Raw genomic sequence first — 128,197 nt, forward strand, 5'->3', positions numbered from 1 at the left:
TCATGAATAAACAGCTGCTACACAAACAGATACAGCTTAATAATTACGAGCTTAAAATGTCATATTAAACGTTATCGCGTTAAAACATGAAGGCTTCTGATTCCCTGGATTAGATTATTAAAAATTCTCTGTACACTCATTTTAATGGCTTTCCAGCCTTTACAAAATTGTGATTCTGCAGAATAATTGCACTAAATGAGGCCAGAGGAACCCTCTTCAGTGTCTCATTTAATGTGGACTTTTCTCACCCACTTTATTATAAGGGCTGTTTTGCTTCCAAAAATTAGGACGTTTTAGTTCCTGTCGTAAAAGAGGATGTTGTCCTCCCAAATCACTCACTCATGAACAGGTTGTCCATGTTTAGAAAAAGTAAAAGCTTTAAAAATAGCCTCAAAATGAATTAACCCCGGATGGTTCTGTCCTATTAAAAAGAACAACTTTATTTGAAATTCGCATTTGTACAAATATAATATTTACCGTCACTGTGGAAATCGATTTTAAATTGGAAGTGGGTCTTTAAAGCAGCAAATATTACTGCATTTTTTAATTTATTTAGAAAAAATAAGGGCTATATTGGTGAGGAAACCAACAACACGCAGTACATGTATTTGCTTTGAGATAATTGAGCTTTTTGAAAAACTCAGTGGGTTAATTTTTAACAATGGTTTGATCCAGATTTTGTTGTTTTTTGCTGTAGTTCTTATTGAGAATAATAAGGTGAAACAGCTGTAGAAGATGTTTATACCTGTCCTCCTGCTCTTTATCCTCCTACAGTATATCTGCAAGTATCATGAATCCAAGCGGCATCTTTATTGAGGTCGAATCAAATCGGTTTTGGTGCAAAAAAGCCTCACAAAAGCTGCTTTAATGTTAACATCAGGTTGACTTATGAGGCAACATGTTTGTTTGTTTGCCCTTTTTCTTCTCGGCAGCACAAGTGCACTAGACAGAGATAACACGGCTGTTATCACGGTCATTTCACATCCATAACTCCGCTGCATGACTCACTAAAAAAGTCGCTAATGAATCCCTTTGACCTGATTCATAATTGATTTTAACCACAAGTGACTCGAATGTGAGGAAAGATGAGGGCGGGATAATAGAAAGAAAAAAATTACTAAAGGGAATTGAGAAGTGTGTGTTTGTGTGTGTGTGTGTCTGTGTGTGTGTGTGTGTGTGTGTGTGTGTGTCTGTGTGTGAGTCCGCTGGGAACAGCATGTTTCTGCTCATTAAAGACAGAATGATATGCCGACCGGCACACACACATATGCACACACACACTCGCTTTAATTTGCCTTGGCAGATATGAGACACTGATCTGACACTGAGAGCGGTCTGATGATAACGCGTGGGCGCACACACACACGCACACGCGCAGTGGCAGGACATTGGTTTGTGTGATCACAGGGACATTTCCTGCTCTCTAAAGCAGAGTGTCATTAACTTATCCATCAATTTGACAAGTGACTGTGTGTGTGTGTGTGTGTGTGTGTGTGTGTGTATGTGTGTGTGTGTGTGTGTGTGTGTGTGTGTGTGTGTGTGTGTGTGTGTGTGTGTGTGTGTGTGTGTGTGTGTGTGCGCTCTCAACGCCAATCAAACAGGTTCTTCCAGTTCTATTTATAGCCTCAAGGAAATAGGCTTGTTCCCACTTGAACACACAGACAGACACCACTCCTCTCAGGTGTGTGTCACTCAGGGGAGGGGGGAGGAGCTCATTTGCATGCTCCTCCTTATCTCCAGGATATGTGTGTGTGAGAGATAGAGAGACACACACACACAAACACACAAACACAAGAGAGGTGTGTCCTGCAGCCTACCTGAGGGGGCGTGGCTACCTGACAAGGGAAGTTTGAAAGCAGGAAGTAGGGTTGTATTGTTTGAAGAGCTTGAATGGAGACTTGAAGCGGGGGTAGAGATGTTAGAGATCCGTAGAGAAAAGGTAGGAAAACAGTTTTTAAAGGAGGAGCAAATGGAATCTGTTAGTGTTTAAAAATAAAAAGTTGAGAGAGCAGCTTCCTCTGTGATCACTCCACTGGAGGTAAAGGTGGTTGTTGTAGCTTTATCATTACTGCTGAGCTTTAGATAGTCAGATTGTCAGCCAATGCCGGGGCTGTGTTATCCCAGCGGGTGCTGCATGGCGCCCCTGTTTTTCCGCTGCGATGCTGAAGGGCAGGGGGACGACGACCAGCTCAGCCACGAAGACCAACTGGAGTCCATTCACACAGAGAAATCACAGGAGAGCCGCCTGGTGGAAGAGGTCAGTGTGAGTGTGAGAGGTCGAACCCCAAGATTGTTATGGCCATGTGGATGCTCGGTAGACTGTGGTTTCATTCTGGGAAGCAACGGGAAGCTCCACAAGTGGGTGTGTAGTGATTTGTGTTGGTTCAAAGTCAGTTTTTAAGTGGTGAGGGCTTTATTTACACTATGTGGTCCCCCCCCCCTACCCCCATGTGCCTTTTTATTTGCTGCTGTAGAAAGATGAAACGATGATGGTGGAGTACACATCTTTTACTGTTTTGAAAGAGCAGGCTAGCAAAGGTGTTATTGACAACAAAAAGAGACAACATGTTTCTATTTGTCTTGTGACTTCTCTGCCCATTTGATCTACAGAAGATATGAATTTCTTCCAATTGCGGTGACAAATATATACTTTATTTTCATAAAGCAGAGTCAGTAATGTCCCAAAAAACAGGCTCTATAGATATCTTTAGCTAGAAGTAAACAATATTTAGTAAACTGTGCATTTTGGGACAATTTGATGTGGTTTGAGGCTCATTTTTTAATGGTTTTTGGGCCCTATGGAGCTCATCACATTAAGGATCAAGCTGAATCAGGCTTTGGCTACACACAGGCTTTCCACATTGCATGTATGCTAAGGGGGCTGAAGCTAACAGAGCTATCACACTGGCAGAATCCTGGCACAATTCAAAGTGGGCTAACCCCAACGTTAGTCCAGAGCCAGCACTCAATCCGTGGCTAAGCCGGGAGCCGGTGTGAAACAGGACTGAGGTAAACAGTGGGCGTTTGAATCACTAGAATGTAAACAAAAGTCACCACTAATATTTAGCGCAGCGCTACAAGGAGTCCAGCTCTTAGCCGATGGTCTTTCTTGAGATTTGAAAAGAAGAAAACTGTAAAATAGCTGCAGTTGTATTTCATCAGCTGCAGTTTGAATCAGTTTGTGGAATAACATGATTGATAAATGCATCTGTAGTGGATATAGCTGATCTTCTAAGTCTCAATCTAGAAGTACTTGAAGGCGTAATCAACCTTTCACTTTGGTTTTATCAGACACATCTACAGGAACTGTACAACCAAGCTCCACGGTGTCTTCTGTTAGAAATGTGACTTGCTTTTCATAACATAAAAAGCAGAAGTCCAGCATATTAATATTTCTTGTAGTCTTCTTTTATAAAGTAGAAGAGAAGATGGTCCATGAAAGGTTTGCTTCTTCCTTTTCCTTTCACCCTTATCAGTGGCAACTATTGTTCATTCTGCTAAGTCAGGAGGAACTTCACCTGCTTCACACACTCTGTCTTTGTACCATGTGTAGTTGCATTCACACTTTACTGCATGCATATTCTTTTCCAGTTTTGCACAGTAATAAATCAGTTGTCATTCTGGATTTGGAAGTGTAGGCTGTACTTACTGGTCATGCATTCATCAAATTGATTGTTTGAACTACAGGATCCTAGATAGACATTTGATTTGATTTATTATAATGAGGAATTCTAGAAACACACACATGATGCTCTGCTGCAATGCATTCCCTCTGGTGTAAAACAACGAATTTATAATCATTTTTAAACAGATTGCACTCATTTTTTATGGAGTTTTATTGATATACCCGTTTGAAAGCCATGTTAAAATAATCCATGATGTATTCCCGCCATTAATTCTGACAAGCTGGGCATTTTATAAGCCAACAAATGTGGTAAAATGCCCACATAATGGTTTCTAGGTCACTCAGCCGTGAAGTAAATAAATAGAAATTAGAGTGTTTTTGATCAACCATGCGGAACTGTGTCTGATTTAGCTGGATAGGGGCAGGCAGACGAGTGTGTGTGTGTGTGTGTGTGTGTGTGTGTGTGTGTGTGTTTGTTTGTTAAATATAGCTGACTCAAAAAGAAAGGTGTGTGTGTGTGTGTGTGTGTGTGTGTTGGGTGCACTTCAAATACCTGTTTGACTGTGTGTGCACTTTGCAGATCAGTACATTAATGTGCTCTTGTGTGCATATCCACTTCACTGTGTGTGTGTGTGTGTGTGGGTGTGGGTGTGTGTGTGTGTGTGTGTCTACACGGGCTGATTGTTGTGATGTAATTAGTGCCGCTGTAATGAATAGACTGATCTGTCTGACAACATGGCTCAGCTGGAGAGCAGGGCAGAGGAAAGCGGCATCCAGGGTGTGGCTACTGTAACGTCTTGACTGCTAGCTGCTGCAGAACCTGACCTTTGCATACCCTATACGTTGTGTTTGTGCAGCATGTTTCCTGTGCCTTTTTCTTTTTTTGCTCGGTAACATGTCTCTGTTGCAGTAGCCAATCACAAGGACGTCTCGGGAACTTGATTAAAATGACATTATTGGGTACAGAAGTGGCCCCGAGGAGATGTTGTGAGAAGGTCACACATGTAGCAGCAGTGTGCATACCAGTGTGGTTATTCTGCATCACCTGTCTCCATAGTAACCCTATGTATTTGTGTGTAAGATGTAGGTTTTAATGCATGCAACATGTGGGAATTTCAAATCCAAAATGACAGTGCTTTGCAAGTTGTTTGCTCTTATAAATCTACCCTACTTAGGTGTATGAAACCCGGCACAAAGTGTAAGGGTTAAAGTGGCTACACCCATTTTTAAGCACACTTGCAACACCCTTAATGTGAACTTACTCAAGTTGATATCTTGGTGTTGCCAAGACCAAATAACACCTTAGCTGCATTTTCTCACATCTAAATTATGTGTTGCATCAATTTAGCTTTCACTGGCTTTCAATTAAGTCATAAACAGCATTTTAAACTGAAATTCCAGGTTCAAACCTTAATGTTAAACTCACACTCTTTGGCTAAATGGAAAGCTAGCTGTCTTAGCCTTATGTTAGCAGGCGAGGATTTCATGCACCACTTTAAATGCAGCCTGCTTCCCACACACATAGTTGGGTCAAACCTACAGTACTGTACGTCCTTGAGCTATAGCGGCGGTTGCTAAGTCATTAGCAGACAAACAAAACCTCTCAGATTAGCTTCTTGACTGACGGCTCCTGTGAGAGTTGCTGTGGGAACCGGGAAGAAGCCTGATTGGTGAAAAAAGGTGTGTTTCACCTCGCCGTTATCTGCAGTATCAGGTTGTTCAGTCAGCGAGACCTTTATACCTTGTTGTTGGTGTGTTCTCTTCCTCTTCCTCCTCCTCCTCCTCCTCAAGGCATTTCCTTGTTTTATTCTGCTTCATGTCACCCCTCCAGACTCCCTGTTTGTTGTAATTTCAGCATCATGCTTTTTAGTGTTGCCCCTTTTTCTTCGCCGCTGTCACAGCTCTGTTTTCCATTTCCTATCTCCTCTCACTAATGATCCATATCATTGGCGATCTATCATGGCTCCCACCATCAATCCTTCACTTTCTCTCCCCTCTTTTTTTCCGGCAATCTGAGATTTGCACTCCCTAAGGGTACAAAAGCACATTTATTCTAAGATAGAAACATGCGGTGTGGTAGCTCATTACAAGCTATGTCAGGGACACACGTGTACACAAACACACGCAGAGAGGCAATGCAGAAATGATGTACTGATGGAGTGATGAATTAGATTTGATCCGTGGTTTTTGAGGCGCTTCTGGCTTGTATTATTGCCTTTGTCATCACATGCCAAAGCCATTAGCCTACTGCAAATACAGACGTGCAGAGAAAGTGACACAGAAAATTAGGAGGAAGGAGACACAAACAAAATGACACATGAGTCACATGGAGATAGAAAGAGATGATGGGGAAATGACTGTAAACACAGTTTGAAGAGAAAGAGATGGAGGGAAAGAAGAAGGTCACAAAGGAGCTGAAGTACCGTTAGCTGCTCCAATAGCAAGGTCACAAATGTAGGATAAAAGGCTTATTTAGTCAACTAACAAGCAAACAGACAATATACATTGAAATTAAAAAGGTGTAGTGAAGCACAGAGCTGCATATTAGGAAGCTAACAAGCTAGCACCTAGTTAGCATAAGGCTAAATTTCACTTTTGATTGTCTAAGTCTATTTTAGTCCCAGATCTGAAGCTAACAATGTGTACTGATACCTATAAACTTAGCCTCGAGCATTATCCCATTTGTTGTGATGGCATGCAGTCTGACGGCATTTTCTGACTTTCATTTAAACGTTGGCATGATTCTCTCCTGTCTTGTGTAAGCATGGGGCCGCTTGGTATTTGTTATAGAAGTGACAAACGTTTCGTCTGAGTCTTAAATATTTCTTCGGTCATGCTTGAGAGACCCTGACAAGTTTAAGTCAGTCCTATTCAGGGAAACCACATGTAGGTGATGTGGAAAGCAATCCTTTTCTATCTTTTTTATTATAGCGCGATTTATCAGCTGGCTCCTTATGATGATGAAGCAATATCTGTTTTAACTCCCTCCCACTTTCCTTTTAGCACTTCTTCTTTTATTTTGTTGAGTTACACGCTCTTTTATTGCTGACAGCTCTCAATGTTTATGATTACTTCTGGCCTTTTTTACTGCCTGATTCCACTGTAAAACAAACCACAAAACAACCATTCAGCCAAATTACTCAAATTCAATTACGATTCCTCCCGAGTTTTATTGCCTTGTGGTGGAAAGGGAATTGTTTACACACATTAAAGTTTTATACACTGTGGCTATCATTTCATTAACACTAAATTGTAATTCTTATTCATGCAACCTCTCGGGGATTATCATCTCTGATCCGTGTTTACATACTAACAGATCAGGTGACCGTTGCCCACAGTTTGCAGTGGCAGTGCAGGTGGTGCAAGCTGTTTCGTCGCAGATGACGTAAAGAACTTCAGGGAATCGGGTGATAAATAGATGACCTTATTCACCGTGTCTGCTGATTAGCGCGTGCAGGCATTTGTCCTTGAGGCTTTTTCAAAGAGCAGCATGATGATTCATGTCATTTCTGAATCGTCTGGGACATTTTATAATAGGGTTTACAGAGTGCCCTCTTCTAACACAGGTTATTGTTTGTGTTTCATTGTGAAAAGCTCAGTTCTCAATTGTAAACTCCTCATCTCATCTCTGACATGTGAAATAAAATGAGCATTTCTTTAAAGTGATTTATTTATGTTCTAACAGAGAAAGTATCGCCTTTTTCCGGATCTAAATGTATTTTTCTGATGGCAAAAAAATCTGAAAATAAGTGCCAAGGTGCTAGCATTTGTTCATAAAAGATTGTATAAAACTAAGACATGTCTTCTGACTAATCCAAAGGGTTTGTACGTCGAGTTAATGTTGTTTTTGGAAGCAAAATTTCATTCTTTTACAGTCATTCTGATGTTTCCTCAGACATATTTCTTGTAAATCCACTCCAGCTCTATCCTACTGTCTGAATAACCCGAGGGAGAAATGACATTCCTGATTTGAAACTATGCAGACACACACACACACACACACACACACACACACACACACATACTGATGCAGGGAAACGATTGAGTCTGTCGTTGGAGGCTGATGTAATAAAAGCTGCCATGCAGGAATGTTTGGTGATAACCGTGCAGGTGGAGGCAGCCAATGCTGGTAACGTGATCAGAGTTCGAGACTGCTTCAGTGTGTGTGTGTGTGTGTGCGTGCGAGCGTGCGTGCGTGCGTGCATCATCTCGTTCGCGAAATAAGGATCTCCATGGCGACCCTGATGTCCAATCTACAATTGATTGCCCATGGTGCATGCTGTCCTCTCAGGGAAAGTGTGCTGGTAAATAGAGATGGAGAGAAAAAACGAAGTCAAATATGAAATCCGTGGATCAAATAAAATCACGCGTTCCTGCAGTGTTAATAACTTTCACAGACACACACACACACACACACACACACACACACACATACACACACACACACACACACACACACACACACACACACAGATGTCTGCACGTCCACCTGCTGCAGCATTTCAACCCTGTACCTTTTCTGTATTACCTTTTTCTATTGACACACAAATACTGGTACTCAAGCCAAATGTAGCTTCCTCATTTTCTTATTTTACAGATGCTATTTTTGGAAACAGAGGCGTTCTGACGTTATAAATGGATGATTTCAATTGCAGTACACTCACATATTTGTTTACGAGGGAGAGTTCACCTTAATGGTAACAAGCCAGGGTTATATAATGAGCTGATGTTCATCTGCAGTGCCTGGGAAGGTTATTACTAACGTTAAAAATGACTGGAAGGTTTTTGATTCTGCACAAATACGCTATAAATTAACATTTCGGTGAGAGTCTCCCCTCGACGGACTCAGTGAACACCTCTCTGCTCTTCTGAAAACACACTCAAAGTGTCAAACAATTCACTACTTCTTTTTGTGTGAGAGTCCCGGTAGAATAGCTGTCACCTTTCAGGGGATGTGGTTGCGCTAACATCTGTTTGTTTTTTTGTTCCCTCTCCTCCAATCCTCCCCCCTCTCTGCGTGTGTCACTACAGAAAAGTGTGAAGGAGGGGATACTCTTAAAGCAGACCAGTTCTTTTCAGAGATGGAAGAGGAGGTACTTCAAACTCAGAGGGAGGACACTCTACTATGCCAAAGACTGCAAGGTACAAGAGTGTTTGAAACAGCAGCTTTAAATGTCAGATTTGTAACCAATGCACATACAAATAAATCTCGAAGGGACGCAAGTGATGTCAGGGAAAAGACAATATGTGCTTATATAACAGTACAAGGAAAATACATAAGCTAAAGTTTGAATTGTTGTCTTTTTTTTCCCATCAGTCTCTGATCTTCGATGAAGTGGACCTATCAGACGCCAGTGTGGCCGAGACCAGCACCAAGAACATCAACAACAGCTTCACAGTAAGCAACAAAAAACGCTTTCAAATGTTGATTAAAGCTTTTTAAAATGGTGTATTAGGATCAGTTTTCAATGGAATACTATGAGAAAATACCAAACTAGAGTCAGTTTTTAGCATTTGTTGACCTGTGACAGTTTATCCAGCTTTAGCATCTTAATGAGGGTCCTCCAAAACGTAAACTCTACCTGCAAAACCTAGTGACATACACCTCGGTCTTATCTGAACACTGTGTTTCAGAAGCTAAAGTGATAGCATACTAGCAGCATGTTAGCACTGTCTTATGTTTGCATGCTAACGTTATCATTTACCTTCCCTGGGCTGCTAGCATGGCTGCAATAATGTCATGTGATATCTTTCCAACTGTATTTGTTCTTGCTCAGGTGATCACTCCATTCCGCAAACTAATGCTGTGTGCCGAGAGCAGGAAGGAAATGGAGGACTGGATCGGCGCTCTCAAGTCCGTCCAGAAATGGGAAACCTACGAGGTTAGCATCTTTCTGATATTGTTAACTATTATAAAAAAGCTAGTGAGTTGCCCATTGGTTCTTTTCACAATGCATCCACCTGTTCTGCTTTCTGTGATCAACATACTCCCTTCCTCTCTGTGGTCTCTTATGTAGCCTACTTTAGCTTTCTTTCCAGATTAATGTTGCTCATTTATTCTTTAATCTGCTATACAGAGAGCTGGAAACTGTAGGATGCAATTCTAGCTGAGTTGAAATTCTCTCATTCTGTTTCAGTGCTTCTCAGTTTTAGGAGTTTGCCATTATCTTGTAAGTCTTAAGCACTACTTCAGGAGCACTGAGGATGGCCTTTTCTCCGAAATCCTTTTCGCAGATCTGACATTTTGATATCTCCAGCCATGAACACTTTCTGAAAAGAAGGAGAGTGGATCATTTTGTTTAAGAAGGTTAATTTGTCCTCTTCTGCCTGTCAGCTGTTACGTTGTACGTTATCATCGTCCCAATCCCGGGGCACACAGAGTCTAATATGTTCTGCTCATCATCTTATGCAGTCTTCCTCTGGCTGCGTAATCCAGCGTGAAATACGACAAGTCATCGCCCCGTCCTGCAGTATCTCTCCTCCCCCAGGCTGCATATTCTGACGTAGCGCTCTGACGACTTCTGTTTCTGTGTTTCCAAAACTTCCAAATCTAGACATGTTGTTTCTATATTTGTCTCCCCCCCCCCCCTGCCCCCCTCTCCTCCTTCAGGCCAGCCAGTTCAACATGGAGCATTTCTCCGGGATGCACAACTGGTACGCCTGCTCTCACGCCAGACCGACCTTCTGCAACGTCTGCAGGGAGGCTCTGCCAGGCGTCACCTCCCACGGCCTGTCCTGCGAGGGTACATACACGCACACACACACACACACACACACACACACACACACACACACACACACACACACACACACACACACACACACACACACACACACACACACACACACACACACACACACACACACACACATACATTTACAGACACAGTGAGACCTAATATACTAAGCAATCATCTCTGAATGAACCAAGCTGTTGCATAAATGTCCTCTTTCCTTGCAGTGTGCTAGAAAAAGTATTAAGAACACGTGACGAGACAGTTAATAGCTTTTTATTGCGGCGTGAGGAAGGTTTCGTGACGTGTTTTGCACACTTTGACACCTTGGAAACATTCCTCAGCTCATGCATATCAGCAGTAAAAAAATAAGAACAGTACTAGTGCCGACCGGGGAGTGATTTATGACTTTGAAACATAAAGATCAGTAGATGAAAGGAGCGTAATTGGTCCAACACTTGTTCAAAAATGACTTTAATGAAGTGAAATTGTCAAACCAGTTCTAAAAGAGATCACACAGTAGATATATGATGGTTATATTTATCCTAGCGTACCATAAATTGGAACTTTTTTTGCATTTCAGCAGAACAATTATCCATCTTAAAGCAGTAAAAAATAGCAAAACTGCACTGTGAGAAATGTTCAATAAGCTGCCAGCAAATCATGCATTTTAATCGTCAAGGATATTTTATTTAACTTTATCTAACGATGACATTTATTGTGCTGCAGTTTGCAAGTTCAAGGCTCATAAGCGCTGTGCCGTCCGCTCCACCAACAACTGCAAATGGACCACACTGGCCTCCATAGGAAATGACATCATTGAGGACGAGGAAGGGGTGAGTGTCAACAAAAACAAAGCTTCAATTTAATTAGCTTTGTGCTAATGCTATATATAGTAACTCAGGATACAAAAGCAGTGTCTGTAGATGTTTGTGTACAATGATCTTTCAGTCAAATGACCCTGAGCTCAGTGGATGTCTCATGTTCTTTTTTTTTTGCATATCTTCCCCAGGTGTTCATGCCCCACCAGTGGCTGGAAGGCAACCTTCCGGTCAGTGCCAAATGTGTGGTGTGTGACAAGAACTGTGGCAGCGTGCGGCGGCTGCAGGACTGGCGCTGCCTCTGGTGCAAAGCCATCGTGAGTGCGATTGATTGTCAGAAAACTGTCGTGTCACATCAGTGTTAGCATTTATTTTGCCAACGTCACGGCTAGCTCAGTTTAGAGGTCGCCCCAAGGAAGTTTTCACATGGATTTATCATCAAAGACATGAATGCATTGATCTCCATATCTTCTAAATGTCCCAAATGTGGACTTTCAGTAGCTTTCGAAATGCTAAACCAATTATCCAGGCTCAAACTGGAAGTGTGAGAATACCTTCAAAATAAAAGCTCAATCTCGCCTTAAGCAAGATACGGAGAATACATTTCCTGTGCCTAAAACAAACCAAAGCCTGCTGCTTCCCTCAGCTTTCCCTCATGTGTATAATAAAGTAAGGACTAAGTTGGTTTAAGCTTTAAACTAGCATGCTTCACTTTAGTATCACAAGTAACACAAGACAGCATTTGTTTCTAAATCCAGCCGAACAGTTCAAGAGAAATGTCTCTTAAGACACAATGATGTAACATTACTCTGCCTCTCAGTTCCACTTAGCAAAGGCTGAATTGCTTTTGAGTGTTTAGGGCAAATGACCACACATTAATAATGTAATCCACATCACACACACACACACACACACACGCAGGCGAGCACATGGACAAATGAAACAGAGTGGTATTTGTAAAGGTTACAGAACTGACATTTCGTCGGTTTCAGAGGGATGTAATGACCTTTTCTGCTTCTGCTGAAATATAGAATTACTATGGAGACCGCTGACTGTGTGTGTGTGTGTGTGTGTGTGTGTGTGTGTGTGTGTGTGTGTGTGTGTGTGTACGCAGGTCCACAACAGCTGTAAAGAACAAATGGGGAAGGTGTGTCCCCTGGGTCAATATCGAGTGTCAATCATCCCTCCCACTGCACTTAACAGCATCGACTCAGATGGTGAGACACCTCTCACACATGCACACACACATGCATGATCACACACACACACACACACACACACACACACACACACACACACACACACACAGATATATATTCACATTGATTCAGGCTCTTTTGTTCATGATATTGCACACACAGCAGGTTCAAAGTGCACACTTGTCACTCTCTAGTGGGGTCAATTTTATGTGCAAAGGTCGAAAAAGGGGCAAAGTCACACCCTCTGCATCAATAATCCTTACTTTTCTGATGGAGAAAACACAAAACTATTTATATAAACCTTTTATATTTAAGCATTTACAACATTTTTAAAGTACTGAGGGCAGCATTTGTCTTATTTCTACATTTTATGCATATCAAAATGAGTCACAAAAATTAAGAAAGGTAGACTTTCTTTCCTCTAATTTCTTTACTATTTAAACCTTCGTTATTCTTTTACGATCCGTTCTCCTTCAGGCTTCTGGAACGCCACCTCAGCGTCGTGCTCCAGCCCTCTGCTGGTCCTCGTTAACTCTAAAAGCGGAGACAACCAGGGGGTGAAGTTCCTCCGCAAATTCAAGCAGCTCCTCAACCCGGCTCAAGTCTTTGACCTGATGAACGGGGGACCAGAGCTCGGGTACAAAACCAGTGAAATCCCTTTTATAAATAATGCAAAAAGAAGCTTTTTTTTATTCCGCTTGATGCCTCGGTGGTGGGAGTGTGTAGTCCTGGTTTAATGCATGCTGTAATTTTGCTGCCTTTTCATGACATGTACTTCTTCACACTGTGTGCTCCTCGTCCTCGTCCTCCCTCCCGTCCCACGCTCTCCTCCCCTCAGCCTGCGCCTTTTCCAGAAGTTTGTGACGTTTCGTATCCTGGTGTGCGGAGGAGACGGCAGCGTGGGCTGGGTGCTCTCAGAGCTGGATAAACTCAACCTCCATAAACAGGTGAGTGCATCGAGGTGGAGTTGGAGGAGGAGGAGGAGGAGGAGGGGATGGTGATATAATAGTCGGGTAACGATGGAAAACACGGCAAGAGAAAGCAGCATTATGTTGATGACAAAAAAAAACACCAGAACTAAAGCACGACAGAACTTGCTGTCCTTAAACCTGAAATTGGAGCAGTGGCGAGTAAGTATTATCTTCAAGCCAATAAGGAGGTATTTAGATACAAATAGATAGAGAGGACAGTGAGGGCAGGTGAGGCCTCACTACCAATGATACACTGATAACCTCATCTAATTAATTAATGTCATGGATTTAATCTGACTGAATAAATGCCATGACGGATAACATCGTTTTAATTTGGGAAGTGCCGTGTCAAAAGGTTTGAGTAATTTAAGGTCATAGTTGGTTAAAGAAAGTCATTTGTTAAATTCGAGGGTTACCAAGCGTGATGTCTGTTACTTTTACTTAAGATCCGACCTGACTCTCTCACCACAGCACTTAATCCAGCTCGGATGTTGGGTTGGAAAGGATCCGTTGGTTTGCAGATGACACGTTGTTTTACGTTGCAGTGCCAGCTGGGCGTGCTGCCTCTGGGCACGGGGAACGACCTGGCTCGCGTGCTGGGCTGGGGGGGGCTCTGTGACGACGACGCTCAGCTGCTGCAGATCCTGGAGAAGCTGGAGAGAGCCACCACCAAGATGCTGGACCGGTAGGACCAGAGGCGGAGAGGGAGGAGGGTCACAACCGCTTGGCACTGTTTTAAGCAGTTTTTTATCACCCTTTTTGACACTATTTAGCACCGTTCTTTGCTAAGTTTAAGCAATGTTTTTAGAAGCAGCCAGCACTTTTTTTAATGCCATTTAGCAACATTTCTAGTTCAATTTAGCCCTAATTTAGTACAGTTTTGCACCAGTTGCATTTCTGGATTCCCTGTGTCTCCCCCCCCCCCCCCCCGATCTGGATCTGATAATCTGATGATGAAGTTTATACTCTGACATTGACAGAGGTGTATGTTTGTTTTCAGATGGAGTGTGATGACGTACGAGGTGCCCACCAGCACCAAGCGCACCCCGACGGTGAAGGAAGACGACAGCCTCGACTCTCCCCTGCAGGTAAATTACTTTCAGGAAGCTGTCTGCTTTTTGACAGATGGTGTCCATAAATTAACTTATCTCCCTGGCTCCAAGAAAAGAATTTGGAAAACATCCACTGAGGATCAATTGAAACCGGCAGCTGGCAGCCGAAGCAATCAGACCTGAAGCAGGGGAGGGGTGTAGATACTAAGAGCTGCTCTGAGTTTAGATTTAAGCTTCTTCAAAACTCTCTTTCTGGTATTGAAGGGCTTTTATTACAGCAGGATAATGCACTTTCATAGCCACTTTCTCTCCACTTCATTGCTTTAGTGGATCATTTAGTTAAAACATCCTGAATTAATGATCTTCCAGTGTTAAGGATCTCATCAGTCATGTGTCAATTAGTTAAAAGGTTTTTTTTTTGGCTGACAAAGTAGGCTATATTGACTTAGACTAATCTGTCTTTATTTGACGTTTTCAAATGACCAATGAATCTCATAAATTAAAGGTTAAAATTGTTATATATATATATAAATGTTTCTGCACATAAACAGGATAGCACTCTACAACCTTAGACCAAAAACAATACCTACCATTTAATCAAATAATTTAACTGTATTGCTCTTGTTTAACAAAATGCATTTAATTATCGATGAACTAAGCTTACATAATTAGCTGTAGTCCGTCCTGTTCCTTAACGACACAATAACATACGGGGGGTTTAGGACTTTTTCCTACAACATTAAACCTAGTTTTCAGCCCTAAACTGTAAGACAATATGTTTTGGGTTGATCTAAATCCCATAATTAAACCGTATACTGGTTTTAAAGGTCTTTAAAGTTCAGCAGACGGCTTTTAAGCAGCTTGAAAATGTAGAAAGTACTACATGTGAGCACAGTAACTTGCTGGACTGCTACTCTAAGTGTGAAAAAGCTGTGAGTAAAAGGACAGCGTGTTTAACTAGATTTATTTATATCCAGCCTTCAAATGTCACATGACCAAAAATAATGCTGATGAAAAGGCCAAGGCTTGCTCAGAAGAAATCCTCCCTACTTGAGGTTTTACTGTCTCACATCCTCTCAGGAACAAACCTCCACGCCTCTCTTTCTGAGTCTGCCGTCTCTGTCTCTCTCAGGTCCACATCACTCAGTATGCAGACTCCGTGGCCTCCCACCTCGCCAAGATCCTGGACTCGGACAAACACAGCGACGTCATTTCCTCGGCCAAGTACGTGCCACGAATCAGAAAGCAGGGAACTAGTAGCAGGAAGACGTTGGGATTAAAGTTGGGGGGGGGGGGGGGGGATAGAGAAGGGACAAGTGTGTGTCTGGAAAATGAGTATTGATTTTGTTGCTCCCTGAGGACAAACACACACACACATGGAGGGGACAGTAAATGCTGTCCAGCTGTAAGTGAGAGAGAGGCATGACTCAGTATTTGAGGGTCATCCTCAGTGCATTAGTATTGCTCTTCCTCTGGGACGAGTCCAGCGGTCGTTACAGAGCACTTCCCTCCATCGCACCGTGTGTGTTTTTAAACTGATCGTAGCGGAGACCTGCTGCCCGGCTTTAAGACTCTTCAGGGACTGGATGATGCACTCGAAGCACATTTTATCCTAATGTAAAAAAAGGGTATTTCAACTCACTTTGAATGGAAGTTTAAAAGAGTTGATTTGCTCGCGTTGGTGAAGGTCTGTTTACAGTGTGTGTGTGATATATATACTGACTGTTCTCCTCCAGTTCCCTGTAATAAATGTGTTGTCTTCCTGCCAGCAAACACACTAAAGGCACATTAAGTAAAGCAAGGCCTGCTGTCAGGGTCTAATGGTTCGCTTTTACCGCTAACAATGATCTGTTACTGACACAACAGGGTCACGCTGGACAGCTAGAAGGGAAGTTGAGTGAAAAATAAAGCATCCTATGATTCGCTATCGCCTCAAAATGCATCACCTTCCTGCAAAGCTTTATTAAAACAGGCCAGTTTTTTTTGTTATCCAGCTGATAAATGTAAGACAAACCAAGTATATAAAACACTAGTGTTAGAAAAGTTTAGCACCATTTTAAAAAAAATTAGCATCGTTTTCAGCACCATACTTAGCAGCATACTTAGCACTAGTTTTAGCACCATTTTTAGCACCATACTTAGCAGCATACTTAGCACTAGTTTTAGCACTAGTTTTAGCACTAGTTTTAGCACTGTTTTGCTTCATTTTTTCACACTGTTAATCACCATTTTTAGGACCATTTCAAGTAGTTTTTTGCACCATTTTGAAAGCTTTCCTGACATGTTCCTCTAACTTGAAAGCAAAGTCTATATCAAGCCGAGGACATACTTAAAATGTCCTATCGTCTTTCTCCTCAGCTCGAACTAGAGATGGATTTTTGTTGAGGTAATAAAATCGAGTAAGTGAGATGAATAAGGAGGACAAATATCTGTTGTTAAAGGACATTTTAAACACATTTTAAGGTAGAATAATTACTCAACATAGTTAACAACCAAAATAAATTGGCATAATGCCCTTTATCTTTTCTAACATCATCCCGCCACGCTCTGAAACAAAGACGTGATTCATTTGAGCTCCTGCAGCGTGGAGTTGAAGAGACCTTTGCACACTAATCAGCAAACAAAGTCCAAGGACATGCCTTCAGAAGCGGCCTTGAGCCCAATCCAGTGTGCAATCATCTGTACATCTGTAATTCCCCAATACGTCTCAAATTGAACGTAAGAAGAATGAGGATAAGCTGAATGATTTGGATCGGTGGTTTTTGTGCAGCGTTTAACAGGATCTGGCAAAAAGCATGAGTTTAAACAAGCCTCCCTCACATCGCTGCATGTAACAGCTGTGAGTAAATACAGAGTGTGTGTGGAGGCGACGCATGACAGGCAGGTAGGCGATAATGAAACAAGATTGTGTGTGTGTGTGTGTGTGTGTGTGTGTGTGTGTGTGTGTTTGTGTTGTGTGCAATCTTCAAACACAGTGTGCTGCACCATGAGTCACCGAGTCTGAAACATGCTACCCTGCTGATGCTGTTGCATTTTATAAACATTTCGTCATGTTGACCCTCACCCCTCCCTCAGGTTCCTGTGTGGGACGGTGAATGATTTTGTGGCGGAGGTGGGGAAGGCGTACGAGAGAGCCACGGAGAATAAGGAGGAGGCAGACGCCATGGCAAAGAAGGTGTGTGTGTGATTATGTAAGAGCTTGTGTAACTGTAGCTGTAAGGAGTGGGCCGTGTAGGTGTGTGTTTGTGTGTACTAACTACAGAGTCAGATAGAAATAGTCACTTTTTCTTTTTCACATTGTTAACATTTTCAGTCGTTCCCCACATTTTCAGATTTTAGTGTACACTGGAATTAAGACTAGATGGCTAAAAACTATACAAGATAAATCAAAACTAGAGTTGCAAAGCATCAGAGATATTCCTATAGGAGTTAAACTGGGGTTTTGGGGGATGTAACCCCATTTTTTGGTCAACAATGAGTCCATCCGCTCAGTAAATATGCTAATTGATAAAAGGATTTGTCTCTCAATTAACAGTCTTTGTGTGTCTCTCTCTGTCCCAGTGCTCATTGCTGAATGAGAAGCTCGATTCCCTCGTCAAGGCCTTAAGCGAGGAGGCGGAGGCTCAGGTAACAACACCACCCTGTGTGTGTGTGTGTGTGTGTGTGTGTGTGTGTGTGTGTGTGTGTGTGTGTGTGTGTGTGTGTGTGGCTGTGTGTGTGTGTGTGTGTGTGTGTGTGTGTGTGTGTTGTGCACTCAAACAAGCCTGTGAAAGTGAGACAAAAAAAGGGTCACACAAAACCTGCTTTTTTAAAAATAAGATAATGCAAGTTTCAACTTAATGGATGATCTTTTTAAAACGTTGTCCATGTTTAAGGGTTCTCGAGATTACTTGAAAGTGGAGAAAGAAGATATATTTTGCAACGTAAAACAGGAGGAATGTTGTCCTTATTTCAGCTTTTACTGGTGTTTTAGTGCATTTGATTGAACATGTTTTCGTGTGTTATTAAACTCTGTTCATCCTCAAATGACTTTGGCATCATTGGTCCTACGTAAGGCTGATCAATAAGCCCCAAATTTAGCTTCCAGATATCTTCATCTCCACAGGATGAGGAAGAAGTTCAAGACTTGACTTACACATTACATTTCGGAGATACTCAGGATTGAAAATGTTCCTCCGGCGAGCTTTTAACTCCCCCCCATTCAACACGAGGAGTACTAGAAAATAGCTTTCTTTTTTTAGACATCTTAAGAGTCCTCATAGGAGCTATAAGAAAAAAACGGCTCGATGCTTTTTGTGTCTCTGCTCTCATTGGAGTCTTTCATTCACAAATTGATGTCTTGGAGAAGTAAAGCATCTCTCAGCCTCCTTTTCAATAAACAAGTAACAGCAGGGAAATAAGAGCTTTGCACCGAGCATCACTCGATAGTTGACGAGTAAGGAAAGAGCAGTGAGGGAGCATTTTCTGCTGCTGTAGTGATGATATGCAAGTGCTGCAGGGCTCCCACTGCTCTTAGAATCTTTAAAAAACACCAGGAATTAAACAGAACCGTCACCAAACAGAACCGTACTGGGACGTATTTGAAAGATGTTGTTTGACTACAGCTTGAAGGTGTTTCCTGTGAAATCCAGGTGGTGCCAGCAGGTTCTGTGCCGAGCCAGGAGAGCGGCGACTCGAGCCCGATCGAGAGCGGCGGTGAGTCGGGATCAGAGGGGAAAACGTACCGGTCCAAGGAGCAGCTGATGCTCCGGGCCAACAGCCTGAAGAAAGCCCTGAGGCAGATCATCGAGCAGGCGGAGAAAGGTACCAGTAAGGCCTCTTTTTCTTTCCATCTCACCCTGACACACACAGTCACGTCTGGAGAGATTTATTTAAAGTTCACGGACTCGTCGTTTTTAGTGGTGGACGAGCAGAACCGACACACGCAGGTCCAGAGGATGTCGTCCTCTTCCTCCATCAAACGGGAGAACAGCGAGGAGCTGAAGGACGCCGAGCCACGTAAGTGTCTCTTTGGTTTCAACTCAGCGGAGATGAACAAGAAAATGCACAATTGTACATTTTGGAGAAGCATTTTGTCGGAAAAGGATCATACTTTCTTGGATAACTACTTTTTGTACAACTTGGCTGCTATTTGTCCAAAAAAACACTCATTCTCCCAATTTTAGAGGGAAATTCTTCACTATTTTTGGACTTTTATTTTGAAAATGACCATTTGTTCCTCTCTCCAGGTCCAGGAAGCTTGAGTCCCACCTCCCCCATTGTCCTTGAGAAACCAGAGAGCGTCCACACGGTCACCTTCAGCGAGGACACTGTGTAAGTCTGTGTGTGTGCTCATCTGGTTTGCTTCACATATTGAATAATGTGCTCTTGGATGGCTTTGTTATTTCCACACTTTATTAGACCACATATGTTCCCTTCCTGCAGACAATGCTCAGAGAAGTGTGTGATGAACAACTATTTCGGCATCGGCCTGGACGCCAAGATCTCCCTCGAGTTCAACAACAAGAGGGACGAGCACCCGAAGAAATGCAGGTATGAAGACACGGAGACACAAAAAGCTGCTTTGTTGAGTCACATTCTTAGGTGGTTAAACATGGAACAGGGTTAGACACATATAGCATCGAGTCGTCTGCATAAACAGAAATTCTAATTTTATTAAACCTGTTTGTTCTTTGCCAAATGTAAAAGTTTGTCTTCTAGTGTTAATTGGTACTTCCTCCCGTCTCGCTCTGCAGCAGTCGCACCAAGAACATGATGTGGTATGGCGTCCTGGGGACCAAAGAGCTGGTCCAGAAGACGTACAAGAACCTGGAGCAGCGGGTTCAGCTGGAGGTCAGACAGGCTGAGAATGAGGAGTATTTTCTGGTGATTTTCCTATGTTTTTCCTCCTTTTTTTTAACCTCTTCTCTCTGTCTCTTCAGTGTGACGGTGTCCCCATGTCTCTGCCGAGTCTGCAGGGCTTGGCTGTGCTCAACATCCCCAGCTATGCAGGCGGCATTAACTTCTGGGGCGGCACCAAGGAGGACAATGTGAGCAGGAAGACGCATCCCGCAAAGAAACTGTGTTGTATGCAAAGCTACATGAATTTAAAATGTTGTACTCGTTCCTTATGTCCAGAACTTCGGCGCTCCGTCATTCGATGATAAGAAGCTGGAGGTGGTGGCGGTGTTCGGCAGCATGCAGATGGCCATGTCCAGAGTCATCAACCTGCAGCACCACCGCATCGCACAGGTAATGGTTGTTCCCCTTCTGTCACAACTAAATATTGTCTGACAGGCTTTAGTCCATCTAAATGTTCAACAAACACCTTAGACATGCTCCAAATACATATTGCAATACAGCACAAGTGAAGAGAGATCCAGGGGTCTGACAGCTGCGGTGTTCTGCCCTGTTGCTCCTCAGTGCCGCCAGGTGAAGATCACCATCCTGGGGGAGGAGGGCGTCCCGGTGCAGGTGGACGGGGAGGCGTGGATCCAGCCGCCGGGCATCGTGGAGATCACCCACAAGAACCGGGCACAGATGCTCACCAGAGACAGAGTAAAGTCCAACCCAATTATGAATTATCTTTTAAAGTTGTATGCACTTTTGTACTGAAAAATCACAGACAATAGTAAAGAAATGACAGCCAAGTGTCTCAAAGTCCAAGGTTATGTCTTAAAATCTTAATGTTTTTCACTAAATCCGTAATATATTCAGTTTAATGTGATATAAAACAGAGAAAAGGAGGACATCTGCATATTTGAGAGGCTAAAAAACATAATTTTCTGCCGTTTGAGAAATGACTAAATGATAGTTACATTCCTGTCAATCACTGCAGCTCTGATGTGCATGTCTACTATATGCATCCAGGAAACAGCATTAACTTGTAATCATCGTCCTTTCATAAATATCTCAGCGGAAACATCCACTCTCAGCTCCTGCTCTCTGCCCTGTGTTGTTGACTCTTTTTCTATTTTGGGATTTCTTAAATCAAACTCCTAGCCGCTGTGTTTGCTCTCTCTCTTCCCGCTGCTCGATCCGTTTGAGAGCTCTCTTGAGCCAAAGCACTTTTGGGCAGTTAGTTTCCATGGTTTCTCTCCTTAAGGACTGCAGGGAAAGAGAGAGGAGTGATTTTTCTCACTGGTTTTTTATCTTCCTGAACGTGGCTTTTATTCAGTGGTGACAGTTGTGTTTCAGTGTCCCTGCTGGAATTTACCGAGGTGGCTAAATTACGGACGTAACAAACACTATTTTCTTCAGATTTACAGCTAAAAACATAGTGTTTCCCTTGTGAGTCACTCAAGAAACCCTGGGTAAAATGCACCTGTGTTTACTGGTACACTTTTACCTGTTCTTGAGTCTCCTTCAGTTTCCAATTTCTGTCTTCCCCAACACAACACCAAGGAGCAGCTGTCAGCCGGCTCTTGAATTCAATTTCTATTCTTCAAGTTCGGTCTTTCAGAGATTGGTTGCAGGCTGCCACACATGTGCTTGTCTCAGTGTTGAAAGGAGTAATCAAAGGTAGTAAATTACTTATTTTGTACCTCCAGGCGTTCGAGAGCACCCTGAAGTCGTGGGAGGACAAGAGGAAGATTGACAGCTACCGAGACAGCAGACCCCGCCTTAACTCGCAGCAGTCCATGGAGTACCTGACGGAGGAGGAGTGCGCTCAGGTGCAGCAGCTGGGCATCGTGGCCGACACGCTCATTAACAAGTGAGGAGATTTCCATCGACTTTCACTGGTGTTTTGGATTTGAAAATGTCTGTTTGTGATCTAAAAGTCATGACAATAAGACTTCTGCTTTGTGTTCACAAACAGAAATATCAATAAATAAATAGAGTATTGAAATAAATAGATAAATAATGAATAGATTTAGAAGAATAGAAGTGCTTCGATTGACGGTAGCTTAGCACAGAACAAAAGAACAGAATTAGTATTTAAATGTCATTTCTGAATGCAAATAGCAGTTGTTTTAAATAGGAGAGAGTATAATGTGACTGATTTGTTGTATATTTGATGCTGGGAATATGTTCTGGATTAAAGCGGAGAAGCAATAAATGTTGCTCCACATTTAGGGATTTCTTTACCCCCGCTGCAATCATCTCACTTATTGGCTACGTGTTTCTCCTCTGCACCGATGAGACATTTTTACTCCTCTTCTTCGTACTTTTGTGTCCCTCTGAGGTCTTTACGTTTAAGGTCTATAATCATAAAGTGGGTTGATAAAAGGATTTGAAAAGGAGAATTTGAGAGCACAATAAAATGTGAGCTATTCCCACACTGCCAACTTGAGAAGAATGATATGGGTATTAAGTTTCAATTGAGAAAACGGAGCAATTTGAAACCTAGGTGGAGATATTTGGAGCGCAGGTGATGACTCATACTTGAAAAAGTGAGTAATTCAACTCAACTTAGTTTTGTGTATCACATGTATGTTGGCTAAGTTTTAGATCTACAAACACACATTAGCCTCTAGGAGCTTTATATCCAAGACAGCACACACAACCCTCTGCCTTTAAATCCACAACAACACTCCCTACAAACGTCCCTTACTAGGAATAAAACTGGAGAAAGGAAGCAGGCTTTTTGCCTCGTCGAGTGATCACTATAATTCAGATGGTTGAAATAATAATCACAGCCCTCTGAACGCTATGATTTCCTCCCTCCTCGTAGAATCCGTGAAGCTGCCAAGACCCACAAGCTGGTGGAGCAGGAGCTGGCTCATGCCGTCAACGCCACGGCGGCGGTGCTCACCGAGGCCAAACTGTCCAGCCCTGAGGTAACGGGGGGGGGGGAGCAGATATGATAATGAAACATGTGGTTGATGGTCAGTGTACAGGCTGGTCATTTTGCAACCATCAGTGATGTTGATTTCGAGACAAGGCTGGCTTTTCCGTTCCAAATGAAAAGAGACTTAAAGTGTTAAATATTAGGAAATCAAATGTCCCTTTTTGCTTGATGATGATATATAGATTTTAAAAATATTTGTACATGTCTTTATTCTTTCCACATAATCCAGTCTTTAATTGAAGGTTGCAGTTTTTATTTTATTTTAAATACTACATTTAAAACGTTTCCTGTTGAAGTAAAATCTTTAAAACCTGTGAACAACAAAACAGAAATGTAGAAAATGTGACTTTATTTAGATGACCTGTCTGATATTTTAGTTTATAGAATATATAAAAAATCAAGCAATTGATTTGTTTTCTCAGGGTTTGAGTCGCAGCACGGCGGTGGAAATCGTGAACAGCAGTAAAGTCCTGCAGGCGGAGACCAGGATGCTGCTGGATGGAAAACTACTGGTACACCTCTTCAATTTCATCCTCGTCTCCACTCTGTTGTTGTCTTTGTTTCTGCGTCTATTCTCTACCTCTGCACTCATACAAGCCTCCACCTCTCACATTACAGTTCCTGCTGACTATTTATTGTCTTCACTAGGTTCTTGTTTGCTCTATTTAGGACATTTTCTACTCACAATAGCCCTATGTGCAGTAAAGCAAATATGCACCACTGCAGAAATCCTGACAAACAAATCATCTGCTTTGCATTTTCATATTTCACTTGTTTTATCTTCTGTAAATCTAAGACATTGAATAATTAAATGCTTATTATGCTAATTGTTTACCTTTCCTGGGACATGTCTCCATGCTTTAATGTTCAAAAAGCTCTTTATTTTTCTCATACTGCCTGTGCTGCAGCACCTCTTTCACCCTCTGTCTGAAACCAGAGCCCAGTCTGCTCTGATTGGTTAGCTGGGCGGCTCTGTTGTGTGATTGCTCAACCGCTTAGAGATGTCCCGCCCCCTTAGCTTATTAGTACAATGTGTTGATACACTAGTGTAACATAGTGATGCACCATGTTCTGGAAGTAGGGCCTCTTTAGCCTCAGGTAATCATTTTATGAAAGATAAAGCTCTAGAAATGGACAAAGACAGATAAATAACCAGAATTATTAGCATAATAGGCAAATCACAATCACTTTGAAACACATTTGGCTACGCCTCGACCGCTGACAGAGTAATAGCCTAACATATGTCTACTGTTGAGAAATCTGTGGATTAGCATAATGTACGCCGGGTGTCAAATGTGCATCGTCTTCCGATGGGAGCAGATGTTAGCATTTTCAAACAGACGGAGGGTACTTTTCAATAAATGGCAAGCTATTGTGCATTTTCCATCCATCCTGATGATCAAATATCACGGAAACCACATTTAGGGAATACAATCTTGATGCATTTTTTGGATCTCTCCTTCAGTCGGAGTCTCCAGAGGAAGAGGAGCTCCGGTCGACCCTGAACAGCCTCAGCGCCGAGCTCCACAAGCTGGACGACATCCACTGGATCTGTCCGCTCATGCAATGCTCTGAGGAGGTGAGGATGCCATCAGTGTGTGTGTGTGGGGGTGGGAGGAAATCCATGGGTTTTTAACACGTCTAGCGAGCTGCTGCTCAGTTCTAGCTAATAAGCCTCAAACCTATCTCCAGTTGGGTGTAAACAATGATCTTTATTCTGTGTCTAGGACTCGGTGAGGGGCAGCAGTAAGAGCAGCAGCAGCATGAAGCTGAAGATCATACCCAAGGTGAAGAAGGACCGAGAGAAGCTCCACAAGCAGAAGTCCAACAGCTCCCTCTCAGGTAGGACAGCAGAACAGAGCTCTGATTTAAAGCTGTGTTAGTTGATTTTTAAGACTAAAAAGCTACAGCATATTTTAGGTCTACATGTTTCAGTACAATGAGATCCAGGATGTTGTATAAATCTTTGCTAATTAAAGTCCTTTGTAGGTGTTTTTTTAAAAGACATTGTAGTTTTTGTCCCTCAGTGTACTGCAAGACAGCTGTCAACAACTCATACATGTGTATGCAGCTCATATAGGAGACTCCAAAGACATAATTTGACCATTGTCCTGGGTTATATACTGTACTAGCAATCACATCACGTGCCATTGTCTCTGATGTTTCACTTTCACACTACTACAGTCACAGGTGGAGTCCTCCCTCAGCCTTTTTTGTGAATAAAAAGGTAGAGAGTTGCTGAATCTGAACCAGGCCTAATCTTGATTTGTATTTGTCTTTACGTAAATCAAAAACCAGCCATCTATTAGTTCTCACTTGTCAAAAAAGTTCATTTTTTACTCCTAGGGACGAAGTTTGAGTTCTGAGCGCTGCAGGATTAACATGTTGATGTGTACTTATGGATTGTGCACATGATTTGTCTTCCTCCTCCTTTCTTTTCTTCTTCTTCTTCCTCATAATGTCCGACCCCGACTCGCAGCAGCTCAGCATTTACATTTAGTGTTCCTCTCTCCCCCGCAGGAAATTGGGAAATCAAAGGCGGGGCAGTTGAAGCTGACTCCTCGGGCAATTAAAGTCCTGCATTGAGGTGCTTAAACACTGCCCACCCTGTGATCGTGACACCCAGGGGTGAGGAGCACCCCCTTCCTGTCCTCCTCCCCTCTTACTGCGATACCCAGTGGCCTGACAGAGGTGCGAGGGAGGAAAGGAAAACCATCTTCCCAACTTTTACGCATCTTCCTCCCTGCTTGTTTCCACTCCGCTCTGCAGGGAGGGGTTTTGTTTCCTTTTTTGTTTTGTTTCTTCTATTTATCGATTTTGAAAGAGGGGGCTGGATTTGCATCGCATTGCTCCACCATCGGCGTTCGTCACGTGGCCGGCGGCAAATCAAACTAAGATCGAGGGGAGGCGTGAAATGAGAGCGATCTCGCATACGTTGGGTTTTTTTTGTTGACAAAGAATTGTGTTTACGTGGTGATCTCCGTGCATGTCGAGTGCAGCCATGTTGTTTTATTTCTATCAGTTGTTACAATCTTCTAATTCTTTTTCCTCTCTCTAACTTTATTTCCGAACAGCCTTTGAGAGACTTTCGAAAGAGTATTTATTTCTCGTTGCTACTGCCATGAGAACTCAAACGGCAACAAACTGAACAAACATCTCAACCTTATCATCTACTGAACAGGGGTGTGTGTGTGTGTGGGGGGGGGGGGGGGGGGAATATCTTTAAATGTTGCAAAAAAAATGTACTGAGGAATGTACTCGTGTGGACTTGTATTAACCTGTGAATATTGTTCAATGATAAATCATATAAGGTTTCACAAAGGTTCTGCTGTTGTGGTTCTAAAGTGGTTCTTAATAGGCTGTTGTCTGACTTGTGTGATCCGAGGCTTTTAGTACGAGTCATTTCATCTGGAAATCAGCCTTACAAAGTTACTCGCGTGGGTGTCAAACACGCTCATCCCATTGGTTTTTAAAGAACGTTTTTCAGTACAGCACCAGGTGAAATGACTCAGTAAGTGATTTTTTTTTTTGCCAGTGGAAGGAGGAAGCATCAAGGAAACATTACAGTATAATACTTTGCCATACTCCTGATTGTATATGTCAACAAAAAGTACTTGATTTTGCCTCGTCTGTGGTTAAAGCTACTATGAATATATTATCTATTTTTTTGTATATCTTATTTTCAAAATGGAACAATTTGTGACTCCTGGCTTTGCTGCTTCCCCCTCTTTGACAAACTCCTCGGCCACTGTGCATATAATCAATGCCAATTACTGCTGTTGTGTGTCCCTGCATGCATACTTAGCCTTCCTTCGCCTCAGTGTTTGGCTGAAGACGCCTCAAAATAGTGACTTTAATATCTGTTTTGCCAGCAGTGTGAATATCGTTTTGTTTTTAACCAGAGGGAGAGAACACTTCTTGAGCTGGAAAAAGAAACTTAATTCCCTGCCAATACTTAATACTGTATCTTGAGTGTATTGATTTACACTCATGTGGTTTTTCAGGCATGATATAGCAAATAAGATGTCATAAATCTCTGCTATGATTTCACGTGCCGCTGTTTGAAAAAGTCTAAAATAATGACGTTTTTTTACGGGCTTTAGAGGCGACTAATTCCCAGGTTTTACAGTAGGAACGGTCATACATTTTAGGACATTTGTATTATTTGCTGTGTTATCAAAAGATATATAAGAATATTTATATATTTTTCATCTCTGTGCACTCAGTAAAGACAACCCAGACATGCTTAGCTTACATTAGCCTAGCCTAGTTTACCTTAGCTTAGGGACAGTGTAGTTTAGCTTACTGTAGTTTAGCCTAGTCCAGTTTATTTTAGCCTAGCCTAGTTTATCTTAGTGTAGTTTAGCTTAGTTCAACTTAGCTTAGCCTACCCTAGCATAGTTTACCTTAGCTTAATGACAGTGTAGTTTAGCTTAGTTAGCTTAGTAGCCTACCCTAGCATAGTTTAGCTTAGCTTAGCTGACAGTGCTAGTTTAGCTTAGTGTAGCTTAGCCTAGCCTAGCTTAGTTTATCTTAGCCTACTGTAGTTTAGCTGAGTGTAGTTAGCTAGAACTATTGGAATACATTCTACAAAACACCTTCCAGTAAATCCCAAAATGTTAAATGTACCTTATTAACTACCAAATAACTGCTGTTAGAGAAATTAGTGTACTAACAAAACGTTTTAGCTAGCATATTTAAAATGAGCAGCAGGTGCCTCCAATGTCTTAGCCAGTTGCTTATTTAAAAGTCGTTTTATTTACTATAGATGTAAATACACACATAAGGTAGATGAGACAAATATGTAATAGTTTTTTTTTTAATTATTTGCTATATTTAATAGCACCAGGCTAGCTGTTTCCTGTGCTTCTACAGCTTAGTCATACGCTAAGCTAAATGCTACATGAAAGGAGCTTCATACTGAACGGACAGAGAAGAAATGTACATAGATCTCTTGTTTAAGAGAGCAAAAATGTAAATACCCTAAAATGTATTAACAAACAACACTGTAAACTGGTAACTTGCTCTGCTTTCCCCATTCACACAACGGGTTAGTGCTTCTCACTTATTTACATGTTTTCTTATCAAACTAACCCATGCTAACTCTGGAATAGGGTTACTGTGAGGCGTTGTAGATGTTCAGCTCTGGTAGGATTGTGCTACTGTATCCATAGTGTGCCGGCTTTACGCTCTACACCTTAGAGGCTTTAGTGGTGTCGTGCCAAGTTCGTACCGATCCGAGTTCAGTGGGTTATGAGACATACGAGGTGTGCGTGAGAGTGCGTGAGCTTCAGACGCGAACGTTGTTGTATGTCGTACATTTCAAAGTTTACTGTATCTTGCCTTGCACTTTACGAAGAAGCAAACTTAATGGGGAAAAAAGACATTATAGTGTGCATGTGTGCGTGCGTGCGTGCGTGTGTGTGTGTGTTTAAGACTTTGAGTGTTTACAAGTGTTTTTTTTTTATTGACTTCATGAGAAAATCTTTAATTTATGATAAATGTATACGGACAAAAGTGTGTTGACAAAATGTAATATATCTTAACCAAACGTAAAAAGAATGATGAATATATATATAGAGAGAGAGTGAGATGTATACACACATGTTTATTACATCTTACAATGAATCCCACAGCAGCTTGAGATCTCCCAATGTGTCATCCCACTGCCATTGAAATGTCTTTCCAATGTAACACCAATTGGTATTGAGATAGTATTGTAAAAATGTCACCCATATTACGGTTATTTTAAGTACAAGCCAAAGTTTTTTGAATTCTCTCGTGAAGTTACGGATTATTAATGACTTTTACACAAAAAGAAATGTCAGCTTTGAGTTGTTTAGCCAACATTTGGGTAAACTTTTTGTGTATCATTTTCAAATTGTGACATCCGTTGAGGAAGTTTATGCTTTCATAACTGCTTAAAACGAAGCAAAATGGCATCCACACATATTTGTGTAAACCATTTTTGGCATAGGAAAGTGTGTCATGGTCTTTCAACCAAGGATTTCATAGTTTTTCTTTTTAAAAGCATCATTGTTTTTAATTATTGTTCATTTTTTTCATACAGCAAGATGTCATTTTTGACTGAAACTCTTCCAGGGAGTTAAAACGGAGCTGAGAAACTGAAAAAAAACAACAACAACCCCTACAGATTGCAAACACGCCACCATGTTTGTGCGACAGTATTCCATAGACAGCATTTGAACAGCCTATATATTGATATATTGAGACTGTGTGCGCAATGCTGGAAGCCAGACTAGATGTTGCACGAACCTTGTACGTTGCGAGGTGTTTTATTGTGTTATCGTGTGCAGTGTGTAACAAAGACAAAGTCAGCGCAACCCTTTGGAGATTAAATGACTTGTTGAAGTGTGAAACTGGTGTCCTTTGGTGTCAATGTGTTCATGATGTTGAGGATTTGACTCTTAAAAGGTACGGTCACAATACACTTCAGTTTAACGATCATATTCTGCACATTTCAGGTGTTAAGAAGCTTGGATATCGTGCATTTTGTTCCCCTCTTTCACGTTTACCTGCTGTGCTTTGGTTTTATTTTTTGTGTCTTGCAGGTGGAGATACAAGTAGAGTATGCTTCAAACAAACTACTGTAGGTGTCACAGCGTCTTATCCCTACTGAATTTAAAACGTACACCGCAAGACTTCTGTTTAGCGTAAGTTATAAATCAGTCTTTAAGTTATTAAAAAAGCACTTCCTTTGATGGGTAATGAGGTGTTAAGGCTCTATTCTCCATCTTTGTTTGGCAGGTAGAACTAGTATTCCTTGCCTGAAGTAAAGCTGGTCGGTGAGTAAGATAGTGTAGGTTGTGTTTGCACACAAACAATAGGCTTATATTAATAAAAACCATGCGTGGAAAATATAATTTCAGCATGACTCAGGAGCTGAAGGCTCACTGTTTTGTTTACGGCAACAACCAATTAAAGCAATGGATGCTCAAGTGACTCATTAGGCTTTTAATTGAATCATTAGTCTTGATTTTTCTCCTCGCTAGTCTTTAAAGCAGTATTCCTGCCAGTGACATTTAAGAAAAGACATGTTATTTTATTAATATAAATGACTATGTTATGTTATTATCGTCATACTGTAAATCAGTTTTGGTTTACATGCTATTACCTTTCTTCCTACACATTAAACCATGACCTTTTAACGGTTAATGACGAAAACAACAACAGTGTAGTGAGTCGTAGAATAAAAACCATCCTGTAGTTCTTACAAAAAGAGACACAGTTTGTAAAGAGAAAGATGCAGGTCTTTATTTTTCATAATATAAAGGCTTCAGTGTGTTTGTCAACTAAAGACGTAATACAGGAAGACCCTTAAATCTCCCCTCTCTTAATTGGATCTGTAGCCCCCAAAAAGTCTCCTTTAATTTGCTTCATTACAAAAAAGTGTTTCAATTTTCCGCTCATGCACAGAACATCTCATGCACATCATTGCTTTGAGTTACTCCAGTTCTGGCATGTCTTCGTATCCTTCCCCTTCCTCCTGCCTCCTCTGCTCCTCCAACTTCTTCTTCTCCTCCTCCAACTTCTTCTTCTCCTCCATAGCCCTCTTCAGCTCCTCTTCCACCTCCTTCCTCTTTAAGTTTTCCATCTCTTCATCTTTCTTCTTCTGCTCAACCTGATCCTTGTCCTCCTGCGTTTTATTCGTGTCGTAGGCCCACTCCTCGTCCGAGTCGCTGATGTCGTCGTCCTCGATATCGTAGTCCGGCTCCTGGGCCTCGGTGGTCTCGTTGAAGGAGTCGTCCACGGGCTCCGGCTCAGGTTTATAGTTGGGATCCTCTAGTTTTCCCCAGGCCACCTGGTCGGCCTTGCGGAGGGTGATCTCCACTTTGGATGGGACCATGTTGATGGAACTTTTCTTAACATTCACCACCTGATAGAAGGAGAAAAGAGGTATACAGTGGGGCAAAAAAGTATTTAGTCAGCCACCAATTGTGCAAGTTCTCCCATTTAAAAGATGAGAGAGGCCTGTAATTTTTATCATAGGTATACCTCAACTATGAGAGACAGAATGAGAAAAAAAAATCCAGGAAATCACATTGTCTGATTTTTAATGAATTAGTTGGTAAATTCCTCGGTAAAATAAGTATTTGGTCACCTACAAACAAGCAAGATTTCTGGCTCTCACAGACCTGTAACTTCCTCTTTAAGAGGCTCCTCTGTCCTCCACTCGTTACCTGTATTAATGGCACCTTTTTGAACTCGTTATCAGTATAAAAGACACCTGTCCACAACCTCAAACAGTCATACTCCAAACTCCACTATGGCCAAGACCAAAGAGCTGTCAAAGGAGACCAGAGACAAAATTGTAGACCTGCACCAGGCTGGGAAAACTGAATCTGCAATAGGTAAGCAGCTTGGTGTGAAGAAATCAACTGTGGGAGCAATTATTAGAAAATGGAAGACCACTGCTAATCTCCCTCCATCTGGGGCTCCACGCAAGATCTCACCCCGTGGGGTCAAAATGATCACAAGAACGGTGAGCAAAAATCCCAGAACCACACGGGGGGACCTAGTGAATGACCTACAGAGAGCTGGGACCAAAGTAACAGAGGCTACCATCAGTAACACACTACGCCGCCAGGGACTTAAATCCTGCAGTTCCAGACGTGTCCCCCTGCTTAAGCCAGTACATGTCCAGGCCCGTCTGAAGTTTGCTAGAGGGCATTTGGATGATCCAGAAGAGGATTGGGAGAATGTCATATGGTCAGATGAAACCAAAATAGAACTTTTTGGTAAAAACTCAACTCATCGTGTTTGGAAGAGAAAGAATGCAGAGTTGCATCCAAAGAACACCATACCTACTGTGAAGCATGGGGGTGGAAACATCATGCTTTGGGGCTGTTTTTCTGCAAAGGGACCAGGACGACTGATCCGTGTAAAGGAAAGAATGAATGGGGCCATGTATCGTGAGATTTTGAGTGAAAACCTCCTTCCATCAGCAAGGGCACTGAAGATGAAGCGTGGCTGGGTCTTTCAGCATGACCATGATCCCAAACACACCGCCAGGGCAACGAAGGAGTGGCTTCGTAAGAAGCATTTCAAGGTCCTGGAGTGGCCTAGCCAGTCTCCAGATCTCAACCCCATAGAAAATCTTTGGAGGGAGTTGAAAGTCCGTGTTGCCCAGCGACAGCCCCATAACATCACTGCTTTAGAGGAGATCTGCATGGAGGAATGGGCCAAAATACCAGCAACAGTGTGTGAAAACCTGGTGAAGACTTACAGAAAACGTTTGACCTCTGTCATTGCCAACAAAGGGTATATAACAAAGTATTGAGATGAACTTTTGTTATTGACCAAATACTTATTTTCCACAATAATTTGAAAATAAATTCTTTAAAAATCCTACAATGTGATTTCCTGGATTCTTTTTTCTCATTCTGTCTCTCATAGTTGAGGTATACCTATGATGAAAATTACAGGCCTCTCTCATCTTTTTAAATGGGATAACGTGCACAATTGGTGGCTGACTAAATACTTTTTTGCCCCACTGTATGTAGGATACTGATTAAACATTGCTCGGTATTCAATCTTCAAAAAGTGTGTCTGTGGAATAAGAGAACTACTCCCACTGCTGCCCCAAAAACAACATAGTATAGTGTGTCCAAAGTATGTAAAAGACATAGTATAGTAGGTCGAAAAAAACGACACATAACCCATATTTTAGTCAGTCAAAAATATCTGAAAATTGGCGTAAAAAAACGAAGCCATAACGTCATGATGTGTTTGTTAAAAAGAAGCCACTCATCTTGATATTCAGACATATTGATCAGATACTCACGCCCCAGAAGCGAAATTCTTTCTTGAAGACCTTATCGTTCTCAAACTGGATTTGACATGAGAGCTAAAAAAGAGCGGGGAAAAAGAGCGGGGAAAAAGAGTGGGGAAAAAGAGCGGGGAAAAAGAGCGGGGAAAAAAAGGAAATAAGCAAAAAGTGCATTTTGGCATTTTAAAGATGAATGTATGGATTGTTGTTTATTTCATGGTTAAAGTCAGCTCTTACAATCTTTACAAAACAGAACTACTACTAACGTTAACTCACCACAGTCCGGTTAGCTTCTATGCTGGTGAATTCTGGGTTTGCGTTTTTGGCGTAAATTGTAACGACGACATTGTCTCCCGTCTGGTGCCAGTCGTATCGACACGCCACCTTCTTCTTGTCCTGCAAACACACACACACACACACACACACACACACACACACACACACACACACACACACACACACACACACACACACACACACACACACACACACACACACACACACACACACACACACACACACACACACACACACACACACACACACACACACAATGAAAAGAGAGATTAGTAATGCTTTCAGAACAACAGGAGCATCAGTATGAATATGAATATTTAGCCGCTTTTCTGTTCTATTAATGTGTTTGGACATAATAAAATCAACGTTACTTCATTAGAATTCAACATCACCACACATGACAACTTCTAAAATACCATACAGTTGAATCGACAGCTCTCAGAAACACTTCAACTGCTTTGTTTGAGCCTAGAATTAAGAATGATTACAGACTTGTTCTCCACTTATAGCTGTTTTTTTGCTGATCAAATAGAAAAAACACCATGAGAAAAAAGGCAAGCTGTGCTCACCAATCTTCACACAAAAACAGGGGTTATTTTAAAGCTGTTTGGTTGGCTCTGTCAGTTTGCTTTCCAGCTGAATGTCCTCAAACCATGTCTTTTGCAGGGGGGGGGGGGGTACTTACCTGCTTTGGGACCCAGCGGTGAGTCCCCGTGGTGCAGCCTCTCTGGTCGAGGAAAGCATTGAAGTCTATTGTCTTTATGCAGCAGCAGTTCCAGTACTTATAGCTAAACAACAACAACAACATAAACACATTGTCACAGCTGCAGGATTCAAAAGGACCGCTGCTACACACTGACTGATAGTTATGTAGAGATTACATTCAACAAGAAGCACTTTTACCTGAGAATTGAGGAGGTAAGTGCATTTAAAAATGGCTTTTTGAAGAGAAATGATCAAATACTATTTTATTCAAAGACATTGGCAGCTTTTGTTTTTACTTCTAAAGTCTCTTGATGTCGTGGATTTGTTTTCTTGTTTGTTATCGCTCTCCTGTAGTGTGTCTTATAGGTGTTAGTGCATGTAAATGGTCTGCAAAGGATAAAATCCCAATGTTTCTAGGCCTTTGTTCACTTCTTTTACTTCTTTAACACATTGCACGTGATATACTAAGGGGCGGGACATCTTTAAGCAGCTGACCAATCACAACAGAGCTGGTTAGCCAACCAATCAGAGCAGCTCTGGTTTCAGAGAGAGGGTGAAAAGAGGAGCTGCAGCACAGGCAGTGTGAGAACAATAAAGAGCTTTTTGAACATTAAGGCATGACACATGTCCCAGTGGGGAAAAAACTACAAATATGAACCTGAAAATGTGTAACAAAAAGAGCCCCTTTAACTTCTAATCTTCAGTAAATGTCTGATTTTTCTCCATTTCTGTTTATTTCTTTGCTCACATAGCCCTCAGTTTTGTTTTGCTCTTTGCAAAAGCTTTCTATTTATGTTTCAGATTGAAATTAAGATTGTAATTAAGATTGTGTTAAAGTGCATTGTGTAAAAGGCCTTTTGTAATAGCTGGAATAAAGATGTGGAAGCATGTGGTTCTTTTGTCTGTCTTACCCCTCATGGAAGACTGGGACTCCAGGGTGATGGGTGCAGACCTCTGCGTTGGTCTCCGGGCCTTGATAGACCTGAACACACACACACACACACACACACACACACACACACACACACACACACACACACACACACACACACACACACACACACACACACACACACACACACACACACACACACACACACACACAGAGAAGAAGTGCAGATGATCAATAACGTGGAACAGATTTCAGTTTCTCCTCACGCCTCGGCTCATCAGTCACACCTTAAGGTCAGCAGTCAAGTGTGTTGTTTATTGGACGGCTGTGTTTCTCAATATAAGGGTCGAGAGCATAAAGGGGGTCATTTGTTTAGCAGACATGGTCACAAAAGGAAAGAAACATCAGGAAAATATTTGTTTCTGCACCTAAACATGAAAAATAAGCATTTTTTCCAAACATAAACTCAGATTAGTGTTTTGAAACTTGTGTTTTGAACCTTTTCAGAGGGTATAGATCATTTTTGTGAACACAATTCTACTCAAAGTAGAGTTTATGAGTGGATGCAATTATTTATGCTACACCACTGAAGTCATTAGCATTTTTGGACATCATTTTGGGAAATAAAATAGACCAGGACAGGTGGAAAAAGATTTTAAGTTTAAGGTCATGCATGTTGTTACCTGCTTAGTCCACTAGATGGAGCTCTTAATAAGCTTTACAACACTGAGCACCAGGACTGAGCAGCTTCTGTGTGTGTGTGTGTGTGTGTGTGTGTGTGTGTGTGTGTGTGTGTGTGTGTGTGTGTGTGTGTGTGTGTGTGTGTGTGTGTGTGTGTGTGTGTGTGTGTGTGTGTGTGTGTGTGTGTGTGTGTGTGTGTGTGTGTGTGTGTGTGTGTGATGAATTTGTCTGCTCTTGCTGATGTCAGATAGTCAACTATTTCGGGCCACCGAAATTGCTTCCAAACACACAAACACACACTTAAATGGACAAATAATGAAAACACACTCACTGTTTTACATCCTGGGTTTTTGCAGCGCGTCCCGGGCATCACTGTCTGACTCTCTGTGAGAGGAAGAGAGGTATCGGATAAGGAAACACACTCTCATAACTCTTTTATCAGACTCTGCTTGAAGAATATCTCAACACATGTCAAATCCATTGATGTGGATTTCAACAATTGTTTTGAGGCTTTTCCCACCCAGTTGTTCACGGAAACGTCTTGATAAATGACTTTTTTGTCCATATATTTATGCAGGAATATAAACGGAGGAATTATTAGAAAAAATAGATTGTTTTACATCTGAATGCTCCTCTATTAACACACATCCTTACTCACTTCCACTGCAGGAACTTGGTGTTTTCTTTTACAATTTGTCCAATTTAAACCACATTTTACCATGAATGAGTCATTTAAGACATAAAACAACCTATAAATCTGCACAAGAATTTATAGGTTGAAAGAAGTGTAATTTCAAAATAAAAGCACACAAAACTTTAGAGTATAATATTGGTAGTGCTTCCACACACACATGGCCTGTTACACTGTACATGCTTAGCTCACACTCTCTCTCTCTCTCACACACACACACACACACACACACACACACACACACAGACTCACTCACCTTTCTTCTCGTACTCGGCCTTCGTGTTGAGGTCTAGTTTTTCCAGCGCCTGAGCCAGCGTCGCAGACACTTTGTGGGGCAGCTTGATCCTCGGCTCGTCTGAACTGCACACACACACACACACACACACACACACACACACACACACACACACACACACACACACACACACACACACACATACACACATCAGCAATGAATGATTTATCCCAGACGACCCCTCGTGACCTCTGGATGAAACAGGAACAGCTGTGTGTGTGTGTGTGTGTGTGTGTGTGTGTGTGTGTGTGTGTGTGTGTGTGTGTGTGTGTGTGTGTGTGTGTGTGTGTGTGTGTGTGTGTGTGTGTGTGTGTGTGTGTGAGAAACAGGAAGACCCACTTCGGCCTCTCCTTCTCCAGCTTTTCCTTAGACTTGGGTCCCTGGTAGATGATCTCCTGGCAGTTGCTGTGTTTGGTCTCGCCCTTATCCGTCGACACCTCCGGCCGCAGAGGCTCCTGGGGCTTCTCGTTGCTGTGGAGCCCGCGGGTGCAACCCTGCGAGTAAAAACAAAGCATCAGTCTGAATCTGAAACATGTTATTCCTCTTGTTATTGGAGCTTCATTTAGGACCTTTAAAGGGGGGACAACCTTTTCATTTTGAAACATGGAAACTGTTTTTGCTTTCTGTAATTATTTAGCTTTTAAAAAGACACCTTTCCTAATGTGCTTCAACTGTAAACAATAAAAAGCATTATTTGCACCACTTTATTGATGCAACCGGTTAAAAGAAGTGCTTATTTATTCACGGAAATCCCCCAGGAACGACTTAAATGTCTTTATCTCTTATTCAGGACGACCCTAAACTCTACTACCAACTCACGTGAGGAGATAAGGACTTATAGCCAAACTAGATTACGTTTGACTATACCATGAGTTTCAATCGCTTGAAAAATTGTGTTTTTTAGTTTTCTTTGACAAATAATGACACTTCAAACTCACTCTTAGTGTAAATAACAGTCCATTAAAACCATTTCAAGGGTTCATTACTGACTTTAAATAGTTTTTTATCCATTAAATACTCAAGGAGTTCTTCAAGTACTCCTGTACTGAGCTGCAGAAATGATCTTGCTCTCGACACATTTCACTGAGATCTATATTTTAGCGTTTGATCCTGAGCTGCTCTCACCTTAATGGAGAGGAACTCCGAGAAGTCCGTCGTCCTCTTCTTGCAGCACGACCATCCCTGCAGCAAACAAACAAACAAACAAACAACAACAGGTGATTTTAATCAGGCGGAACAGAAGTGTTGTTGTTTATTTGTTTCCTTTTGTCTGAGTGTTACCTTCAGAGCGTCGTGGAAGATGGGAACACCTGGATGGAAGACGCAGGAATCTTGTGGAGGAAGAAGGAAAAGGGTCAGTCTGTATTTAGACACACACACACACACACACACACACACACACACACACACACACACACACACACACACACACACACACACACACACACACAGAGTCAGCAGGGTGTGTCAGCTGTTCGCAGAGGTCACCAGGGGGCGTCCCATAAAAGGAAGTGGGTTGCTACAAACGCTGTGAGGCTTCCACACACACGTGGCCTGTTGCACTGTACATGCTAGACTCTCTCACACACACAGACACACTCTCACACACACAGCATTTATTACAATGAGGTTGAATCTTCTTTGACGTCACACTAACGATTGGTTTATCCTGGTTAGGCAATTAAACCCAGAGCCTAAATCTGGTTTCCTGTCCACCTGTTGTGCTTCGTAAAAGTCCTTTTAAACCCTCAAAGTGATCCTTACTCACTTCCACTGCAGGAACTTGGTGTTTTCTTTTACAATTTGTCCAATTTAAACCACATTTTACCATGAATGAGTCATTTAAGACATAAAACAACCTATAAATCTGCACAAGAATTTATAGGTTGAAAGAAGTGTAATTTCAAAATAAAAGCACACAAAAACTTTAGAGTATAATATTGGTAGTGCTTCCACACACACATGGCCTGTTACACTGTACATGCTAAGCTCACACTCTCTCTCTCTCTCACACACACACACACACACACACACACACACACACACACACACACACACACACACACACACACACACACACACACACACACACATTACAATAAGGCCACATCTTTTTTGGCATCACTCAAACACACAGTTTATCCTGGCATGGCAAATAAACCCAGAGACTAAATCTGCTCCACCTGTTGTGCCCCGTAAAAGTCAGTTAAACACACAAAGTGATCCCAGCTCACTTCCACTGCATTAATTTGGGGTTTTTTCTTTAACCATTTGTCCAATTTAAACCCACATTTCACCAATAATATGTCATTAAAGACCTATAAACATGGTCAAAAAGTGTTGATTTCAAAATAAAAGCACACAAAAACCCAGATTTAAACTAAACTAGTGGTAGTGGTGGTTCCAAAACTCTTTTAGTTTGGAATGAAAATGGATTTTCAATATTTATGAACTGTTAAAGGGTTTAAATGTGGCAGTTGAGCCAAAAAGTTATAAAAATGAATAAATGTAAGCTTAACTTCAAAACCCACAGATTTCAGTTTTTCTGTCCTTAAAGACCGAAAACATTAAAGCAATCATCAAACCGAATGGACTGGAAGAATATTTGTAATGAAAGTGAATCCGGGTCTCACCCTCTTTGTTCTTGGTGCCGTCATACTTCAGCCCGCAGCCTTTGTTGTAGCACAGCAGAGCCATGTTGGCCTGTTGGATTCTGGGATGTCTCCTTCACTCTGCTTGGATAAAAATCCTCTCTTAATTCCCCTCTCTGCTGCTCTTGTAGGACTTCCAGAAGTTTCAGGACGGAAAGGAAAGATCCAGATCTTCTCCTGGGCAGAGCAGAAAGAAAGAGAGGGGGTCTCTCTCTCCCTCTCTCTCTCTCTCGGCTGAATGAAAGATAAAAATAGCAGCTCCCTCCTCTCACCCCTCACTCGATTTACAGCTGTCAAAACTTATCTGGAAGTGGGGTAGTGGTTGGGGTGGGGGGGTTGACAGTCCTGCTGCTGTCACAAGCTGTGGCCGACAGAAGCCACAACAGGACTGACAGCTTCTGGGTCTCTCTCACTGGGACCAGTCCGGACAGATCACAGGCCCGTTTCCTCAGGAGAAGCAGCCTGTGGTATTAAAGCGATTATCATCAACAAAAAGTCTCCCATATGTGATTATAGGACAAGTTATTCTGAAACAATGGCCATTCAAATGTAGGCATAGCTGCTTTTACTTCTTCTTGACTTGTTTCCCAGAGGATTTTTGGAACCTGGAAGCTGGGATTTTCTCCAACTCGGCTCACAGTTCATCCCAAAGTGTGGTCAGGGCGCTGCAAGAGCAGTAGAGTTCCTCCTCACCAAACTGGGAAAACTCTTTCTTATTGGACCTGGTTTGAAGCAGAGGCATTGTTATATCAGATCTCAGTGAAATGTGTCGAGAGGAAGTTCATTTCTACGGCTCAGTACAGGAGAACTTGAAGAACTCCTTGAGTATTTAATGGATAAAAAACTATTTAGAGTCAATAATTAACACTTGAAATGGTTTCGTTGAACCATTATTCACACTAAGAGGTAGCTTGAAGTGCTCTCTGTCATTATTTGTCAAAAACACTCTTTTTAAGCGATATAAACTCTACTGAAAAAAGAAGTTTGATTTTAAAGTGAAACTTCACCCACAAAATTCAGATTTATATATCTTGTGTTTTTCTCGCATGCCTCCCTGGTGATAACCTGATTTACCAGATGGTTGGTTTTCAGAGAACCATCTGTGAAGCCCTCGTTGGCAATCGTTTGGAAAAGGGCAGGAACTTTAGAAAAAGTGAGTTGTGGGTGATCGGAAGAACTACTTCAATGGGTGACGAGCACAAACAAGCAGAATCAGAGCTGTTACTGGTGTGTATTTCGCTTTTCCATCAGAGAACAATACTACAGATCTTATAGAAATGATGCTAAACCAGAACCTCATCTTCCGGAGCTGCCAATGTAGTTTTAGAATAAAATGTAGCTGTAAAGATATAACCTAAGTTAATCAAACTTAGAAATGCAACTGTGGAAAGATGAGGGTGGTTTTTTGTTGCTTTGGGTAGTACTGAGCATACGACGGGATGAATCAGCCTGAATATGATGTTGTTTTGCTGTTGATGTTTATTTTGATCTAAATCCTCTAAGATTTTGAAGCTTTTGTGATTATTTGTTCACCGTGGAGGCATGCAGATAATTCTTCAAGAGTTTAGGGAAAATATAAGGTGAGCTATTACTCATTTTGGTGGAGGATCGAACAAAAGGTGTCCACATATTTAAGGACATTTGACAAGAAAGTAACCCTTAAGTGGTTTCTGTATGCTTGGGGACGTTTGACCGGCTGTATTCATGTGTAAAATGGTAAAATGACAGTGGAATTACAATGAAATATTGGTGTTACATGGGTATACTATGGGTGCAATACAGATGTAATAAAGGTGTATTATTGTGTAACAGAAAATGAAAATGAGTGACTTATTTGTCATATGATTGGATATTTAAGGGTAGAGTTACGTAATCTAAGTGTTCCATATAACGCTGGGAAACCTTCAAACTAAAACATGCATTACAGCTCGTTCCCAGTGCCTATTACTGTTTACCTGTTTGTGTGTACACCTGTATACACACACACACACACACCTGTATATCCCAGCAACACGTTCACCTGATTCTGTTACAACTACTGCAGCTCTCCCATGGTGAGGGATTAAAAACAACAAGTTCCCGCCTCCCGCCTCCCACCGAGCTGTGAATAATGAAACTGTTTGTGTACATTTGTTCCTCCCCCGCACCGCGAGGCTCTCACAGATGCCAGGGTGATGCATTTGGTCGCATTTCAGGAGTTTTGATGAAATGGTTCTTAGTGGGGAATCTATCATTCAAAACAAACCGAGGCTGACAAACAGCCCTGCTTTGTCTTCAGTGAATCATTTACAGTCAAACAACCAGCCGTGGCTTTCACGGGGATTTGTCTCTCAGTGCCGGATGATGGATATTTGGTCCAAAGAACAGCTTAAAAAACCCCCTTTCTGCAACATGATAGCCTTCATTACTGATAAACACACTTGACCTACAGCTATTAATACTCCTTCTGTTCAACAGCTGCTCACTTAATGGGAATAAATCAACTTTCATTAACAAAGCACTGTTATTAACCAGTGACTAATCTTAAAAACCCTTCATATATAATATTATAAAACTACTGCATATATTTTATCTGGGCTTTTTTGAACTAAAACATAATATATTTGTGTGTTTTGGGCATCGAAACAGGTTTATTGTAATCGTTTTAAACAGCAAACGTCAATAAATGTGTCATAAAATGTGTCATAAAATGAGTTCACCTCTTTAGTTAATAAAGTTTTGTCTGTCTTGTGTCTAAATCCGTTGATTTGAGATCTAGTTTGGCAGCAAAACTACATAAAAATTGAATTAAAAACCTGTTCTCCTCCTTTGATTAGTACCTTCACTATGCCCTTGAGCAAGGCATTTGACCCACCTGGAGCTGCATATAAGCTAAGAGAAAATAATGCTTTTTGCAGACAGGTTTGAATGAATTTGAGGAATTTTTCAACCCTAAAATAATAATTCAGAACTAATTTAGTAGTAAAATATAAAACTAACAAACTGCATATTGAGGCCTCTGGCGATGTTTTTTGACACCTCGAGGCTTACATTTTTATCCCCTGAGCTTTAAATGAGATATTAAATGTTTGAGTCTGTGTAAATGTAAAAATATAAATTAAAATAAGAAACCAGACGAGTCGTTCAGGAATGGAAAATGACTTTTTATTTCTTCCAAAAAAAAGAGAGAAAACAGATCCCTAGAATAAACAAATATACTGCTGTAAAATAAAAGCCTGTGATTTTTTTTTTGTGTCAACTGTAACATTTGTTTGCCTTTCCATGCTTGATACAATCCATATAATTCTGCTTTAAATAAATAGAAAAAATGTACAAAGAGATGGGGGGTGGGGGTGGGGGATCGGGGAGGGGGGGGAGACAGAGAAGCGAGGGAGACAGATTAAAAGTTGTACTCATTTGGCATCATTGAGAATTCATGGCTGATCCTGAAAACCTGCATCGTCTGTCTGTTGAGCCCGTCCCCTCTGAGGAGTAATCATACCTATATACTGCTGTAATAATGCTAATATCTTTCCAAAAAAATAAAGAGTAAATTAAAAAATAATGCAGTTTTGCAGATTATGAGAGTATGTGTTTAAGCTCTGTGTTGTGTGTGTGTATGTGTGTGTGTTTCTTTATATACAGAATAGTGAGGCAGCAATCCGAGGGTTTCTTACCAAAAAACACAGATGTAGAAAAAACAGAACGTGCACAAGAAGAGATCTTTGATTCAACACACCGACTCACGGACAAAAATGCATCTGTTAAACAGCCTCTCTCTTTGTTTCGGTTCAGGGTTTTTTTTTGTTGGTTGCAACGCATTAGGCGACCACTAGAGGGCGCCACGTCGAGAACCCGAAGTCTGTGCTGCGAGTAACAAGTGTGACATCTTTGGGAGAAGTAACACAAAAAAGTTTGGCGCTCCGTTTTTTTTGCTACAGTGGCTCGTTTAGCGACCGAACGAACATCGGTCAGGATTCAGTCCCTGTCGTGGACGGCAAACAAACTAGTCAAGAAATTTTGATCAATAATCGCCCCGTCGCCTTGTTCCTGGGGCGCTTGACAAGAACCATTTAACACGGGGACAATAAGAGGAGGGAATTTATCTTCATCATCACCATCACTGTCATGCTTTTTCAGAAAAAGGACAACGAACATCGACACAACCATGCACTCCCCAGAAATGGCTCGCTGCTCTCCGAATGTTTGATACACTTGGCCTTAAGAGCGGAGAGCGGACGTTTTACTATGACATCATCCGTGTTTCCTTCCCCACCTTGATTCATGCTACAACAATGCAGAGAGGTGGTAGCAGCTTTTAGAGAGGAACCACGATCCCAAACGGACCAGGTTGACATCAAAAAAGAAACAGTGGTTGTCCTGGGAAACTGTAACTGTGAGAAAGTCTGGATTTTAAAAGGGAGGGAGAGGCCGAAAAACGAGCCCGCATGCTCGGCCAAAACCCCTCCCTTGATAAATACTGAACCTTATTAACTATGTTATAAATCCGTGATGATTACTGGCACTTACATAGACCCTAAGGAGACCAGCCAGTACCATTTACGAGACTCAGAAACCACAGTCGTCTCCACGCTCTGTAGCCGACGAACACTTCGAAAACCACTCGAGACAAACAGACAAATCTCATCGGAACAGGCTGGACTTTACCATGCAGACGTTTAGAAAACAGAAAGGAGATAAGAACCCCAAAAGCAGATTTGGATTGAAAAGGTCAAAGAGTCAAACGAATTTGAGTCGGGTATTTCCCCGGCACTGAATTCACTGTCCTTCACAGCAACCCAAACTCTGAGAAGGAAATTAGAATACATCAGGAGTCGACCGACCCGATATGAATTATTGTCTCTAAGATCCAGGGCGGTGATGATCTGATTCTGGATCAGAGCCACACGGCCGCTAACAGCTTCTCTTTCTCAAGTGCCAACTCCCAAATGTCCCTGAAAATGAAGAGCCGTGATTAGAGCTCATCTTTAGTGCTAACATCGATTAAGATAATTGTTTAATGAGAGTCCAACTTGGAAGCCAATTAGCCTTATAACTGCTTAGGACACCCGAGATTCTGGTTGATAAACGCCAGAAAGTGCAACTTTTTAAAATCTGTTTTGTCTTTTACTTCCCGGGTGATTTCCTTTTACTCTTGCCAAACCTTTAAAAGTGGCTAGTTAAACAGACAAAGTATAAAACCGCTGCTTAAATCAAAATGAAAGCATTGAGTGTTTCCCATTTCCAATCCGACTGGCTTTAGGTCTTTCCCGAAATCCAACAAAGTCTCCAACTTTCGTCGCTAAAAACCTGGATATGCAAGAATCCGATTGGCTGCTCGCGTTCAACAGTCCAATCAGAGACAGTTTGTAGGCTGCTGACATCATAACGAGAGGCGAAGATGGTCAATGTTGTCGATATATAAAAACAAAGAAAGATGAGGACCTTATCTTAACCAGACACCGGAGCGATGCTAACAGCGAGGAGAAGAATAGCGCCACTCAAAGCGAACCACAAAGCCTGAGAGCCTCCGAAAGGTCTACAGCTAAAAGACAAGAGACACCAAGAGAGATACTAGAGCTATAGATACTAGGGCGGAGGGAGGAGGATACTATGAGAGGCTAAGCTAACACAAGACTGCGACAAGAAGCGTCTAAGAGCAATATCTATCCAACAGTGATGGGAGGGAGCGGACAATCTAGACAGGAAGTGGTTATTATTACTTTCTTTTTTACATATCTACACATAGCAAACAGTGACGGAGCAGGCCAAAGAAGCATTCTAGAGATAGAGCAACTAGACAAGAGTTGAGAGACTGAAGCTGTGAAGATGAGGAACTATCACTGGGATGCTGGACGCTGGATGGATCGGGATGGGACTACAAAAAGTTTCAAGTTTAGAATGGCAGGAAAAAACAACTTTTTGTTTACCCGCCAAAAGTGGCCGGTAGATTAGAACACACGTGTTATTGTAAAACCTCAAACGATTTTCTACAAACTTCAAATCTCTTTCTCAGCTTTCTCTCACACACCAGGAGGGTCTTGGGACAGCTCCTCCCGCGGCAGGTTAGTCACTTCAGTGCAACATTTTTGCAACAAAACTTTGATTTTACAAAAACAAAAAGAAAGCACATTTTGTGTCAAACTCGCTGGCTCAAATTTGGCTCGAAAATCTGACACAATTAGACCCTCAGAAATAGCCCTCAATGGAAAACAAACACGCACAAACAATGCATTATAAAGACCAACAGTGGAACTCGTGGTGACGGTTGCTTCGGCCGAACAATGGTTAGATTTGAGCGAGGGTGATGCCAAAAGTTCAGTGTTGTTTCGGCTCTCGGTGCAGACGGAGTTGCACTTAAAAGCCGCTCACTTTGATTCAGTGCAATTTGAACTCGATTCAATCAAATGAATCCCTCACTCAGTGCTGCTATCATCAAGAATTGGAACATAATAAGGTGTAGCGAATGAAAAAGCTTATTTTAGAAGCCTCTGAAGTCTGAAATCTTGTTGGTCAGGTGATGAGGACATGACAGATACACACGGATCAACCAGGTGTGCTAACCGGCAGCTAACGATGCTAATAAAAAATGTGCAGTTGCTTTAGAGTAAAAAATACAATCAAATGTGTTTTATTTGACTTTTTACTGAGCGTTACGGGAGCCAAAAGTGTGTCAAGATAAAAGTGTAACACTGTTTCCTTCTCTTCTGGAAAGAGGAATGATTTGTAGACCAAAATATGTCAAGTCATGTGTGTTTTGTTAGCAATTACGCTAACTGACAATTTGAGAGATTTGTTTCCCCTCTTTAATAACTTTTTATTTTATTAAATAGGTAAAATAACATACAAACGAGTTGAGTTGATAGACTGAAGCACAGAGAGTAATTGTGCTTGCTAGCGCTAGCACGTAGCAGGCAGGCTAAGGTGTTAGCAGTTAGCCTGCCAGCTAAAGTAGTCCTGTTAGGATTTACCACTCCACCGTGCTTATAAATCCACACATTTCTCAGTAAAGCAGGGATGAATTTTTGCTGCATCACTCTTGCGTGGCCAGGCTTTAAGAGTTTTGGTTCCCAGATAATTTAGACGGCTCAGCTAACGTGTTATCACCGCTAATCCCGGTCGCTCTGTGTGTATCTGTGGTTTCAGGAGGAGACAAACAATGCCGTATGAGTAACAAAGACCTAAGCTTAACAACCCATAACAACAAACGCTCCGACTACTATTAACAAATGGTTCGACAAATTGCTGTACAAGCCCCGATAACATTCAGGAGAGGCTGCAGAAGAAAAATACAAAGATATTCCCCAACAGAGCGGAAATCACGGGAGAAGATTTGCGTCTAAAATCCGCCGCTGATTGGACCGTCGTGGATACAGACAGCGAACAAAGGCGATGGAGAGGAGGCCGTTGTGAAGGCATTGTCTGAAACAACTGCACACACACACACACACACACACACACACACACACACACACATGTCCTCCCTTAAGTGCTCCCAGGTTGCCGTTGCAGGCGGACAGTAACCCAGAAAGGACCGAATAGCACCAGTATGAAATAAAGCTAATCCTGACTCTCTCAGAGGTAGGATGACCCTCTTCTCTACGCCGCCATCTTCCTTCACATCTATCTCTCTCATCCCTGTTCCCTCTCCTGAAGCAATCACTCCATCGATATGATTTTAAAAACACAAAATAGACAGAAAGAAGCCACACACACACACACACGCACATTCAAGAAGTTGTTTCAGACAATGACCAGCCAGGATGACCAGCCAGGATGACACCCCCCTCCCCGACACATCCCTCCATCGCTGGTGTTCCCCTCCTCGTTTTCTTATTTGTTGTCTGTCTGTCTCTTAGTCGTTTTGAGCTCGTTCCCATCGTTCCCCCGTCCATCGGATCGTTTTCCTCGTGTGTTTTCTTCTGCTGTTTGTTTGTCGCTTTTTGGCACTCTGCTTCCCCCCTGACTGGATTACATAAACTGCATCTGGAGGGGGGGGGGGCGGGGAGAGAGAGAAGTAATATCAATAAATAGAGAAACTGCTTATTTAGGTCACTTTACACATGCATTGAAAAATGAGTTTAGCACACAGCGTGGAAAGCAAGGGTTTAAATGCACTAAAACAGGTCAATAAATAGCTTTAAAACACACTAAACAATATATAAATATCTACCTATCTATCTAAGCTTACATCTGGGATAACTTTTCATATTAAATAACTTTTACACATGCACCTATACAACATTTTAACACTTAATTTTCCAATTAACATCAACAAATCTATACCAAATGCTACCAATAATAATATATTAAATGACATCAGCTATAGTGCGTCATACAATCACTTTTGTCTGCACATTATCTGTCACATTGCATTAATAACAAATAAAAAAGGTCATCTAAAGTCATCTTATTGCATGTGACCTGATAAGGAATGCAACAATTTATTCATCACATTACTTAGAAAACATGCTGCGTTTCCTGCCTTTATTAAATACCTTTTCGGTTGCAAACGAGTCGTTTTGTGTGTATGAATGCACGAGTACAGGATAGCTGACCTGGGCTCCGGGCATGGGTGCAAAGGGGTTTGTGGGTCTGAGGACCGGCTGGTTGTACATCATCGGCTGAGGAGCCATCACTTGTACCCCGCCCATCTGACCCATCTGGGGAGGGACCTGCAGAGAGGGAAGGACGGGAGACACAAAAATGAAGATCAGAGGATGCGAGAGAGAGCAATGATGCAAGGAAAACTATAAATAAGCAAATGGAAATTGTCCAGTTGAGCAGCTACTTTGGGATATTCAATATGATCTGAACCAGAGATAAAGCCAATACTTGGTAAACTGATGAAAAGCGAGGAATCGTACTGAATTAACTGAATAGTTTAGGAAGTAAAATCGCAGAATAATAGCTGTTTTGGTTTTCTAAAATGTGAGGATGGTCTCTCCTTTTTCTCAGATTTAAAACTCTGGACCGAAAGGTATCTTAAGTTGTCATATTTAGCTTTCAGAACTTTATTTTGTTGCTTTTTTCTGACATTTTCCAGATGAAATGATGGTAAAAGAAGGTTAAAAGAAGGACATTTGTTGTAAGCATTTTCTGCATGTATGAAAGTGTTCTATTGTTTATGCACCCATGCACGTACCATTCCATACACAGGCACTTGCGGTGTGGTCATGGGAAAAGCCATGGGGGCTGGAGCCTGTAGGAAAAGCAGAAACAAAGTCAACTTAAAAAGCAGGTGGAAAAATCACACCTGGGTCACATATTGTTGGCCTGCAATTTTGGAAAACTACCATGGTACAAAAGGCTTAAAAACAATGCGAGGAGAAGACGTTCAACGCCTATAAAGTGTGCACATCAGGAGCGCAACAACGCAGCGTGCAGCCGAGGCACTTGGAGGGATCCCACTGGGAGCAATCATTACAGCTGCTTTAAAAAAAAAGGGGGTGGGGGGGGGTGGCTCAATAGGACAGCGTTTAGCCTGGCCCTCATCACTCCACCAATCAAATCCACTCCGGCTGAATGGGCCTCAAATTCAACGTGAAATCTGAAGCCGTCGTTTTTACAACCCACGCACATCCTCCCTTCGAACAAAAGCTGCCGATTTCTGCTCCACAAATTGGCAATTCATACGGCGCGAGGGTTTGGAAGGTGCATTACGGAGGGGTGAATGCACGGGAGGAAAATCAGTTTATGGAAGCGGGGATGCAGAGGCAGGGCGCGACAATCCATCACACGTACCGGAGTATTAATATTAACAGATGTGAGATGAGATTTGTATCGCCTGAGGGGATTTCAGGCTGACAGCTTCTTTAAAATATAGCAAATAAGGATTTGAGCTGGATTTGGGTTTACCTGCAAGCATTCAGGATAACACCAGCGTGATTTCCGCCCCCCCTGCCATATGTAAGTGTGCAGGGTTCGCTGCAGTCAGGTCGTCCCGCTCACCCCGGAAGTGGCGGGCTCCCACTGTTTTCAGGGAAAGCCATTAAAAAAAAACAGCTTGCAGAAACACGCCGCTGCCTTCACAAACCCAATCCATCACAGTAAATGAGACAACTGAGGCATGTTTCCTTTAACGCGGCTTTATGACGCCTCAATCATTGCGGAGGTATTAGAAGCACTCCCACTCTGCCACAGCTGAGGGGCTGGAACAGTGCACAGAAATGGATGGAATATCTACAACAGGCATGAATTATCCATGTGAAACCATATATTACTACGCAGTCTTACCTAATATGTTGAATTGCATAAATCAAATGTAATAAAAGTGTATTTTTTACGTGGAATAATCAAACCTGCACTAGTGTTACCCTTTAATTGCTACTTCTGCAATGGCAATAACAATAAGTAGCTTTTCACGCTGCTTGATCTTTAAAAAACGCCTGTATAAAATCAGTGTTTTAGTTTTCAATGTGCAAAACTCTTCATAAAAAGGCCAATCTCAAACTACGTCACACGATCAGATGCTGCATAATGGCACCAGCTTTAACGCATATTATTAAACATAAAGATGAGCGCGTCAGTGAAGTGTTTCCAAGCACCAACACCTTTTCTTTAACGCCCATTTAAAAGGACAAAGGAATTGATTTGATTACAGGCATCAATCATTTGTTTAGTGCCTGTTAATTGAGGTTCGTCGCCTCGAATAAAAACATCTGTGTGGTCGATCCAAAGCAGAAGAGGTAAACCCAGCCTTCCTGCTACTTATTTTTCATATTGGAGCCATTGAAAGCGGGCCAAATGAGCCAATTAGCATGTTGCTATGTGTTCTTTAATGCACAGATGACTGGCGGTGGTTTACTTTGATGCTAGAGCTACATCTTTGTATTCCCTCTAAACGGTTTCAGCCGTAACATCATGTCTGTTTGTTCACATTCGACTGAGTTATTGACTTTTATTGCCACTGAGAATTCGCTTAACTCAGCATCTTTTCTGATGTCTCTGCCTCTAGGTCTTTTTGAGTGTCTATATGTACAGTCTGTTTAGATTCTGGTGCTTAAAGTGATATTGAAATGAAGCTGGGATGTATTTAAAGCATATTGTTACCTCATTTAGGACAGGTTTTGAGTGTAAGGCCATAATTAACACATTTTGAAAGCCAAAGTTTAAAGAAAAGGGAGGACAGGAAGTGGTATCTTGCTCAAAGCGATGAATCAAGAGGCCTGTGGTCGGGTCAGGTGAACAGTGAGCTGATCTCAGCAGGGAATCAATGTGATCGATCGGGCGCTGCCTTTTAATTCCTGCCTCCAGGGAGCAGCTGATCATAACCATTGATCAACCCGATCCAATCAGAGCCGAAAGACTTGGCTTTTACCCGTCAGATTCCTCACTGAGCGGCTCGTTTTTTGAAGCCGCGATGAAAGAAATACCTGGCTGTACTTTCATGTGCACCTGAAGCATGATTTATTTAGCAAACCATCTGTCTCCGAGTCTGACTGGGCTGTCTTTCTAGTGAAAAATGACAGAGGGGCATCACTTTATTTTTAAAGCATGACAAGAAGAGGGAGAAACGGAGCAGGTGAGACGCTGTTTATGCACCGCTACTCCTCCTCTATGTTTGTCCATCTGTCTCCTCGCCCAGCTTTCACGCTTTACATTCACGTGTTGGTCTGCATCCGTCTTCTAATGCTCACCCTGCGTCTCCCTTCACCAGTGTTTTCATTAAAATCTGTCCTTTCTACATCTTTAATCCTGACTTCCAGAGCTGAACTTTTGCCGTCTCCTTCTTTAAAAAAGGCAGCTCTCTTCTTGCTAAGCTTCCTCTGACCTCACACGACCCGCATGTTTAAGTGAAGGTAAAGAAGGGAGGAGGGCTTTGCAGGATTTCTGCATGCAATCTGAAGCGAGGGCCGGCTTTAGCGGGGGAGTCTCAGGTGTGGAAGTTTCACTCATCATGCATGATACTTGATTTATCCGCTGCTGTGCTACCTGTGAGGTGTTATATATCACTGCCACGTGACTTATAAATCATGTCTGGGCTCATGGAGGTCATGTTTCGTGGTTTGAAAGATGCGTATATTGACAAAAAAAAGCTTTTTCAGGGACAATAATGAGCAGCTCCTTTAAAGAGGCCCTGTTGTGCTCATTTTTGTGGTTGATATTTGTATTTGGTGCCTCTACTGTGACTTGTTTCCATGCTGCTCTGGTCCGTATTTACGCCGTGTTTCTAGTCGACTGAAAATAAACTGCAGTGCATGTTTATTGCAATAGTCCCTGATGTTTTTTTTTATAGTTTTTGAACAAATATGAAGGTTGATAGCACGGAGGAATAAAAGAGAAAACAAAGAACACATTTAAAAGGTTTTAAATCCACAGGCAGTATTTTATTACTAAAAGTCCTTGTTATTTTTCTCATTCAAAGGGAATTTGTTGACAATAAGAAAAATAAATCAGCAGCATTTCAAAGATTAAGTAGAAAGAAGCACCTTGTCTGACTTCCTGTTATCTCACGGTTTGCTTAATGCTTGCATAACTAGCGCCGTTAGCCTTTAGCACGGGTTATTAGAGGAGACTTGGCAAGAACAAAATGGACTTTAATGAAGAAAATTGTCTCAGAAAAAGAAAAGGAGACAGAAAGACAGCAAGAGGGAGATTAAAAGCACATTACATGAGTCATATAGAGGCAATTTAGACTTACTGAACAGGGATAAGTACTTACATAACTAGTATAGAACATTCCATTCTGCAGCGGGACGCAACAAGGAAAAGGAGACAAAAGACGGAGAGAGAAAGGTAGACAGAAGGAGAGGAAGAGAAGAAAATGAGGAGATGATGAAAGAGGGAGGCGTTAAAAGGTATGAGGAATGACGAAATGTGAAAGAAAAGGAATAAGGAGAAGACGTGACACGAGAGAGAACAATGAGGGTAAAAAGAAAGGGATAAGGAAAGAGTAGGAAAGATGCACGACCAACAAAAGTATGAGAGGTCAGAATACGGACGGCCAGATGTCAAAGGTAGTGTGTCGAAAAACAGGAGGAACAGATGACACCGCGAAACGATGAACCGAGCGAAGACGGGAAGGAAGACGAGTGCATGACGGTGCAAAAACAAAAGGAAGAAATGCACGAAGAGGACGAGTGGGACAGGAAGGAGAGAGGAGAGGCGGTGACAGCAGGGGTGAAGGGGGGAGAGAGAGAAGAGAAAGGACCAACAGGAGAGAGAGAGAGAGAGAGAGAGAGAGAGAGAGAGTGGGAGAGAAGTCAAAAAAAGCAAAAGAGAGGAAGAGAGGAAGCGGAGGGTTAGTGACAGTTTGTCCTCGTCAGCCAAAAGTGCTGTCCAGAGATCAGGAGGACAATCAGGGGCTGCCAAGATCAACACACACACACACACACACACACACACACACACACACACACACAAACTTTGGACCTGGTCTTTTAATAGCGAGGTGTCTGCGAGATGGATTGAGAAACAGGCAACACTTCTCGTGAGTTATTCAACATTCAAACTAAATATTTAAACTAATGAACAGCACGTTCTGTTTTTGAGGACATGTGGTGTTTGTTAAGTTAGGTTAGATGTTGCGTAAGGACATGTTACCATTGACAGATCCTAGCTAGCTAAGGCATTTCCAGGACCCACAGACCTCTAAATGGATCTTTTTTTAAGGATAACTCAATCATCTTTTATAGTTGTGAGCATCATTAATGGGAACTTGGAAAATGAAGAACAAGAAACATGAGCATTTAGACATCAGATTCGACTGTAAACAACCAGAAGAACACGGATTATCTGTTATTTGTAGGGAATTAATACCAATGATTCTTCACTGCTCAGCAAACGTGTGTCAAAATGCACCAGGAGGACAGCATGTTTGTTTGCCTTCATTTTCTTTCTGGCTTATGTTCTGGAAGATAGTCTAACTGCTCCTGTTTTTGGACCTGCATTGTCCAGAATGTAGCTGTTCATACCAGATTTTTGCAGTTACCATGTTAGGTTTAACGCCATTATCACTGACAGTAATGGGGACTCAAACCTCATCCAAATCTGATGTTTTGCAGGACTTTCTGACACCTTGATGGATCAATTTCATGCAAACTCTCAGATCCCAAAACTCTGTGTGTGTTTCCGTCCCCTTACCACGTGTTGTACAGGCATGGGCTGTGGAGCCATGGGCCCCGGACCCCACTGTGTGGTCGACATGGTCTTATTGTGCCAGTTGTGTCCCCCGGTCAGCTTCTTCTCCCCCGGCTGGTTCCACTGCATCTCTGGCCTGTAGAGGGACGAGCAGCGCAACAAAACAAACACGGCGTCAGGATCTTTCTGTTCTGCAACCTGAGGCGCATTCAGAGCAGCAAAATCACGTCTCGGAAGATCAAAAATGCAATGGTTTTTGCTCGATTTACTTAGAGATTCTTCTTTCTTTTATTTTTGAGGCGCATTGTGAATTTTAAAGACAAACATGAATGTGAATGTGTATCTGTGTGCAGCGGTGTGTTACATTTAGCAGTCTGAAGAAGCACTTTGTCACAAACTTAATCAGTTAAATGCAACTGGATACTTCATAATAAATTAGATTTGGACGTTTAGTAGCACAAGTTGCATGTTGGCAGACTATAGCTGTCGACCGCAGCTTTAAGTATAACAGAGAGGACGATTTGTTTTGTCAGGAGATAAATCCTCTAGACCACAGCACAACATCCAGAGGTAACATCACAGCAGAGATACTTACTTCTTGGCTGGGGTCCCACCGAACTGCAGATCTGAGGGAGGGGGGAGCAGAAACACAGAGATAGTTGAAAAAGAGAAAATATAAGATCAGTATTTCTGCTTTAAAATCTATTCGCCCTCCAATTATACATCATTTTCTTATGAAACATCTTCTTTTCATTAGTTTGTAACACTCAGATGTGTGAACTTCTTCAGAAAGAGACGTTCTGATTAACGTAATGGTTTGTTTTTTAAAAGAAAATGTTGTAATGTAAGAGAGAAAAGTATTGAAAGTGTCTTTATAACATTTAATAGGAGCGATTTCATAAGAAATATGCTGAAAAGGTGTGTATGCACGCACTCAAGGACAGGCATTTCAAGAGTTGGATTACATAAATGTTCAACAAATAAAATACTCAAGTCCCCCCCCCTCCCCCCCGCGTGCTACTAGTGTGCATGCATCTCGACACTCACTGCCCACGAGGTTGGCCAGAGAGGAGTCGAGGTCATTGGCTAGCAGCTTCCCTCCATGATGGATGGCCATTTGAGGAGGAGGAAGAGGTGCGTTATGTGTGGGCATCGTAGGCTTCAACAGGTCGCCCAGAGCATCGAAACCTGGAGGAGAAATGAACTTATAAGTGCGAGTAAATCACTTTTGAAAAGTGCATTGCTGATAAGAGAGCCTGGTAAAGCACCACAGAGAGAGAGAGTAGATGTTAGTACAGCACACAGGCGCATAGAGAAGCAGTAAGGAGCAAACATATCAGACTATTCCACATGTGTTTAATCCAAACTCGGACAGGAAGGCCTTGGCGAAAAACTCAAACACTGTAAAAAAGTAAGGAACAGATAACAATGTGTGTTTCTGCTTGATGTTAGCAGCTTAGCTTAATAGCAAACATAGTCATTGAGCTATTCTACAATATTTTGAGGGGCTACAGGACTGGAAATACCAAATATAATACCAATACATTACTGTATATTAAATAGTGAGGTACAGTTAGCACCTCTGTCCAGCACTTTTAGATTTGGCAAATTACTCGTGGCTAAGTTAGCGCTATGTTTGCTTAAAGTTCCCTTGAAAATGCTACCTATTACCTATTGCTATTATGACTTGCATATTTACACATTTCCTGTTCTTGATAAAAGAGCAGGGGGCGGGGCTTCATGTGCGATCAAACTAATCAAACTGCAGCAAGAACGAGGAAAAGGAAAGCTGGAAATGAGGAAAGTTTGAGAGCAGAAGGAACTTATTTCAAAAGGCAATAAATATGAAATCTAATGAGAGCCGACTCGACTTTCTGCCTAATTTACCAAACTTTTCACTCGCATTTCGACCGCTTTAATGAAGCCGTGCTGGACGGTTTTTGATCTGAGAAAATTGCTGAGCTGTGCCTCCTTAATGCGAACCATCAAATCTCTCTGCTAGCCTCGCTGTTAATTGAATTTGTCCTGCTCTATTTTTAGCATTTACCTACTTCCTGTTTAATGCAGATATTCTGAACCAAGACTCTTGTGCAGCAGCCAGCCCATAATCCCTGACTCAGTGGCTCGCAGCACTTGTTCTAGATGATGGATTTATCTGTTTGTAGCTGCCATGTACTCACTCCGAATCCCTACAGTGATTTGTTTTGAACATGCATGTGTTTGTGTTTTATTAGACAAGAGTGTTCGTGGTCGCAAGTCCTTTCCTGCGTGTGTGCGTGTGTGTGTGTGCCTCTGAACAACTCCCAGTGTCAACATTCGTCCAGCTAATGGCTCGGTATTACTCTGCTAGTAGAAGCCTGGAGGTGTGACTGTGTGTGTTTATTATACACGCGTGTGTTAGGTGTGAAAAGGGGTTGTAGTAGAAAGGATTTTATGTGTTACTGCATTATTGTTTCCTCCCTTCACCCAAAGAATCAATGCATAGAGACCAGGAGCAGAAATAAAATGAGGTCAGGTACAAGAATGTGCAAAATGCAAACAGAAGAAAAACCAATGTGAAAGTCTCAGAGGAGGAGGAGGAGGAGGAGAAAGGAAAATAGAAAGAGAGGCAACTGACTGTGGAGAAAAAGAGGGAGGAATAATATTTAGTTAGGAAGCGGTGTGCAGGTCTGACACTGGTGCTGACACAAGAGGTTCAGAAAACACTTTTCCTGCTAGCTTAGCAGATGGGAGAAAGGGAGGGAGAGCGGGAGAAGCATACGGAGACAGAAAAGAAGTAGAAACTAAGAGGAGGAATGAAGGAACAACTATCTTTTAAGGCTTATTTCTCACCCATTGTCGCCATTTTCATGTTAAGATAAAAAACACTTTGGCAGAGTTTAACTGAACCAACGGAAAAGAGGCGGAGATAAAAAGGGAGGAAGAAAAGAAACAAGCTCTCTCAGTAGATCACAGAAGAAGAAGAGGAAGAAGAAAGGAGGAGGAGGAGGAAGGGGGATGAAACAAGCACTGAGCGCTTTATTGAACCGGAGGATAATGCTATCAGTGTTAGCCTAGGTGTTTCAGCAGAGGATTTGACAGTCAATAGAGTTTAAGATCAAAGGGAAGCGAGGAAGTAAATCCATGTTGAGTGTTCAATCCTGGAACACGGGAGTCTGTTACTTACTACCATTTAGTTGGATTATCTTAAGCTCTTTGCAGAATACCTGACATGCAGGATTCATCTATTTTCTGCCATTCCTAACAGGTTTACAGATACAAAAAGACCCACAATGCCACGCACAATTTCTGCCACCTGGTGTAGGGTGGATATGAAGAAGAGTATTCTCAGTTTGATCACAGGCTGCAGCCGTGATGGATTATACAACATGTTTTCGCTGTTCCTACGCCTGTCAAAGCTTCCGTTCTAACAAGGCGAGTTTGCAATTTTTTTCTGAGCAGATATATTCCTCGAGAATCTATTCCTGAAATTGAATAGTTTTTTTGGAAAGGTAGACACAAGCAGGCTTTAGGGAGATATAGAGAATTATAGCAGATGCAGCCAATACTTTAATAGAAAGATGAATTTGCTCAAACAGAATAAACAACGTCAGCAATTTTCAGTTGGAAACGCAAACTAAACTGCATCGGAAATTAATATAATTGCAGGGATTGTCAAAAAAGAGGGCAGAAAACAGATAGAAATTACGCGAAATATAGGAAACATTATAAAACACATCACAACACATGAATATTACTTAAAGGGGCCTTATACTCAATTTAATGCCTCTCCTGGGACATGTCTCCCTGCTTTAATGTTCAAAAAGCTCTTTATGTTTCTCATACTGCCTGTGCTGCAGCCCCTCTTTTCACCCTCTGTCTGAAACCAGAGCCCAGTCTGCTCTGATTGGTTGCTCTGTTGTGATTGGTCATCTGCTTAGAGATGTCCCGCCCCCTTAACCTATCACGTACAATGTGTTGGAGCGCTAGCCAATAGAATCGAGAGTGAAGAAGTAAACAAAGGAGTCCAACTTTGGGATTTTAGCCTTTGCAGACCATTTACATGCACTAAAAGATGTATAACAGGAAGGGAAACCCCTCAAAAAAGCATGAGACGTCTTTTAAAAGCAAATACACCCTCTGTACACAAATACAGTAAGATATCAGTGGACAAACAGGAATTGGATACAGAACACAGACTCTGCAGTGGAGAGGTTTAATATGGTGAGGAGGTAGACAAAGGAGAAGGAGAGCAGATGGAAAGGAGTTGCCTGGGTGATCCTTGCCTTCTGAAGTGTGATGGGGAGACGATGAGGGAGAAACACAGAGAGAGAGAGAGAGAGAGAAGGAGAGATGAAATAAACTGAGCGGGGAGGAAGGTGGGAGGAGGGGGAGGGTGCGAAGAAAAACCAAACAGTCGAGCAGCAGCAGACAGATGGAGCAAAACGGCAACGTAGAACGACACATGTGGACGCATAAAGACATGTAGACAATGCATGAAGGGAATAAACATGTGGTACAGTACACACACACACACACACACACACACACACACAGACAGAGATATCTGAGAGGTGCTGCCAGTTTCCCAGATGGTGTATTGTTAGTGGCAGCTTCAACACAGGCTCTATTATTAGCAGGAAGTTAGTCTGTCCAACAAACCTCCAACTGTTACTTCTGAGCTGAAGAGTTTCACGGGGTTAAACAACAATAGAGCGGCGCCAGAGCAAACAACACATTCTGCACTATTTAAACGGGCGAATGGAAACATTTTCTATCTGGCAAATGTTTGACGCAGCTGTACAAATGAAACTCGTACTCCTAATAATGATGACAGTAATAAGTCAAGGAAGAAAGTCCAGCTTTTTCTACCAGGGATGTAATGAAAAGCCTCCATTTAGACTTTAAGACTTGCGTAATCTCGCTCTGTATGATAACGCAGTTAGGATTGAGTTATACAAATGAGTTTGAGGAACAGCTGGCTGATTAAATCTGGAACCTTTCCAGTAATGCTAATTAATGGCCAGCGTCAGTGAGAAAACACGCTCTGATAAGATACAGACCGACACTGAGTTTGATCCTGGATATTAACTTAAGTGACAGAAAATTGTTTTATAAAGTAGTGGTGAATAATTACAATTACATAGATGTAAATGTAATATTCATAGCTTTGTACACCAGTGAAAACGATAGGAATTAGCCCAAGTAGATAGATTTTTGGGGGCTAAGAATTGGGAAAATGTGGGGATCAGTCCATTCTGGCTTTATAGGGGTGGTTTATGTCTGAATCAACATTCACTTGTTTGGTTTCTTCCAATAAATCATGATAAATATCAGCCTATTTATGATACTGTGAGTTAAAAATGTAAAAATAACTTGCATTCTTTCAACAGTTTCCTTAATGTTGGTGAAAAAACTCACCATAGAATAAGTTAGCTGTCAATATTTAAGAAAAAATTGACAGCTAAAGTACGACATTTGAATCTGCTTAGTATCAGATAAGTATTTCCTGTGTGAATACCTAGCTTTGGACACTCAAGTAACCCTAAATTAAATAATTACCATGTAAGAATCTTTTTTGCTGAAACTAAAAGGATGAATCTGGCAATTTTCTAAAACGTCATCCTTTAAAACTCCCTTTAAAAGATCAAAACCAAAGGCAAACAGTCGGGAACATGTGGGGATCATTCCATTCTGGCTTTATAGGGGTGGTTTATGTCCGAGTGTACATTCATTTGCTTGGTTTCTTTCAATAAATCATGATAAACAGGCTCTGTGTGGGTTAAATATCAGCCCACTGTAATTTAAACATGTAAAATTAATTGTATTTTTTCAACAGTTTCCTTAATTTTGGTGAAAAACTCACTATAGAATAAGTTAGGCCGTCAATTTTCTTTTTTAAATTGACGTTAAAGGTACGATAGTTGAGTATTTCCTGTCTAAATACCTAGCTTTGGACTCTCAAGTAACCCTAAATTAAATAATTACCATTAAGAAAGATTTTGGATGAATCTAAAAGAATAAATCTCGCAATTTTCTAAACGGTCATCGCCCAAAACTCCCATTAAAAGACCAAAACTAAAGGCAAACAGTCTGGAAGGATCTGTAAGTCACTGTTTATTTGTCACTGATTAAAACACACTGCAGCACTGATGTTGTATAAGGTTTTACATCTATTAATAAAAACTACAGCGCCCATGACCATCATGAAGAAGGAACATGTCTCCCTGGGTAACAGTAGCGCTGTGCTTTTACTGGGAACATTAACAGACACTGAGGAATTGGCTATATAAAGACTACAAAAACAACCCCTCAGTTCTGGTCTTTTCATGGGATTTATTAACAAAATATTGAGAAAGCTCGGCTGTCCTTTAAATAAATTAAAATACATCAGCTTTGTTTAACTTTTTACATTTAATCCTGCACTTTTTATGATGAAACTAGCCTTTTAACGACCTCTCCGTGCAGGTAGTCGCTCTTCTCAGCTGAGCCTGCTTTGAAGCTGTCGATAACCGCCTTAAAAGATGAAATGCAGTGTGGGAACGTCTCGGGACCCCGAAGGGTTAAGAGGTACAGAGATTGATTGTGTCAGTTGCTGAGAGGTTAAAAGAAAGTGAGCCAATAAGGAGGGGGGGGGGGGGGAGTCTGGGACTCTGGCTCCGAGCCAGATTCTCAGACGGCAAAACTTAAGAGCCATCAGTCGAGAGCGGTTACCATAACAGGAAGACAACAGCCAGAGGAGCTGGAAAGAGAGGGTTCCTACACACGCTCTATTCCAAACTAAACTTATCAAGATTACAGCTGGCGTTTAGATGATGCATGCCGCAGAATTATGGGCGATTTCTGTTGTTTCATCACGTAGAAATGACTTCTGATGTTCATATTTGTAGGATTGCAGACCTGTGTAGGAACCCTGAGATTCAATCGAGGTATAAGTTAGGAAAAAAAGGACTGGGATCAGTTAACCTTTGCTGAATCAAGAAAAAAACACTCATAATTAACACGTTTTAGCTCAGTTTGGTTCTTTTTACAATTGGAAATATTGTTTATTCTGCTTTTTCTGTGTTTTTCTTGGCAGTTCAAAGTTAGAGGGTCTCTGAAATGTGACTCTTGTTAGATTGCTCTGTTTAAAATTGGATCCATTGTATTGAAACAGTCGTGAAGATCAGGAAAGCTGAGTCATTCACCGCCAAACCAATTAAAATACTGCCAAATATTCTTAATTGTTTTAACTTTTTAGTATATTTAGTCCACATGATGGATAAGTCCTCCAGATTTAAGTCATTTTTCTTCTCACATTGCTTTTAAAATCCAACAAAAGTCAACTGATCCCTAATCTATGGGTTTTGAATCCCATTTTGCAAAGTTAGGGTTACTTGTATTGCGGTATTAGAGACTAGATGCAAGAAGTCAAACAACAGGCCATGTGCAAAAGCTGCAAACCCCCACCCAGAGGCAGAAACAACAATTCGCCAAAGCTAGTCAGAGGGTTAAGGCTACGCTTGCGCTGCCAGCGAGAGGTTTTTTAGTTTTCAGTCAGAGCTGTCTTTACCGGCTGCAGGATGTGTGCCGTTGTTACTGGGCGCCGTCTTATTCCCAAACACGGCATCGAAATCTACTGTCATGGCTGCCGCGGTCTGCTGGTTCTCCAATCCTGAGGGAATCAGTTATAAATTAAAAACCCTGTTTAGGTGTTCAAAAGGGACAGTGCACCTCCAGATAGAAACACCAAATTGTGATTTAGCATCATGGTTGTTCTCTGGTAGAGGATTCCTCCACCTGCCGCTAAACTAATCCCATCAGATCAGCAACATAGACGCTAGTCTTCAGCGTACTGTTGCTTAGTAACTTGGGATTCTGCAGAGGGGAGAGTTAAGCTGTGCGGCAGAGAAACCACTGATGCACCTCCTGGTTGTTTTTTTTTTGTCTCCAAGCACATCCCAGCTAGGGATTAGGTGTTGAAGCCTCAGAGAGCTGTTGGATTTGTGGCGTCCAGGAAACGAGAATAAATACACACTATTCACAAGACTGACAGAACAATGACTAACCTTTCAGGAAACATAGCAGCGATTCAGAGTGATGATATAGACTTGATAACGACGGCAGAGAGACACTGATTTAACCATTTTCTTATGTGACCCAAGTAGCATCTTCAGATTAGCTTAGCACAAAGACTGACAACGGGCTCTGTACAAAAGCCCTCCTCCCTGGGCCTCTATAGCTCATAAAAACATGCTAATGCTATTTGTTTCATTCATATGAAAGCTACATTGACAGCGGGTTGAATACCAAATGATTTCTTCACCTGGCACAGTAACTTCCTTAGACTTTCAAGCTGATTGTATGAAGGATAACCACTTAAGTGACGCAACAAGCATCTTCAGACGGTTAGCTTAGCGACTGGAAACAGCTAGCCTGGCTATCAAAAAATCCATTTGCTTGACAATAAAAACTCATAAATAAACAAATAACATTTTGTTTGTCTGACTAACATGAAACCTATGTTACACGGGGTTTATGTAACATTTATTTAGGAGACATGAGGGGAATTATATTAGCTTTGAATGGAGCCAAGCTAGCTGTTTCCACATGTCTTTGTGATGAGCTAAGCTAACCGGTTGTAGCTACACACGAGCGTCATATAAACCTTCCCTCCTAACTCTCTTCCAGAGAGCCAAGTATATTCCCCCAGAATGAAAAACTATGCCTTGAATCAAACACGGTCTCTATTCTCCTGGCCGCCTGAACACTTCATCAGTGAAAGCCCGGGGCTATAAACACTGAAGTATCCTCCGTGTTGTTTTTGAGAGAAGCACATGGGATGGTTATCTGTGCTCCTGAGTCAGAGAGAGAGTGTGAGGGGAAAATATCTGAGGGGAGAAGCAGCTCCGACTCTGAAGTCTGGCCAAACTCTTTATAAATGGCTTCCGTTTAATCCTCTGTCATAAAGCCTGGTAATACTCCAACACTGCTTCCAGATGCATCTCTGCGCTACAGTTAACTCTGCAGCTGAAAAGTCACCTTTTTCCATAACTGGGAGGAAGGCAGAGCTAATATGTGAAAGTCTGTGTTGTTGCTCAGCATTTCTGACCCAAAAAAGTAAACGAGGAGGTTTCGTTTTACCAGAAATGCTTCGTATCTGTGTCTCTACACAAGACACCGGCTGGGTCATGCAACATTAGTCTCTGAAGGAAGGAGGGTAGGATGACGGGTGGATGGATGGTTTACATAAAAAGACAAACGAAGGCTCGACAGATGGACGGGCAGAGATGTGATGTATGGCCGGCCAGAGGGAGAAAAAATCCCCCAAATGCTCGAAGACATAAATGGATCTTAGTGTGTGTGTCTGTGCCTTCATGTGTGATGCAGGTGTGTGTGTGTTTGTGTAGGTAGCGTACCTCCCCAGGCACTGTTGGCAGTGGAGATTGAAGGGTTGCTCTGCACAGCGGGGATGAAGGCCGGCTGAAGATCAAACAGGTCACTGTTCAGATTGGGCACACTGAAGAGAGGGGAGAAAGAGGGATAATGAGGGAGGAGAAAGAGGGAGGATGGGAGGGAAACATATGGGAGGATTGGGGAAAAAGTGGCAAGGAGAGGAGAATGAACGAGGGAAAGAAAAAGGTGATATAAATCACGGGGATAGGTCGGCGAGAGATAAAGAGGAAAAGAAAAGAGAGGTAAGGAGAGACAGAGGGAGGAGAGCGCATTAATATTTAATCAATTGAGCATAAATAGGAAAAGCCGCCACTAAAAATGTTCATTTGTCACAGATAGAGATTAATCCGCGCTCTCTAAAGGGCTGTAAAAACTTCCACTGAGCAATAAAACAGTTGGGAGCAGTAACTCCAGAGCCTGTAACTGTGGGCATGTTGGGGATAAATTCTGTACCGATTATCAAGAACAAATAGTCTGGTTGTGATTCTGTTACAGCGGGAATCAGCCGGGGTTAACGGCAGGATATCTGGAGGGTCTCTACTGTGGTAGTTTCCTTTACATACAGTCCAATTAACAAGAGTTCATTTACTGTTTCTGTTTATCTGTGATCATGATTCAATATCTCAACAGTATAGACATTTGACTGTGACCGGTGTGTTTGTCAGTTCTTTTTTCCGAATCAGAATACTTTATTTATCCCAAGGGGAATGTGTTCTGTGACAGATTCTCCATTTTAAGAAGGAAATAAATAAAAGATAAATCAATTAAAAAATGTGATTCAAATATTTCTACAAACATAAGAAGTTCAAGAAAGAATGTACAATAAATATATATCTGAATAATTATAAGAAATAAAATGGAGAAATATTAAAGAAATATACATGTAAATAAATGTCCAATTAAAAAAGAATATAAAAGGGAAGGAAAATATTTAAATAAACAACACAATTTAAATTTAATGTGAAATAAAAAATGAAATAAAAATATTTAAATCAACATAAAATGTTTAAGTATAATGTCCAATAAAAATCGATAAATATATTTAAATAAACTACAAATGTTAAGTGAAATGTCAAATAAAATGATGATCATCCTAGTTAGTTTGAATGATATTCAACTCGTCATTTTTTTTGTCCACTAGGCATTTATATTAGTCAAAGAAACCTGTAACTACATGAGGTAATAGAAGAACAAATTCTCATATTTTTTCTTATTACTAGTGTGTGTGTGTGTGTGTGTGTGTGTGTGTGTGTGTGTGTGTGTGTGTGTGTGTGTGTGTGTGTGTGTGTGTGTGTGTGTGTGTACCTGTTGGCAGAGAGCGTGGACGTGAATAGCTCCGGGGTGTGTATGATGTGGTGGTTGTTGTTGGCACTGCCTATCGACTGGCTGCTGGGGGAGGCGGAGGGGGGGGTCTGCATGCCCATCTCCTTCAGGCGCTGGTCCTGGAGGACAGGGAGGGAAATCAACAGTGAGATTTACGGGAAACAATGCAGTCGTATCACCTCTCCACAGGTATGAGTTCTGTTTCCAGTGAAGTGTAAACATCCTTCAAGGTGTGACCAGTCACACGTTCAAACAGCTGCACCCAGTTGTTCCATTTCACTGCAAATACTCCCAATGTTGGGTCATTTCGAGTAAAAGCAGACCTTCAAATGTGATATTCAGACAGTCCTTGGCTTAATATTTAATACTTAAAGCCAGTCCTGCATCCAATTGAATTTTTAAAGTTAATTTATATCTATAATTCTCTGCCAAGGTTTCCAGGTGGTGTGGTTCAGCATGCACAATATATGCAACGACAGATGATGAGGGGAAAGAACTTCGCTAGAGAGACGAAAGCTTTGTAGTGATGGTAAACTGTGTTTGACCCCGTCCTGATGAAACTCAGGTGCAGCTGAAATGCAGACTGTTGTTTTCCAGTGACAGATACACAAACATCAGCAAAGCCCCCCCCCCCGCCCGCTCACACTGAAGCAACGTCAAGAACAAAGCTGAAATTGGTTTTGATTCTTGAGGGAAGTGGAGCAGAAATGCTGCAGTAAATCAAACATTTTAAAGTCTCAAAGTAGAGGTAAGAAACCCACCCGGAAAACGCAGGAGCTGATCCCAGATCCTTTACTTTGAAGATGCCTATACACATTTGCAGTAATAAAAACACCCCCCTTCCTCCTCCAGACTTTCATTTCTTGCATGAATTTGAACATTTTGCTTCAGGGTCAGTTTGATGCAGGCTGGGAAATCCTTCCGTATCACTCTGTGACTTTACATGGAAAGACAGTGCCACTAAACATCAAAACAATAAATATCAAACAATAATTATTAAATTAAAATCAAATTACATTTCCAATTAAGGGTAAAATACAATAATTAATTAAACGTATTTAAATAAACAGAAACATTTGAACTAAAATGTCAAATAAAAATAAAATAAGAATATTTAAAGAAACAGAAAAATGTAAATTGATGTAAAAATTAAAATGTTAATGTGGAATAAATGTTTTATATTTTAAATATAATGTGGAATAAAATAACATACAAATGTTGATTTTGTAACATTTTGCTTCAGGGTCAGTTTAATGCAGGCTGGGAAATCTTTCCTTATCACTCTGACTTTAAAGCGAAAGACACATCAATAAAATGCATTGAATCCATAAAAGGCGCCATTCTGTTTCTCTGTACAGTCCATACCGCACCTCTACTGTTTCTCTGTGTCATCCCATAAGCGACTACATAAAACTGAATTGCTTTATTGATTTCATTTGAACATTCTTGCCGTTTTATTGCTTATTTTCCGCGCCATCTGCCTGTATTTCCCGCTGGATCTTTTTTACTTTTTCTGCTGCAATGACCTAATTCTTCCGCGGGGATCAATGCAGTTGTGTCTTATCATGTAGGGGGGGACAGGACATGTACTGGGAAATAACAGCAGAAAATGTAGTGTTTGTGGAGAAAAAGGGAAAGCAATTTCCAGCACAACAAAGACGCAGACGCTTAGTATGGGCGGCCCCAGGAAGAACAAACATGGAGCTATTTTCTTATTATACACCCAGGTGCTTCTTATTCGATTTACTTTACGACCTCTGAAAGAATTTGGATTAATACAACTTTTTTTATATACTATTATATGTATACATGTTTCTGCTACTGTCCCATATACATATACTGTAAGTCTATCATTTGGGATGAATAGAGTATCTAAAAGCGAATTCCCGTTAATTTATATTCTGACGGTGTAGCGAGGAACAAATGGAAACTGATGTTATTGTTTGGGTTATGGCCCCAGCTGGACAGTAGCAGCAACAGTGTGTGTGTGTGTGTGTGTGTGTGTGCCCATATGGACAGCAGAGAGTATTTGCTCGACCCCTTACTCGCCCAGTCTTTCTCTCCTCCCGTTATGTTCTCACTGTCTTTATCTCCCCTCTCCTTTCACTCTAAACCCAGAGGTAATCAGTGGACCTCGGCAGAGAGCGGGGCAACCAAGGGCGCGGAGTAAACAGCGTGCTAAAATCCAATCAACTAGCGCACACACACACACACACACAAACAAGCCGGCTGCACACACTCATCTGCCACAAGCGGCTCAACAAAGCTAGAGAAGATACAGAAAAAAAGACATACTGTATCTTCTCTAGCAGGATGTAAGCATGCCACACACACACACACACACACACACACACACACACACACACACACACACACACACACACACACACACACACACACACACACACACACACACACACACACACACACACACACACACACACACACACACACACACACACACACACACACACACACACACACACACACACACACACACACACAAAGCTTCCACTGCTCTTGCTCAATTACAGTTTGCTGTAAAGCAGCACGGGGCAGGAAATGTCGACACGTTTTGTACTTTACTTTTCTATCGCTCCAAGCGCCACCAAGACTTTTGGCCTTTATCCTCAGCTGGAGGTCAGAAATCGCCAAAACACCAAAGTTTCCGAGCACTGTATCCGCTCAGGAGAGACGAGCAGCAGATACACTGTACATGTGTTATTTGTCAGGGCTTAAAGTGGTGTATTGTTGCGGCAGAAGTCCTTTGTTGCGTTGCTAGGAACAGCGCGGCTTTCAGTCATATTTGAGGACTGCAGTAACACTTTGGTGATGTGTATCTTTAGTTCAGATGTTCAAAGAACAAAATCCAGGGTCTGCATCTTGAAAAATCTGCTGAAAATAACTATCATTTCATGCTTGTTATTCTCATACTTCTCCCTCACAAGAACGTACAGCTATATGACAGGTTTATAAAGGGTTTGATTGATATAATGTCTAGTTTTGTACAAAAATCGGCGTTCTATGTGTATAATCAAGGTGGAAACTCATCATGTTATTTGCTAAGGGTGTATTTACCATTTCCCTTGCAGATATTATATATACATAAACTATATAATGGACTCTTAGGCCTCCATATCCACTCTATGGGCTCCATTTGTATGCACATTTTCTCCCTGAATACTAAAAAGGATCCTTTAGTATGGAAGTTCCTATGCATGAGTGAAAACGTGTGAAATGTTTAAAAGAAAACAAAGTGTAAAATACAAAATGCCGTACAGAACAAGCTATATAAAAACTCTAACAGCAACAGATCATTGGCCTTGTGTCCTGACAGGAACTCGGAGGCTCTGTGTGTTTAAACTCAGCGCACAGAAGAGAAAGAACATACGTGGAAATATTTGAACAGACTGTCAAACAGAGGTAAAAGGCTAGGTGAGGATAAACCCTGTGCTGTTACTATCTACTGCATTAGGTGTTGTTAAAGACCCCATTTACACATTAGAATCTGGTCTGGAAAATATGACATTGGGAGGTAAAAGCATCTTAGAGAGCAAAGTAAAAAAGGTATCTGCCTGGTGATTTGGATCTTCTCCAGATTTAATGGGTTCCTCCTTGGTTCATGCTACACCTTGTTACCAACTGTAATGCACATCAGGCCAGTAGTTTTCCCATAGACCTATAATAATGTGATTATCTTTGAAAAATGATTCATGTTTCTGAGGGACATTATCTTTTTGAAACATCATTTAGGTTATTACTGAAAAATACACTACAATGATCCGTACTAAACAGGGCCTTTTCACAATTGCTACTTCTGGTTTTACTGTGCAGTAGCAATTACCGTTTATACATTTTTTCCAATGTCCGGGACTATAAACAGGAGGGTATTTTCACATATTTTGCATTTAGTGCAATTTGCAAACGGCACAGGACCACATTGCAATTTCGATAAAATATCCTTTAATTGTGCAGCCCTAGTATCAAGCATAGACAGCACTTTATACGGTTAATGGTCCTACATCTAAAAAAAACAAACACTTTTAAACCCTGAGAATCACAGCAGGAGAGGAGGAGAGTCTCTGCTGCTCCCGCTCCGAGTCGCAGCTGCCTCAGAGGGAATTTGTTACAGAAGAGGAGAACGAGTTACCTTGAGAGCCTGCAGTCGGGCCTGCTCCTCCTCCAGGGCCTGCTGCTTCTCCTTCTCGTCCATCCGGCTGAAGGACATGCCGGTGGAGGAGAGGGACGAGACGGCGCTGGACAGGGTGGACGCCCTGCAAGAGGAAGTATGTCATACTTATTCTCAAGTAGAATCGGGCACCTTTCAGACACCAGGTGCTTTCACAAGATGGTACCAATAATAAAGATAAAAAGACTAATAAAAAGGGTGTGTCGCTTATAGTACTACAATATAGATAAATATATAAACCCACAGAATAAATCTTTCAAATATAAAAATAATAAATAAAAACAAATAAGAATAATATTAAACGTTTGAAGGGGGATGTCACAATTTAAACTATACAATAAAAACATATAAGACCCATAAAATAAATAAAATAATACATAAAAAATGTTGAATAATAAAGATTAAAAGATCAATTTAAAAGGGCATGTCAGTAATGAAACTCCAGATGAAATAAATCAAAATGAAGTATAATAAAGATGTTAAGAACAATTAAAAAGGGGTTGTTGCTAAAAAAAAAAAAAGCTAATCTAAAAAGATGCGTCTTCAGCTGCCGTTTAAAAATGGCCACTGGGAGTTGGACATTAAGATGTCTACCTGGCGTCTGCGTTCAACTCCTTTGTCTTCTTGCCCTCCAGGGAGGCCAGGTGCTGCTCCAACGCCTCCAGGAGGCTGCTGGGGGCCTGGAGATGAGGAAATAAATTCAGTCAGCATCTCAACTCTTTCTTTCTCTCTCATATGCACTAAAAAGACCTTCAAACAGGCACAAGCACAGCAGCACCCAGAGTTAGTTGGTCTCACAGGAAGGTAACAGAGTGCATCAGGCTCCAGGAATAGCCATGGCAACATGCAGCAAACACTCACACACCGTTAGTTAGCAGGAGACTCAAAGGAGAGAGAGAGAGAACAAAGGAGGAGGTTGGAAAACAAAGAGCGAGGGGGAGAAAAGGTGAAGATTGCCACTTCTTCACACGATCAGTGGGCGAGTTTCCTTCGTTTTATTTCACCCGTTCAACATCCTTTGGTTTTCTTGCTTATCCGGAAGTGTCTGAGGTTCAGTTGAGAATAAGTGCCAGGATATAGTCTGTACCCATTTCTTGTTAACCCAATCTCATTTATTCAACACAGGGATTGAAAATAAACTCATTTTCCTGACATTTCCGGGCTCTACATTCCTCTTTCTTGTAAGTCAGCTTCAGGGATCTGCACTCACTTTGAGTTTAACCAATCTGGAGTACAACCTAAGTGATCGAGAATACTAGGGGAGTGTTGCTATGTGCACACAACCCAACTTCCTTTTGTTTTCTTGTTAATCAGGATGCGTCTTCTCGACAATCTGAGGTCCTGTTGTATTAGAAACGAGTGCCAGGATATAGTCGGTACCCAAGTGTTGCCAACTTTTATTAACCCAATCCTTTGGCATTTATTCCAACATGGAGATTAAAAATAAACCCCTTTCTCTGACATTTACAGCCTCTAAATTCCTCTTTCTTGTAAAATGGCTACAGGGAGCTGCACTCAATTTGAGCGTAACCAATCTGGAGTACAACTTAAGTGATTGTTGCTTCGCTACGACGTGCACACAACCAAACTTCCTTTTGTTTTCTTGCTTATCAGGAAGTGTCCCTCCACACTCTGAGCTCCTGTTGTACTTGAGAATAAGTGCCAGGATGTAGTCTGCACCCAAGTGTGTCTCAACTGAATCTGATTAAAAATGAACTCATCTTTCCTGACATTTACAGGCTCTAAATTCCTTATAAGATGGCTCAAGGGAGCTGCATTCAATTTGAGCTTAAACATTCTAGAGTAAAACTTCAGTGATCGGGTTACTAGGGGATTGTTGCTACGCTACGACGCGAAACACAACTCTGCTGTGAGTTTGACTCCTCAGTTAATGCTCATTAATGCTTCGAGAAACCGCGGGAGACAGGAGAGCAGAATCGTTATTAAGTGCACAACCGTGTGGTTTCTTTTTCTCAGCACACTTAACGCCAAGCAGAGAGAGGAAACAAGTCCTGGCTGAGGAGAGGAAATACTTCTGACAACGTCACGTCTGTCTCTCCGTCCACAAGAATGCAACGTGGGCTCTTGGTAGGGCCTGCACACACACATATTTTGGCGTCTGACTTCTTTTTGCGGCTGGCTAGACTTGGCGTGTTCTTGCCAAAAGTCTTGCCCGGTTGTTAAAGAAACAGCAGAAGAAAAAAAGAAGCCATCTTTAACTGTCAGTGTGTGTGAATGGAATGGAAAAGAGGAGCCAGTGTATGCACGGTCAATATTAGCTTTGACACACACACACACACTCAGCAGGGTCTTCCTTTCTGACATATTGTGCATCTTTTATGCAAAGACGTTTAGAGATAACTTTGGAGAAAGAAAATCCCCCTTTCTTCTCTCCCGTGTTTCCTTTCTTTAGGATAATGACACAGTAATGCTCCGGTCATTCTTTATTAAAGCTCCTCCGCCATGCATGTTGACACAACGATGTTGTGCATGACAAATATGAAATAAGCAATTTCTTAGAAGAAAGAGCAGGGGGGGGGGGGGGGGGGGAGAGAGTAGCGGGATTTAAATGAGAAACCCGGAGCAGGGATTCTTTCATGCAGATGTAGACGGCGGGGCGGAGAGGTGAAGCCTCATTTTATATTCATGAGGTTTCATGGCCTTTCGCTTTGCCATGCCATAGCTCTGACTGTGTGTGTGTGTGTGTGTGTTAGAAGCAAGCCACCTGAGGCCAACACACACGTATTGTACTCATATCGCTCGGCACAGGAAAGGAAACACAAGAGCATGCCTGCAAGTGTATGAGGTAAAGGTGTGTTCTGCACCCACACACACACACACACACACACACACACACACACACACACACACACACACACACACACACACACGCATACAGGGTGTTCATGCAGGGGGGGGGTAAGCAGTACAGTATGCAACCCACCACCTACAATGTGTGATCCTTTTGTTTTCTGCATCAGACGAGGAGGGGGAGTGGGGGAGAAGAGAAACGTATAATTTTAACGACCACAGTGAACTTACTGACACCCACACACTCATCCTCATGCTGTTAACGGTCCATCTTTACGCTGTAATGACTTCTAGTTCCGCCGGACCGAGGTCATGTCTCACTGAGGCTGTGAACGGTTACAGTTGGATGCGTGTACAGATTTCTTGAGGCGGAATAGCTCAACTTTTTAATATGAGTATCTGCAGAAGTAGCCGTACTTTAGCGACCTGTTACTTTCTTTCTGGCACAAAGTTCTAAACAACGAAGAAGAAACTGTAAGTAATGATTATCCCCTCATTCACGTTAGCCTAGCAGTATTAACTTCCTTTTTTTTTTACATGCATAGCTTGCACAATGCTTCCTTTTTTCCCCATCTCCAACTTGAAGCACTCAATCAAACTTGATGCTGCAATGTACGCCTCAGTTACCCATAACACCCGGTTTTAAGAAGGTTCACAGATGTTTACGCGTGACTTTTGGACACATTTCCTGTCAAATGTTGGTATCTGGTTGAAAAAAAATGTCAATTGTCCCACCAATTTTGATTTACATGACAGAAAACTGATAAAACAGTCGACGAAAGGATAAAAAACGTCACATTTAATTAGCTTTTTTAGATTTATATCACTGTTAAATGAATATATTTGAATTAGAATGAATTAGTTTTGGGACTGTTAGCAGAAGAAGACATTTAAAGCACGTTAGCAAGATCAAACCATGCTGATATTAAAAGAATAAAGCCTTGTTTGCAGCCTTATTGTTAAACACACATCACGTCAACGGTAAATCTGATCCACCAATGACAGCTCTTATTATCAGGGTGAATTCAAAATTATTCAAATGTAAAACCCCTCAGATCTCAGCCTGTTGCGTAACAGCTAAAGGGATATCTATAGTCTCCCTTCAGACCTCTCATAAAACAATAGAAGGCTGAAAACCACGCTTCAATGAATTCACAATAAGATAAAAAAAGGCAATTAAAAAAACAGAACTTGACGATGAAAGGCAGAAATCATGGAGTCTATTCCCTCGTAGCCATTCCCTCTTGTTTTTGTAGCCCCTTTCTTGTTGCCATTATCATTATTTCTGTATCACCAAGGTCTGAGCTCGCAGTACCCGGCGTGATAAAGCCAGCGGGGGGGCTGCTGATGGCGCGCTGTTTAAGAAGCCCTTTGTGGGATCTATAATTAGTATTTAGAGGCGAAAGAGAAAGCAGGAAATCAATCGAATCAGAGGGGGAGTTGCTTAGTTTATAATCGGGTTGGATGAAATGTTTGTTTGGAATAAAAAATGGGAAGTGAAGGAGAGAAAATGAGCAGCGAGAGGGGAGAACAGGTAAATGTGGAGGTGAGATAAGGTGAGGGAGCACATGTAGTGGTAGAGGAGAGCCAGATAAGGAGAAGAGAATGAGGAGAAGAGGAAGGTGAGATGTATACTGACCTGTGAGAGATCTAGGATGTCACCCTGATCTATTCCAACTTGCTGTCGTGAAAAACAAACAAATTAACAAAATAAAAAAGGGGAGAAAAAAAAGGTAGGTGGGATAAAATGTGGAAGAGAAATAAAGGAAAAAGCAGGGTCCATTTGTAAAAAGATGAAAAAAAGGAAAAAAAACAACAGGGGAATCATTACTTCATGCAGTGGCAGCGTCAACATAAACGACAACAGAAATAAACAAGAAAACATCTGGATTGGACCAGCCAATCTTCACAGTGAATGACAATGATGATTGGACAGTGATACATGTGTCTGACCAATGAGGAAGTGATGATATGACACTGGATACATTTAAAAAGGGGACAGCTACGCCAAAATCGTCTCCATAAAAACTCAGACAGGCGACACTCGTTGGACTTCGCAGGACACAGATATAGAACATTAAGTCCCGGGGTTTTAAAACAAGACCTCGGTTGTTTAACACACCTTTTATCTTATGATTTCTGGGCAGAAAACATTAATTTTGGATGATAAAAGTGCATTCCTACCTCTTTATGGATGGCCATGCTCAACAAATACCTCCTGCTTTTTAGCTTGGTTTGTAAAATGACATAATTAGAAACATCTCATCTGAAAGTGATTGCCCTGATTTGTCATATAAAAGATGAGTAACAGTTTAAAAAAGCACATTTTTCAAGCTCCTTTACCATGAGTTGTATCTGGATTGTTTCAGAACACTGCCTATTTAACATAAATCTACTAAAAGTTATATTTCAACTTCATGTAACTTTTCTTAATAGCTCTGAATCGAGCTGGTGGGCAGAACAGTAGGTGGTAAAAAGCTAAAGACCAACCTGCTTTCTTGCACTATAACTGAGAAAGTTGTCATCTTGTGGACGTTATATATCCTATATAGACATTTTTACAGACAGAAGATGTCATTTGAGTTCTTTTAGGGTGGATTTTGACCCCCTTCAGACTCCAGGTAATCACTTAGATTGACAGATTATGCCGGGAGTCAAGCTTAGGAAAGCCTTTAAAATGTGTCAGAGCACCTCAATATAAGTCGAAACACTAAAGGGAAGTGTTTTATTTAATTAAGCACTGTTGTGTTGTCTGTAGAAGAACCGTATTTTCCCTGAGCTCCTTAAAGTCTAATTAGAAAGACAATAAGATGTAGTGGGGACTCTCTATTTGATTGTACATTAAAGGGAAAACCACCAGTGTGTGTGTAGCTGGTTCAGGTATGCAGAAACAAAAGAAGAAGGGAAGAGAGAGGGGCACGGGAGGAGAGGGAGAGAGGGAGAGATAGAGAGAGACAGAGAGAGAGGGATGATCTGTGGGCGCTGGGCGGACGAGAGTCGCACGAGTATCCATCTTTGTCACGGGGAGGGGGGTAGGGGGGGATAAGAGAGGATTACATGGAGGAGAGAGGGAGCTAAAGGAGCGCCTAACCACATCCTCCATCTTCAGGTTATTTTGGGTGCATGTGTATGTGAGTATAAGTGTCTGTACAGCAAGTGGGGCAGTGAGGAGAACACAGGTACATTGTCTGCGCACGTTACAGTCGCTGTGTTGGCAAAAAGTGTGGCAGTAAGGGGTCTTTGTGTTAAAAAATACCCAAGAGAGGTATAGGAAGTAATCAATTCATACATGTGTTTATGGGATCTGGTCATGAAAACTTAAAGGGGCCCTAAAATACTATTTTTAGCTTCATATTTCAAATTTTTTTCCCTTTAGTTTGAAGTGTCTCATGCTTTAATGTTCAAAAAGCTCTTTATTTTTCTCAGACTGCCAGTTTTCACTCTCTGTCTGAAACCAGAGCCCAGTCTGCTCTGATTGGTTAGCCGGCTGGTTTGTTTCAAACGCAAAGAGATGTCCCGCCCCTTATCCTATCACGTACAATGTGTTGGAGTGCTAGCCAAAAGAAGCGCTAGTGTTACATAATGATGTCACTTTGTTAATACAAAAACTCCCTTTTGGGGGGATTTTAGCCTTTGCAGACCATTTACATACACTAAAACTATATAAGGGACCACAGGAAAGGGAAAAGCCCCAAATGCTGCTTTCCCAAAACTAATTCTGGGGGTAAAATATTTTTAAAAGTCCCTAGAAAATCTTATCCCTGATCTGCGTGTTTGTACCTCAATGTCCTCAAAGTGTGTGTGTCTGTGAGTTGTGTGCGTGTGTGTGTGTGTGTGTGTGTGTGTGTGTGTACCTCGGCCACTTTGAGGAACTCTGACAGCTTTGTCATCCTGTAAAGGAATTTCTTGTAGATGTCCAGAGCGTCTTTGCACTGGTTCTTCTTCATGTCAAAGTATTTCTCTGTAAGGACAGGAAGAGACGGGACGATGAGAAATGAATGAAGAATACAAAGTGCTGAAAGAAGGGAGGGAGGAAAGGTGTCTGGAACAGCTTGTCCAAAACCTGTGTTGGGTTTATATTTACATATTTGCCAGAGTGTGTGTGTGTGTGTGTGTGTGTGTGTGTGTGTGTGTGTACCCAATAGGTTGATGACCCCTTCATTGTAGGCAGCAAACAGCCTAATGGAGTCTTTGAAGAGCAGCATGAAAGCCGAATTGATCACTCCGTTGGTCAGCTCGTTAGGATTGGCCTGAGGGGGGAGAAAGAGAAAGAGGTAAAGGGAACGACCCTTTTCCCAAACACCATCCCCTCTCTTGCTATGAGGCATCTGCACACACTGTCAATTTATTTTAGGTGGGAAGAAACATCACACACACACACACACACACACACACACACACACACACACACACACACACACACACACACACACACACACACACACACACACACACACACACACACACACGAGAACTTTCACCATCCTGTTTTATCGCTCTTTGAAGCTCGCTGGCACAAACCACAATGCACCCACCAATTTCTTCAAATCCCTCTCTCCCTTTAGTACAAACACAAACGCTAGAACTCAAACATCGTACGCTTTCTTACCCTCCGTCAATAAAAAAGAGAGGCTTCAAAACTTTGCAAACTGTTTCAATTTACATTTTGATTGGAAAAAAGAATCGACCCCTTTAACAATGCATAAAGACACACACACACTCAATACCTGGAAATCCAGCAAAGCGTCGAGCTGGTTCTGGATGATGGGCAGCGTCTTGATCAGCTTCTCTGTGTTCATGGTACGCATCACACCGTCAATCCTGACACACCAGGAAAACAAAAACAAACAATTGTAGCGGGGAACCTTGTTTAGGGAAATTCATATGCAAATGTGGGATGCAAATTAGTGAAGAAATGGTGAGGAATGAAGGGGAAAAAGTCTTTTGCATACAAGAGTTTGCTCAGGTATGCACAAGATCTATAGAAACACTTCTCCCTAATCCAGCATCCCCTAGAACTTCAAAACCGACTCAAAATTCATTAAAAACTGCCTATTGGGCTTTAAAACATGGCCGATTTCAGGTTTCAATTACCATTTCCAATCTGAAAATGTCAAAAATGGATTCAGCATCCTCAATAAACCCCAAGACCCCTCCAATATTGTCAAAATTGGAGGGGTCCATTTGGGTTTTTGGGCTAATTAATGCTAATTAATGCAATTTATGCAAACGGCCCATGATATGCAATTAGGCATCTGCTAGTTTCTTGGTGCTTAGAACCCATTGTATACATTTCTACATACATAACACTGTGAATACTAATGATTTCAGGTTCACAGTGCTGGCAGGTAGACCATAATGGCTTCTTGAGATGAAAGCGTTGCTACATACAGAGCCTGAAACCCATTTTTGCAAATAGATAACGAGTCTGATCAGCAGGAGCGCCACGAGAGAGGACTCTGAGTCATTCCACAACAGTTGGACTTTCTGAAATTAAACCAGATCTTTCAAACACAGCCTCGGGATATGAGACCCCCACTGTTACCATCATACAAGTCTCCAACCGCCACAGTCGCAGGTGTATGCTTTACCATATTACAATGGTGCAGAAATTTGACATTTTGGGACAGAAAACAACAAAACTGCAGTTTGCTGTTCCACGGCGATTGTGCGATAGGCTGAACACTGTGACAAAATGAGGAGTGCGGTTGCCGTTTACCCCCTCTTCATCTTGGTGAAGTCCACAGCCACCAGTCTGTAGGACATGGCCTTCTCGTTCAGGTAACGGCTGTACCGCCTGATGAAGGTCGACATGTCGTAACCTGGGAGGAAAAGAGGAGAGAGAGGGAATAAACTGACTGTTGTATACATATTAAACTGTACAGAAAGTGTGGACTTGAGTGGTTGATTAATTGATTTAATTTAAACTTTTTTAAAGCTTTCCCTGGATTGATTCTGCAGCTCTGTTTAATATCCTTTGAGGTTAATTCGGCCCATTTAGTTCTTTAGGAACAAACAATTAAAAAAGACCGTTAGTGTTTTACCTTGCAGAGCTCCCTTATCCAGGAAGTTGTTCAGGTTGAACAGAGTGTTTCTGGAGGCCAAGTACTGGATTAAACGCTGGGAAAAGAAAGAAAGAAGAGAAATGTTAAGCAGGTTTAGGGTTAGGGTTAGGAAAATGGCAGACAATTTAATCTCCAACAACAATCAAAACTCTTCACCCTAAATAATTGAAATGGAGGTTATCAGCATCCTCCTTTGTCTTGAACGGTGATTTGCATAGCTGATAAGAACCGATCTACCGAAACGCATCAACACTGTCTGACAGATGGTAATTGCTCGTGCTCATAAGCCAACAGCTAATAACGAAGAATGCTTTGATTCATCACTGACATGAAATTAAAATGCAGCCACAGCCGTCTCTGCCGCCGCTCAAACACTTCAGTCGCAGGACGTTAAACGCTGGTGGTGATTGAATAATAAATGTAGGTTCTTAGATGTTCTTTTAGGTCCGTTTCTTTCCCAGTCATTCATTAGGACTCCTTTGAGTAGCACACACACACCGAACTGTGCGAGTGAGGACAAATGGCAAGAGGAGGCGGCGGTGGAAGAAAATATTAATTAACCTTTGGGAGAAAGCAGAAGACTGGCAGCACAATATAATAAATGATTATGCAATACCCGCTTGAAAATGTTAATGAGATCACATCAAAAAAAGGTAAAACTTATTCTCAGGAAAGTGATGCATCATGGCATCCCTCTCTCGTCTACACCCCAGTTTGAAAATGTTTCCACTGAGAACAGAAACTTGATCCCCGTGTTGCGCTGTCTTCAAACTCAACACTAGTTACTTGTTCATTTCGACAGATCTGATGCGACTAAGCAGGTGCTGAGAGCTCCCATTTTCCAGGGAAGGTTGGCTCAGTGCGTCTGCTCTTTTTCCAACTCCAGCTCCTGTCACATTTACATATGCTGGGACTCACACACCTGGGTGTCGCCAAATCCGTCTTTCCTTTTTACTGTTGCAGCTCTATTAAACATGTGTTCCCTTGTTTTAATGAGAGTTGCAGCCCCACATGTTGAGATATTACTGCTAGAGAAGGCTTTACTTATTTACCATCTCAAGACCAGATTTCTGGTGGTCTGGGGCTGGAGATTCAGATAGTAGTCAGACCTCTGGGTGGACGATGGTCCCTAAGCAGATGCTGGTATCTAGTCAATATTTCTCTATAAACCATCTTGGTTTTCTAAATGAGATTGGCATCAAAATTTGAGCCAGCATTATGGGCCTGCTTTGGAACTAAGTCAAATGTCTCATGCTTTGAAAAAAAAGACACTGTCACAGAAACCAGAAAGCAAACCATGTCGTGATGGTCTGAGCAGTGTTTATGAAATCTCTATTAGGTAAGATTTATCCTTGGATTGAAGACCTTCCAAGACCTTGGGCCTTTGTGAACTGAAAGATAAACACAACAACACATTCGACGGTATAAGCTAGAGATCGACCAATGTTTGAAACCTCTAAAAGATGGTATTTGCAAAGCTGGAAGACAAAAAGTGCTAAAGTCTTTTACTTACTGTAATAAACTTACTTACTGTAATAAACGTACTTATTGTAATAAACTTACTTATTGTTGTTTTACAATCATCAGTAAATCCAATTTTATAGCCTTTTCTTATGATTGAGATCAAAGAATAATGTTTCCATCTGCTAAAAACAACTTCCATACACAACCAGCTTTTGGCCTCGGAGGGTTTTTTATCTGCAGGTGCAAATAATGCAACAATAGATGGGATTTTACAAGAACAACCAGAATCAAAACTTGAGGTTAAGTTTTGTGCTTGGAGATAGTAAGACATCTGTTTCCCTTATCTTAGTTTGACTACTGAACAGGATATAATTCATCTGCGGTGAAGATCTCCAGAGATACTGTTGCCAAGTCAAATCCTTTGGGAGACTTGAGACACGGCTTGAACTGTTGACCCTTGACTTGAGATTTAACTCGGACTCGGTCTCTTAAGGCCTGAAGCCAACTTGCGTTTTGTCCCTCATGTGCAGCGCAGTGAAATTGGTCTTGGCCATCATCCATAGTTTTGGGAACTGAGGCCTCAGGCTTCCCAAAAACATCTTAACTTTAAGGCCGTCTCTGTCCAACTGACTTAAAATGATCTGAGATTTGCCAGTTAGCCAATTCCCTATCTGGCAGGAAACCAGCCCTCACTGGCTGTTTGGAGCCTCTGTGTGTGTGTGTGTGTGTGTGTGTGTGTGTGTGTGTGTGTGTGTGTGTGTGTGTGTGTGTGTGTGTGTGTGTGTGTGTGTGTGTGTGTGTGTGTGTGTGTGTGTGTGTGTGTGTGTGTGTGTGTGTGTGTGTGTGTGTACACAAATATGCTTGCGGGCATGTGTGTTGGATTCAGCTGAACTGACACATTTCCAAGGGCTCTGGGATTGTTTAAAAAGGCATAAAGGATTCCAGTTTGTTCTTATCGTTGTTTTGTGTGTTTGCTCATGCTTTGGGGACACAACTTTGTTAATGCTGTTCCATGAGGGGATTCAGCTCCTGTATGTGGGAAGAAAGTTGGCCAGCAGGGGGTTACTGGTTGTGGAAAATAAATCTGGTTGTATGGAAGTCTATGAGAAAATGATCCTACTTCTCACTTGATTTGACCCTTAAGTCAACATTTTCCTGGTGACTTTATGGTCTTTATCTGTAGTTAGAAGTAGTTTTTGATACACATTCATATTCATTTTGTAAATGATCCACCAATTGGAGTCAAATACACGATAAAGTAGTGTGTTGCATGTTTAAAAGGTTGCTACAACAGTGTTGTCTGGTTTGGGTTGTCCTTGTTTTTGTCTCAGAACTTTTCATTCAAGTTAATCGTACCATTTTAGTCACCTCAAACTATCTGTCAGTATTTGGTTGGAATTAGTTACACCCAAGCCTGCAACGGCCAAAATGCCAAAGATAAACTCAATAACGTTAGTCCACAAACTAAGGGGTGTTGTCATGTTCAGAAGCTCCACTTGTTTAATATGGTATATGGCTAAAACCAAGATGGTAGTGGGTAAAATGCACTCAGAATGATTGTCTATGCTCTTTGCAGCATGACAGAGGAAGAGGTTAGAGAAGATGCTTTCTGGATGTATGTAAGAGTAACTAAAGTTAAAACAGGGAAACTTAGGCAGGATGGTCTCGGATAAAGAGAAAGAAATAACAAGAGAACCTTCATGAGCTATTTCTCTGCCTCATCGTGTGTGCCGCCTGCTCTCCTCCTCATCAAAAAAGTCCATCTGACGAGTGCCTGCGTATCTCCCTCGGCGTCAAATACAAATGCGGAGGCTGGGAGAACCCACACAAAAAGCATGGATGTAGTTAAAAAGGAAAACATCTATAAAAGGGGGAGAAACACTCGGCACAGAGAGAGAGAGACGGAGACTCAGAAACCCGCTGAGCCCTAGATTATTCGACGGAGAGGGTTCCAAGAAAAAGATGCTGTTCTGAGATCCAGATTTTGAGAGACGGCGTAGGAATTGAGAGGAGATAGAGATGAGGGGGAGACAGAGAATCAGGTCGGCTCGTCAAATAATTCATGTTAGCATATCGGGGAACAACCTCATGCATTATTGATACATGTAGATCCAGAGCCACTCCCTCTCTCAACCTCAACAGAGCTATACATAGAGCTGCCGGCATCTGGCTTTCACCCTCTTCCTCCCAAAAGTGCAGAAGTTGGTGGTTTCCCTAGTAACTGAACACCATGGCCTCAGCGCTGACCTGGAGTGGTTTTCTTTCCCTTTTTGAAAACTAGTAGTCATGTCATGGAGAGGAGAAGCTGTGTAGACGGTTGCAGTATTTTCACAGCAGATTGTGGCTGGATGAAGGTATTATTGTGAGCTAAATGACAAAAGTAAGGTTTAAAATCTGTTACAAATCCTTTTATGCAAGTGACCTTCAGTGTGAGTGGTTTTAAAGCTTTTTCTGACACACGAAAGACCCGATACAATGTTATCGCCCTCGCACATATACTTTGATTTTGGTTCCAATTGTTGTATTTAAGTACTGTTTGTACTTGAGTATTTCTATTTGATGGAAAACATTTACTTTTACTCCACTACATTTCAGAGGCAAGTATCGTACTTTTACTCTACTACATTTACAAAACCCTCATAGTTACTAACTACATATGAAAACACATGATGTGATGCAATTTCTAAGATGCATAATATTAAGAAATGGTCTTAAATTGACTCAACATTTATTTAGTACTGAAAAAAATCAATGATATGTTTCTACTATACGATAAAAAAGAGCCAGGCCACATACTCGGTACCTTTGATACCCAAAATACAGTGTACTGATAATACTCCCTAACTTTTACTTCAGGATTTTGACTTTAAGACCACAGATATTCTACTTTTACTCAAGTAAGCATCCTGAGTACTTTCTCCAACACTGCTAGGGGGAATGTTGGTTCAGGTACAGGTGAGATGATGTAATACAATCCAGGAAATACACTTTGAGTAAAGCATTGTTGAGTTTTAACACTGTGCAGAAGTTCATTATATCATGAGGGGGGAAATTACTGCAACCCAACTGCCTCAATGTAGAACTAAATGGAGGGTTTACGTTCTCTGCTTATCACCTCAACAAACATGATGAAGGGATAGCAGTTTGGGAGATGGTTTGAGATTATATATTTAAGTTCTGTTTACTTGTGAGCCCCAGGCTGTAACAGAGAAATCCCTAAATAGATACAAACATAAATGTAGGCTCATTAAGAACTAGTGAGTGCAACGTTTCATTTCTGATGCCAAGAGTGCACCCCATCTGAAACCCCCTCATTACGCCATCATTAAACCATCCGACCCCGTTACATATTAGATTAAAGCAGCACTTTTTGAGCAAATAACAATTTTTCGAATGGTTACTCAAGGCTGCAACAGAAGTGCGTACGCTGCCAAGAAAAGGGCTGCACTCACTGACATCAGATCTTTTTCATCTCCCCTCCCTTTGGTATAAATAAAAAATAAAAGTTCTCAGACCAGCCTGGCTGATGAACACCAGAGTGCAGCTCACTGACGTCAGGTTTTATGGTATCTAGGAACTTGAAAACAGTTCTGCCCTCGTCGGACCTGCCAATGTGTACAAAGAGCCAGCAGGGAGGAGGCAACCGGGGTCAAAATATATATTCCTTTTTAAGTCACAACATACTGTGGCTACTGTTTACAGAGAACACAGACGGTTATCTCCAAGGGGGGTCAGAAGGACCAACTGGGAATTCATTTTTGGCGGCTGAGTTCGACTACTTCACACAAAATGTGTCAGAACGGAGTGCGATTGGAGTTCCGCTGAAAGGTGGTGACTCACAGGAGAAGAATGAGTCGTGATCGGGCTTGGTTGAATGAAAGCAGCTCTTCTGCAAGCGAAGAAACACAGACGTGTGGATACAGACACACGTGAACGCACACACAAACACAAGCTGGGACTCTACGCCTTCATCTCTTTTTTCCTCCTCCTCCGCCTTTCTCCTACGTAGTATTTCTCCTCCTCTCTTACGCAATCTACCATTTAGCCTCGAAATCCAATCAAAGTGTGAAAGAAACAGTCACAAAGGGAAGCTGGGTGGGTGCTGAAGATGATGGGATTAAAGCAACGTCTCTGTTTAAACGTGTGTGTGTGTGTGTGTGGGGGGGGGGGATGTGTGCCTACAAGGTGACAAGGCTGATAGTGTGTGGGCTCCAGCTCTCATGGGAGCATTTGCTGGTGGATAAGTGTAGTGCGACGGCGAGGTCAATGATGCAGCTTAGCAACACGAGTCATAATTTGAAGCGCTAATGCGAACAGGGTGCTAGTAATGACTTGTTCATTATTGACAGAAACATGAAGTGCAAGGAGTCAGGTAGCGGTACAGCATCAATATCAGAGCCGATCTTCTGGGAATTAAGCCTACAGTGTAAGCTAGTAGCCAAAGTAAGGGGTAAAGAGTTCAAGGAATAATATGTTGGATATATGTTGGATTGGATGGGCAAAAAGAGGTTGATTCAACACTGTACTCCCCAGGAGGATTTAGGTAAGGAATGGCATTCAATTAAAGGGGCCCTTTCAAGATAACTTCAGGTTTCATATTTGTATTTTGTGCGTCTACTGTGACATGTTGACATCCTTTAATGTAGGAGAAATTCCCTCTGTAGGGATTTTAGCCTTTGTAGACCATTTACATGCACACAAAAAAACACATACAGGAAAGGGAGAACCCCAAAGAGCATACTAGGGCCCCTTCAAACTAAAGATTATACATTGGATACAGATATTTAAATGTTTAATCAGTTCAGTTTATATTTTGAGCCAGTATTGGATGAATGCTGCTCCTTTGTTGCAATCTTGGCTCTAAAACTTTAATGGGAAGAGGTTTTGATTTGATTAGTGTTTATGTCTGGCACAGCCTGCATAGCAACAGTGGACGAGGCTCATGGGAATTGTAGTATTTAAAGTATGTGCAGAAATAAATTAAACTAATGGCCATAACACAAACTCTTGTGTTTCTATGTTGTGGGGATCAATAAAAGGAAACTGTAAAGTGGTAAAAGAAATGGATTAATTTGCTCTTCCTATGTCCCTACTTCTATACTATAATCCCCCTGCTTCTATATTTATCAGACTAATGTATCTGCCAGTCAGAAACCACATTCCTGAATGAGCGTCACCTTATGTAAATACGGGCTGTAACGCTCAGGTGTTTAAACTGATAAAGACCGTACAGATTAAACTAGAAAGGGTTTGTTTACTGGGAATCGGTTTCTGTTATTTTACTCAATAATGTTTAACTGGAGATCAAATGCACTGAAACAGCTAATAGAAGTGTTTCTACTGCAATTGTATCAAGGGGTGGCAGCAGCGGAGCTAATTACAGTACTGCTGCTAATTAAAACTGGCACTTTAAAAGAGGCTAAGGCAAGGAGTACAACGACTTCTCCCAGGCAGTGCGCTTTAAGAAGAGAGTAACTGAGCAAACATTAAAAAAAGAGAATCTCTGGAGAAAAATCTTGATTACCTCATAACAGGAAAAATGAAAATAAGAGAGAGTTATTTTTCAGTTTGTTGCCCTGCATGCAAGGAAGCCTCTGGGGTGGAAAGTTTGGATTTGGCCATTTCATGGAACATTAGCAGCTGTGCTACAGTTTGCTCTCTAACACCCCCCACCCCCACACATGTACAGCAAGGTATGAGGACTCAGGAGGTCATAAAAGATGTGCTTTATTACAAAACCTGACTGAGACAGCCATTTCTCACTGGTTTTATTTCCTAAAACAATGGTTATGAGGGGAATGTTTCTTAAATTGATAGTTCTGCAAGTCAGGCTTCCCTTTAATCATGACATAGCAGAAAAGCAATGATTACGTAGATTTCATCCGCTATAATAAAGATCAGTTCCATGAGTAAATTCATTTTCATGTTTCTAAATGACTTGTTAAACAAAAATCTTGTAAAAAGGTTGCAAAATAATACTAGTACTTTATGGCTACGTGCACTGACTCGTGTGCAGGTTTCGTAAGTAAAAAAAAAGAGGCTAAAGCTAGTTTTGGGGCCTTATTTCTTATAGCGCTATCTGTTACCCCAAGAAACGTATGTAGTTATTCAATGATGTGCTCCTTGTGCATGGAAGTAATGCTTGGTTACCTCTATTGGTAGCCCATCATGCTAACCAATGCATCTTACATCCATTCCTTACACTGCTTCCCTCACATTTGTGTGGTTATACAAAGGCTATAATAATAAACCTCACTCCGACCTCCTTAAATGCTGAGTCGCTCTTACTATACGTAACCTAATTCAACTTCATTCAAAGTCTGACAGACACGTTACAGTTGCTGGGCTGTGATTGGACAATGGCTGTTCCTGGGGAGGGGTTTCAGCACAACACAGTTCGTTTATGTTTCAGCAGAATACTCCAAAATGTATAACCTGAATCAGTACCGAAGACAAAAAGGGAACACAAATAAATCCCTTACTAGGGGAATTTCCATTTAGCGAGTTGTACCCTGCAAGTTTCTGCCTGGCTGAGTCTGCTGAGCACAACAGGACAACACACACACACACACAGAAAAAAAACAATTACTTTCCTCTATTGATCACAAAGGAGCGGCCGATCTAATTGAGTTGGAAAAACGTGTTTATCTCCCTGAAGGAGTGTAAAGAAGTGTGTGGTGAGGGTGTCAGCTCGTCACGGTTCACCCTGGAACTTCTACTTTTAACAGATAAGATATTGTCTGAAACACACACACACAGCAATGTGTCGCTACACTAATCATCTTTATGTTCGCCACACCAGCAGCTGCTAGGAGCCACGTGTGTGATGACTTTGTGTGTGTGTGCATTGAAGCTCTTCAGATTATCACAAGTGACCCCCATCAGAGTCAGGGTGACCACACACACACAAATAACAACCTCTGGGTTCCCATTGACACAGTGCTTGTGTCAGCAAATCTCTCTTCCCTTTCCGTCGTTCCTCAACGGCTTTCATTCCTTCGATAAAATCTGTCTTTCGTAATATCACGCACGCACGCACACAGTTCTTAAGTTAAAAACACAAGGTCACTTTACTTTATTTCAGTATTTGAATACACTGCTTTTACTCCACTACATTAAGTAGTTACATTTTGTACTTTTTACTCATTGATTTTACATATTTCATTAGTGGTTACTTTGCAGATTTAAGTTATTAATAGGAAATATAAATCGAGACACATTATATTTTAATATTATCAGTTAAGCTACAGAGTAGTGCCTAACTTTTCCCAAGTGCAACATGGCGTAATGACGACATTAATCCACCAGTAACTTTGAAACATTCAAAAAAATAAATACACAAATGATCTGGTGCTTAAATCGTCTATTTTGGATAATGTGGTATGTGAAGTACTTTTAATGCTCCTACTTTTACCATAGTGACATCACTATGTAACACTTGCTCCTCTTTTTAGCCAGCCTTCCAAGACATTGTTTGCGATAGGCGAAGGGGCGGGACATCTCTAAGCGGTTGAGCAATCACGACGGCACAGTTTGGAATGCAGGACTTTGACTTGCACCTGAGTATTTTTTACAAGTGTGATATTGCTTCTAATAATTAAGTTAATAATCCGAGTACTTCTTCCACCTCTGAACACACGCTATCATCTCTTAAATCTCTGCCTCTTTCTGGGACCTCGCTTTCCCGGAGGAGGAGGAGGAGGAGGAGGAGGAGGCGCTGAAGTCACTGAAACAAATGTGCTGTTTGCTATCTGGGACACTGGTGGCGGCGACTTTACCCCGCTGTATAAAACACTCAACGTTTTGTCTAACACACACCTCTATGGTACCCTCCCCCCCCAACACACACAGGAGAAAAAGAAAGTATCCCGCCACCATCAGCACTTTCCTCATGTCCTCGCCAGACCGTCCCTGTCTCCTCTCATGTCCTTAATGACTCCCCCACTCTGTCTACTCTCCCCCCCCACCCTCTTTTCAACTCCCTCCTATGCTCGGTTTTGATGTACAGAGTCGCCGCTCTCTATCCTGATTCCCCGATGCACTTAAGCGCAATCAATCAGACGGTAATTTTCCTCGCTGACACTCACAACTACCCTGTCCAGAGGAATAAAGCATGATGGGTAGTATTTTCTAAAAGAGGTCTTGACGTCCTTGAAAACAAACTCCAGCAAAAAGAAAAGGGTTTTAGTGTACCGTGTGGTCTGGCAAATCTCTGAGCTGTGACATTCCTCGAGTACACTGAGGGAAAACTACTAAAAAAAAGGCTATTCATCATAAAAATAAAAACTAGGTTTAAGTGTGACAGCTTTGGGGTGCAGGGGTTGGATTTTGTGCAGAGGTCAATTGGCAAACAAAGCATTTTTTTCCTTCGAATAAAGAGGGTTTTTTAGAACAAAACCAAGAGGATATTGATTATTCAAGTCCTTCCATTAAACTCCATTCGTCCTTACACCCATTCACTACATCTACTCAAAACAACCGAACCTTCCTTTTCATACCCCATCCTCTCCTTCTTCCTATAGCCTTGTTCAGGATCTTTGGTGGGGGACGCACCCCGGTCTCAGAGGGGAGGGATGGACGTCTGAGGCTGGGACTGATAAATGGCTCTCTGGGCTATTGTTGGGGTTTCCTGCACGATTGTTTGTGGTACATACTGTATTAGCATATCACACACACGGCTTTGAAGCAGAGGCACACGCTGACACATGATAACAACCAAGACCATGTCTAGACAATGAGTCTGGACATGGTCTCACATCCCTGTTAGTGGATTATTTCAGCTTTGTGTTTGTTCATCTGTAAATGTAGTCACAATAATGCAGGGACAAAGAGGCCACATCTGCTGGGACGTGTCTCCATGCTTTAACGTTCAGAAAGCTCTTTATTTCTCTCATACTGCCTGTGCTGCAGCTCCTCTTTTCACCCTCTGTCTGAAATCACAGCCCAGTCTGCTCTGATTGGTTAGCTAGACGGCTCTGTTGTGATTGGTCAAGATAAGAAGTACTTTATTAATCCCAAACTAGGATTTTTTTTTTGTTGCAGTAGCATAAAACTAAACAAGGCATTGCACATAATTAGAAATTAAAACACAGAAATAAACAACGCTAAAATAGAAACATCTCAAAATAGAAATAGAAATAAACGGGGATTATAGAATATATATATATATATATATAGTTGACTATGAAGATAAGGGATCTATAAACTGTCTGACAAATACACACTATTGAAGTTAACACAATATTCAACCGCTTAGAGATGTCCCTTAACCCATCACGTTCAATGTGTCGGAAATCTCTAAAAGGCATAATAATGTCCCTTTAACTTGATATTTTTTAAGGTTTGGTTACAATTCTGTACCTTTTGAGAAGTATTCCTTGTGAATTCAAATGCAAACCTTGTCATTTTTGTTGGAAAATGTATGTTTTTGCATCAAAACGACGCGTTTCCAAACCCTTATGGAATCTAAGAGATGTACTTATCGGACGAGTTGTACATTTAGACCTGAAAGTCACACAGATAAACCAACCAATGGAGGCAGCTGTAGTCAAGCAGCTTCTTTGTGCTTTGAGGTAAAATGAGTGGAGTCTGGTGGCTTTGAAAGGAGCATGGATAACGGCTTCAGTTCCCTCATCAGACAGCAAGGTAAAGCTGTGAAAATATTCTAAATATAGCACAGTCTTAAAACCAATATTGATTTTTCTTTTTTGGACTACTTCCTGGTATCGGTATCGACTACTAAATGTGTGGTATCGTGACATCCCTGCTTGAAAGGGCTTTGTGGCCGGACAAAAACGGGAATGTGATTCGGGATCAGAGATATTGACGGACCCTTGGTGGCGTCCGAGATTGAGAGCGTCACTGGGGAGGGAGCCAGGATTGCTTCTTGGCAGGGAGGGAAATACTGGAGGTGAAGAACTGAACGAGTCAATAGCAGCCTGTCAACTATTCCTCACAAACACACACACACACACACACACACACACACACACACACAGTTACTCTAATCACGATCCCGAGCGCGCGCTGACTATTATGGCAGCTGAGGCAATGAAGAGATATTAAAACTTAATTCACCTGCTATTCGCTCTGAATGGTAAATAAATTCCCACATTGGATCTGAAAGCACGGCTGAATATATTAGAGAGGGAGACGGGCTGCTTTTGAAACCGCTGACATCCAGAGACACGCACAATGAACGGACTCCATTTAAATACGCTCAGATATTACAGGCTGTTGATTCACTTTCAACTGCTGTAATTTAACCCCAAAACACGTCCTTCCCCGTCTCCTTCTAACCTTCCCTAGCTCCTCTTTTCTTTAACAGACCTCTTTCCAATTTCCTGTTCTGTCTCCTATGTTCTTTCCTTCTATTAAATGTGCTTCCTAAAATATACATTATCCTCTCCTTTCCATGTTCCATGTCTCCTTGTCATCTTCCTATAGTGTTCCCCTTCTCAAACCCCTCCTTTCCTTCCTTTATCTTCCTTTCCTTCTACAACATCATCCTTTCCTTCTTCTTTCTTTCTCTATCTCCGTTTTTCACCACCTCAATCCTACCTTGTGTTCTTCCTTCTCTCTTTGCCTACTTCCTACTTCCCTAATGTCTTTCTCTACCTTCTTTCCTTCCTTACCTCCCACTTTCCTTCTCTACCTTTCCTATTCTGTCTCCTATGTCCATCCCTTCTCATTTCCTTCTCTCCTATACATATCCTTCCTTTCCTACATCTTTTCCTCCTTTCTCGTCTCCTTGTAACCTTCCTATTTCCTTACCCATCTCAAACCCCTGCTTTCCTTCATTTACCTTCCTTTCCTTCTATAACATCTTTCCTTATATACATACCTTGTGTCTCTCCTTCTCTACCTCCTTTCTTGTCTCCCTTATTTCCCCATATTACATTTTCTATCCACTATTTCCCATATCTCCTTTCCTTCCTTCAAACTCAATACATTTCTTTCTTCCTCCTTTTCTTTTGTACCATTCATCCTTTTTCAAAAACCCAATACACCACCCATCAAATCGGAAATAGGCCGATACCTAATATGTCAAAAGATAGAAATCAGCTTTCTGCGTCAGCTACGTGATTCTTAAATCCATCATAACGGACTAAAACTCAGATGAAATGACGAGGCGAAGCAGCTTTTCTCTTTCCCACTCATTGTAAGTGTTCTTTCACGGCACAATGTGCAAGGCCATCCTCCGCCGAGCTCAGCCCGTCAGCGTGTTGATCTGAAAAGGAACGTACAGTCTATTGACCCCAATTCTGTGGGTCTGTGCTTTCTAATTTTACGGCCAGATTTCTCTCAGCTCCGACTGTAATGGATGGGGCGGCCGTGAGGTAGCAGGGACACCACCTGGTCGCCGAGCCTCCGTCAGCAGCACCCGTCATGACGGGCCTGATGGATGCAGCCTGATGAGTACACACACACACACCAAACACACACACACACACACACACACACACTGCTACAGCCCGCTACCTCGCTCCATGGGGCTACAGCACAAACGCAGAGCTGTAAGGTGCTGCAGGTGTTTGAATCAGGGCTTTTAAAGGACTTTAAACAGCAGCATGTTGTCTGGAAAGGTGTACAGTATTACTAAAGCTCCATTATAGGTATGCTGTGCGTTATTCATTTAAGGATTAAGATAAGTATATTATGTTTTTTACACTAACAGCTGTAGTTACTAAGTTGCTACTGGGAAATGTGGGGAGAAAGCAGAATGCAATAGTGTTAATTAATTTATTCTACTGTGTTTTCACTTGATCTTTATATTTATATTGTGTTTTCACTTGATCTTTAACTGCTGATATGTATATATTTACTGTCTATTTTTAGTTTCTATTTAATTGTATTATTTAAGTGACTTGTTTACATGCGGCTGTGACAACAATTTCCCACATTGGGATCAATAAAGTAAGTGTAATCTTATCTAAATACTAATCATATTCACTTCAAAACATCCACACCATCCCTTTAATATTATCCTTTGGCAATGGATTTGAGACAATACAATGATGATAGCACAATAAAAACCCTACATTTTATTGTGAAAGTAAGTTATTGTTGACCAGATTTAGTATTCTTTTCATCTCTGACAACCAAACGCTGCGGTGGTTGTGATCTGTGCAAACCTTCCCTGCCTGTGAGGGATTAACACATCGTTGCAATCATTGTAAATTAACTCTAGCTGAGACATCGACATCAAAAAAGTTCCCTCTGACAGCGACAACAGCCAGATGAATCCGCCTTCAGCCGGGGAACACCCCCAAACTGCATCCTGCTCCCCGTGACCTACTTAGCACCACTTGGTTCATCAAAAAGAAATTGAGCGGGAATTTCCGAAGACATTTATCACCGAGTCATCTGATGACCTGATGTCTGTCTGAACTCTACGTGAGGTCTTCTGCAAGTGAGTAATGCGCATCATTTTGCAGTTCTTTTGACTGATTCCCTACACTGGAAATGATGTTAGTGCTGCTGTTTGGGTGTCAGTGAGTCTGGAGGCTTGTTTTGAACCGAACAGCACAATGATCCCACACCTTCCTCTTTCGGGGGGACAATTTGATTAATGAACAAGGAACCAGAGAACAGAAGAGTTACATAATGTCGAAACAAGCAATCTGGACTAAACAAGGAAGTGACGCTTCCCTATTTTAAAATGTAAAGGAATGTGGTGCAGGGTGTGTCTGTGTGTGTACAAGAAGTTCAGGATATTAGCCTCTGCTATCAAGATGTGTACTATAAGGCTGCACAATTAATTGAGATTGTATGGAAATTGCAGTACGGGCAGGTGCAAATTTCAAATAACGAAATGATGTAGCCCTTGTATGATATATATAATGTATATCTGGCCATAATTACCCCCTTTTGGTTAAAGGGATCAGAAATGCTAAGATTTACAAGAATTGTTGGATGCATTCAGCCAAAAACTGGTCGTGTTCTTTACAGAAATGGTTCCATATTTTGAGAAATTTGCTTATTTTTGCAAGATTAAAGTAAGAAAAATTGATGCAACTCTAGTGTAAATGGCCGTAAATATGAAGCTATAGCCATCAGTGTTTTAGCTTAGCGCAAAGGCAACAAACAGTGAGAAGCAGCGAGCCTGGCTCAGGTTCAAAGGTTATACATTAGTCTTGGGATCCTACATTTTATGTTGTGATCAAAGAAAATATGTCACAACAAAGCAGCAGTCTGTGCCTGGACTGCTGTTTCCATCAAATATACATTAGACAATGCACCGGCTCCAAATGGCTGCAGTCCATCTGAATATCAAAGTGATTTTTCAGTGTTTTGAAAGGGGATTGCGTTCTGAATTATTCACAGTGTGCACACGGGAGGATTGGATGTAAATGCAGGACACGATAGTTTATTTGAAGAACAAAACGAACTGTGTTTCCATCTTGTTGGAAATTAATAAAAAACACAACTCTCGTCCTGAATTAATATCTGCTCTGTTTCCAAAGCGGCGCTGCACCGCTGCATCTAAAGTGAGACGTTCCACTGGCAGGGGGTTTGATCTGATTTTCCCCTCCTATAACAGTGGAAAGAAAAATGTCAATTAATTAAAAAAAAGTTCTCCCAAACATAGCGGGTGTTCCAGAAGTCGGATAGATTTTCATTTTCCTGAATGATGGTGAATGAAAGTCTGCAAACCCGTGTTGTTTCCCCAACTTTTTGTATTAAGTTAATTCACTCGATAATGCATTTTTTATTCACCATTCCAGCTCGTCTACGGGGGAGATAATTAATTCCTCCGCAGTCCAAAGCTATTTCTATTATTCACGCCATGCGTCCAGTGTTTACGTCCTCAGAAGGATTGGAATAAATGATCCAAATGTTTGTATTTATGAATGTGTGGGCGAGACAGACTTAATGGATTGGTTGATGTGGCCTCCCTTTGACTGCCCTGGAGCGGTTTCCTTAGTGTGTGTGTGTGTGTGTGTGTGTGTGTGTGTGTGTGTGTGTGTGTGTGTGTGTGTGTGTGTGTGTGTGAGAGAGCCTCCCTACCTCGTTGCCGTACATCATGAGGTGGTGGGTGGTGATGAGGGCTTTGAAGACCACCACCCAGCTGGAGTTGGCCGTGCGCTCGAACAGCGTGTCGGCCAGCTGGGGAATGCTCACGTTCATCTCATTGGTGCAGTGGATCAGATCTGAGAGAGGAATACAAAGGAGAGTTACACAATAGAAGTAATGAGAAAAGCTTTTAAAGGATTGATAACCCTGATTGAAAGCAACAACGGCAAATTGCTTTTCACACAGAAAATGCAGACGCAGATGTACCAAGGACAGACAAACAGTACGGCTGAATTCTTAACTGAATAGAAGTGTAACGGACAGGTAGCTGCAGAACGTTTTCTAACCTCCTTCTCTTCCTCTCCTGACTTTTATTCAACATTTTCTGAACCTGGGGGAAAAGTGAACCTCCAGGTGCCGGAATGCAAAATTACACAACTCGCAGAGATAAGGAAACTATTAGTTTGGACACTCAGAAGTAAACAAGTGGAAAGTACTTCTAAAGGTCTTGCGTGCGCAGTATTTATTGTATACTTTCACATCGACTTCTTTGTCACTTAAATAGAATTTGTTTTGCTTTTAAAACACATTATATCTCACGGAGAGGAGATTAACCTGTTTGCCATTCAACGGAAAGCTCATGAGCAATAATACATTCATCATGAAAGTAATCTAAATTGTTAAAAATTCAATGACACTAGGGTCTCATATTCTTGGCTTTGTTTATCAATTTTTCTTGCCTATTTGTGTTGATTTACATGTATTCTATATAGAAAATGAGTTTATATTCTGAGCAAAGAGCCTCTATTATAAAAAAGTATTATTTTATAAACATATCTCGATTCTGGGTTGGTGGTTGGCCGTAAAACATTTCTGTTCGCTGTGAAATTGGCTTATATTTTTTAGACAGTGGCATTAATTGAGAAGTACTTCCATATAATAATAATACGTTTGCAAATAACAGTTTAATATATGATCTTCTCTTCTTTTATTCTATTTCCACATGTGCAGATCAACTCAAATGCACTTAACTCTCATAGAAAAATGTAAAAGTCCATATCTACGTGCTCAGATGTTCAGGCTCGCTGATATGCAGACACGGGAAGATTTAAACATTCACCCCCGAGGCGACAGAAGTCCTATTTCTTTTACCCAAGATGTTATCGAGCCGTCAATGCATAAACCCCTCTTTAATTTACTACACTGCGACTTCACTTCGGAGGAGCTCGATGTGACCGCGGCAGATCCTCGCCACCCGGCACTAGCTCAGCGCGCTCACAACTTTACTTGAGATTGATTCGAACTGATTCTTGTTCAGGTCCCCGAGCTTATTATAAAGATTCAGTGTCTTCACTCACAACAGGACGGGGACACACACACACACACACACACACACACACACACACACACACACACACACACACACACACACACACACACACACACACACACACACACACACACACACACACACACACACACACACACACACACACACACACACACACACACACACACACACACACACACATTGTTGTTTCATTTCCCCGGTGTTCTCCAGACCCCTTTTTTTTTCCATTCCTTCGCCTCTACCTCCAAACCAGGCTCTCTTTCCACTCCCCATCCTTTGTTCTGCACCACGGGACATTATGGGCTGCTGGCTCTCGCACCTGGTAACTAAGGAAACAGCTTCTTCATTAGACAACTGAAGGACTGAAGAAGGGAGAGTCCCGTCGGGGAAACTTCATCATCGTGACCGGGTGTACGCGCTCATTCAATAAAGCCCATCTTCGCTCCACTCACTTAACACATCATCCCCCCCGAGCACATGCCCACACGTACAGTAACAAAGCACAGCAGACCTCCAGTCCAGCATTACTCTCCTTCACTCGACATGGCAGATATCCCACTTCAACACACACACCATGGGGTGGGCTATTTAGTCGATACAAATGAGAGTCCCGTAAAACACAAAGGTACATTAACGCACACTCCGCTGCTGGGGAATGGCAGCAGAGCAGAACCATGTTTGTTTAGCAGATATCAAAGTGTCAGGATTTCAAGCCTGTTGGGAGATGTTCCAGCTATATGAAGGCACGAGCCCCTTTCACACTCCCATCGAAATCAGAAAATTATCTAGCGCTACCCGGGGGGGGCTGAACGCACATGTATGAATAATTCAGAATGGACATCAAACGGACTTTACTCAGCGAGCGTTCGAGTTCAAAGTCGGTGTAATGTCCGATTGAGACGTTGGTGAAAAGAATGGCTCGTTGCCCGGAGAATTAAGGAATTAAGTTGAGGACGTTTCTATCATGTCGGCCATGAAAATCATAGAGACACAAACATCCAAGAAGGTTTTTACGCAAAGATACCAATGAAAAGGGTCTAACTGGAGAGACAATGAGATTTGGTCATTTCTTTTGGTAAGAACTGTCTTTTGAAAAACTCAGAACATTCAAGGAACAGCAAAACTCTTTGGGTGTTTACGTCCAATTTAACCTACATGTGATCACATCAAAATGGCGCCATGTCGGGGACAGAAAAATAATGGCTCATTGCCCGGTGAATTAATGGAAAGGGAGTGGAGGTGTTGATGACGTTGCTATCGTGATTGGCATACAAATTGAAGAAAAAGGGTTTCAAAAAAAGGTTGTTTACACGCAGATACAAACGCAAAGTTCTCACTGGCGAGGCAACGACATTCGGGAACTTCTCTTAGAGTAGAAACATTTAAGGAACAGCAATGTCTTAATGTCCAAATGAACATCTACGTTATCGTGTCGAATCAGCTGTCATGGACACAAAATGTCCTGCTGCGTGCTACATGTATGACATCATTTGGACCTGATGAATTATTGGCATGGGATTGGATGTGTTGACGTCATGAATGGCGTGAAAATGGAAGAAAAACCAAACACAAGAAGTTTTTTATGCGAGACACAAACGTAAATGGTCTATCTGGAGAGTCAACGAGATCCGGGAACTTCCCTTAGTAAGGGCCGACGCCAGAATAAGTAGAAACAGTCAAGGACGGACAAAAGTAGTTGAATGTTTATGTCAAGACGTGCGCTACAGCCAAGCAAAACATGAGCTCCTGATAGAGTGCTACATGTGTCAAACGTACATTGTTTAAGACAAATATTGTCCGGAGTTCATTGGCGAAAACCAGAAGCAGATGAAGAATGAATCTTTTGAACACTAGCCTTGCTCTGACTGCTATCTCTTGTCTTTCTGTCTCTGTTTTCCCTTCTCACTGCATGATATCAACAATGCTGATTACATACAATTCTCTGAACTGGAAACAGGCATTTAGAACGTCTGGAGGTATTGTTTCCAATCAATCTCTTCCATTTCTGCGGCTACCTTTTCCTCTGCGCCTGTCCATCTTCTCTTCTTTTAAACCTAGCTCATGTTTTTTCATTTGGTCTGGAAGTGGTGTGTGAGAGAGGGAGAGAGAGAGAGAGAACTAAGAGAAGGACTGATTAGGTCTTTGGGGATGCTCGTGCATGAGGGTGTGTGTGGGTGATAATGTAAAGAAGGGAGTACATGTGCTGACTTAATCAGGCAGAATGCATAGCATTAGATGCCACTGATCCCAGAGAGGGGAGAAAAAAAGGAAGTCTATTGAGAGACCACTTAGGATAGGGGGTAAAGAGAAAGCAGAGGTAAGGGAGTGATGGAGAGAGAAACCAAGGAGGGATCAAGTGAAATGGGAAGGTAACAAACGATGTAAAGAGTGACAGAGTACGGGGAAAGGAGAAGGACATAGTAAAACGAAAAGATAATGAGACATGAGAGACATGAGGGTCTCTTCATCCGGACAATTTGCAGGAATCCACACACTGCTCAACAAGCCTCCTCGCCTCACTTTATCTCCCCTCTCCTCCCTGACGTAGTATGCAGCAGAAACAAGACGGAGAGGATGTGTTTTTACCCCCTTAAGCAAACCACGAGCAATTACACCGACCACGAATGGAAAAATACACCGTCAACATCCTCAGCTGGAAGGCTGGCACCGACATGTCAACGCTCTACAAACAATAACAAGATATCTAAAGACATGAGAGAAAATATTACACAGTGTCAGAAGTCTGTAGTCACGACATTCAGAGCTCAGTTTAGGGGTCTTGGTATTCGACACTGCTTTTGTTTCTGCGCTTCATTAAGATGTTTGTTTTAGATCAGGGTGCACAATTTAACAAACTGTGTCCACATCCCGATACGATATCAGTTGTCTAGGCTCAATAAATGCTCCCAAAAAACATGATTTGAATAAATGTTTCAGAGTCAAAATAAATGACAAATGAACTTATAAATATTCAACATTATTTATTATCTCATGCGGCATTTATCCTATCGTTTACGGTATGTTTATTGTAAGCACTATTGAAATGTGAGGCGTTATCTCCTTTGTTTTATCCGAATACATATGCTAAATCAAAAGTGCTGTTTCTCCGTGCGTCCAATCTTAATTAAAATATATAACATTGACTAATTACGAGCATTTTTCCATAGATCCAGCTTCTTAAACGCGAGGCTTTCTTTCTTTGCCATGATGGTTAAATAAAGAGCTTTGTTTTATCACACCATTTTATGCAATTATTCCCCAAAACAACAATTTGAATATGTCAAGGAGGCTGCCAAGAAATAAATGCCACTTTTCATTATATTCTGGCCTTTTATAGACAAAATGATTGATTGTTTAATTTGGAAAGTGCCTCTATTTATATTCCCTTCCCTTCGTCTCTATGCATTCTGCTCTCTTGCATTTGTTGCTCCATCTTTGTTGTTAATCCTGCTCGATTGTTGCTGCCTTGAACAAGAAATTAGCATCGTGACGACCAAAGCAACATGCTCCCCTTACACACATGTGGGAGGAATGGCTGCTGGGTAAATGTGATCTCATTTGGCTAACAGTGACCTTCTCTGTTCCTCTTGATCTGAGGCCCATTGTTACAGCTCATCTGTGGACTGAACCACAATAGACCGGAGACTTCCTGGTACCAAGGGCCCAGCGGGAGGAAGTGTGTGCTTGGTACACTTGGACGCGAGAGAATCAATATCTAATGTAACATAGCTGTTATTGGGTTTATTTGGGAGTATCTGAGTGAGAAAGCAGGTGGACAGATCAATCGGAGGAAGAGGAGGAGAAAGAGATCACATCTGGCCCCAGCTGGCTACCTTCTATCTGGGCTCGTCTTTTTATCCACCTTCAAATCCCCCATATCCAACCGCTTCAAGGCAATATACACACACACACACACACACACACACACACAACTTTCATCTCCCTCATCCTGTCTGATCTGCAGACAGACTCGTCACTGACTCTTTCCATTATCTTGTCCGTGAGGTGCATCCAGCAGCTAGAAAACACAGCTAATTAACCTTTATCGAGCATCTGTTTCCATCTTTCTGCCCCCATAGGTAATCCATTTCTGACACATGGGATTAACTGCTATGCTATATGATGACACCAAGTACAGAAAATTATAACAAATAATAACAGAAGTAAGCTGTAAGAGTTGCCACAGAGACATTAGCATTTAGATCAAATGAGAGTCTGATTTTAAAGGGCTTTTAGCTCCGATTTTGGTCTCCACCAGTGCCTTAAAATGAGACAATGAGCTTAAAGGCAATAACACACTGATAATTGGTCGAAAAAATGTTTAGAAATACTAGTTCCTATCTTGAGATAATCAAATAAGTCTGCTTTAGCTTCACCAGCTGGTATCAGATGATATGGACTCCACGTTACCATCCGTAGACACCAAGATTTGGAAAGTGGGATCTGGATAATTCCACAAGCCTTCTGGTGGGATAGAGTCTGAGGTGGATTAACCATTGTGAACAGACCTGCAATCAGCCCCTCAATCCTATCTTAAAATCTCTTTTAAACCTTGGCCCGGACATGACAGGACCTCAGTGCCTCGCTTTGTGTTTCAAAGACACAGTTTCATTCACTTCAGAGACCACCGTGAGGAAGTCAGGCTCACATAGCTGGAATTCCTAAAGAGATGGCTCCGTAAGGAAAATATACCCCCGACGATTCTCAAAGACGTTTAACTGAGGGTTTTTTTATGAGGGCAAGACAGTATGTTTACACAGCTCTGGTAAAATAACTTTGGCAGGACATGTGACGGCCAATGTCATCGCTGAACTTGGGGACCTTCCTGAAAACAATGATGTCCAAGAAGAACCACTCGCTTTGCTCGACCACATTGCCTCAGGGTAGTGTTTCCACCAAAACCAGCAGCCCAGAACCTTACTGTGATGAATCTCAAACATACACAAGTCAACGATTTATTAAATTGCACAAAATAATACAATACCTACACATTTAAGACTATCTGACTGGCTGATGTGGCTATACTTTGAGCGCTTCTGTATATATTGAGTTGTTTTGTGTTGAAGTCATGGGTTAAGACAGCTCGATTGCTAGAAAGTTGGTCAAAACAAGAGTCGAACTGCATTGTTTGAAGTTAATGAAAGGTAAATTGACATGCTAAAACCACAATTACCACCCATAATAGTATTTTAAAAGAGAAAAGCCTTCATTTATTTGTCTGTCTTTTGTCAAACAACTCAATTCCCTGATCTGGTAAAAACACTGTATGTATCGTGATGTTTTGCATGATCCGAAAACTTCCGGACAGAACTTTCTGGTTTCATCCCTGAACGGGTCAGTGGTCAACAACACAACACAACAACACCTTTGTTGCCTGCAGGGACTCAATATTTTCCTCAAGGACATTTCCACAGGTTGGATTCCTGCCAACAAGTGTGGGGGGGGGACTTGAGTGTCGGCATCCAGAAGAAGGACGACGTTCCTAACTGCTCACCCACCCTGTGGCTCCAATCACTCCGAGGGGGGGAATTGAGCTTATCAAGGTTTAATAACGCTGCTAACGGACGAAAGGTAGCGCCGCCGCAGAGACTGACCTTCATTCAAAATCTACACAAGCACCGGACGTACACACCGGCAGACACCACACAGGAGTGCAGCCCCAATCTGTTAGAGATTAACGCTCCGCAGTATCAGCACCTTGTCTGGCTTGTTCTACTAATCTCCTGCTCTCCTCTGTCTGTTCCTGTGTTAGGGACTGAGTCAAAAGAGGATTCCCCATCCACCCGTCGACCCCTCCCTCGTTCTTATTCCCCTCTCAAATCCTTCTGATAGCAAGGATTGTAACAGAATTGTAATCCTGCTAAATTTGAAGCCTGTTTTCCTTTCTTGGCTTTACATTCACACTGCTTTTTGATAATACCCATAAAAAAAGAGGGTGGAAGAATAAGAAATGTGTTGTAGTGTTGTCGGGAAAAACACCTTCTAAGACTAGTTTTCAAATCAAATTATTTCTATGATAACTTTGCTTCCAATAAAGTCAAAGGCACAGCAGAGGTTATCCCATTGATCTGTTTTTATGTTGATGTTTTCAGACGACTTCACCGGGGATAAAACAGTGATTTGACTGACTGCCTCGGGGCAGCAGCAGATTAACAAGTAGCATTTTACGAGCCACAAACCAATCATTATTTGATTCTTGTGCGGTTGTTTGGTGAACAGAAACGACAACAGCTAAATTGTGTTGTCTGCTTTTTTTAAAAAAAGACAAAATAAGCAATTATGGACAGGAGGAGGTAACAGGATTATTAAATTGTCTTTGTGTATTGTCAGTACGACATATTGAGCAGAACTTGGAGACGTGCGGAGAAAAATGATCCCATCCTAGATTTAAAAACTGAGGATCAATGCTCGATATCCGCCAAAACTCGCAGATTAGGAAAAAATCTGTTGCTTATACTTTGAGAGAATTATCCAATCAATGCAAAAGTCGGAGAGGAAAGATGGGAGGATGGATGAGATGATAAGCAAGGAAAGTAACGGATGAGGAGAAAACGAAAGAGAGGACGGTTTATAAACTAACCTTTCACCAGAAGTTGTCTACTCATAAACTGTGGCTTTAATTCTCCCCTTGATGACTTAACTAACATTGGATTCTCCTCTGTCTCTCCCAGTCACACAGGAATATTTAAATGAAGATATTTAGGGACAGCCAAACTATCTCCTCTCCAACTGCCATGTTTTCACGGGGGGGGGGGGATTCTGGAAAATCAAGTGAATAGGATTGAAGTCTCGGCGTGTTCGTCTCTGCACAAATGTCTTGGGGGAACGTCTAGTCGAACATCTTTTGTGTCAGAAAAAAAAAATAGGAAAGTGACGCCGGCAGAGACAGGAAAGACATGCACGCAGGTAGACGATACGGGAATGAAAAAAACAAGCAGATGAACCCAGCCAAAGGCTCCTGAGAGAACACGGCTAAAAATAACCAGACATCAGAAGGGGAACAGAAGTACTGAATGTTCTCAAACACAGACAAAGCCTATTTAAAACCATGCACTATCATTACTTATAATACTCAATGGGTGAAATGGCTGTGTGGTGTTCCCTCTGAAGTGTACAGTACATTGGATTCATGTGGGCGGGGGGATAGCCTTTGAGAGAGACACTTAACCCCAACTAGTCTGATGAAGTTTCCCCTGATATGTAAATGTCAAACTCATTTTACCACACTTTGAGATCTAGGACAGCAGACGCTACATAATAGATGACGGTCCCACAAGCTGGGTACAAAATTAGCACCATTTACACGGTAGAATATGCAATCGGCTAGCAGACTTGCCTCATCAACCACATAAAACAACCGTAATCCATAAGCCCTGCCAACTAGCTAGTTAGCTAACATGCATCGTTAGCAAGGTATACAATTCATAATGTTGATGTCAATCTTTTCTCTGTCTACCTTTTGAAGAAATGCGTAAAGTTAATCATTTTGCCAAGTAGAAAAGACAACGCTTTATTTATCGTTAGCTTTGGAAGTTCTTATGCCCCCAATAGTTTCTCAATGAGGGGAAGTGTGAAGAATTATGCTCAAGAAATGTATTTACTTTGGGATTTCCCAGCACTACCATGACTAATATAATGCAATGCAGCCAGCACACTTCAATACCAGTACATAGAAGGATTATAGTAGCGTTACAAATATCTTTTAGATCCTACAACTCCAAATGTGCCCCTGCTATTTGTTCAATCAATCACTACATGGACGCAATAACTATCCCAGATTCACCGACTGTGTTTGCAGTTGATCCCTACACACTCAAAACACTGAAGCACTCTCACAGGAGCCAGATACACCACTGCAAGTCATCCCTCTTCCCACACACACACACACACACACACAACACTTCATGGGCAATCCCTTGGGCTTGACTTGAAACAGACGTATCCAGACAGTGAGCCTTTTTCCTGCCTGCTAGTCTAAACGGGGCCTATCTTGGTTCTGCAGACAGGGAGGGGCTGTCCCGCTGTCTTTAGATAGCATTACACTCACCAACAATCACTTAAGACACATGTGCCCTCCCCCCCACCATGTTACTAACCAGCTACACCCAGGGTTATCAGGCCTGGGATCAATTCAGGACAAATGGCAGGAAATGACCGTGTGTACTCTTAAACGTCCTCAAATCATAGTGGACCTTTTTTCACTTCCTTGTACAATTCCTTTAGAGGTATTCAAATGGTAGTAATAAATCACTCCATGTGTGTACACTCTGTAATTAGATTGCAGAGAAATAAAGACAAGTAACAGAATGGCAGGAAATCAAATAGCTAACCATGGGGAGGAATCAAGACTTGACAGCATGCTTATTGATCTTCAAAGTGGAACTGAAGTTTGGACTCTTCACGCTCTTCTTTAAAAGCATAATAACCTTTGATAATACTGAAGCTATTGTGTGTGTATTTTCATTTTTCGTAAGAGATTAAAACTGAAATAGAGTGGAAATACAGTCTAAAAGTTTGCCTTTTTTATGGAGAGTTTCAAGGAAAAGGGTTTGACGGACATTTCAGAGCCAAGGTTGCGTTATATTCCCGTTGAGCCAATAAAAGTTGGTACAAGTGGTGGAAATATTTTCACTCCTCAACCATTCAAGGTTTCAAGGTTTATTGGTCATATGCACAGCATATACAACGTATATGTTGGCAATGAAAATCTTATATCCCATGCTCCTCCAACAACTCAACATACATGGTGCGAATAAGATAAATAAAATAGTGCAAAAAGAGAGAAGAATATTTACAATAACAACAATAAAGATTTGAGGATGTGAAATATATACATATGTGGAATACATTGAGAGTATTTAAACACTTTACTCTGTTGAATGAGGAGGTATGGACAGATGCATATATTACGTGTAACAGATGTATATGGCAGGTTCGACATAGCATTGACGTTGACCTTTAAGAAAAAAGACATATCCCTTTAAACTTGCAATATTTAGGATGATCAATTATGCCATCAACTTAAAGCTAGCAAGCTAGGCTAACTAGTTAGCACTGATTGATGACTCATCTGCTTTGATGTTGTTTCAACACCTTCTTACTAATTGTGGGCTCCTGCACACTCAGTGGAGGGTCTGTGTCATGTAACAGAAGGGAGGGGGTCTAGACAGCGTTATCCGTCTCCTTTTCTCGGGTACATTGGTGGTGCTGACGAATAACAGATTGTCAAGACTCACAGCAACAGGTGGTCCTAATTATTGTACAGAGGAAATGTTTGTTTTGCAACTTTGAAAAAAAATACCAAAGCAACACAAGTTATGTACACGTGAACTAAGAACAGATCCGTCAAGGTGACCCAGGAGCTCCTGTCTGAAATAGAGCTGTAAAGTATGGGCACCGGCTCACTGGAGGCTGAAACACAAACCACATAAACCCAAGCTCAATAACCTTGTGTAAACAGCGGCTCCGTCTGTATCCTAAACTAACCCAAAGACACACTGTGGACCAGACTGAGCCTCTCAAAGTGTCGGACTACTCTAGCACCACATCAATTTGTCATGCAAGTGTAACCTAGTTCTAAAGTTTGGCTAAAAATGGCATGACACGACATGCTTTCAGAGGACCTGTGGGCCCGCAGCTCAGCAAGATGCTAAAAACAAAGTGGCGTGTTGGATTAAGCTTTCATTACCGTAGCTGCTATCCAGTAAAAATACCTAAAAAGCTATTGCTAAGACTTCACGTTGGTTGGTGGGTACCAGATAAATGGTCCTTTTGAGTTTTGGGAGGTCCTGTTATAGAGCTCCTGCAGATGATGTCATATATGCTGGTCACGTGACGAGATACGACAGGGGCAGCCATTTTGGCAGTCATCGCGGCAGTAAATTGACAGGCACTGGCAGACTGTCAAGGATGGTGGATAACTGCTGTGCACCAGGTTGCACAAATAGGCGTGGGAAAAAGAAAGGTGTATCGTATTATCGCATTCCTAAAGACGCGGAGAGGAGGGAGAAGTGGATTGGAGCGATTAAAAGAGCCAGGAGCCTTCAGAAAAAGACTGAAAGATGGGACCCCCCGGCCGTTGGCTTTCGCTTATGCAGTGATCACTTCATATCAGGTGGGTGAAGGAATACAGTACAATGCTACAAAAAGTTTCTGGTCAGTTTAATTAAATTTAATTAGTTTAATTTAAGAAGTAGCACCCAGTTATTATAGCTAACGGACACTGTGATGTCCCTTTTTAACTCAACAAGTGTGGCTCTGGCGCAGCCTAGCCAGTTAGCAAGTTAGCTTGTAGCAAGCTAGTGGTAAACAAACCCGTGTTGAAATATTCCTTCTTATTTTGTAGGGAGAAAGAGTGATAATCCGTTGAGTCCGGATTTTATCCCCTCAATTTTCGATTACCTTCCATCTCCAGAGAAGAGGAGACATAAAACGAGACTGGAGGTTTTTAACAGAAGGCAGAAGGCTAAACTGCACAAAGTAGAGCAAGTTACAGATGCACTGCAGTAGCTATCCAAGCTAAAAAACATGCTAACGTGACACTTCCGTAGCTAGCCAAGCTAATAAACAAACAATGCTAACGTGACACTGCCTATCAAACTGGAATAATTTAATACTTACCCTTGCAGTGATGATGCCGAAGTTTTTGGATGTAAGACTCCACAGTTGAATGTTGTTTACGAAGCCGGACTGACACCATTTGTAAGCCTCCAAGCTTTTGTACGCTCTGAGGGAGTCTCCTGAGTACACTGATGGAAAGCTTACAAGATAGCTGTGGATGTCTGCGTAGCGCAAGTCGGGTACATCGTCTTCAGAGCAGGAGGTTATGCTCTTGAAAAGCACACCGGGTGAATTATATGGGTCGCTTATATTTAATCTCTCTAATTTTGTACTATAAAGCCGAATTTCACTTGAATTAAAATGAGAAGTATACTCGCTCGGTAAGAAAACACTGGCACCGGTGGTCATGTTGACTGCCAAAATGGTGGCTCCCAACCAAAAGTCACGTGACCGCAGGAGCTCTATAGTAAGACAAACAAAATCTACCAGGAAATGGTTATAGACTTTCAAATATATTATAGACAAAACCAGATTCCTATTCTGTGTCAACGTCTGCAAACATGACAGAAGTATCGTAGTATTAATCGAATCATGTGCAAGTCAAGTATCTGCGTCCACAGCAAGGTTAGAGTATTTCTGGCCTCTTGCGTTGTTGCTACCTGTGAAATAAACAGCCCAACAAGTGATAGACATGGCCTATTCATAGCAGCGGCCAACAACACGGCAAAAGGGTCAAACGTGTCAAACATTTCCTGGCAACAAAATACTGCGAACAACAGAGGCAACCACGACTGCTTCTCACTGCCCAATAAACAGCAGGCTATGTTTGTGATTGGGAAGTTCTCTCTTCAACTGATCCTAACCTCCGGGGGATCGAAGAGGAAGGTCAGCTGAAGGAAAACACTAAAAAAAAAGGGGGGGGAATCTTTATGTTGTTCTGAAATCTTGCCATTTACCCCACTTTCTAGAAAGGTTCAAAGTGTGTACAGAAAGCAGGTGTTTATCTCTTCAGGCCCAACAAAAAGGCCTGTCACTACAGTAAGGGGCAAGAAATGGAAATGGAGGTATTGGTGCGCTTTTCTATACAAGAACAGTGACATTCTTAGTTGTGCAAGGAGGTTTAAATCCTGTCAAATGGCATGTTTCGGACGGAGAACACAGATGGTTTCGAAGGAGGCGCGAAGAAGGCCATCAACAACACATCACGTCGAAACAACCGCCGGTTTGGGACTGCAGCATCACTTTACCAACATCACCTCCTTCACAGCTCCCTTTGTGACTCCAACGTCTCTCACATTACGACTAGCGAGTGTCTCTCATGTGAAGTCGAAGTGTGAATTGCTCACAGAGGTTAAAGTGCTGTGAAAACTTCCCCCGACTGGTAATTCAGATAAAGGCGAGGGAACGGTTCTTCTCGTAGCTTTTCATTATTAAAAATTCCATTCTCTGTATTACTTGGAAGCTTCATTAGGGTCTTATTCACTACTTCTAAAGAAAACCAGCATAAACAACGGTTGTAAAAAAAACAAGATGACTGCAGCCGATTTCACCATCCAACTTCCCCCGTCAACTTAAGTCCATTTAACACAAGCCAGTTGGCTGGTTTGCTGCCATGACAACAGAGTGCCTGGTGGAGGGGAAACTAGACGTCAGTTTAAATGTCACAACTTCTCTCTTAACAGCGGTAAGACGGCGAAACAATCAGCGTTTCAATGATGCCCGAGTGGAAAGAAGTGGCCTCCTGTGTGTGTGTGTGTGTGTGTGTGTGACACAGCACTCTGCTTATAAAAAGGCTGCTTTAAACACACAATAACACTCACCTTGAGGATCTGAAAACTGCAGACGTATTCCGACATATCTGAGCCCCCCCCCTCATTGATTTTTATGCAATAATTTCAATAAATGAAAGCGCTATTCAAATCTGATGGGTTTTCTGCCGCCTCCTCACAGGCTGGGGGGTTAATTGAGGTGGATGGTCTGAGTCATGACACCAAATGGCTTTAAAAACAGCACTTATTTTTGCCGGTGGTGCGTGATTGATAATGCAAAAACAATCGGACCCACGAACCCCCTGCATGCTGTGAAAGGCTTCTGTCCGGGCTACTCACTCATTCGGGTCTACAGTAGATGCAAATATGCTGGTGAGATCATTCACAGCTTGCTGTCAAACAGTCACAGCTGCTCGTGGTAAAATCGTGCCGTGGGAAGAGCTATAGAAAAAGATTGTGGTTGTGTGTGTGTAGGTGGGTGGGTGGGTGAACTGTGTGAAAGGTAGACAAACACACAAAGTTTTCAACAATAACTCTGGTTTCGAGAGTCTCTCAGGTTGATCTACGTTTGTCTTTTATGATTCATAAATGGCTGTACTGGCATATATTTCACCAACCAGTGGCTGACTCACAATAGCTGGCTGGTTGGCAACTGCCCCTTAAAGTGAGTTCAAACCTGTAGCATCTTGTGTCCAGATGTACCAACAATGAGCCAATATCCAGTGAAGGAGGACTGCAGTTTGGCCCTGGTTTATCAATGCTTCTTGATCCACTTCTTGTTATTAGGTTTTACTTTACTGGCTGTTCCTGAAAACAAATTTACAGACATTCTGCTGCAGAGTTTGCCAGTTGTTAGGTAAATCATCATGGGTGCAGATTTAAAGACTTTTGTAACAATTGGCAGAGGCCAACTTAAATAACGAATACAATCAACACTGAAATGAGAGGTTCTGATTGGTTGGACATCTGCATCATAAAGGGCCTTTTTGTAGATGTATAACAAAAAGAAAAACGAAGGTCATTGTTACAACTGCCACCACTACAACTGAATATGTTCACAGTTTGGAGAGGTCTTTCAAAGATGTATTCTATCCGTCCAGATTAAAAAAAGGTTTCCCACAAAAGAACTAGAATTTAAATCCAATAATTCATTGGTGAAGAGCTGTTGTGCTTTGCTGGATGTCGGTTTGAGTCTGCTGTACTTGAAATACATTTGGGTAAAAATGACATAAATGGTTTTGGCCTGGAGAGATATTTTATCACTCCGCACAAACTGAGGACATCTGTGATATAAAAATACCCTCGTTAATGGTGGATTATGGTAAAAAAAAATGACCTTTCGTTTACTTCTATTGAAGAACATTGTTATCTGTTTATTGGATTGTTCAGTTCTGTGGAGATAGGGGAGGAAAACAACGTCTTCTCCCAGAACTCAAGGGTTGAGTTATTGACGGTCATTCATTCCGGGGTTTTGAGTATGCCTTTAAGTGGGAATAAGGTCAACTGAATGACTGGCAAACCATCCCCACCTACCTGGCTGCCTGTGTTCATTACATTATAGGATGTTTGGATCAGCTGGTCGACTGAGTGATGATCGAGCGCTGCCCGCCAGCCTCCTCACAAATTGACTTCCTGCCTCAGTGAATGACGACCTCCCCTATAACTTGCCTTTATCCCCGCCTCCCTCACAGTCCCAACGACACAATGAACTTGACAGCCCTGATGTTACCTTCACGGGGGAATCATCAACCCGGACAAACAACATGACAATCCCGCCTTCATGCGATGCACTGACCGCCCCACCCTCGGCGACACCGAGGTCGTCGCTCTCACAGAGGAATCAATATCCTGCAATGATTAAGCGTGGCGTATTGGCAGGAAGAATCTGGCCAAGTTCACAAAAGGGAGCGGAGACAATGCATGAGTTTTGTTGAACGTCAGCAGCTGAGCGAGCGGAGGAGGAAGAGGAGGAGGAGGAGGAGTTGACGGATGTTAGGCAGCTGAGCCGAAGCATCGATCAAACATGTGCAACCCGGCCCACAAAAGAGGCTGGTTCCCGGAAAACAGAACTTCAGCACATTTCTCCCCGGTAATGTCAAACACAAGCTTAAGAATTATGACTCATTCTTATTTTTAACGTTTCCTGTCTTGCATTCATCCCTTTTGTTGGGATCCCACTCGCATCGTTTGTCACCTTCAACATGACTCAACGAGAAATTAATCCACTCCACCAGCAAAGCAAAATGTGGAATGACAACCAGGAGTGTACAGGAATAACAGCCGTGGGTGAGACGCAGGAATTTGCGGTATGTAAAAGAGATTTCCTCAAAATACAAACAACGCCCACCATGGAAGGAAACGTGATGAATCCTGAGCTCTGTGTTTGTCTCTCCTTGGTTATAAAGGTGAACCCAGGTGTGACGACAGACCTTCTCTCTGTCGCTTACGTTACTAGTGTTGTAATCTTTGTGTGTCCCGCCTTGATGTCTGTCAAACAGGAACCTGTTATAGGACTTTTGTTACTGAGCCAGGCCCCAAAACACAATATGCTGGAGATGAATCACATGATTAAATTCCTTATCCATTACACAAACCCTGTGTAAAAATAGACATCCCGTCACGTCCCTATATATAGGTAAAACAATGTTTGCTTTTTACACTTTGGGATCATTAAGGACCTTCTATCTTTCAGGTTTTTACCATTTTGAGTAGAGCTGAAAAAGAGCTGTAAAGGTTAGTCGACCTAGATAGAGTCTTTATTGATTACTGATAAATCTTCCATGTTATTTTTAGCAGAAATGTCTGTCTTGTCCTGCTTTTCTCAGTTTATAAATCACAATAAACTGAAAATTGTTGGATTGGAATAACAAAATAAGACATCCCCTTGGACTTTGAGGCACTGGGATGTACATTTCTTTAAATACTTTTGGACATTTTGGATATTAGACGATGAATCGATGTATATAGACAATAATGACATAAGAATAATAATTAAAATCACATTATTTAAAAATGAAACTAATCGTTAGTCCAGCCCTAGCATTGGGGACTGTGTTTTTAAGTGAAGAAAATCAATACATTTAATAACGCCATTCATTAATCCAAGCTTTAATTGGGTAGTTAATGAGACTTGGCTGATTTTCCATAAATTAATGACATTTTTTGGCTTTGGAAGCTCAAATAAAACTTAAACCAAAAGATTAATACAAAATGAAAAGATATGTTATACATATATTGATAAGAGGCAAATGTGTCCCTTGTTCCTTCATTCCACACACAGTTAACTGGCTGTAAATGAGCTAAACGTAAGGCAGCATCAAGGGATTTGCATTTAACAAACCCAGCCTGTCCAACCAGCCAGCTGAGTCTGTGAAGGAATGTGTGTAAGTAGAGAAAATATATCTATTCACATTATTCATATGTTAGTTTTTCATTGGGTAGTTAATGAGATTTGGCTGATTGTCCAAAAAATAAATAACATCTCTCTGGGCTGAAATAGGAAACTTAACAATGGATTGATAAGAAGGTGTTTGCATTCAACACAAACCCAACCTGCCAGGTAGTGTGTGCAGGAATGTGTGTGTGTGTGTGTGTGTGTGTGTGTGTGTGTGTGTGTGTGTGTGTGTGTGTGTGTGTGTGTGTGTGTGTGTGTGTGTGTCAGCGTGCTGTGGTATGTCTGCATTGGACGCCTTGCTGACAGTATGAAAGAGGAAATACTCACAGTCAAGGTGTTTCTTTTTGGGTCCACTGACTTCATGCGTGGTGGCTTTGCACACAGCCTTGCTGATAGCAGAGCCGGTCATGCTGTGCTGGGCTGCTGCGATCCGATCCGTGATAGATTGGCCCGACATCTCTGTCTCTCTCTATCCTTCTGCCTTTTTTCTCCCCTTCCTCAATCAGCTAAAATAGCACAATAACGATCCGATCAATGGATCAACTCCCTGCGGAAAACAACTCAACGTGACTTCACTGTCAAGTGGAGGTAAAGGGTTGCGATCAGACACACTGTTGTTTAGTTTCAGGTGTGCAGGAATTTCAGATCACTGGTGGCACAAAAAAACCTGCAACTACAAGATGATCTGCAGGAAATCTTAAATTTGTTTTTTAGTTTCAGCTGTGCAGTAATGTCAGATCACTGGCAGAAAAAAAAGCAGATTATTTTAACTTGTTTGGCAACACTTTGTCCTATCTAATCTAGTAAACACACTAGTCTGTGTTAGCTAATGTTCCCAGTGCAGTACTGGAACCAGGAGAGAGTCCCACTGTGGGATTTGTAAACACTGGAAATTACTTTCTGGCCACAAATAAACATAGCTAACTGGCTGGTTTAGTAAATCTGTAATTTTCACAGATAGTTAAGGAGACAACAACAAAAAAGTAATCCGTATGAAATCACAGTTTGGAGATCAACAACAATCTGGACGATCCAAAAAAAAAAAAAAAGAAAAGATCTTGAGTTCCTCCTCCACGTCAACTTGTTAGCTTGGATTAGTTAGCTCTCACTGGTTGTCGCTTGGCAAAGTGTGTGTTAAACCCTCCTCCGGGCGAGAAAAGTCATTCACAATGGAGCACCACATTGTTTTGAGTTTATACCAGGTGACTGTGTGGCTGACAGCCGGGACAGGTGCAGTTTCTCCCGGTTGAGAAGAGGAAAAGGTGTTAGCCGAGAAGCTAGCTTAAGCTAACCTGCCAAAGAAGTGACTGTTGAGCCGTTAATTTAAAAGTTAAAAATGACAGCTCCTATTAGCTCGGTTCTTCCCTTTCACTGTCCAGTTGGTGTTGTCCTCCAACTACAGACTCCTCCACGGTACCGGCTTCCTTTTTCTCCACCCGTCCTGTCCTGTGTTTCTGTCTCTAAAAGTCTCTCCAGTGGTTTCTCTTTACGAACTGAACTGCTGCTTGCTGCTCTGCTGCCGGACAAAATGGCAGCGTAAAAAATCAGCTGATCTCACAACTGTGCTGCATTCACGTGCTCCAGATAGAATCGGAATTTAGATTATCAAGACTTCCCGTGCGTTCTAGTAACTTTATCTCTTGTGTTTATGCTTTTATTTATTTCTATTTGTGAAGTGAGAGATGCCAATGAATCCCTGTTATAATCACAATCAGGCAAGCAATACTTAAGAGGAAGCTAGCTGGTGAAATATAAAGAAGAAAATTAGTAATAGCATTAAAATAAAGACAAATGAGTAAACAACTACAGTTAAAATTAGTAGCAGCTGTTTAAAAAAAGTGGCATAAGTAACATGTTAAGGTGGTGAGACATTAAAAAAGTGTTGGGAAATATTTTTTTAAATGAATGTTTTTACATAAAGGGGATTATTGCACAGTACAATTGCAAAAAATGTTGTTATATTGCACATCGCTTCATTGACTAATTGAATGTAATCTGTTGTTTCCTTGATTTTTGTTAATATGCTTACTGACTTTGTCCTGTTTTTGTTTCATATATATGTCTATTTCTGTGTAACCAAAAGTAAAAACAAACTGGAGTCAGAGGTAGTTATAATCCATGAGTCGTGACACAAAATAAATTGACAATAATTCATGACTTTGTTTACTTTAGCCTACATCAGTCCATTCTGAATATCTCTGGGTCTTTGAGCGACACCAAATACTCTGGGAAACTTTATTATATATATTTTATTTTGCATCCATTTTCAATCTGCAAGCAAGAGTTAAAATACAATTATTCTTTACGAGTTTTTAGGCAAGGCAAGTTTATATAGCACCTTTCAACACAAGGAAAGGTGCTTTACAAAAGTGAAACACATTAAGAGCATTAAGAAATAATGCAGCAGAGTCACATTATAAAATGGCCTTTTACAACAGTCCCTACAAAAAGTTAAGAGAATAACATAGACATAAAGCATCTAATATAGAGTCAAACAGGTATAAAACACATGAATAAAAGTTACAGTGCAGTGTAAGATAAGAGTATTTGCCCACGTGTTCAGTGGTTGATAAAAGTGGAGAAAACGTGCAACAACATTTCAAAATCAACATATTAAATGGCAGCAGGACTAAAATAAAATAACATAAATTATTTTGTTTGATAAAAAATATTTCTGAAGTACTCTGTATCCATTGTGAGTGGAAAAAGATAAAAATAAAACTGATATATTACTATTGTTCAAGCTGATAATGACTAAATAAGATATTTCCGACAGCTCGTGAACGCCTCCATCGTCTATTGGACACTTGCTAAGGAGTGAGTGCAGCATTTTAAGGTGTCACGGTTTAAATTGTAGCGGAATGTAGGGAACAAATGTCCCAAATTACACCTGTCTTTACACAATAACGGCTTTTCTGCTACAATATAGGAGTATATCAACTTAAATCTTTGCTGATTTCAATTTTAAATGTATCTCCGGTGGTGCAATAATCCACATTTAAGGTCGTATTAAATTATTTCTCAGACACCGTGTCCTTGTTTGACTCCAGACTGTGTGGAACACGGTGTGCTGAAAGATCAGTGGAAACGCATAACCGGATCTAAGAGCTAAATAAATCAAATATCTGACCGTATTTCACACATTGCATAGGATGTCATTAGATTGCATCTCAAAATAAGTGGTTTGCATTGATTACAGCTGCATGATGCAGTACATCTGGTTTTGTGCATGTGTTTGAGTTATGTGACAGAAGAGAGATTGGTGAGTGATACCACAACTCACAGATGACTAAAGGTGCATTTTTTCCTGTCAGTTTTTTTTGCGGTTTGAAGAATTTCCCACCCAGGTGAGAAATACTGCAAGCAGTGGCAGCAGCAGGTGAAATCTACAGCTGATTTCGACCTCCAATGACCTCCCCAATCTTTTTTCAGACAGAAGGGAGAAAAGCCTGACCAAGCTGATGGTTGATAAATTGCAATTTGACAGCAGGGTGATGGGAAACACACGCTTCTGATCAGCACTTGGACCTAAAAGTGTGTGTGCGTGTAGTCTGACTGTCAGCCTCATCTGGTTTCTTTTTCCCACGTCTGCAAATCTAATGAGGTGTGTGTGTTTCGGGAAAATCGTGCATGCCGCAGAGTAAAAGGAAACAAAAAAAAAATGCAACCACAGTGGAAGTGGTTAGCTCTGCACACTCAGGCCACCAAAGAAGAACCCAGGGTTTTACACTGTCACAGCTGATGGTGCGCCAACACAGTCTTCCATGTGCCAGAACAGCTGCACACTCAACGAAATCTACAGTTTTTCATTGGAAAACCGGATTTTCTTGCACAAATCACAGCCTTTTTAACTGCATTCTCTTTTTGTCCTTTGAGATATAGCCAGAAATGCAAACATTGCCTTTTCGAATGGTGTACAAATCAGCTTGAAGAATTGAGCAGCATGATGATTGGAATGCAGACAGTAGCTCGGGGAGCCTCTTCGCTCAGCCTACCTTGTAGTGCAAGTGAAAGTAGCTGCGGCACCCAGAGGAGATAAGGTGAAGTCAGGGTGAACATGCAAAACATGACATCAAGCCTTCAGCCTGCTCTTTATGAGGCATCAGAGCCAAACACTGATTATCTTGCTGCCCTCACCCTTATCCCCCCTCCTTTCATCCCTCCACTCTGACTCAAAGTGCAGTGTTGCCATCTGCAGGCGGAAGAGCTAAACTCACTATTTCCATGGAAACTGTACGGATGCGGGGAGTCCCCTATAGCCCCTGGCAACAGCTGCTGGACCTAGATTGTATCATGAGCTGTCAATCGTAGCATGCTGCTGCTTTAATGTGCTGGAAGAGATATGAATAATCTCACTTCTGGCAGGTATGGAGGTGCACATAGTTTATCTGCAATGTGTTAATTAGCTGTGGTATGTATACCACGGTTACAATCAATGCAGTAGTTCAGCATCAGGCGAAGTGTATTTATGCTACAGTTAAAACATAAAGAGCTTTAATGTTCAAACAGCTCTTTATTTTTGTCATACTGCCTGTGCTGCAGCTCCTCTTTTCACCCTCTGTCTGAAACCAGAGCTGCTCTGATTGGTTAGCTGGCCGGCTCTGTTGTGATTGGTCAAGCGCTAAGAGCTGTCCCGCCCCTTTAGCCTATCACGTACAATCTGTTGGAGCGCTAGCCAATAGAAGTGCAAGTGTTACTGGAGGGACATTTTTGATTTACTTTTTTAGTTTACATGCACTTAAACACATTTCACGCGCTACAGGAAAGGGGAAACCTTCAAAAGAATATAAGGCCCCTTTAAATAAATAACAATTTGGAAATAATTGCATGGAAATATGAACGCATATTTAATGCAGTTATTGAGCAATTCAAATCCAAATATAAATGATTTAAATTCTTTAAATAGGTCTCTAGTGACACAGAAACCTGCTCATACCGGTGTTGCAGAGATACATTCATTATACACTTGGATGTATAATAGGGCTCCTGATGAGAACCAATTAATAACCCTTTGAATTCATAACAAGAAATGATTTTCTGTACTCTAAAGCCCCCCTCCGCTCTGCCATTCATCCATTAACATCTATGACGCATGGACTGATTTCCATTCGCTCCAACTCCTCGTAGTTGCTCCCTAATCATCTTGCATCATTAACGTTGCTTCTTTTGTGTGAAATGTGGGCGTACTTTACCAACACAATACCCTCCATAATAAACTTCATGCATCATTGATTTCAAGCTGGGGATGTATCGACGTTGATTTGTACACCGTCACATATTGAATCTTGTTGTACGGTATTTTTTTTGGAGTGAGCTAAGCCAATATACAGGCGGAAATAAAGCTGGAGAGCCGCAGTTCCTCGAAGGATTCCTCTTGTTGACAGATAGTGAAGGGAAAAAAAAGACAGAGGAGATCCTGGTTTTAAAAATAACACTCGAAAAACATTGCAAACATTGGTTGCAACACACGTCAATATAAGAACAACCGAGCGGAAACTATAGCCGTTGTGGAAAAGTCTGAAAAAGGTGTTTTCTTCTTGTCAGTCATGTCAGGCTTATTGCAAGCAGATTTTACATCAGTCTGAGCAATAAATGTGGGAAACTGTAGGCTATAAATCAACATATTGCGCTGCAAGGAGTTCACTTATTAATGTCCTGCTCAGCCGGTCGGAAATATCCTTCAGTTAAGATGTTGTAAGTCTTAAGGCATGCATCAGGGTAAAATATTCAGCACTGCTTGCTAAGGATTCTGTCTGATTACTTATTCACTCATTTACTTAAAAAAATGAATAATAAGCCTGATTAAACTTAATTGGATCCATTCAAGAAGCAAACTTGATCCTCTGCCCTTGGCCCTTTCAACAGGAGAGGTGACTCATCTCTCCTCTGAAGTGTTGTGGTCTTGAGCCAGAAATTACAGAGGGCCTTTCGGTTCAGAGAGTATTTATTCAAAAACATTTTGGAAAAATGTCAAGTAGAACAGACATTGTGAAACCACGCGTATTCAAACAAACACATCCCTAAAGTAGATCATGTTTTACACGTCTAAATCCCTTTAAAACAGTTGGATTACATCAAAAGTCAATATTTATAGACGATAAAGCTAACAACATCGCTTTTTGGCTTGAAAACAGATCTAAAAACAAGCTTTATCTATAAATTGCAAGGACACAGCATTTTGTTTCAAAGGATTCACCGCAAAAACTGAAACTTGACTTTTATTGATTGTTTTAATAGATTTCACATAACTTTATTAGGTTAGTTGAAAGCAATAATATCAAGTTTAAATACAAAATCTTGGGTTCAACTTAATATTATTGCTTTCAACTAACTTAATGTGAAATCTGTTGACTTCATATATTTAATTAAAGCCAACGTTTCAGTGTTTCCAGGATAGCCTGACATGACACATGTAAGACACATCATTTCTTATATCAAAATCCCCACCTCCCTTGTGAGGAACTCAGGTGCGAAGAGTGTTATTATGAGATGTGAAGAAAGGAAACGAACCCCGGTTGGACTCGTTAGCTAGCATGTGAGTGATTGCTACCCTGAATCACAGAGACGGGGGGGCGATGGCTTCACACCATGTCCGCCAGAGCTTCGGATTCGCAGCCCACAGCGACGGGCTGGCAGCAGCCGATGCAAACGTATCTGAGGACCCAGAAGTAGATGCAGCTGGACAGGACCACGGTCAGGCTCAGCAGCAGGAGGCTCACGAGGGACTGAGGGCCCGCGCTGAACAGCATGGAGGTGTTGTTGCTGGGTTTCTGGGCTAGGGGGAAGAAGCGGGACAGAAGAGGTTAAGGGTGAACTGAAACAAATTTAAATGATCCGATCAGGGTTGGGGTTAGCATCTGGCTACCACACATTTTGGTACCAAAACACTGTAACCTGAATTAATGGCAGTTGATCCTGTGGGGACCATGAATGAATCTTTAAATTGATTCAATGGGTGTTGTGACATCTCATTACACAAGAATGTATACTCCATAATCAATCAGAGGAGAGAAATCAAGCATTGTTTTGAAGATAATTCAGAGGATAACCAAAGTTATTGTGATTCCTCCTCAGGGGGACATGAATGTGTGCACCAAATATCACGGTAGTCCGTGCCGTAGTTGAGGAACAAATTGAAACATTTCACTCAAAAACATGGTTTCACAACGAGAAAAGAACAGAATCCATCACCAAAGTCATTAGGGTTCATCATCTGGGAACCATGAATGTCTGTACCAATAAACTGGGACTTGGGATCAAGGGCTGCCCAAGATATCACAGTTACTCCTGAAGGGAACATGGATGTAAACCTAAATCCATTCAAAGGTTGTTGAGACAATTTCATGGTGGTGTAAGACGAACAGGTTCCATTAGGATTCATCCCCTGGGACCTCGAATATTATAGTTATCCATCCACAGTTGTTGAGACATTTCACTCCAAAGATATGGTTTAACAAGGACTAAAAATCAACCATCGAAATCATTAGGGGTCATCATCTGGGAACCATGAATGTTGTTGCTAAAAAACTGTAACCTGGCAGTTCATCCTGCGGGGACCATGACTGAATCTAAAAGAGGAAACTAAACAGGATAAAGAAATATCAACCTTGTGGTGGTGTAAGAGGAACAGGGAGAAGATCAATTAGGATTCATCTCCTGGGGACCTCGAATATTACAGCAATCCATCCAAAAGTGGTGGAGATATTTCAGTCATCAGCGTCAATTGAGTTAAGTGGAAATTTATGAGGGAATAGAGAAATAAATTCAGGAAGGTAAGGAAAGACAAACAGATCAGTGCTTGTTCAACCCTTTGTGAAAACTAATATCTACTTGAGGCTGATTGAAATTCCTCAGGAGCTAGCTTCTATCTGTACATGAAGTGTACTTGAGAAGGATGATGACAGGGCAGATACGCAACACACAGGAAGAGGGAGGAGGTGAGTCCTCAATGAGGTTTATTGTTTTTCCAAGGGCCTCCTCCTGCAGCCATGAAGGTATGTGATGGGATGTTGAGACGACAGAAGATTGGTGATCGCAAAAAAATGCAATCACACACATCGACTCTCTCAATTCATCCACTCCTCCACACCGGGCTGCTGTTGTTGATGGAAAGAACACACGTAAAATAAATTAGGGGCATTTATCTTCAGAAAGACGGACTGAATTCAAAGTGTATTTCCGTCTGATTGATGTTTAAAAAATCAGCAGAAATCCAACTTTCTTCAGGGACAAGAACAAACAGACCGAGAACAAAAGAACAGACAATAAACTCAATTTGCAAACCATGAAAGGAAAAACATCAAAGAAAAACAGACCGATAAATAACGACAACATGCAGTGACAGTATCATAATTTGTGTGGTATTTTTTTCCGTCAGGACACACAGCCATAAAGTGAACCATTCCATTATTGGTCATATCTTGGATATATTTTCCAAGTGAGAGAATAATGGGAACCAAAGATCTTAAAACATATTTCCACAAAACTGTAATTTTCTCTTAACGGTAGAAATGATGTTATCTGATCTAGGAACAGTGTAAAGTTTGGGGGAGAACCGTAATTTCTAAAATAATTTCATCCTCAATAAGTAATTCAGGCAAGAGGCAATTTATCTTTGATTCTGAAGCACAAATCATTCACTTCAGGAATTATAAAAATATGCCACCAAACAAAACTGTGATCAACAAGAAAATGTGCTCAGAAGGTTCTGTGTTTATCCTCAGAAGGTTCTGTGTTTATCCTCAGAAGGTTCTGTGTTTATCCTCAGAAGGTTCTGTGTTTATCCTCAGAAGGTTCTGTGTTTATCCTCCTTCTACGGTAAAAGTTGTATTAGAAATGCAGGACAAAAATTACCATACATCTTACAGTAATTTGCAGGTTTAACAAAATAAAATTGCTTTGATTATGGGGGATGATTGATTATGGGGGATGATTGATTATGGGGGATGATTGATTATGGGGGATGATTGATTATGGGGGATGATTGATTATGGCATTTCAGAAGTGCTTTTGTGGCAATCATGGTATAAATTACCTCTGGATTGGGATTTAACCACACACACACACACACACACACACACACACACGACTCTTTACGCCCACAGTGATAGACACACAAGGCTGTCTCGGGAGGGGGATATTCGTCAACCGTAATAATAGTCTTGATTGGAGAAGGATTTTTTAATTAACAACAAACTCACCTTTGCTCAAGTGCACAATGAGCAGCAGGCTGAGGAGCACTTTGGCAGCAAATGACATCTTCATGTTGGTTGGTTTCACTGGGAGGGTTTGGCCATAATATTCAACTTGTTAGAAATAAAGGAAAGGATGAAAAGCACCCGATTATAGAAACGTATTCAAATCAAGGTGACAGACATTTACACATTTTAGGCTTTCTTTAACATCTGCTCTAGGTATGTATGTCATATTCATGATGATATTCATGTCATTTGTACTGAAGTATGGGAAGGTAGACAGGAATAGCAGCATGTTTAAAATGCATTATGAAGGTGTAGGGACAGGACTGCCCTCTGAAATTCAAAGAGCAAGATAGAAAATCAATATCTTCAATAATACAAGGATGTTTTAGAACCGTACCTCTATCAATCCAGAGTCCAAAAACAGTTTTTACACCATAGTAAACAGTCAAATTCAACTTTTCTGTATCGTAAACACAGGAACAAGCCAGGATGTTCTATTATGCAGACTTGAATAGCACACAGCATGCCTGCTTTTCACCTAGATCAGATCATTAATGTTGGAAATGAAACACAAACCTGCATGGAAATCATCTCATGTGTGACAAAATCCTCTTTTTTCCTGACTCACAGGACCAACACCGTCCTGTGGATGCAGCACGATCTTGTGACAGGCAACAGGTTGCTAGTCAAAAAAACCCAACACCCAAGATCCATCCAGAAAGACATCAGGAAAACTGATCAATTCGGCGCGGAGGATTTGGCTTCGGCATCTGCACAGAAGGACTGGGAATCCACAGAGACCCACAAATGCAGGCAGCCGAGAGGAGACCCCTCCCCCCCACCTCGTAAGGAATACTCGGAGTGATCCTTGCTTCCTTCATGCACTGATTTCAGACGCTGTGCACGAGGCTGATAATGGGATGCTTGTTGAGAAATCAACTCAGACAAAGATGTGAGAGAGGAAGCAAAAATAGAAACCATTGGTTCAAGACGTAGGTCTGCTTACAGGTATCACTCCTACACCAGGAGCTCAGCAGGAGTGAACATCTTCAACTTCTGACTCATTTGACTGAATTAAAAGGCTCTCAGAAGATGACGGATAATTAGCAGCTTGAGGAAGAGTATTTTTTAGGTAAATCAGAAATGTAAAGTTAAACCTGCATGATATATAAATGCAGCTTTGTTTAGGGACGGGATGGATATACTGCATGGTTTTCATTAGTAAAACCTTCCCTGCTTCTTTTACCCTCTCTTTTTGAGTTGAAAAAAACAAACACACCTTGTTAAGTCCCAGAAAGCCTAGGATTTGGTTCCAGGTGCAACCTTTTCCTGCTGGGATATATTTCAATGTTTAAATTAACATTTATTTTCTCGTTCTGTTTGTCAGAATACACCTCGACGACATGATGGCAGCTAATGAAAACTGAAGGGATTGCCAGAGTGATTTTAAATTCATTCTAAGGAGAACAATTAGTGTGTGTGTGTGTGTGTGGGGGGGGGGGGGCTTAATTACTTTTTTAAAGGTTTTCCTGTAGTGTGTTGTATAGGTTTTAGTGCATGTAAATGGTCTGCAAAGGCTAAAATCCCAAAGTTCCGGCTCCAGAGGGAGTTTCTCTCCCACACACTAGAGTGACATCACTATGTAACACCCGCATTTCTAGACTGAAAAAACGGAAACGTTGACTTTAATTAAATGTGTTATGTCATCAAATGTCTCGTAACTTTATTAGGTAAGTTGAACTTAACATTATTGCTTTCAAATAACCTGATACAGTTATGGGAAATCTGTTCACATAATACCTTTAATTAAAGTCAATGTTTCACTTTTTTAAGTCGCTAGCGCTGAGGAGGGGCGGGACATCTCCAAGCGGTTGACCAATCACAACGGAGCTGCTCAGCTAACCAATCAGAGTATTAAAGTATTTAAAAGCATCAGATCGTTTCAATTTCCAGGTACTTTTACCAATTTTCGCTTCTGTTGGCTAGCGCTCCAACACATTGTACGTGATAGGCTAAGGGGCGGGACATCTCTGAGTGGTTGACCAATCACAACAGAGCCGTGCCAGCTAACCAATCAGAGCAGACTGGGCTCTGGTTTCAGCATCGGTATCGAACTGAACAATTTTGAGGCTCTGGTGGAGAGGAGGACTCTGAACAAACTGTTGTCCATCATGGATAGCCCCACCCACCCTCTCCACCTGCAGCTGGACAGACAGCAGAGCTCCTCCTCCAACAGACTGCTCCAGCTCTGCTGTCACAAGGACAGGTACAGGAGAACATTCCTGCCCACTGCAATCACTCTGTACTATAACTCCCCTCTGGCTGATAGAGAACTCACTGCTCCATACCCTCTCTGTAAACTGGACTGAACATGCACTCCTTCACACTTAACATTTACACTGTATTATAATTGCCTTTTTGTACATTTGTATATTTCATTTTTATTCATATTTATTTTTACTTTATTTTTTAGTTATAATTATTTGTATTTGTTTTGCTTCTCTTTGTATTTCGCTGCTGCAACACAAACATGTCCCAGTTTTCCAGATAAATAAAGTACTTCTGATTCTGATTCTGAAAAGAGGTGCTGCAGCACAGACAGTATGAGGAAAATAAAGAGCTTTTTGTACATTAAAGCATGGAGACATGTCACAGTAGAGGCACTAAATACTAATAGGAAACCTGTGAATGAGCACATCCAGGAAAGAGAAGGTCCTAAATTAAAGAATGCTTTCTAACAAGTGTACATTCATCCTTTCACATGCCCTTCAAAGCATTCACACGAGGCTAAGGTTAGGGAGTGAATACATGTTGCATAAATGATTAAAAGACCTACGCAGAGCCGGTGAACGGGGATGTGTTCACATGGGTGGGCGCAGTGCTTGACCCATCAGGCGAAGTACAGGGATGAGCAACACACTGCTTTCAGCAAACCTCCATATAATTAGGGTTGGTTTTCAAGCTTTTATCTCCAGAGCGACACAGCTGTAAGAACTGGCAACCGCATTCAGAGAAGAAAAGACAGCGAGCAAGAATGGAACAGAGATAAGCATCAAGAAGGGAAAAAAGCAGCAAATAAATGGAGGAAGATGATGGGGCACTTGCCAAAAGTGAGATGGAAATAATAACGATCAAATAGAAGCAGAGGATGGGATCTTTTTAGCTCCCAGAATGAGGTTGAGACTTTTATAAAACCCCAACAACATGCATTATATTCCACAGTGATGTCTTTACATATATAATTATTACATTTCAAACAGAGGTCTGTGAGAATGCAACCGATATTGGAAGTTAAAGGGAGCAAACAATAAAGAAATAAAGTGTCAAAGAAATTCTGTGTCCGTGTACACTGTTCTGTTTCATCACTTATTGTTAGTACATTAACGATGAGGATGAGAGCACGTGCTTAAGTTGGCATTTATTTAAAGTTATCGTCCTTTCTTAGCACTTCCACGCTGTTTTTGTGCTGGGATATGACAGGAAGTAAAACACTAAATGAGTATTTGTCACTAAAAAGATTGCAGTAAATAAATACATTTAATTAGAATACACACTTTACTTGTCCGACTTAAACCACTAAAGCCTAATCATAACTACAGATGAAATTCAAAGTACATTTTGGCAAGAAACAAGGGACATAAATTGTGTTTCCCATCACTCACCTTTAGAGGGTTTGTTTAGCAGGCAGGATGGGGGCGAGGACCAGTTACATATGTTTTAATGTACACGTGGGTTTTTGTTTTAAAATAAAGATTTGAACCTTTTTTTAGCATACATTAGCACTGACATTTCCAGCAAGACACCACTGAACACACCTCTCTCACCTCCTGCTGTCAGCTTCTCCGCCCTGAAAAGGGCAGAGCTGACATCTGTGGGATAAGGTGTGAACATCTTGATTGTACTTATTACAGTGGTGGTAAGTAACTAGATTTACAGGTACAATTTTAAGGTACTTGTAATTTACTTGAGTATTTTATTCTACTTTGTACTTCTACTCCACTGCAATTCAGAGGTAAATGGTGTACTTTCACTCCACTACTTTAATTTAATCCCTCTAGTTGCTAGGCAGATTTGGATTCATGATGTGAAATATGATCAACCCTTTAATCAGACTTTAGTTCCACCTGGAGTAAATTCACAAGCGACCCTGCATTAAACAAAGTATTCCTACACTCTGGTACTTCTACTTTTACTCAAGTACAAGATCTTCTTCCACCTCTGACTTTTTAGAAAAGGGAAACAGAATGAATGAACTTGCCTCATCTTGTCCTCCATCGTGAAGCAGCTCACTGAAGGCTTCGTGGAGTTCCTCCCTCTCGCCACTAGATGTCGCTGTGTCCTTATTCTGTGTCTCGTCATCCTGAGCATGAACATTATTACACACTGTGTGCTTTGAGGGACATAATGCAGTATGGATTCTACATTTTTTAATTAAAAATATTGTTTAAAAAAATGCAAACTACAGATGAAACTTTTTTATAAATCTGGCAAAAAAAATTAGCTGCTGACCTAGAACAGTGTACAGACAAACGGCTAGACATAATATGAAAAAGACAGCTGTAAAAGTAGGTTTTTGTACACATCATTTAAACGCATTTTGCATTAAAACCAAAGAAAAGCATGCATTTTTACAACATTTGCATCAAATAATATACAAAATAGATAGAAAAGTAGAGGTGGGAAGTGTTTAGACAAGAAAAAGAAGATGTGTGACGAATTAAAAGAGCTTTTTATGAATGGAAAACGATTAATCATGTAATTTTGTATCTGTTAATCATTGGATTGATCCATACATGTCATTACATAACAAATCCACCAGTCTCAAACATTAGACATGTTGCTGTGCTATATACAAAATATTTAAATATCTTTATAAACACTTTTTTAGGAGTACATTTTTCTATCATTTTCAAAAGAAAGGCTTTTTTCAGCAGTGGAAAAAATATGTCTCCGTTTCTGTTATGAAAATAGAATAATAACGTTATCTTTAATTGATTTCTCAGAAAAATCCCAACTGATTCCACTCTGAAAAGGTGCTTTGTGGGGATAAAGGGAGGCAGAGACTGGATCTTTATAACTTAATAACCCTTCAACAAAATAACGTTCAGTCTTTTGCTTCAGTCGTCCCTCCTTGAGTCGTTGTCTCTGGTTTTGATCGAGGAGCATCCCGAACACTTGCTGAGTGGCTTCTCTTTGGTGTTGTAGTCGAAGCGAGGCAGAACCAAGACGTTGCCTTCAGGTTCAGTTTTCCCGGCGGAGGCTTTCTCCTCCTCCGCACTCATGATGCTCTTCACCAAACAAGTGATGGCGGCGTCGATGTTGGTGTTGTCCTGCAGGGAGAGGGCGGTGGGGAAGGGTTAAAGGGACCCTATTATCCACAGTATGTTTGGCCTCTACTCTCTCCATGCTTTAATGTTCAGAAAGCTCTTTATTGTCCTCATACTGCCTGTGCTGCAGCTCCTCTTTTCACCCTCTGTCTGAAACCAGAGCCCAGTCTGCTCTGATTGGTTAGCTGGCCGGCTCTGTTGTGGTTGATCAACCGCTTAGAGATGTCCCGCCCCTTAGCCTATCACGTACAATGTGTTGGAAGCGCTAGCCAATAGGAGCGAAAATTGGTAAAAGTACCTGGAAATTGAAATTATTTGCTGCTTTTAAATATTTGTTTTATTATTGTACTTCAGTTTTATCTCTTTGATTAATTCCCTGTGAAATAAAAAGTCCTCTCTCTGAAGAACAGGTCTGAGGCTATAAAGGTTTTACAATGCGCAGATCAGGAAAAGTTCCAATCATAGCTCCCAATATAAATAAATTGAAGAACTAGATAAAAAATATCAAATCAACCAATAGAACATTTGCAGAAAAATAAATTCCGTGTCCACAAACTGTTTAACTTCACTAAAAGTCTCTGGGTTAGAATTATATTCCCAGTTTAGTGATGCTTATTTGGCATTAGCATCTACAAGAGGGAGTCGCTTGTATTCACACAAATGAATTAGAGTTAAGTGAGCTGACTTTGAGATATGTTTAGCATAATGTTTATCTGAGGGCAAATTTGAGCTTTTATTCTAAAGTGTTGATGTGCTACTTCCTGTGTGAGGATGAATGTCTGCTGCTAGCAACTAAAGCACGCAGCATAGCTTTACAACTGTTTTAGGAGCCAATTAACACTGTGGCTATAAAGGTAGGAACCAATGTTTGTGGTTAGAGGTTCCGCCGGAAGGAACACACACACACACACACACGGAGAACACACACACACACACACGGAGAACACACACACACACACACACACTGGATTACAAACATTTGCTTAAGGTATTGTGTGAACCGTAATTGTATGTATGGTGAATAAGAAAATGAGGCTAGTTAAAGGGACACCAGTGAAGGAAATAAATGGACATTGTGTCAGACTTTTATTCACCTGGCAAACTTTGTGTGCGTCAATCAGATCCTCAGAGGTCTAAAGCTCTACAATTGTGTTCATTAGAAGGTTAACAAGAAAACACACCAACAAAATGTATATTATGGTTTGTTTACGAAGACAAAATAACACAAAGCCAAGAGCAACAGAAACTTCAGAGTGTATATATGTGCAGGACTCAAAAACACACAAACAGTCACGTGTTACCTTGGCGGAGGTTTCGTACCAGCCGACGAAGCCGTACTCTCTGGAGAACTTCTCCAGTTTGGGCAGCTTGGGGCACAGACCCTGACTCCGCTGGTCCGACTTGTTGGCCAATAGGACGACAGGAACCGGCGTCCCGTTGTTCAAGGCGACCTATAGGAAGCAGGTGTGTCAAACAGTGGGGGAAAGTAACTAAGTACACTTACTCTAGTATTTCAGTGCAAGTAACTCAAAATTGTACCTTAGTATTTCTGTGTTATGATCCTTTTCTACCTCTTCTCCACTACATAATGTTTAATAGAATAAATCCAATAGATTACAATGGGTTGTTATGGGTTGAGTTGAGTTGTAGTTAAATGATGAAGATCTTAATGCATCAGTAATTATAATGAGTGATAAATATAAGCAATTATAGTTGTTTTTATTTTTACAGTTCATTGCAAAAACCATTGTGTTGCTCCATTTTCTACTTTTAGAAAAGATTTACTGGGATTTTAAAGATGTAGTATTTTATACAGAAGTTGTTGTTTTTTTTACAGCTTGAAATACCTTTTCAACCACTAACATTAACTGAGCACACTGGCGTACACCCAGGTCTCCAGAAACTTGTTTAAACTGTGTTGGTCGTTTGAGAGCAGCTTCCTGGGTGATAAGCCTGTAAATTATTGACTTTACCAGTTGATAAAAAGCCCCTGAATGCACCATTAGTTCTGGTGTTTTTGAGGCTGGACTATTTTAATTGAGGAAGGAGAGGTGGGGGGGGTTATGGATATTTTTACATGCCTTTTTAGGTAGTGTGTGTTTTCTGTTGCATTTGTAAGGTTTTCTTTGCAGGGACAATAAAGTCATGTAAGGGGAAGTGACTTGTTGAGATGAAATTCATAAGAAAAACACAACTGTAAGAAAATAAATATCCAACACAAGCTTCCTGTTCCAGATCAAAATGCTGTAAAACTAGTTCTTGATTTTCTCTGTGGAGGATATTAAAAGACTTCCTGGTTTATCGGCTAGTCACGACTGAAGCAGAAGTCGAAAAGAAGAGCGGAGAGAAGATGATGTTACAAAAGAGCACATCATCAGTGTTAGAATAAAGGAATTAGGCACCAAAATCAGTTTGTTTTTTAATCAAACACCTAAGAGTCTGGGGGTACCTCTCACGGAGGAAGGAGACTACAGGAAGTGAATGTTTGATTAACATATGATGGGTTTTTTAAATGAGGTTTCAGCTTATCAGAATACCTGTTATTATTCTGTATGTAAAGCAGGAATGGGAACAGGTGAGTGCATATAGTAAAGAAGCAGGATGGTTTGCACACTTTCCTGTTCCAGTTTTTTAAAATGATTTCTGCCCAGAGGCATCCCAGCCTGGAAAAGTGAATCACGTCCAAAATGTGGTCATGCAAAGATAACTAAATAAAAAAACGGTACATTTTGCTTGTAGGCTAATGGACTCTTTTTGAGAATTGGCGAAAAGTCAGCATTATTCTTGATCTGTGTGTCTTTTTTCATCTTTGGAATTGAATTGTGATGTTTGGAATTTGTTACTAAAGTTTTTTAGCAGTTAAAACGTATTTGTATTTACCTTCGAGTCCAGGTCTCCTTTCCATTTAAGGACAGCCTGAAACGTAGACAGTCGCGTCATGTCGAAAACAACGAGGGCCCCGACCGCCTCCCTGTAGTACACCCGGGTCATGTTGCCATAGCGTTCCTGCCCTAATAAGAGAAAGATGACACAACTTGAGAAAATGCATCTTTTGTACTGTACTGCAAGTATGTGTGTGTGTGTGTGTGTGTGTGTGTGTGTGTGTGTGTGTGTGTGTGTGTGTGTGTGTGTGTGTGTGTGTGTGTGTGTGTGTGTGTGTGTGTGTGACCACATGTGCAGTATAACTGAATAAGCCGCAATCCTGGTCCCTAACTTCCTTCACATGATCCTAATAAAGTGGTGAATCAGCAAGTTAGCATCTGATAAACACTCACACACATGGCACATGACCTACACAGCTAAACACAGCTGGTACAACATTTAAACAACAGCCTCTGACTTTGAGAGCAGATGATGTCTTTTCCTGAGAGAGCGTCAGACTTTTGATAAAAACCATGTAAATATGCATATGTGTACGGTCAGAATTTTCCACTGCAAGCTTATTGTTTTTCATTTCACACATCGGAATAAACATGCAAACACCAAACAATGACACTATTATCACTTTAAAGCACGGGAATAATGTACCAGTGTTCAACAGCCTCGCTATGCAATGACTACAGTGTGAATTCATTCCTGGTTACTGGTGTAAAGTCCAGCAGATGGAAGTCTTTATGTAAATGAATGTTCTTATCAGCGGGCATGTTCAACGCCCATACGCTCAGCTAGTGTGTGCAACAGCTGAGAGACGAGGAAGAGACAACATCCAATTACATGCAATTAGGGAGGAATGGTGGGTTTTACGGGCAGAACACAAGCAGCTTGTCTTTAAAAATGGCTGGTCTGAAAGATGATTGTTTAATGGAGGGTAAACTTTTTTTTAAAATGTCTGCAAAAGCTGAGGTTAACCACATTCTCAAGGCGTCCTCTTTTCATATCATGCATTATCATCGATGGATGACGTCAGCAAGCTGCAGCCAACATGAGAGAAAATGCAGACTAATGGATATGTATTTCTTGGTTGCATTTTACTGGAAAAGTTCAATGTTGATACTCGATTAAACACCAGCAGGTGACAAAAGAAGCATTCATGATGAGTCAGAGCTTCAATTTAAGATCTCTTATGCATGTTGACAAGT

General features: G+C 41.5%; 4 protein-coding genes across 13 annotated transcripts in view; 1 reads left to right on the plus strand and 3 right to left on the minus strand.

Moving 5' to 3' along the window:
• si:dkey-172j4.3 (diacylglycerol kinase delta) overlaps positions 1 to 26,827 on the plus strand; it is a 53,225-nt gene extending 26,398 nt beyond the window's left edge. The window contains exons 1-29 of one of the 3 annotated variants that reach the window (XM_063900740.1): positions 1,892 to 2,257; positions 8,657 to 8,767; positions 8,943 to 9,023; positions 9,403 to 9,507; positions 10,236 to 10,368; positions 11,089 to 11,195; positions 11,372 to 11,497; positions 12,295 to 12,397; positions 12,857 to 13,016; positions 13,218 to 13,326; positions 13,896 to 14,035; positions 14,351 to 14,438; positions 15,535 to 15,626; positions 17,478 to 17,577; positions 17,964 to 18,029; positions 19,034 to 19,211; positions 19,302 to 19,400; positions 19,631 to 19,715; positions 19,827 to 19,934; positions 20,138 to 20,234; positions 20,324 to 20,431; positions 20,520 to 20,633; positions 20,805 to 20,939; positions 21,932 to 22,095; positions 23,056 to 23,161; positions 23,595 to 23,684; positions 24,638 to 24,751; positions 24,900 to 25,014; positions 25,693 to 26,827. In XM_063900740.1, coding sequence (XP_063756810.1) covers positions 2,102 to 2,257; positions 8,657 to 8,767; positions 8,943 to 9,023; positions 9,403 to 9,507; positions 10,236 to 10,368; positions 11,089 to 11,195; positions 11,372 to 11,497; positions 12,295 to 12,397; positions 12,857 to 13,016; positions 13,218 to 13,326; positions 13,896 to 14,035; positions 14,351 to 14,438; positions 15,535 to 15,626; positions 17,478 to 17,577; positions 17,964 to 18,029; positions 19,034 to 19,211; positions 19,302 to 19,400; positions 19,631 to 19,715; positions 19,827 to 19,934; positions 20,138 to 20,234; positions 20,324 to 20,431; positions 20,520 to 20,633; positions 20,805 to 20,939; positions 21,932 to 22,095; positions 23,056 to 23,161; positions 23,595 to 23,684; positions 24,638 to 24,751; positions 24,900 to 25,014; positions 25,693 to 25,745 — 3,243 coding nt within the window. In that variant the 5' untranslated portion in view covers positions 1,892 to 2,101 and the 3' untranslated portion in view covers positions 25,746 to 26,827. Of the gene's footprint in view, positions 1 to 1,891; positions 2,258 to 8,656; positions 8,768 to 8,942; positions 9,024 to 9,402; positions 9,508 to 10,235; positions 10,369 to 11,088; positions 11,196 to 11,371; positions 11,498 to 12,294; positions 12,398 to 12,856; positions 13,017 to 13,217; positions 13,327 to 13,895; positions 14,036 to 14,350; positions 14,439 to 15,534; positions 15,627 to 17,477; positions 17,578 to 17,963; positions 18,030 to 19,033; positions 19,212 to 19,301; positions 19,401 to 19,630; positions 19,716 to 19,826; positions 19,935 to 20,137; positions 20,235 to 20,323; positions 20,432 to 20,519; positions 20,634 to 20,804; positions 20,940 to 21,931; positions 22,096 to 23,055; positions 23,162 to 23,594; positions 23,685 to 24,637; positions 24,752 to 24,899; positions 25,015 to 25,692 lie in introns of those variants that run through there. The other 2 variants (XM_063900738.1, XM_063900739.1) reach the window with 2 other exon arrangements.
• Positions 26,828 to 30,418: 3,591 nt separating this feature from the next.
• Positions 30,419 to 39,408, minus strand: zgc:92429 (uncharacterized protein LOC445063 homolog). Its single transcript, XM_063900641.1, has 11 exons — positions 39,157 to 39,408; positions 37,805 to 37,854; positions 37,649 to 37,705; positions 36,863 to 37,017; positions 36,485 to 36,588; positions 35,869 to 35,921; positions 34,876 to 34,946; positions 33,945 to 34,047; positions 33,239 to 33,358; positions 32,978 to 33,040; positions 30,419 to 31,069 (listed from the first exon to the last, which is right to left on the minus strand). The coding sequence occupies exons 1-11, from the start codon at positions 39,218 to 39,220 to the stop codon at positions 30,638 to 30,640; spliced, it is 1,272 nt and encodes a 423-aa protein (XP_063756711.1). The 5' UTR covers positions 39,221 to 39,408; the 3' UTR covers positions 30,419 to 30,637.
• Positions 39,409 to 42,296: 2,888 nt separating this feature from the next.
• si:ch211-200p22.4 (phosphatidylinositol-binding clathrin assembly protein) lies at positions 42,297 to 111,120 on the minus strand. Of its 8 annotated transcripts, none has more exons than XM_063900364.1 (20): positions 109,919 to 111,120; positions 92,512 to 92,654; positions 77,017 to 77,092; positions 76,692 to 76,794; positions 75,700 to 75,793; positions 75,111 to 75,222; positions 74,827 to 74,933; positions 72,612 to 72,653; positions 71,113 to 71,133; positions 68,756 to 68,841; positions 68,123 to 68,246; positions 63,955 to 64,091; positions 62,613 to 62,713; positions 60,767 to 60,868; positions 54,283 to 54,423; positions 53,831 to 53,861; positions 53,239 to 53,371; positions 48,299 to 48,355; positions 47,652 to 47,828; positions 42,297 to 47,139 (listed from the first exon to the last, which is right to left on the minus strand). In XM_063900364.1, exons 1-20 carry the CDS (start codon positions 110,046 to 110,048, stop codon positions 47,125 to 47,127), a joined length of 1,932 nt encoding a protein of 643 aa, XP_063756434.1. In that variant the 5' UTR covers positions 110,049 to 111,120; the 3' UTR covers positions 42,297 to 47,124. The 8 variants fall into 8 exon arrangements, with proteins under 8 accessions (XP_063756434.1, XP_063756437.1, XP_063756433.1 ...); XM_063900367.1 differs by having other exon boundaries at positions 47,712 to 47,828; positions 53,239 to 53,386; XM_063900363.1 differs by having other exon boundaries at positions 53,239 to 53,386.
• A 12,237-nt stretch (positions 111,121 to 123,357) lies between these two features.
• zgc:162171 (uncharacterized protein LOC565931 homolog) overlaps positions 123,358 to 128,197 on the minus strand; it is a 6,027-nt gene continuing 1,187 nt past the window's right edge. The window contains exons 2-4 of the mRNA XM_063901338.1: positions 126,999 to 127,129; positions 125,420 to 125,569; positions 123,358 to 124,121 (exon numbers count right to left, since the gene is read on the minus strand). Of these exons, the coding sequence (XP_063757408.1) occupies positions 123,909 to 124,121; positions 125,420 to 125,569; positions 126,999 to 127,129 (494 nt within the window). The 3' untranslated portion in view covers positions 123,358 to 123,908. The remainder of the gene's footprint in view (positions 124,122 to 125,419; positions 125,570 to 126,998; positions 127,130 to 128,197) is intronic.

The sequence above is a fragment of the Eleginops maclovinus genome, chromosome 14 (genome assembly GCF_036324505.1).
Source record: "Eleginops maclovinus isolate JMC-PN-2008 ecotype Puerto Natales chromosome 14, JC_Emac_rtc_rv5, whole genome shotgun sequence".
Classification (NCBI taxonomy): domain Eukaryota; kingdom Metazoa; phylum Chordata; class Actinopteri; order Perciformes; family Eleginopidae; genus Eleginops; species Eleginops maclovinus.

Excerpts from the sequence above, each read along its gene's own strand:
- zgc:92429 (XM_063900641.1), bottom strand. The coding sequence starts at position 39,220 with ATGGCTCTGCTGTGCTACAACAAAGGCTGCGGGCTGAAGTATGACGGC. Across the intron at positions 34,048-34,875 it reads GTCCCAGTCTTCCATGAGGG|CTATAAGTACTGGAACTGCT; the intron begins GTAAGACAGACA and ends GTTGTTGTTTAG. Across the intron at positions 33,359-33,944 it reads ACCGCTGGGTCCCAAAGCAG|GACAAGAAGAAGGTGGCGTG; the intron begins GTAAGTACCCCC and ends GTGTGTTTGCAG.
- si:ch211-200p22.4 (XM_063900363.1), bottom strand. The coding sequence starts at position 110,048 with ATGTCGGGCCAATCTATCACGGATCGGATCGCAGCAGCCCAGCACAGC. Across the intron at positions 54,424-60,766 it reads CGGCACACATCCTGCAGCCG|GTTTCGATGCTCTGGGCGAC; the intron begins GTAAAGACAGCT and ends TTTCTCCTCCAG. Across the intron at positions 47,829-48,298 it reads AAGTGCCTGTGTATGGAATG|GTCCCTCCCCAGATGGGTCA; the intron begins GTACGTGCATGG and ends CCCTCTCTGCAG.